A 115,119-nucleotide genomic window follows, 5' to 3' on the forward strand; every position below is an offset into this window, starting at 1 on the left:
CTTTTCTAGTTTATAGGAATAGAGAATTTGGTGAAAAAATACCTTCGAATAGCCTCTTCAATTGGATATCTAAATATAAACATTCTCTATTCTGGATTTCTCGCTGGCTAAAAATGGAGAGCGAGAATAACTCACTAGATTACGCAGAAGATATAGAAAAGTTGTTGGAAAGTACAAAGATATAGAAAATAATTTTTTACTTAAATAACTCTCTAAATGATGATTTAGAGAGTAGATTTTAGAAAGGCTTTTGGAGATACTTAAAAAACTAGATACATGTCTGTCCTTATCTATCCAATATAAAGAGGGTTAGCATCCTACCAACTGTTTGTTATTTTAACTGCTATTTTCATCAACAACTGAAAGGTACCTGCTACAGGAGGAGAAATGAACCATAGTGATTGCGCCTTATAGTAGTCGGTATTTGAATTTAGCAATTTTCAATCATAGTATGCACTACAATCTTCAAATTGAATTGGCCTCGCTACCGAGAATAAAATAATCATTAATATATTCTTTAAAATTAAAATGTTATGAATCTATATTGCAAAATTAGGTAATCCGTCTTGTGATGCCATAAAAGTAAGGAAAATAACACGTACAAGAAGCGTAAAATAGCAAATTCAATCTATTGTTCATCCTGATCATCCTGATGATTTTTTTAAAAAAAACTAATGCTAACATTACCAACAAATGCTAGCTCGTGCGGTAGCACGGGTTGATGGACTAGTATGTATTAATCAAGTCTCAATCATGTGAACACAGTATGTTTATTTGCCAAAACAGTACGCAAAAAGCATTTTTCAAGGCCTTTTTATGTAGAAAACATCAGGACAAGATGTGCAGCAACACAGAACACAATTGGCTGGCTTCGCGTGGCGGGACTGGACGGCGTCGAAACATTTTTGTTTCTACAAGTTGACGTTGCCATCATCCTCCTCGTCGTCGTAGTCAGGCTCATGGTCCTCCAAGACCCACCTCCCGTCGGGCCCCTTCACCATGTTCTTGTTGTGGTGCACCTTCCATCCCACGGGCACGGGGTACTCGTCGGCGAGGCAGTCGTCGAACTTGTTCACCAGCGCGACGTCCCGGTCCACCACCAGCTCGAACCCGCCGCGGTCGCCCTGCCACCCGGCGACGCCGTGCAGGTGAACCTCGAGGTCGTGCGACTGCGACTCGTCGCCGTGGGGCTTGAGGAACGGCGACCGGCGCGTGTCGATGAGCAGCTCGACGCCCACGTCGGCGTAGCCCACGGGCGGGTAGTGCGGGATGCGGTCGGGCTTGTTCCGGACGCGGAGCATCCGGAGGCCCGGGAGGCGGTGGAAGACGTCCCGGAAGTCGCGGTCCCCCGTGCGCGGGCTGCCGAACACCACTGCGGTGACCGGGGCGCGGCCGCCGTCGTCGGAGCCCGGGGACTTGTTGTAGGCGTTGGCGACGATGTCGACGGCGTTGAGCGTGGCCAGGGTCGCGCCCAGGCTGTGGCCGACGACGGTGATGCTCGTCTCCTCGTCCTTGTATTTGTCCATCAGCCTTGCGATCTCTGTCAACACCTGCTCGATCGCACAAAAAGTTGCTGAGTATATTCAGAAAAAGAAATGGTAGCTGGGAGATAACATCAAATTCTATTATTCTAATCAGTCTGATACTCAAAATGCTAATCAGTATGATACTCTGATAAACCTTTTCTCTAATTATACTCTGATAAACTCGATAATTACTTATAGAGTAAGTCTAGATCGATGTTCACTGAGTAGTAAAACACAATTATTCAGACAACTATCACATATCAATGCACATCCTTTCCAGCTTCCATCTCCTTTTACCTGACCTCGCTGCAACCTTCCTCAATCACCAATCGCTTTAAACATTGTTAATCATAGATTCATAGTACAGCTGCTAATCTTGCCCCTTCCTTTGGGTACCCGCTACAATCTCCTGTCAGATCGACATGCATTGCCTCTCTTCCTCAACAGTCCATAGCATCTACTCTGAAAAAGAAAGGAGTCAATAGCATCGTATCTTCAATTTGGATCCTTCACCATAAGTGTCACCATTCTCTTCTGCTATGTTTCCATCACCTTGATTAAAGACCCCTCCCCTTTGGCCTTCTTCCCACGTTCCACGGGAAAAATGGGACGCGTGTCGTTCAGCCTTGTTTTTAGCTATTTTGTAAAAAAATCCTCCTATTTTCTAAGAATCACAACTAAACCTAGATCATCCGGACACTAGTTCCTATATTTTTCATGTAGGATCTTAAACTAATATTTATTTTAATATAAAGAAAAAGAAATTTGATAATACTACCATCTTAAAAAACCCCACGAGTCACTTTCCCATTACCCCTCCATTACCCCTTCCGCCAGCCCCGAACCCTAACCCTCTCGCTCTCCTCCCCGGCTCCCCGCCGCCCTCTCCCTCCCTCTCATGCTCCCCGCTGCCGCCCCCTCTCTCCCTCTCTACTCTCCCCTTCTCCCTCTCCGCGTGCCTCCGTCGCCCCTCCCCACCACCGCTCCTCCTGCTCTCCGCCGCCGCCGCTCGCTCCCGCGGGATCCACGCCGCCCCTCTCCCTAACCCCGCCGCCTCCTCTCTCTGTACCCCGCGGCGCCTCCTCTCTTCTTTCTCCCGGTGCCTTCTTCCCGGAGGCGCCCCTCACCCCTCTGCGTGGCACGGGCCGACGTGGATCCAGCAGGACTGCTCGCAGCGCGGCCAGCAGCAGCAGCGCCGCGCACGCGAGGAGGAGGAGCAGCAACGCGGGTCCCGCGCGGGCGCAGGAGCAGAGCAGCCCCACGAGCGTAGGAACAGAGGCCGCGCGGCACGGCCGTGCAGCAGCGGCGCGGAGTAGGCCAGGAGGTGGGCGCGGCGCAGGTGTGCAGATGAGGACTAGCAGCGTGGCCGGCGAGGCGCGTGCGTTGGCAGAACCAGCAGCAGCGGCGTGACGCGGATCGGGCAGCAGAGGAGCATGTCGTCAAGGTCCATCTCCGGCGGCTCCTGCGTCTCCTCCCGAGGCTCGGTGACATTGAGCACGCGGCGCCGGGGAGGAAGCGGCGGCTGCTGCGGTGCGCGAGGAGGCAGCGGCTCGGCAGCGACGGCCAGATGTTCTAGTCAAGCTAAAAACCACCCAATGTCCTCCTTAACACGCCATGCCAGCCTTGACACTACCCTAAAAGTACTACTAATCGAGAGGGCCTATTTTCGGTCCAGAACTTTTTGGATTCTGTACAGTGTTACAGAGGACGGGGGTCCCAAGCCGTTCCTATTGTAGTTGCCATCATGTGTACTATAGCAATTCATCTAGGCCTGGGCAAGAGTCCTACCCTACCAATGTATTCCTCAGAAAAAGAGGGAAAGACACCATATGGCATATACGAGTTTAATAAAGAACTTTGGGTAAATGCATTGGATAACACAAAAGGCTGAATCCATCTCTTTTATCTAAACAAAATAGAAAAGAGAGGAAAAAAGCACAGTATTGAAGTTCATGTGAAGGCTGCAGGTTTTGTAGAGTTTATGAGATTTGAATCTTCAAGAGTTGCAATTAAATTTGAAATTTTAGGGCTCAATTCGGCATTGGGTGCCCAAATTCAGGCAAGAAGACCGCCGCAATCCCTGCCACCTTGTATAGCTTATAAAGAAAAAAAAATTGTTTGTGTGAGATTAGTATTTTAGTGATCTGTAATCTAAAAGGATGACTATATATTACTTAGGCCCTGTTTGTTTCCACTCAAGATTATATAATCTAGATTATAATCTATAAGCTAGAGGAGAGTAGCTTATTGGATTATGATAATCTAGATTATAAATTGGAATAATCTAGCTATAATCTATAGTATGTTTGTTTCATATTATAGGTTATAAGCTAGATTATATAATTTAGGTGGGAAACAAACACCCCCTTAGAATCACAACTGATGTTGAATTTTATGGAAGAAAGCAAGTTTCAATATCATATATGAGAAAAAAATAATTTGCCAAGAAATCTACAACTATTTTTTAATAATTTATTCAATTGTTCGCTGTCATCAGATTGCTTTGCCTAGATACCTGATGCATTGGCATCTCAGGCAGCATTTGATTGATGTTGTCATCAGTTAGCTTGCTCAAAGAACTTGTACTTAAAGGAAAAGCATCACATTTCATACTCAACTAAGAGTCTGACGCAACCATTACCAACACCCATCCACTGGGCAAGCACATCTTCTGGGATACTAGAAAGGTCGATCGCACCTTATCCGGATGCAATGCAAGCTTCTTAAGGCAAGCAAAACCCGTGTCATGCTGAAATAACTTCCAATGCATATAAGGGCCGTAAGCTGTTGAGATCATAAGGCATTATATTTTTGGGGTCAGTTAGTATACATATAGCCGACTTCATCACCTAGATACGTTTTGCCTCCTAGTTTGGTCAACTGTAAATCATCAACGACCGGATTAAGACAGTAACTATATGTCTCTTGCGATTTTCTCCTCTCCTCTTGAATTGAAACAGCAACGTTTAGTTGCCAGCGGCACAAGCATCAGGAGGACACTAACTGTTTCAGTGCTTCTCTTGCAAAAGGCAGTGATCTTCCCAAAAAGCATTTTAAGTGGAAATGAACTGAAAAAAAATCAAGTGCAGAACACTATAAACCCTCCTTAAGAGCCTGTTGGAATCAATTGATATGAACCACAATGAAACAACATGTAACAATACTAGTTCTAGTCTTACTGCACACGTGGATGAGCCTGACTGGACTGCAAGAGAGAAAAGAAGAAGCAGAGCTCACACACACCTGCATCCTGGCGCTCTGCTCGCTCAGCTTGGAGCCCTCGTCCGCCGACGTGTACAGGGACAGGTACCCGCGGTGCACCGAGGGGTCGGAGCCGTCGGCGCCCTCGGGCCCGAGGATCCCCGCCGCGGAGGCGAGCGCGAGCTTGAGGTCGGCCACCCACTCGAGCGCGCGCTGCGTGCCGCGCCACGCCACGACGATGTCCCTGCGCCCGAGCGCGGCGGCGCCCTCGTCCGTGGCCACGGCCACGTACCCCATCCAGTTGCACTCCCTGGCGCGGCCCCGGCGGCAGAGCGGGCGGAGCAGCACCTTGCCGCGCACCTCGGCGCTGGCCGTGGCGTAGACGTACCGCGTGGCCGCGTACCACCCCGGGTGCGACACGTCCACGCGCCGGAACAGGTCGGCACGGCGGTACCGGCACATCCCGGCGTTCGGGGACCGGCCCTCGCCGATGAATGCCTCGTACGTGGCCATGATCATCTCGCCGTAGGCGATGAGGCAGCGCCGGAGGCCGACGTCCAGCGGCTCCAGCAGGCCCTCCCAGTGCCCGATGCCGTGCAGCTCCCTCCACCGCCCGGCCATGTCGCCGGCGGACATTGCCACTGCAGCGTGGCTGTCGATCTGAACTCCGAGAGATGTGGTCCTCTGCCTCCCTTTGGCCAGCCTGTGTGGCACTGCAGAGGTTAGGGACCTCAGAGCGAGCTAGGTGTACAAGTGGAGCATTCTTTTGCTCACATGGCGCATGACAGTGGGCAGTGGGATTGGAATTTGGAAGGAATTCAAGGATCTAGAGCGAGCTGCGACCGTCTGAATCTGCCTGCATACGCTGTCATGTAATATATTAGCTGACATTGATCTTCAGACAGAATCGTTGAATTGATACTCGCATAACCTTTAGATTCCAGTTTCTGTAGGAAGTTTCTTTATTTCTTTATTTTTTTGAGGAAAAGTTTCTGGAGTAAGTTGCAGTCCACGATTCAAGGAAAATGACGCGGCGTATTCAAGATAACAGCTTTTCAGAAAGCGAGAATTGAAAAGCAGTCATGGATCTATCGTACCAACAACTGCAACAACGGGAAGACGAAAGGAAATGAGACCAGAGGGCTATTGAGGGATAATTTTATCGCAAAACGATGCATGTGGAAGGTAGTTATGCCTAATGCCCTAATCCAATCCAACACCGGGAAGAAGATGATCACCTCCGGTTTGTAAGAAGCTGTTGGGGCCTTGGGGGGAGAAGTGGCAGCCTGTCAAAGCCACCTCGCCGGAGCAAGAGCCTGGCCAGAGGAAGGTGTTGATCGCCGGTGATGCTGATCCATCAGTACTTCATGGCGGAAGCCAACATGGGATCAAGAAAAGGAGAGAGATGGGCGGATCCAGGAGCCCGGAGCCCAGCGGACAACGAGAAGGTTTTATTGGCCGCTAATGAATTTGAGTAGAATTGGCATGGCCATTTTCCGCATTTTTTTTAAGTATCTGACTTAGGTTTGAAGTTTTCCCCTTTATGGAGTTTCCAACTAGCTTTTTCCACAGAATCAATGCATTAAAAATGTATATAGAAATACATTACACCATTATATTAACTACATTACTAAAAGAATGAATAAGTTTGGCCTTAAAAAAACTTTTCAGATCTAGTAAGCCTTACTTTTGCCTCGCTCATATAAAATGGAGAAGCTGTCTAATAACAATAATCCAAGCATCACAAAAAGTAAACAAAGAAAAAAAGAATGAGGTAGGTTGGGCCTAGCACCACTTATCCATGAGAATATTTTTTGCGAGAATAATCTTCGCAACGGAATCCAAGCACAGATCAACGATTCAACATGTATTTATTCTCAAGGATTCACTGCTCAACAAATTTACAATCGATAAAGTTAATAAAAATGATTTTGAATACAGAAAATTTTCAAATACAATTTCAAATATAATAAGACACATTCCTTTAGCGTTAAACAGCAATGGACACACAAAGTAGTTTTCATTATTTTGCCTTTTGAGCTCGTGAATTGTAACTTCTTGTCTCAATGAGATAATTAATCCATCAAAATATACAAGCACAGCTGACCCTGTAACAAACTAGTAAATGGTGAGTGCTAGGCTACATCAGTCATCATCCTCATGGTCGGCCAGATGCCACCGGCCATCCTTGCCTTTCACCATACCTTTGTTCTGTACCACCCACCATGATGATGGAATTGAATACTCATTCTTCAGTGCATCTTCATGTTTGTTGATCAAGGCAATATCTCGATCAACCAACAACTTGAACCCTCCACTGCTCCCCTGCGTCCCAGCAACACCATGCATGTAGCACTCCATGTCATGCCAAGTTAAGGGGTTTCCAGGGGCCTTCAGGTAGGGTGATTCCCCTGTGTCGACCATTAGCTCTGTACCGACATCATTGTATCCTAGCTTTGGCCATTTTGGGACCACATCAGAAAAGTTTTTAACTCGGAGCAATCTCAGATCCGTTGTGCTGTCAAATGCTTTCTGAAAGTCGGGGTTGCCAACTCTAGGGCTTCCAAAGACAAATGCGGACACAGGGCAGCTCTTGTTGTAGCCATTGGAGACGATGTCGATGGCGTTGATTGTTGCAAGTGCTGCCCCAAGGCTGTGACCTGTTATGGTGATGCTAGTCTCCTCGTTCTTGTACAAATCCTGTATCCTTTTGACCTCATTCAACACCTGCTATTTTTTTGTTAGTTTGCTCAACACAGGTTTATTCCATATTTTTAACAAACAATAAGCAAAATGAAGGAGCTATATCAGATGTGCACAATCAAGGAGACATTGATGCAGACAGGGATGGCATTATTCTAGGTCTAGTTTGTAAAAACTAATCCAAACATTTTTGTTGTCTTAAGAGTGCACTAGTTGTGCCTTCTTTTGGTGGGCTAAGCTCTGGATGGCTCACAAGTGGGACCTTCTCCCACCTGAGATCATCATGTGGAGAATTGGAAGTTTTCTTAGATGGACAGACCAATCTTCAACCCTCCCTGTCAAGGCACATCAACTGATTTCAACCATCATACATTGAACCAAACTATCTCTAAACTAAAAGGTGCATTTTTAAAACAGGGATTTATTCATTGTCACCATGATGAGTTCCCAATGCTGAAGGGGTAGGGGGGCAACTACACCACCCAGGTCCAATCACCGAGGTGGCAGAGTGGGTGGATTACCTAATTGAAAAAGAAAAATAATCCTTCTGCTGATTTCTGAGTAACCTGAATGTAACGTCTCACACACCACTGCTCAACTAGAGAACAGCTACCTAGTTCAAAAGGCAAAGCAGTACTTCAAAAGCGCACACAAATCAGATTTCAATTAATACTCTTTACAGACAATTTTTTGTTCTTTCCTTCGCTTGAATTCTAATCAAAGAACACCTGCACTTCAAGCATATACATGAACAAATCACATTCCATTCTACACCTTTCTGTTAAACTGCCACAGATTGGTATTGCTTTCCTTAAAAAAAATAGACAATTTAAATTGGTTTCTGAATAGTCTAAAAGCTTGAATGAGTTACCTGATATCTTGCACTGTCTTGATTGTATTGCGACCCTGGATCAGCACTTGTGTAGACAGAAAGCCACCCTCCATGCACGCAGGGATTAGTTGCTCTGCCTGGAAGAACTATCTCTGAAGCAGGCACCAAGGAAATATCAAGATCATCCATCCACTCTACCATCCGTATTGTCCCACGCCACGCCACCACCACATCCCGCCTCCCAAGTAATTCCTTACCCTCATCTGTAGCTACTGCAACAAACCCCATCCAATTTGACTGCCTGCTCCATGCAGCCCTTGACAGAGACTTGACCATGAAGCCATCAGGCAAGCTGACTGTACACATTGCATATATGAACTTTGTAATCTCATACAAATCTGGGTTTGATACATCTACCCTGCTGAGGAAGTCCCTGCGGTTGAAGAGGCAAGACCCAGCATACCTTGATCTTTTCTCTCTGTTTAACCCAGTATAGGCTGCCTGGGAGAGCTCACCGTAGTTGATGATAGTCCTCCGAAGGTCAAGGTCGAGGGGATCAAGTAGCCCCTTCCAATAATTCATGCCATGGAGTTCCCTCCATCTATTGGAAATGTTTCCAATCCCTCTTATCAGGCTCATCTTTGTCATGTGTGCTTCTACTTCTCTTTCTTGGTGTGCTGCAAGCAACAAGATGCCAGAACTTCATGTTCCCTTTCATATATTTATATAGGTATGATGATAGGTGCTGCCTTGTCCATCAGATATGCAGTTCAATATGCATGAAGAATTGGAGCTCCCCTGTCGTTCTCACTGTAGGAGTCTGCTGGCCAGCTTGGGCAATATTGATCCTGGATTTCAAAGCATAGAGAAGCTTGCACGGATCAAATAAGGCCTTAAAGAGAAATCCACCACTCTCTTCATGCCAACTGGCAGAACCCGGAGAAAGTAGGGAAGGCAAATAGTGTGCAGCCATCATATCTTTGTGTGCTTCTCAAGATAGGTATCCATCTTCAAGGACCAGCAGGCAGCAGTTGAACCATGTCTAATTTGCACAAATTTACTCCAGCCAAAGGGGTTAGTGTAAATTTAAACACAATCTGCAGTGATTGGACCAGTTTCCAAACTAGATACATCCACCAAATGATGCAGATAGCAAAAGCATTTGACAGTAAAAATGTTTACTAATTATGCTTCTTAAGTATATATGTACAATCATAACAATGTCTTCACTAGAAGGCAACACAAACAATGATCAAATAATAATGAAAGTTCTGTTCAGAAAGGTAGGATTCAGCCACCAAACCACAAGCCACTTTTATTGACAACATACATACAGTACAGAGACAGGAAGTTCCCGTGCATTCCAATAGACTGACCGCACTAATCACAATTATTTGGTAAGGACAAGCATGATTAGCTTATGTTTCACTCCATCCCACACAAGATTCCTTCCTTTTTAGGTTAAGATAGGCCTAACTAGTTTCAATGTTTTTAATTTTATCTCATTCCTTTCTGGAGAACCTTACTGTACAAACACAGAAAATTATAATAACATAATAATCACATAATACAGCTCATCAGTCTAGTCACTTCCAAAGTATATTTCATTGAGATATTAGCATCAACTATTAAGTCTTGATCCAATAATAACGAACATAATATAGTGCCTCAAAAGCAACTAATTCAATTCAAAACAGCTATAAAAATAAAAGAACCATCGTACATTTCAAAGAGAAAACTATTGCTTTTCCCTTTTTTCCTTCAAAAAATTAAGTCCTACTATTGCGATAGAAAATAATCGAGGATAACAACATAAATAAATAGTACCCGCTTGAGCAGTGTTTCTCAACTCAGTGCAGAGAAATTTGCAAGTACTTGCCAAATACATCAAATGTTTGATGAAATACAAGTAAACCTTCCATGCACAAGAAAACAACAGAACAGTCTCAAGTATCATAGGATGCTCATTCTTCACCATTCAGATCATCAGACTAAGCTTGACAATAAACGTATAGTATCCTTTTTTTTCTGAAAGTGTATAGTATCCTTTTTTTTAAAGTGTATAGTATCCTGTTTGACACTGGTATTACATGTCCTATCTGATCCCTGCAGTTATACATTAAAGGTGCGGACCCTCAATTCAAAGGGATCAACAATTTTTCTGTTTAACTTAAACTGCCAAAGTAGTTGCTACTATTCTCGGTTCAGTTTAAGGATTTTTAACCTGCTTTGACCTTGTCATTGAACAGAATACAATCATCATGACACACTAACAAGTAAATTGAGAAACATGTGAGCCTATGAGCACGTGAATCTAGACACACACCATTAATTGGTCCATAAGACAATACCATAAGTCATAGCTTTTCAGGTAGCTACATACGTTGTTCGGCAGAACATGCTACTTGTACTGTCCAAATGCGTGCTCCAGAATATTGAGCAAATGTCTTGGTGCCATGTGGACCCTCCGAGTACAAGATTGCATGCCATGTCCAAGTATCATGCTTTTTTTTCAAAATACTCTGAACTGTTGCAGTCTCCAAAGAAATAGAAAATTGGACTATCAATATTCATATATCAATACCCACTTTATTATCATATCGGACACTGAACTCAGACATATCATTTACTGAGGAAACATATGTTTACCTTCTAGATGAATCCACATAGAGCAAATTTTCCAAGAACATATTAAAGAGAAGATGTTACCAGAAATCCCCACAAGAACACACCCCATCTTCAAATCGGTGAAACCGGCGATTATCCCTGAGAACCACAACCCTTCCTGTGCACTTAGTTAGATACTTAATTGCATTGTGGCAATCATCACACACACGCAGATTCTTCATAACTCGGATCGGCACACCTTCTGGAACAATCAAAAGACCTAACCCAATTGCTAGTCTTTCGCTGTGATACCTCACTGCTACTTTCTTCTCATCCCCATCCACATCCTTAAGCACTGCACTAGTATCTGCCACATAACCAGCTGCCTCCATCTTCTCACTAACTTTCTCAAGCACCCTGTAAATTTCCTCACTTCTTTGGTGTCTCCTACAGTTCGACACAAAGGTATGCACCTTCCCTGCAGCCTCCAGCCAGCTAAGTCCAGTTTCTTTCCGTATACCTGCATCACGCATAGCTTTCCTAGCAAGTGCCGCATCAGCATGCCTTCCTGCAGCTGCGTATGTACTTGACAAGAGCATATGTGCGCCAGAGCTGCGAGACCCAGTTTGAAACAGCCTCTGTGCTGCAATTGCTGCAGTGTCAGCATCCTTAAACATACGGCATGCCATAAGGAGTGCACCCCAAACAGACTCAGGTGGTTCCATAGGCATGGAATCAATAAGGTCAAATGCTTCTTCTATACATCCTACACGACCAAGTAGGTCAACCATTGCCGCATAATGTTCAGACTGCGGTTCAATGCCGTACTCTTTCATAAGGGCAAAATATCTCTTCCCTTCATCAACAAAACCAGCATGGCTACAAGCAGTGAGCAAGCACAGGAAGGTAATGTGGTTGGGCCGGAACCCAGTGCTCTGCATCTCCATAAACCTTTCAAATGCTGCCGATGTATGCCCATGCTGAGCAGATGCAATTAGCACTGCATTCCAAATTCCAAGGTTCTTCTCAGGCGCTTCACTAAACACCCGGTAAGCACACTCCACGAGCCCACACTTTGAGTAAAGCGAAATGAGCGAGCTACCCACAAAGGGTGACACATCAAGCGCTGTCTTTATAGCCCTAGCATGCACCTGGGCTCCAAGCTCAAAGAGTGTCGCTGCAGCACATACACGGATGATGGACGAAACTGTGAAGTCATTCACTGCAACAGCCTCCTCAAGTGCCAAGCAGAACATTACCATTGCTTCAGGGTGCATCCCAGCATCAGCATACCCACAGATGAGTGCGGACCAAGAGACAACATTCCGCTCCGGCATTTCATCGAATAGCCGGCGGGCGTCTGCAAGGTGCCCACATTTAGCATACATGTCGAGAACCGCCGATCCAACAAACACGTCGCCTGCAAATGGCGTCTTGGCGGCGAGACCGTGGAGCGCGTGAGGGGCAAACGGCGGGCGCGACGAGGTTTTGGCGGCGGCGATGGCCTTCGCGGCTGAGGGGATGGAACGGTCGGTGGCGGGGACGCCCGCCGCGAGCATGCGGCGGAACGCGTCGAAGGCGGACGCGGGGAGGCCGTTCTGGGAGAAGGAGGAGATGAGGGATGACCACGCCGCCGGGGAGGGCGGCGAGGGGAGGTCGAGGAAGGCTCGGTGGGAGAGGTCCGGGAGCGCGCAGCGCGCGTACAAGGTGATGAGGTGGTGCGCGAGCAGCGTGTGGGTGGAAGCGGTGGCGGGGAGGTGGCCGGCCTTGAGGAGATGGCCGTGGAGCTGCTGCCCCTTGGGGAGCGCGCGGGCGCCGGAGAGCGCGACGAGGAGGTCGGCCAGCGCGCGAGCGAAGGTCGGCAGCGGCGGCGGCGCAGGCATCGCGGGCTGCAGCCTGCAGGTACGAATAGTGGGGGATGGAAATATTTTGATCTTTGGGCTGGGCCAACCGCCATCGTGAACAGTAGTGTTCAGTTAGGGCGTGTTTGGTTGGCTGCATGCAGCTCAACCAGCCCCGTCGGATGCAGGCTCCGCGTGTTTGGTTTCCTGGTCCACCCCCTCGGCCAGGCTGCGCGCATGCAAAAGGCCCCTCTCGGCCAGGCTCCAGTGATACGCCCAATTCGAGCTTCTCCCCGGGGCCAGGCTCCGCTCGTGCAGGCGACGGCCGCACTGGCGCGCGCGAGCTCCCGTCGTTCTCCCGCCAATGCCTAGGGTTACCGCCCCTTTCCTACCAAGCTCGCGTGGGTATATATTCCTACCGTGTCCTCGTTCCCGCCGCGCTCGCCATTCTCCGACGAAGGTAGGGTTCCGGTCCTTCTCCCTTCCCATCCTCCACTCTCTCTTTGTCGAGTCCCATCCTCCACTCTCACGAAGAACTCTCTCTTTATTCCTCGCAGGTAGGGTTCCGCGACCGCAGGTGGCTAGATCTCACGAAGAACTCTCTCTTTATTCCTCGCAGGTAGGGTTCCGCGACCGCAGGTGGCTAGATCTGGGCACCCCGCTTCCTACGAGGCAAGATCTCCATTCCCCCTTTTGATTTGAGTATTTTCCTTCAATTTCTAACTTGTTTCTTTTGTGCACTTGCAGATCTGCCCCTCCCTTCCATTCTGGTCTGTTGGTGGCCTGGATCTTGGCTGATTCCACTACGGTTGCGGCGGTATTCACCCCTCCCCTCCCCTCTCTGATTTGTGATACAGTACTTGTCTGAGCAAAATACTAATGCATGTGATGTACATACATGTTTTTCTGAGCAAAATACCCTTGCCTGTGATGTACCTACATGTTTTTCACAGCAAACATACCCATGCCTGTGATGATATTTGTTTGTATGAGCAAAAATACCCATGCCTGTGATGATATTTATTTTTATGCCTGTGTTATTTGTTTTTATGAGAAAAATACCCAAGTCTTCCCTTCCTGAGTCGTTGTTATTTGTTTGCATAGATGGTTTTTGAAGAGCAGAGACGCATTCTTATTGTTCAAGCTGTTGCTCTTGTCACTGCTATGTATGCATTCATGTTAAGTAGACTTAGGATGGTCCAACATTCACGTCCCAGCATTAGTTATGCCCCAATGAGTGTTATGGATGAAGAGAGGCAAAGAAACATGAACCTAATTTACAATTGTAATGATGTTGAGTGTGTAAACATGCTTCGTATGAGAAGACTCCCTTTTTTCGTCTGTGTGAGTTGCTTAGGCATAGAAACCTGCTTAGAGATAGCATACATAGCAGTGTGGAAGAGCAAGTTGCCATGTTTCTTCATGTGGTTGGCCATAACCAACGTTTTAGAGTTATTCACCAAACCTGGAGGAGGTATGTAGAGACTGTAAGTAGATATTTTAAAGAGGTATTGTATGCCATTGGGGAGCTGACGGGAGAGATGATTAGGCCTCCATCTAGTGAGACACCCCTTAAGATAAGAAACAGCCACAGATGGTACCCATATTTCAAGGTACTAATAATACCATTTGATGTACTAGTTCCTAATTTAACTTAATTTGTAACAAACAATTTGGCCATTGATTTTTAGGATTGTGTGGGAGCAATAGATGGAACCCATATTCATGCTAGAGTCCCAAGAAAGATGCAAGCTGCTTTCCGGGGAAGGAAGCACTACCCTACTCAGAATGTGCTCGCTGCAATTGACTTTGATTTGAAATTTACCTATGTATTGGCTGGTTGGGAGGTGTCAGCCCATGATGCTACCATACTAGCTGATGCTCCAGAGAGACATGATGGATTAGTTATCCCAGAAGGTAACTATATACAAATTGGTCAACTATATTGAAAATGCAAGTTAGATCCAATAGACCTAATACATGTTTACAATTTTTATAGGAAAATTCTATCTAGTTGATGCTGGATACGCATGTCGCCCTGGTTTTCTACCTCCCTACAGGGGCACTAGATATCACCTAAATGAGTATGGTGGTAGAAATTATCCAACCAATGCAAGGAAGTTATTCAATCTGAGGCACTCTAGTCTGAGAGTAACCATCAAGAGGGGCTTTGGGGGTTTCAAAAATCAGTTTCGTATAATTGACAGCAAACCGTTTCATCCATACAAGACACAAGTGAAGTTGGTGCTTGCATGTTGCATTTTACATAACTGGATACTTGGCCATGGTGTAGATGAGGTTATCCCTGCTGAGTCTACATGGGTGCCCAACAATAACTCAACCAATGGCCACGGAGTTCACATGGACGACAATTCTGCCTGGACTGCACTTAGAGATGTATGGGCCAATCAAATGTGGGCAAAAAGGGGCATGTCTCATATTTAGATTCTGATTCTGTTGCTGTATCAGTACTTTGTTTGATTCTGATAATATACTAGTAATATTGTACTCTCTTATTGTTGTATCAGTACTTGGCTATTACTTTCTGTTAATCTGAAGCACTTGGGTATTTTTGCAATGATGCTATTACTTTCTGTTAATCTAAAGCACTTGGGTATTTTTGCAATGATGCTATTACTTTCTGTTAATCTGAGGCACTTGGGTATTTTTGCAATAATGCCATTACTTTCTATTAATCTGAGGCATTTGGGTATTTTTGCAATGATGCTATTACTTTCTGTTAATCTGAGGCAATTGGGTATTTTTGCAATGATGCTATTACTTTCTATTAATCTGAGGTAATTGGGCATTCGGCTGTGATGATATTTGTGCTATTTTTCTGAGGCATTTGGGTATTTTTGCAATGATGCTATTACTTTCTGTTAATCTGAGGCAATTGGGTATTTTTGCAATGATGCTATTACTTTCTATTAATCTGAGGTAATTGGGCATTCGGCTGTGATGATATTTGTGCTATTTTTCTGAGGCAATTGGGCATTCAGCTGTGATGATATTTGTGCTATTTTTCTGAGGCAATTGGGCATTCAGCTGTGATGATATTTGTGCTATTTTTCTGAGGCAATTGGGAATTCAGCTGTGATGATATTTGTGCTATTTTTCTAAGGCAATTGGGCATTCGGCTGTGATGTTATTTGTGCTATTTTTCTGATTTTGGTTGGAACATTATCCTTAGGACATGGAACAGGAAATGCCTGCTGCTCTTGCCCGGGCTGGTAGCCAGATAGCTGCAGCTGTTGACGCCATCGGCCATGATGGTGGCCAGCCTGCTGCTGCTGCTGTTGCCGCTGGGCAGCCAGGGAGGCAAGCCATGAGGTGGACCACTGTCATGTCCTCATTTGTGCTTCGCCGCTTCTGCCTTCTCATCTCCACTGGTGTTAGGACTGATAAAGGCTTTAAGGAGGTCCACTTCAACCAAGTTGCCAGTGATCTTCAAGAGTTCACTAGCAACAAGGTCACCGGACAGCAAGTGTACAATCACTTATGCAAATGGAGGCAGAGGTGGATGAGGGTGACAAAGCTTAGAGAGCTTAGTGGGTCCTTGTGGGATGAGGATAACTTCATGATAACTTTAGAAGAGGAGCACTACAAGGGGCATGTCAAGGTATATAGGATTAATGCAGTTCAGTTAGACAATACTTTTTTCACACTCTCTTATCCAACTAATGCATAATCTTAGGCACACCCAGGGATGCTGATCTGCTTAACAAGCCAATTGAGAACTACCAGCACATGGAAGTTATCTTTGGCACTGGGTGTGCCACTGGTAAATTTGTCATGGGCTCTAATGAGGCTTTGGGCTCCCTCTCTGATTTTACTAAGAGCTCTCTAAAGCATCTGGAAGATGACATTGGCAAGCTGTTTGAAGAGGTGGGGAAAAAACAGGAAGGAGGTGGGGGTGGTAGTGGTTCTGTGGCTGGCAATAAGAGGAAGAGATCCTCTTTAAGTGACGAGGACATCACTATCATGACTGGCATGGCTGCTGCTGTTAACAATGTAGCTGATGCTATTCGTGAGACCAAGGCGCAAGATGAGCATCCTGACCTATACGAGGCTGTCATGTTCATGCCCGGCTTTAGCGAGGAGGCCCTGATTATGGTCTATTCTCACCTTCTGGATAACAGGGCTCAGGGGGGTGCTTTTGTCAAGATGAATCAGTCACATCGTATGCTGTGGCTGAAAACTTTCTTGGCCAAGCACTACTATCCGCAGGTGGCCTATTGCCAGTGGTTGTTGCTTCAACTTTTGGTGCCATCTATACTGATGGCTGGTGCTTTTGTGGGGGTCAGGCTTGTGCTGTCGAGGTGCCTCCCATTTAGGTTTGCTCTAATATTGCCATATCTATTGCTGGCTTCATTTATGGGCTGAGCTGGTGTTGTTCCCATGCTTCCTCTACCTGATGGTTCTTGCCAGGCTGCTGCTTTCAGATGGTGGTTCTCCCTGGTGCTATTCTCACTTTCTGGTTCTCCCTGGTGCTATTCCGTTGCATCTACTAGTGGCAACTTATATATCTATATATGTATATTTGGCCAGCATAGAAATTAGTGGCAAAAACTTGTGATGTTATTCTGAAACTTATGCTATTCTGATGGATTTGTAATGTGCTATTGCTGTGGCAAAAACTGAGCTGATGCCTTGTTGCCAATGATGATTATTGCTTCTGTTAGTTCTGAGTCGTTGCCCTTTTGCCAATGATCATTATTTTCTTGTCATTATTTCTGAGCTGATGCCCTTTTGCCAATGATGATTATTTTCTTCTCATTTGTTCTGAGCTGATGGCTTTTGCTCATTTGTTCTGAGTTGATGCCCATATACCAATGATGTTCCAGAAATGACATGGTACGTGGTTTTTTGCGGGCGGCAAACTGGAGTTTTCTCCAGCTGGGAGGCATGCCATGCTCAAGTGAATGGATACAAGGGAGCGTGTTACAAGGGATACAAGTCTAAAGATGATGCTTTTGCAGCATTTTATTGCGATGAAAAGATGGAGTTTAGTAGAGGAGTTAGGCATCCAACTAAAAGTAGTTTCTGGAAAGATGTAATAATCTTAGCTCAAGCTCTAATCATTTTTATTTTAATTTGTATCATCTTCCTTTTTTAGAAAATTGCTTAGTTGTGTAAACTCATGGTGGTATTCTTACCACTTGAGGCTGCAATAATACTAGTTTAGTCTATAATCATTATTTATTCTTAGTTTGAAAATGTATGCAATAGTTGCTTCAAGTATGCTGTTATTTGGCCTTATAGATAAGCAGGTGGTAACCTCACCATCTGCATGCAAGACGTGGCTACAACAGCTTGTACCTAGGCAACCAATCAAACTAGTATTGTATCTCCCATTTCAAATCTGTGTGCAACCATGCAACAATACACCATCTCCCGAGAACCTGGCTGAGCTGGGAAGGGAACCAATCATGACCCTCTTGCATGCACTCATCCTGGCCCTTGCCGGCCTGGCTCCCTGGTGCGAGCCAGGCTCTGCCGGGAAGACAACCAATCAGGGGTGGCCGGTGGTCTGGCCAAGCATGATGTTCGGCCTGGTTCACCGGTGCTTCATGGGCTGAGATAGAGTTTGCAACCCAACAAACCTTTATCTTTTTAGAGATAGAAGAAAGAACAGAGCCCAACGGAAGATTGAGAGAGAGCTTCTTCCTTCAAAAAAAAAATAGAGACAGAAAAGGAGAGAATAACATGGCCCATTTATTTTTCCGAGAACGTTAGAGGATGTAATAAAAAAACCCTAATGTAGAGGATAACTTTTGACAGGGCGAAATATCATCTTCTCTACCATCCAGAAAATCACCATCTTTTATTTATGTAAATCTATCGGTGCCTACATGTTTCGGAAATTCCAAAAGCTTTACAAGTCTCAGCTGCAACAAAGAACAAAATCCCCGCGGAATCTGCCCGGGCCATCTTATTAGTTCTTTGCTGCAGCCAGACAGAATTCTAGCAGGTCCTCAGCAATGGCGGGTTGGCGAAGGGCCCGTGGACACCCCCTGGGCGATGACCTCGTACGCCTTCTCCGTCATGTGGATGCCGTCCCAGCTGGCGAACCCGCGCGGATCGCCCCAGATCCTGGCCGTCCTGTCGCACCCCTTGTTCGTGTGGTACGGCTGCTGGTCGCCGCCGCAGCACGCGGTGAGGGGGTCGCCGATGCCGAACCTGCGCTGGTCCCTGACGAACTCCATGGCGGCGCCGAAGTAGTCGGCGTAGATGAGCTTCACGCCGGGGTTCCGCGCGCTGAGCCGGGCGACCACGCCGCGGAGCTCCCGGTTGTGCCGCTGGGAGAAGTCGTTGAACCACCGGAGGCACCCGTGCTCGTCGTAGTCCGCGCGGTTGCCGCTCCTGTACCGGCTCAGGTAATCCGGAACGCACCCGATGGGGAAGTTGTTCGGGACCAGGATCGTCTTCGCGCCCATGCGGATGAGCTCCTGCAAAATGCGAGCAAGATCCATTAAAATCTGATCAGGATTTGTACGACAGTGGATGATGATGATGAGCATGCAAGCAGCAGGCACCACCTGGATGGAAGAACCTATGGTTGCCATGGTGTCCGGGATGAACTGGCCGGCTACCTCGCGAGGTCTAACGCCGTTGAACCAGAAGTTGTAGTCGTTGCCGCCGATCTCACCCAGCACGATGAGAGAGTCGCTTAGGATCTGCCTCTTGGCATCTGACAGCATAATCCGTGCAGCGCAATGGATGATCAACTGAGGCTGGGCACAGCACACATGCATGGACGCGGTGTATGGAATGGAACAATAGTAGTAAGTTACCCACCATCTCGGGGAGCAATCCGGTGCAGCAGATCTTTGAACCACCCCATCTGCATGCCCAGGCGACACCACCCCGGCAGGTTGTGGTTCCACCTGCGGAAATAGTCCTTGGGCATCGCCGTGGCGCCGAGCACGGCGAAGTTAGAGCCGTTCGGGAACAGCCCCGTGTCCTTCTCCGGCAGGTTTGGTGGTAGAAGAGGCAGCTGGAGCGCTTGAGCTGAAAGAATGCGTTGCGGTGACGGTGAACACAGTCGCGCTATGCCTTGCACAGACGGATCCTTTGTTGTGCGTGGTACTCACCGTAGAAATCGACGAGGACACGGCCGTCGCAGATGCGGCCGGTGGGGCGTTTGAAGTAGGTCATGCCAAATGGGAACTCCATTAACGGGCCAGTCGCGAAGTTGCCGGTGTCGATGATGGAGTCGCCGAAGCTGAAGATGCGCTTGTAGCCGCCGCACAGCCCAGTTGGGGCGTTGAGCAGGAGGATGACGGAGACGAGGAAGACGCGCAGGGAGACGGAACGGTGCTGGCAGCTGAAGCTCGCCATCTCTGAACAGCTATCTCTCGTTCTGCACTTCTCCAGATGGCTTTCCTTCGACCACCTTTTATAGAAGTCTTGAGCAGTGAGAAATGTGAGCTATCTAGTATCCTCATCCCACTGAACCTCTCTACAAATATGAATGCACTATTAAATTGAAGGAGAAAGATTTAAATGATCACTAGCGTTTATGGAACATTTGTCCATGTCCATAATCTTGAAAAAACTGAAAAGTATCTGAAAAGATATAACATGATATGCTGTGGAGTTTTTTTCCCCCTTTGAAAGGAGATATTTATCCTATGGAGTCAGAACATGCAATCACATGTTAAAAATCATTCCAGAAGATATATATATATATATATATATATATATATATATATATATATATATATATATATATATATATATATATATATATACTATGTCTACACTCCATCAGTGTAGACATAGTAGAAAATATCAGCATTGGTCCAAAATGATTAACATTTATGTGAAGAAAGATCAGTGTAAAAGGAATTGAAGTAGAGATTTGATGCTCTCACTACTAACATTTATGGAACATTTCTGTCCAGCACTGGGCATACTATCAAGAATCAATTCGAAGATCTCTGACATGATTTGCTATTGAATCCAAACATGCAAACAGGGCCGAAAAATAGTTTCAGAAGATATCTAGCAGTAGTGACATGGGAGAAAGATTAAATAGCTTCAGAACAATACTATCCTTAGGTATATTCCCTAGCAGGATTTATTAATTGATGAAACCCTGAGCACCTGCCCACGGAATAAAGTTCAGTTTACATGTCATGTAGTTTGACGCAAAGAAATCTAATTGAAGCAAAAATAACTAGAGTTTGAATGCAAGCAATGCTACTTTCTACTTGATGAATTTTCCTTTCAATGTGGAAATAAGAAAATTTCTGCAAAAAACTCTCTATAGGAAAATTGTCCGAATATATGGTTCTTGCCGCAAACAAAATTAAACTTTGGATCCAATGGAATGCAAGTTTGGTTTCTAGTTAAGAAATTGCAACTTTCAACCTATATGCATTTTGAAAAGAAAATGTCAGGATCACGAATTCTCAGCATATTGTTCGGCAAACTATTCACAAAGATTCTTTTACCTTTCTTCTAGAGCAGTGTTGTCCTCAAAAGCATGTTGGGGAACTAGGGTGGAGCCCTAGTGGCACGGACGACTTCTTTAGGTGCCGTTTGCTATATATGCTCATGAAGTTTGTAAGGGTTGTACTCTGTGGCATGCCAAGCTAGTGCCCCCGCACAAGTTCGTAAGGGTTGTGCTTCATCGCAGAGCTTATTGCAACCAATAAGTTCAGGTGGGCATCCTTCACCCCCATTGTTCTCCTCAGAGGCACTACCTCCCTAGTGTTATTCCTCAGGGCCATCGTTTTGGTCTAGCGATAATGTGCTAGTAGTGTCTATTATAGAGTCGAGGTCGGGATGAAACGGATAGGAGAAACTTGTAGTGATGTGGTGGACCACATGGGCTATAGAGCATCGGCACGTGTAGTCACCTAATTCGCAAAAGTGCCTGGCTCTCCACATGTCATGGCGGCACTGCCGCTGCGGCAAACACGCGTACAATCTGAATCAATCAAGTATCATCAATTGATTTATATATATATATATATATATATATATCAATAAGATTGCCATCACTAAAATTATAGTAGATAGTGATACATAATTGTAGAAATATTATGTTCTCAAGTTGTGTTTTTGTGTAGTATTCATAGTTTCTAAGGACAAAATAGTTTTCAAACCTGACTTTGTTTGGGTTTAAGTGGCATTGTATGTAGATGGGATAAAGAAGAAGCAAGACTGTTCAATTTGGATTTTTTTTCAAATTTGCAAAATTTGACCAACGATTATTCAAATTATATACATATGTAGTATTTAGTAGTTGCATCAATACATTTATATTCAAAGGAACTTTAACGTGATATTGAATTTAATAGCAATTGCTAAGATATTGCAAGAGAAAAGAAAAGGTCAAAATACAGCTTCTTAAGGCTTGCATAAGCTCATTGATTTTGTCACTTTTGTTGGATAGGGGACTTGAACTAGGGGTGGATGATGAGCCAACTCGGCCCGTTAAGACTCGTTTGATAACGAGCTTGCTCGGCTTAACGAGCTGAAAATCACCTTGAACCTACCAACGTATCCCTGCCAACAATATTTGGACAATATAAAGGCAGCATGATGTTATGCTTTTGGTCACTGGGGTATTTAACAAAGTTGTCACCCTCTCTCGAGACAGCCTTCATTGTTTTCTGAAATGATAAAAAAGTTTGATTTGGCTAAATATCATAGAGCAGAGTGACACCTAATAATAAGGCTCCTTGCTTCCCAGAAACTACGCAGACATTATTATTTCTGCGAATTCACAGGTGTACAATTCTCTCAGCCACACCAAGAATTGTTCCTAGCAACTCAGCAATGGCGGGTCGGCGAACGTGCCGTTGAGCACTCCCTGGGCGATGACCTGGTACGCCTTCTCCGTCATGTGCACGCCATCCCAGTTGGCGAAGCCGCTCGGGTCGCCCCAGACCTTGGCCGTCCTGGCGCACGCCGCGCCCGTGTGGTACGGTCCACCGCCGCCGCAGCACGCGACCAGGGGATTGCCGATCCCGAACCTGCCCGGGTGCTTGACGAGCTCCATGGCGGCGCCGTAGTAGTCGGCGTAGATGAGCTTCGCGCCGGGGTTCCGCGCCTTGAGCCGGCCGACCTCGCCGCGCAGCGCCTGGTTGTGGCGCGTGGAGAAGTCGTTGAACCACCGGAGGCACCGGTGCTCGTCGAGGTCCGCGGGGTTGCTGCTGCCGGAGAACATGCTCAGGTACGACGGCACGCAGCCGATGGGGAAGTTGTTCGGGATCAAGATCGACCTCGCGCCCAGGCCGATGAGCTCCTGGACGGAGGAGCCTATGTACGCGACGATGTCCGGGATGAACTGGTTCGCTTGCTCGCGAGGCTTGGCGGCATCGCCGAACCAGAACCAGAAGTTGTAGTCGTTGCCGCCGATCTCGCCCAGCACGATCAGAGACTCGTTCAGAAGCTGCCTGATCTTAGCACCTGACACAGTGAACGAATCATGAGATGAGCATCATCGATCGACCGAGCAAGAAGAATACGCACTTGTTACAGGCATGTGGTATGTATTACCGTCGTCGTCCCCGGGAGCTAGGCGTTGCAGCATTTCCTTGAACCAGCCGATCTGCACGCCCAGGCTGTGCGGCATCGGCACGCTGTGGTTCCACCTGCGGTAGTAGGCCGGGGGCATCGCCGTGGCGCCGGCCACGGCGAAGTTGGCGCCGTTCGGGAAGCGCCCCGAGTCCTGCTCCGGCAGGTTCGGCGGTATCATCGGCAGCTGGAACGCTTGCGCTGAAATGTCGTTGACGGTGAACAGGGAATGGAAAGAGGCGCGCATGGTTTAGGCCGGAGAAGAAATTAGATGAATATCATGCGGCCGCCGTAGTGCTCACCGTAGAAATCAACGAGGACACGCCCGTCGCAGATGCGGCCGGTCGCGTTCTTGAAGAACGTCATTCCGTAGGGGAGCTCCTTGTACCGGGACGAGCCGTTGCCGGACATGTGGACGAAGTTGCCGGTGTCGATGATGGAGTCGCCGAAGCTGAAGATGCGCTTGTAGCAGCCGCACCAACCCGGGGGGAGGTTGAGCAGGAGGACGGCAGAGACGAGCAAGGCGGACAGGCACTTGAAAATCCCCATCTCGATCTCAACAGGGAACGATAGTATACTTGCTTAATTTCGCCACCTTAATTTATAGCGTTTTTGTGCTCAAATTTAACAAGAAACATCAATATAGCGTGATGTGTGCTATACGTATATAAATCTATCTCCACAGGTATATATATACGGTTGCCGCGTTGAAAAGATGGCATGAACTGATATGCAGCGCTTGCTTGCTGAAGGACGGATTTGAATGCTAACTCGTCTTGACTAACGTTACTGGAACATTTATTTCCTGCCGATATTCTGAAGAACTAAATTTGGAAGGTATATATACATATGCTATATATGGAGTCAAAGCATGCATAGGTGAAAATTAATTAATTCCAGAATATATGAATCGATCAGAGTGGCATGCATGGCAACATATGAATATTTGCCAACTCAAGTACTGAAAACCTAGACCGTACCCTTGAATTAGAAACGGAATATTTGGCAACACACTAAGGTTCAGTTCCCACTGTACGAACTGCAAGAATTAGAAACGGGAAAGATAAATGACACCCGATCATTTCTTCCGCCCTCCGCACTCAAATTTTTATTCATCCGATTGCCTCCGTCTGTCATCGATCTGCGCCCGTATGATCTAGCGAGATCTCCGGCGAGCTTCTTCTACACCTTCAGCGAGATCTCCAGCGAGGTTAGGATTCAGGGTTGGGGTTTGAGATTTGGGCTCCGGGGATCTCCATTGCCGGGCTGAGAAAGGAAGGCCGGGAGTGGCAGGTTGGCCTGGCGGAGGTTGCGGGCGCGGGGCGGTGGCAGATCGGTCCGGCCGGTGTGGAGAAGGGAAAAAATACCTAAGTGTGATATATACAGCCCCGATGAGTATATCTATTGCATAGTTTGTTCCCAAAAGATTCTATCAATTCCTCTCAGGACCTGTTAGAATTTTTCGGTATCCATTTTTTTCCTTGACGGGAAGCTACAAGAATTCTAGCTTAGCAGGCCCTGAGCAGGAGGACGACGGAGACGAGGAGGATGGCACTCCCCATCAGAACACTGCTACTGGAGTATATACTAGCTACTGACGCTGGCGAAATCCAGGCAGGGAGATGATTGTGACAGAAGATGAGTTCCTACTTCTTACAGGCTGTGTTCTAGAGATGTGAGCTCCTTGGAAGAATTTATAGTACAAGTTTGAAATCGAGTATGTCGAGAATTATCGATAGTACTAAGGGATGAAAGCCCTCTAAGTACACTAATAAATCACCAAGCAAATACATTGTACAACAGGCCGTATTGAGGGTTGTTTAAATTTTATTAATTGTTGCCTCACTTCCTTCTAGCCACATGCCAAATATCATGGTATTTTGGGCGTATCTTGAGTGATTGGCGCCAAAAAGGAATTTGCCTGTACAGTAATCATACAAGGAAAGACATTGATATATCATATATACTGGCCGTCGACAGTATGGATGGTTGTTTGAATTCTTGCCTTAACTAAGTAGCCAAGCCAAATATCATGATATTTTGGGAGTATCTTCGATGATAGCCAAAATCAGTGTTGCTTATTGTGACTTACCAAAAGGAACTTTGCCTGCATATAGTACTCAAGATCTGTTGAGTAATGACACGGGTACTGTCTATTTGATTTAATTCCTGTTCAGAAGATACTGCTATGAACTATGAAGGCACAGTGTAGCTTCTTGTAAATAAATTGAAGAAGATATTCATGAACATTTTGAAAATTCATGAAGATATTGAACCATATTAGCAGAATAAAAAAGTATGACAAGAAGAAGATAAATCATGTTAACCCAATCAAACACGCTATGGGGCTGAACATATACGCTATTTGGGCAAAACAAACAAACATGGATCATAAAGACGTCCATGATGTATTAAGGATATGGTAGAAGGAGAATTCAGCTAGGCAAGTTCACCTAGTTCTAAGTGATTCTCGAATCTGGGTGGTCTAAGTGGGTTCTTTGTTCACCTACTACTAGAATGGTTTAAGACAAAAAAAAATCATGAGTAGCAAATTTCATTGTGCGACGGAGAACAAAAGGAGTTACCAAAGGAAACATGGTCACAGCAATTAGACTTTGGTTGGCTACCAAGCTGCATAGTTCCTGATAGGGCAGAAGCTCGATCAAGCAGCATGCTAATCGAAAGAACTGATTGTCACATGGTGCTATGCCAGCTTGCACAAAACATAGTTGAAATTACTTTTCACATGAATTCCTGCTGTCATTCAACTCACGAGTAAAATACACCGCCGGCCCTCAAACTTGGCCCGGGGTGCCATCCTTATCCCTAAACTTTCAAAATGCATATTTAGATCCTCAAACTTGCTAATCATATCACATGAAGTCCAAATCATTATTTTTAAGTTATAAAGTGAAAGTATTCAACTTATATGGAGCTTACATATGGGTCCAAATTTTATTTTTAAAATTTTCTGCTGAACTCTTATATTTTCAAAAGAATTCAAAATTTTATTTCAAAACTTTATGTGAATATTTTCTTTGCCAATATTTCCTCCAAAATTTATCCTTTTTTATTTTCTATCTTTTACAAATTTGATCATATAAGTTTCTTGTTTTACAATTTTTCTATACAGATCTATTATTTGAATATATCTGTACAAGTAAATTGGTATGAATTATTTTTATGCGTATAATTTTTTATTTGAACAAATTATATAACTTTCAATTTAGCTTATTTGGACCTCACATGATACAATTAGTAAGTTTAATGATCTGAATGTGCATTTTGAAAGTTTGGGGACCGGGATGACACCCCGAGCCAAGTTTGAGGGCCGGCGGTGCATTTTACTCTTCAACTAGCAGTCTTTCCATTGCATGTAAATCAAGTTTCTTTGATATCTAAGAAACATTACTTTGCCAGGACTATGCATGATTATGCTCTCGTGTAAATAAGATAAGCGGATTATGCCAGGACTGAGATCATGCATGAATATGCTGGACAGTCCATTGTTGCAGGGGATTGCCGGATTGGACTTGAATGCATATTTTGAGTACTGAACCTTTGAACCTTTGCCTTGTCTGTTGCAGGTGAGCGTTTAGCATCGCATAACCTTTTAATCATAACCAGTTCAGGAGCTTCTTCTTCCAAATAATGAAACCCTTTCTTTTAGCATCTCTCTTGTAGAAGGTAAAAGCATAATCTATAGTGTCAAAAATCATTCCCTTCTTTGGCTCAGGGGGTACCAAGTCTGCCTCTGCAACTTGGTCATCACACTCATCTTCTATCTCCTCAGTAACAAATTCATTGTTATCCTCAATATTTTCTTCTTGTACTTCATTGGATGTTACTGGATATTGCCTACGAGCAACAAGAGATTTATATCAATAGCTATAGCCTAACTAAAAAAATAGATAACAATTGGTTGCAGCAGTAGTGTCATTGACTTACAATGGAAGTAGATATAGCACAGATATTGGATTGGTTGAGAATCATTCCAATGATTGCGGTATGGATAAGAAACTAGAAGCGGTATATAGTATAGTTTCAAACTAAGAAAAGCAAAAATTATGAGATGCATACCTTCATGTGTTAAAACATCACCAACCAAATTAATGCCTGAGAATAGATGGATACAAATATTTGTTTTTGGGATTCAGATTATGCGAATGAGATAAGATAGAAGGAAATTCAGGTTTTTTTTTTGGGGGGGGGGGTGGCTAGGATGGGATTGGCACAGTGCAAACCAACCATGCTTTTATTAGTGATGGGCCTAATTATGAGCATAACTAATAACCGATTAGGAGAGAAAGGAGGTTGGTCACGTGCGGAACCTTCTTCGTAGCTGCCTAGTAAAAAATCATTAGTGTGCAATTATGCATAGACTTTTCCTTGTCACTTTACAAGAAAACATGAAACGGAAACGAATGCAACCTCATACATAGATACAAGTACTTCTTTCTGATTCTGTCCTAAGTCGAACTATCCTAGGTTTGATGAATTAAATAAAGAATAATAGTAACATCTACTGCATCAAAGAAGTAAAGTACAAAAAATATATTCCATAATGTATTTAGGATAGTTTGTTGTTAATATTATTATTCTTTTATATAAATTCGGTCAAAATAGGATAGTTTGACTTAAAACAAACTCATAAATTTAGGGATGGACAGAATAGACATCTCTGTTGAACCAGCCAAGATGATCAAAGAATCTGTACCCTTTCCTTATAATAACGGGTTATGTGAATATCTGACAGTGGCAAATTGTTCACCACTCATCCAATCAGTATGGGAAGTTGTTAAATACCCCACCACTAGCTCTAGCTCTATACAGAAGAGAGGACGCTTAGCGCTAGTAGTACTATACATATATAAAATCTAAAACGATAAAGAAGACACAACTTGAGCAGTAGTTGAAGAACAATGGTAACCTGTGACTAAAAAAAGAAAAGGTAAAACAAAACCCAACCAATTACTTGGGCAACAGCCGTGAAGTGCAGTACAGTACCGCGGCTCTGTAATCAGGCAAAAATATCAAAATCATTACAACTTTAACCATACTGTCCGAGTCCAAAAAAATATTTAAACACATGTATTTCTGTAACAGTCAAAACTGAATGTAGCTACAGAACTACAAATCGTAGAGAACCTTGTATTCAACAGAGGAGGCCAGCTCAGTAAGCTTTGGACACGAACTGGTGGTGGAAGCAATTGACGGTTGTGTGTATGTTCCTCGAAGGAGGCCCATTGCAATGGCCTTGTATGCAGCTTCCGATGGATGGAAGCCATCCCATGAGCCATACTTATCTGGGTTATCACACACCTTGTATTCCCCATATCCACAGGCTAGAGCTGGAGACACACCATATGTTCCTTCTCCACCACAACAAGCCACCAAAGGTTCCTCAATACCTAAACCCCAGCCATGGCAACGTTAACCAAGGCAGCACCAAGAACTCAAATTATTTGTCAAAATGATACTACATGTTTTTTTAATGATACTATGCCCCATTTATCTTGGATTTTCTAAGGCAGTTTATCTACCTTAAACAACATTTATCTACCTTAGACAGTTTATTTAGTGAAACCAAACTTGTCAAATCTGAAACTCAATTTCAGTTTATGTTTATAGGTATTGCACATACTGTATTTTAAGTTTTTAACCATTATAACAATGCAGATATGAATAAAAGTAGAAGAGAATGCTAAATTATGTTAACTGATACAATCCACCTGTGTTAGCTGACTAATTCAAGTTGTACATGATAATACGGGTGGTAAAGGGCCTCAAATTTTAGTCTAGATAATCTAAGGGCCGGGCTCTAATCTTATTCCATTTTGAGCTAATAATACATGATGGAAATTCTGGAAGCTTATAATTTGTAATACTGGTATTTCACTAGAAACCTAATTATACAGGTTTCTTGGCAGTCAAATTGCATTTTCCCCATGGCTAGATTTTTGTATTTCTGCTTAGTCAGGAGACCCATGGCTAGATTTTTGTATTTCTGCTTAGTCAGGAGATATTAACATCCAGCTCCACTTCGGATTCTTTCTGAAAGGCATAAGCAGGAACCGAAAAGCCTACCATGAACTTTCCACAGAATTCCAATGTGAAAAAGGACGTTTTGTTATTTTTATGAACATAGAAAACGCATTGCATTCTTAAGATGCATCAGTAAGTGTGCATTAGTTCATTGTCTAAAAATCGCTTCCTAGCATACACAAACTAGATTTAGTAGTAGGGAGTACAAGGCAAATATCTTAACTCACCAAATCGTTCAGGGGAAAGGAAAATTTCCATTGCAGCTCCATAATAGTCAGAATAGATGATAGATACACCAGGATGAAGCTTGCGCAGCTTCTCCAGCTCCTCCACAAGAAGCTTGTTGTGGTACTCTGAGAACTCGTTCATCCACCTGAGGCAACCACTCTCTGGCTCATAATCTTCTTTGTTATCGCTCTTGAAAATCGATAGATATCTTGGGACACAGCCAATTGGGAGGTTCCCTGGAACCACCAGAGTTCTGGCTCCTAGCCCAATCAATTCCTGCAAACTCCACTCATTTGCGTAACTATCTGTAGATGATGCCAGAAGGAACAGAATCTACAGTAAACACAGATGCTCACGGTGATTGTAGAAGAAATTTTGGCAACAACACTTGGTGTGAAGGAGCGGATCTTCTCAATCGGTACTCTGGAGAGAAGAGGTAGGTTGTAATCATTGCCCCCAATTTCTCCAACCAAAAAAAGGGATTGGCTCATCATGTCTGAGCAACCTGTGCAGTAAAAGGTTCTAATTAGCATGTAAAAATCACACTATAAAGAAGATCCTAAGGAAGAAACAGAATTAAAGCTTTCGGTAGTAGTTGAGCAGTGACATGCTTGCAGCAAGTTACTGTTCTATTGAACTATGTAGCATTACTAGTCAGATTTATTGAAGTAGTTGCTCCCCTTAGCAGAGCAATCGATTGCTTGTGCTAGGAGGCTATGTCGAGTGAAAATAGACGTCTTTTGCTGGATAAAGTTGATAACTGTGACTTTAATCCAAACTAGTAACTAATAAGCAGTTTATTTCAGGTTCTGTTGCGGCACATTGCTTATTTAAGGTGCCAAAAGAAAATGAAGCAAAATAATATTTGCTCTCGTCTCTGCTGATAGTACTACTTTTAGGCTGCAATTTCACTTCAGGTTGTGGACAACGACTGATATGGACAGGTCAGTTAGCATTGAACTGATACCATCCAACTAAACTTCCATTCGTTGTTGCTAGCATGAACGATGAATTATTTTGCCAATATCCAATTCACTGGTCTATTTCTTCTTTTTGGATTTGAAAGCATAGTTTTTGTTTTTCATAAATCAAGCAGACACGAAATGACTTTCCGTAGTGTTTACCTATCCCTTTCCTTGTTCCAATCAATCCAAATGTTTCTTATCCAACATCTTTGCATCGCACGCGCACCTTTCAAGTTCCATCGCCAACACCTGTGCACCCGCACCTTCTAGACTTGGAACTTAAATTTTGCTAATTTGCTATATGCTGCTTTCCCCATTTACCACTAGAATTTCTTCTATGCCCAGTAGCAGCGGAATTGGAAAGGTCAGGTCAAAGAGAGGGGATGGAATTGGAGAAGGTAAAAGGGAACAGCCATACCGGAGCGGCCGCCGGGGCAGAGGAGGTCCAGCAGGTCGCGGAACCACTTCATCTCCAAGTCGAGGTGCACCCTCCCGTCGCCGATGTTGAAACCCCTGTTGCGGAAGAAGTCCGGGCCGAGCGCCGTGGCGCCGCCCACCGCGAAGTTGGCCCCGCACGCGAAGTCCTCCGCGCGCCGCCCGCTCAGGTACGGCCGCACGAACGGGAGCCCCATGGTGTCCGCTGCAATCGCACGCGAAATCCCGAGCCCCCAAATTTCAAATCGTTACTGCTACTACTGCTCAGGCTAATTTGATCGACCGATGAATCGCTTGGCATGTGTAGCGTACCGATGAAGTCGAGGATGAGGCGGCCGTTGGAGAAGCGCCCGGTGGCGCGGCGAAAGAATGTCTCTCCGTAGGGCGGCCGGAGCGCGGGCTCGCCGGAGTTGTTGCCGTAGTAGTAGCGGAAGTTGCCCGTGTCGGCCAGCGAGTCCCCGAAGCTGAACACGCGCGGGTAGCACGCCGCCGCCGGCTCCGCCCCAGCTACTACCACCATTAGCACCACAGCCGCCGCCGCCGCCACAGGTGAGATCAGTCGTCCTCCTGCTCTCCCCAGGGCAGAGGAAGCCATGGCCTCTCTTTCCCCGGGGGGTCTCCTCGGTCCGCGCTGCTCGAGGTCGAGGCGGCCGTAGAAGAAATTGAACTCAATTTTCGAGAAGTCTGATTTGGGAGAGGAACGAACAAGGCTGACGACCCCTCTGCTTTATAAACGTCGTGAGTGGAAGCAAACGGATGGACACGTGGCGGCCAACTCCATTAACCGTTTGTGGGCCCGAGCTAATCTGTGGCCCGCAAGGCAGTGGGGGTGGGGCCGTCTCCTCAAGTGCCGTGCCGTGCGTGCACATCCGGACTGGCCGGCACAGCGCAGCACAGCTCTAGGAGGCAACACATGATGGGTAGCAATAAATTAAAATGATCGATTAAATTAGTTAATGCGGGTTAATGGTACTTAGTCGTCGCCACGTGTTGGAGGCAACGTAAAATGCGTTGTTTTTGCACCCAAGATTCAGGTACGGCACGGCAGCCTGCCTGACCTGGTGGATCTGCCAACGGAGCACATACTCCGGAGGCTGGCTTAGACCCAAACCAGAAAGCAAACACACTTCCACAACCGGCATCAAAAGCACCGACATACATGTATGTCTATTTTAGATGGTTCACATCATTCATTTATTTCGGTCTATTGCCAATGAAAGGTTAACAAATGGAAAAGTGCCAATTGTCCAGATAAGCAAGCATCCGCCAGAACCAGTGACACAATCACAATGCAAACTCTAATCTTTTTCCAACTTTTCATTTTCGTGTAGTTGTTATGGCGGAATGGGCCAATTTAAACTGCCTTATTAGCATCACTCAATCATCATTTAGTATGACAATCAGATCAAGGCTACTCAAATGGTATAAAAATCCAGCAGTGCGTCGGGTATTTCCTAAATAATCCACTTACCAACTATTACATCATCCTTGTACTCAGGATCACTTGCATTCGGGTAATTCGGGTAGTGTAATTCGCGTAATGAAAATGGCTACCTGAAATCCACCAGAGAAAAAAGAATACCTGAAAATTCAGGCGTGGGGTAATCCCATTTGCCCAATGTATGCTTGCGGCGGCGGCGAGCGGTGCCTAGGGTTGGTAGGTGCGCGGGCCACGGGGTCTAAGGCGTGGCAGGGCCTGGGCCATGTGGGGCGGTTGGGGGCATGGGTGGCAAAGTGCATGGGCACGAGCAGCTAGGGGTGGTGTTCGGCAAGGGGCACGAGCGGCTGGGGATAGGGGTGAAGTTGTGCGGGACGCTGGGTGGCGAGGGGCGCGAGCGGCTGGGGTAGGGGTGAAGCGGCGCGGGCAGCGGGCTGGGGGCATGAGGTGCTGTGCGCGGCGGGCGGCGTCTGCCGGTGGCGACACACGCAACTACAGGTGTAGGGGTGCTGGGATCTGGGGTGGAGTGCAGGTCGGAACTCGGGTGGCGAGGTGAGTGGCGGTGGAAGGGGACTGGGACGTGGGGTCTGGCTTGGCTCTAGGGTTTGTCAATTTTTGATGGGCCTTGACCTTGTATATTACTAGGTCACTTAGTGGATATCGTGATATTTCGAGATATTCGGGTACCAAGGTCTATATCTGAATTTCCCGAACTTTAGTTAGGTTTCGTGACGTCATACTCGAAATAACGATCGGGTACATTGGGTTCGGGTTTGAAAAATTCTAATTGAGTATGCGTCACACTGATTTTTCTTGTGAATAATTTGGGACGATTGTACTAGGCCATAAGGTTTGAAGTTTAAACTACTGCTTGTCTAAAGCTGCAAATTATTCAAGCATACATGAGCTTATTGAGGTCAGCTCTCGCACTTTTACTATATGCGGGCATAGGGTTGAACTCAATTTGTGTGATTCCATGCTTTGATGTTCTTACCACAATTAGTATTTACTATATGAGTGTGACAGCAGACCACAATTAGTATTTACTATATGAGTGCGAGAGCTAACCACAATAAGCACTCTAATTGTGTGAACATCAAGGCATGGAAGCACACAAATTGCTCTTCTAGGACTGGAAACCATAGGATGGAGTAGTTGGATTTTACATGTTTCCGAAAGCTTTATGGTGTTATTATGTAAGGCCAAAAGCTGATTTTGAAAATAATCAGGAAAAAAGCAATCTGAGGTTAAAAATCACATTGTGCCAGATTGAGTTTATATATTCTGAATGAATCAGGACTAATTTGTCGTGATGTTGCTGAGAACAAATCTGGTTGCCTTCTTCCTGGACTTCAAACCAGCTGCAGTCTTGTACCTGTTATTTTTCAATGATGAATTGTTTATCATTCTTCATTTGATAACCATGTGACTAAAATTTATAAATTTTGAAGTCTGATTATCTGCCACAAGAGTTTAGTTTTTGTACATGCTAATGCATGATTGCAGTAGAAAAGGAGAAAAACCATAGAGAAAAATGTTATTGATTTGTGCAGCATGTGTAGAAAAATGCCAAAACAGCAACATGATATATATATATATATATATATATATATATATCAGCAACATGATATATATATATATATATATATATATATATATATATATATATATATATATATATATATAAAACTTGTGACTAAACATACCTGCAGAATCTGTATAACTAGCACTGCCGGAGAAAGGCACATCAGTGCCGGTCACAGGGAGACTTAGTGCCGGTCCCTGTGACCGGCACTAAATGGCCGGCACTAACGTGACAGCCGTTAGTGCCGGCTTTATTGACCGGCACTAACTGGCGCGTGTTAGTGCCGGTCTGTTAATCCAGCCGGCACTAACTTGCCCGACCCTGCCCGGCTCCTGGCAGCAAGGTTAGTGCCGGCTGGTATAACTGGCCGGCACTAAATCTTTTTTTTGTTTACCTTTTATTTTTCGTTTTTATACGTATAGGGTTTAGGGTTTAGGGTTGATGTTCTTACCTTTTGTTTTTCGTTTTTCGTTCCATTATACGTATGGCTATGCGTATTTGTACCGTATGCGACTACATAATCGTACTTTTTGCATTGCACAGTAATATTAGGACAGCATATTACACTAATATTATATATATATATTCATCATGTATGGAACACTTAGGAGTTTAAAAGTACTTGAGATATTACAAATTAGTAAGAACATCAACTATAGTAATTTATCAAATTCCCCGTCGTCGGATCTTTTTCGGCGACGCTTGTACGGACATCGCCATAAAATTCGCCCTTAGGATTTATGACTTCATCGAGCAGGAATCCGCATATTGCTTCTTGAATTGCCCTGATCCGAGCCATTTCAATGAGTTCTTCTTTCATCCGCCAATGCTGTCACATTTTTCGAAAAAACATGAGAATAAAAGATAATGAATTAAAATGATGAGCAGATGTGATTGTGCTCACGTACATTGAATGCCTCCACTGTCATTTGCCCTTTTTCACTTGCAAAAGTGTTGATCCACTCGCATACGTAGTATCCACATAAGTTGTTTCCTTGTCCCTGTCTCCAACACTATGGACAAATGTGGGTTAAGATATAGAATTTTTCTGATGTTTATTACGAATGACATTAGTAGCGAGAGTATATTCATACCGGAAAATCAGTCACCCAACAAAGAGGCTCGATTTCACCTATGGGCAAGCCTATGTGTTTGCGGAGGTAGCGATGCCATGCAGTATTTACCACCTCGATGAGATCTTGGTACTTTGATTTATCTTGCCTTAACGAGTCGTACACCAAGACCTTGTGCTCCTCAATCCGAATACAAAGCAATATCCAATGAAAGCTGTGCATATACATACGCATAACCAATTAATGTTGATTAAAATAGTTATTAAATAGTATTATTAATAAGAAGGGATTGAAAACAAGAGGCTAACAAAGAATGACTCACTGATGGTTGTATGGCAAGAGAATGAAGGGACACATGCTATTCTTACGCAACCCCCTGTATATAATATTGACTATTTCTTCAGGGCTTTGCTCTACCGTTTTCTCGTGTATAATATCGGGGTCGAAGAACCCGACGTTATGGAAGTTCTTTTTTCGGCAAATTTGAATTTTTGACCTACGGGACACAAGAAAAACGGGGATCAGTCAACACACAAGGCTAAAAATAATGAAACGAGAGACAATACTCACATGCACCATACACTCAGGAGGGACTTGTCAAGGGCATCTTGATGGTATAAATCGTAAAGTGCTTCAAACTCGATATATACTTCACCTGCCCCCCGCCAGAAATGCTCATCTTTAATCCGGGCTGGGAACATCTCTAATTGATTAGCTTTAGATTGCACGGCATACCATTTGTGTAACTCGGCCATTCTCGTTGGTAGGAATGGTAATAACTCTGGCCATATCAAAGGTTCACCAAGTACAAACTTTTTCCTGCCGCGGGCATCCTGTAGGGCCTCCCCAAGCAATTGAGCCCTTGTTAGATCAGTTTGCAATATCATCCCAGCCATGGTCAACGGATCTCTTGATTCATCAGGACATTCTTCACGCGGCACTATCAACGAAGCGATCGATTGTTTGGACTGCTCTCCGAGCTGGGGGACGGTCTTTGCATTGATCCGTCGATTCTTGGGGTTGTTGTAGCACTTTCTGATCTGCCGATCATAATCCGACTCCCTTTCTTTCTCCTTGGTGGGATCTTTAATGAAGTATTTAACGAAGTGTGCCTTCGCAACCGGATCTATTTCTGGCTTCTTGTTCGCAGCCTCCCTCAGTAGCTTGCGCTTCAGCAAGAAGGTTTGAAACGATTCTTCTGCCTCTTTCTCTTGTGGAGCCTTCGCTTTCTTCTTTCTTTGCTGCTTATGAGATGGCTGGACCGAAGGTACCGTGTATGCCTTCTGTCGCTGACTCTGATTCTGTTGTGCGGCTGGTGATGATGCCGAAATTGGCTCGCTTTGTGCGGCTGGTGATGGCGGATCCATGCTGGGGTCCCGTGCAGGCGGTGGAGAAGGTGGGCCAACACTAGGATTCCTGTCATCAGGTGGCGTTGGTGATCTTTGCCTTGAGCACCGAGCGGAATCTGTGGCTGCTTGCACCAATCTTATGTCGCGCTTTGGCCACGCAATCCATGTGTGTACGGCATGTTGTAGTTCTGTTTCTTCAGGACTTATAGGGATCGGGAGGTCCAAGTCTTCCCAGCGTTCTTCAGTAATTCGGTCAACAAAGACTCTGGCGAATCCTTCAGGAATTGGCTGGCAATGTATTGTCCTGCCTTCTTCTTGGACTTCCGCATAACCCTCAGCACAAACTTTGAGCTTTTTCCCATAAAGAACCAGAAGCTCACACTGGGTCCTAACGGTAATATCGTCGATGGGGTCCCTCGTCCTGTCGGCACCCAAAGCAGGGTGCTCTGTGGAAGCAACACTGCTACGACGCTGGGAAGGGGTGCTGAACTCCACATTGGCAGCTGGTTGATCCGAGCGTTGCCCAACTGCTGCCTCAAGTGACATTATCCGGTTTTCTAGGCTACAGATCTTCTCTGCCACTACTGCCTTGCTTCTGCATCGGCTTCGGTAGGTTTCGAGATCTCCGGAAAAGCCATATTTCCACGGAACTACGCCCATGCCTCGGGTCCGTCCAGTGTGTTCCGCATTCCCAAGAGCGTAAGTCAGCTCGTCATTCTCTCTGTTGGGCTGGAAGGTTCCTTCTTCCGTACGCCTCATTGCCTCGTCAAGTCTTTGGGCAGCCTCTCTTAGTACGTCGCTAGTCACAAACATTCCAGTGTCGGGGTCCAGTGTGCCTCCATGAGCATAGAAGTAATACCTTGCTCGTTTGGGCCAACTCAAGGTCTGCGGTACGATTCCTTTTGCAATTAAATTATTTTCCATCTTTTCCCATTTCGGAACAGCAACCTTATAACCTCCAGGCCCAAGTCTATGGAAGTTTGTCTTTTTGCTAGCATTCATTTTGCCTTGAATCGAGGCTGCCATGCTGTCAGCACTGCGCTTGTAATTCACGAATTCATTCCACCATTCTCGTTGCTTCTTCCAGACTTTATCAAAATCTGGTGTGAGGCCCTTGTTCATAAAGTTTGCCACCAATTTTTTCTTGAACGAGGCGAACTGAATTGCCATCTTCTTAAATGCCCATCCCTTTACTTTGTCAGCTTTGCCTGGGGGAAAGTTGAAGTGCAACGACACCTCTTTCCATAACAAATCTTTCTCTGAATCTGGCACGATATCTTCAGGTCGATCAGAGACTTTATTTCTCTTCCAAAGCTTGTACTTTATGGGGACGTTCTCCCTAACAAGATATCCCAATTGATTTACAAAGGTCGTCTTAATTTGACCAGGGGCTAGTGGCTCGCCGGTTGCTTCATTGATCTCCGTGATGGTCGTACATCCTACCATCTTCCTCTTGGAGCCACGTTTCCGTTTAGGCCTCGTCGATCCTGATGCCTGAAAGAATCGCAAATTTATCAAGCGGGTTGCTAGCAACTAGTGTACGTCACGGCAGGTATTGACAAAACGTTTATCCTGATGCCTGGAAGAATCACTAAATTTCATACCTCGGCTTCCTCGGCATTTTCTTCTTCCTCCTCACTAATATCTTGCTCCTGGTCGCCATGATAATGCAAGTTTAAAAATTGGCTGCCATCGTTCTCATCCTCATGAAACTCTGGAGCTACTTGCCCAGTACTACCACAAATGAGCTCGTGCATTAACTCGTCTTGGTTGTCCGTAGGATCCATTTCCACTACCCGAAACAATAAAAAAACATTAAGTATTTTCTAGTACTAATAAAATGTATGTATTTGCAAGGTTTAAAATGTATGTATTTGCAAGGTTTAAAATGTATGTATTTGCAAGGTTTCAGTCTTAACATTTCGAGGTTCGTACCCGTGCATTGCTACGGGCGATGAAAACAAATTACAGTAATACACAGAGTACAGGGAACACATAATACAATTAGACACAATATCACATAAATGAAAGAATAGCCTCTGTAATCATATTGAAATGAAAAAAGCAAAAAAAAATAAAAAATCAACAGATCTTCCAGCAGCGTGATGCTTGATGATATCAACTGAAACCAACACATTAAGCATTGAGCATTACACGTACATCAAGCATTGACCACACACAACATGTCATACAACTCTTAGATCACCAATTACCGAAGAATATAACTCATATACCTCCTCCATCGACCTTCGAGTTTGTTCGACTTTTATCAGTATTCCAATTACCGAAGAATATAACTCATCTACTAATGATCAAAGTTGAGAAGATCAAGCAAATGCAGATATAAACCTTCTTCAGCAGATTCTTCGGAGGGCGTGGAGGACAGCAAGTTCACCACCACAAGTAACCTGAAATTGTTATAAACACATTGAGATCAAATTAATGAATAATGTGCAGTTAGGTAATGCCTAGATACAAATTAGGAAAACTCACATGATGAGGTCAAATTAATGAATAATATTGGTAAAAATCGATATATGCAATTAGCTGATAACAATATATAATTATATATTAACTTGCACTTGTGCATCACCAGGAGAAAGTAACCTGCCCATTCCTTGACATAACAGCTTAGGGAGTTACTATATATAACAAACCAGAAGAGCAATATTAAGGCACCAACCAATTATAAACATAAGGTGAATTATATGAAATTATTCTATATTTCTTGCATCTCATACAAGTTAAAACCTGTAATATCAATTAATAGTTGTAAGATAAAATCAGAAAACCAAATTAAAAAGAATTGGTTTCTGTGCGAACTGCCCTGGCCCATTGGTTTGAATGTCCTAACTGAGAATACGAAGAGTGAGTAGAAGAATGCCCATGGAAGCGGGAGGAGGAAGAAGAACAGGAGAGCCCCCCTGGGGCTCAATCCTGCCTCCGCCACTAAAAAGATAGAACAAATAATATGTGAGGGGAAAACTGACAATGTGGATCCTCATCTATTGCAGTCAGCAGAAGATGGTGATTGGTGAGTATATGCATAAAACAAACACTCAAACAAATCACACGTCATGAGGAAAGAATAAGATAACTTGGTTCGCTCAAGATGGGAAATAAGGAAATGGCAGACATGATAGAACAAAATCAAGGATCATATCTTGGTACCCTTTCCTCAAGGCGGTAACCAGGAAAAAAGAAGCACTCCATAAGACTTAAAATACAGCTTGGATAGCTCATGAGGGGAATAAGGAAATAAAAAGTGCAGCTAAAAATACGAGAAATTACACAAGCAACACCTAGTGCAGTAAGCCAGTAAACTAAGGTGTGTGTAGAGTGCCCATGAGAGTACAGGTAAGGATGCCATCATCTCTCCTAATGCAAGATGTTTTAGGTCTAGTAGAGCATAACCAAAGCAAATGTGAATCAGTGGCAAGTGCAAATAGGTAGATGAATCAACAATACCTGACTGTGAGTATTGAGTAGAAGAAAATTTGAGATGGCCCAGGTATGTGCATACTCTTTGACTCAAAGAAGATAGATCATAAGTCAAAGATGTTTAACAAATGACGTGACACGAGAGCTTGAGTTCAGTGTTCTCATGGAGCAAAAGAATCACTAATAAGGAGGTTGCAGAAGATAGGGCATCATGATCCATCTAACCATTCTAGCACTCGTGACACAGATCCTCATGTTGGCCATAGAAAAAATCATAAATCTAGCCAAAGACATCATAAATCTTTGCAAATAATGCTGCAAACTTCTAAACGCAAGACTACACACAATTCTTGCATGTTGGGCAGGGGGATGGGGCTATTAAACCTTCTGACGTCCAATGAGGTTTGCTAAGTGACTGAGACATTCATTTCTTGAGTAATTAGAACCAAATGAGGTTTGCTAAGCGAATGATAACAATTTAGTTTAATAGCTGTGGGAAAGAAGGGTTCTGTAGAGGACAAGGTGCTCACCGCGAGGAGGAGGTCCGGAGGGAGGGGTCGACGGTGGGGGCCGGAGCTTCGGGCGCCGCAGCAATGGCGGGAGGACGCCGAGCAGGGGCAGCCGGGCGGCCGGGCTTGCGCGGAACGGGCCGCGCGCGAGGACGACGAGGTGCGCTGCGGCCGGAGCTTCGGGCGGCGGCGGCAATGGCGCGAGGACGCGGAGCAGTGGCGCGAGGACCCCGAGGCGGGGGGGGGGGGGAAGACGGGCGGCCGGGCTGCGCGGAACGGGCCCGCGCGAGGACGACGAGGTGCGCGGCGGCCGGAGCTTCGGGCGGCGGCAGCAACGGGGCGAGGACGTCGGGGCGGCGGTAAGTTGGGGGCGACGTCGATCTGAATGCGAAGGAGTTAACTTGTTGGGGAGATGGCCAGGTTAGTGCCGGCTAGAACTACCAGTCGGCACTAAAGCGCCCACCTGACGTCAGGTGGACAAGTTAGTGCCGGCTGGAAATACCAGCCGGCACTAACGTGATCCCAGCCGGCACTAACATTAGCACGTTAGTGCCGGCTGGTATTTCCAGCCGGCACTAACTTGTCCACCTGACGTCAGGTGGGCGCGTTAGTGCCGGCTGGTAGTTCTAGCCGGCACTAACGTGCTAATGTTAGTGCCGGCTGGTATTACCAGCCGGCACTAACGCGCACCATGCGCGCGGGAATTGGCGCGCGGGAACTGGCCACGCCAATTCCCATTTACACTAAATTTGTAGTATTCTTAAATTAGATCAACATAGGCTTAATAATTAGAATAATATAACAAACATTACATCTTATTTTTAGCTACACAATAATAATAGTAATTATATGTACACAATAATAATAGTAATTGAAGTAAATTAACGAATATGCAACCATTATCAATTATGTGTAGCGTAAAGGGTTTATATGTGTATATGTTTCTGTTATTGATAATAAATCGAAAACATTTCATTTTGATTCATGCAAAATTGTTCAAAAAACTTTTCAATAGTAGCCTATGGAATGATGTAATCAATTCTCATATTACTTGATTATTTGTTTGTAATTTAATGTTTCAATGCTTCTAGTAATACAAAATTAGTGAATGTAAATAATATTTATACCATGCAAAAATATAGTATTATCTGAAGATGATATTATGTCATAATTGGATAAATAGTATCAAGAATTGAGATAAATACGATGCGGTGCGTTACATTACATCACTGATTGAGAGAATTCAATACATAATTTATATAAAACTACTACTCATTATCATTATCTACTGGAACATTGATAATCTTCCTTTTGACGAAAGTGCCTTGAGCGTGATCACAGCGTAAGTAAGGTGTGTCCTCTTTGGATAAGAGGATGCTAGGGTCAACGTCAACTGAGAATGGAGGAAGGTCATCAATCTGGTCATAATCTTCCGAATTGTCCGAAATATCCTCAACTCCAACAACTTTTCTTTTTCCAGGAAGAACTATGTGCCGTTTCGGCTCATTTCCAGCCTTGTCTGCTTCAGACATCTTATCTGACTTCTTCTTCGGTTTGCTCGACATGTCCTTCACATAGAACACTTGTGTCACATCCTTGGCTAGAACAAATGGTTCATCTTTATATCCAATCTTTTTAAAGTCAACTATGGTCATCCCATACCGGTCCTTCGTTACGCCTCCTCCAGCCACCCATTCGCAACGAAATAAAGGGACAACTATGGGTCCATATTCAAGTTCCCATATCTCCTCTATGACACCATAGTAGTTGTTCTTTTCTCCATTACTGTTTACTATACACATACGGACACCACTGTTTTGGTTGGTGCTTTTTTGTCTTGAGCTCTCGTATAAAATGTATACCCATTGATTTCGTACCCTTGGTATTGCTGGACAGTGATTGATGGTCCCCTAGCCAGCCATTGAAGTTCTTGATCAACTGTGTTGTTGCCCAATAATTTTCGTCTAAACCAGCCGTCAAAAGTTTTTATATGTTGGCGTGTAATCCAAGAAAGATTCTTTTGTGGATTTTCAGACTGTATAATATTCAGGTGCTCATCAATATATGGAGCCACCTTGGATGAATTCTGAAGAACCGTGAAGTTTGCTTGGCTGAATTCACTACAAGGGATGTGCACATTACATTTCTTTCCTAGTGTGCCTTTTCCCTTTAGTCGCCCCTCATGGTGTGACACGGGGAGCCCAATCGAATTGAGATCAGGAAGATAGTCAACGCAAAACTCAATGACCTCCTCGGTTCCATAGCCCTTAGCAATGCATCCTTCTGGGCGAGAACGTTTACGCACGTACTTCTTCAATACTGCCATGAATCTCTCGAAAGGGAACATATTGTGTAGAAAAACAGGACCCAGAATAGTTATTTCTGTCACAATATGAACTAGAAGGTGTGTCATAATATTGAAGAAGGAAGGTGGGAAGACCATCTCAAAGCTGACAAGACATTCGACAATGTCTTTCTGCAGCTTTATTAGATTATTTGGATTAATTGCTTTCTGTGAAATTTCATTCATGAATGCACAAAGCTTTACAACTGCCAATCTCACATTTTCCGGAAGAACACCCCTCAGTATAACCGGAAGTAATTGTGTCATCAGAACGTGGCAGTCATGGGACTTCAAGTTTTGAATTTTCTTCTCTTTCACATTTATTATGCCCTGTATATTTGAGGAGTACCCAGACGGGACCTTGATACTGTTCAAGCAATCGAACATGCTTTCCTTCTCCTCTTTACTCAGATTATAACTGGCAGGTTTTAAATAGTGGCGTCCTTTGTCTCTCTTCTCGGGTTGCAAGCCTTGTCGCCCGGCTAGCATCCACATGTCGCGCCTTACTTCCAATGTGTCTTTTGACTTACCATACACTCCCAGAAAGCCTAGTAGGTTGACGCAAAGATTCTTCGATAGATGCATCACATCAATTGCGTTGCGAACCTGTAAGACTTGCCAATAAGGTAGGTTCCACAATATAGATTTCTTCTTCCACATTGGAACATGTCCCTGGTCATCCTTCGGAGCAGGTTGGCTACCGGGACCCTTTCCAAATACTACCTTCACATCCTTGATCATCGAGAACACACGCTTTCCATTACGGAACAGAGGCTTACGACGAGTTTCGGACTCTCCTTTGAAATGCTTCCCTTCGGTTCTTAGGGGGTGATCGGTAGGAAGGAATCGGCGATGGCCCATGTATACGCACTTCTTACAGTGTTTCAAATAAATGCTATCGGTTTCATCATAACAGTGGGTGCAGGCCATGTATCCCATGTTCGACTGTCCCGAAAGTTTTGCAAGTGCAGGCCAATCATTGATGCATACAAAAAGCAAAGCTCGGAGGTTGAAAGACTCCTGTTTATACTCATCCCACACATGTACACCTTCTTCTTTCCAGAGCAGTAAGAGATCATCCATCAAGGGTTGCAGGAACACATCAATATCGTTGCCAGGTTCTTTTGGCCCTTCTATAAGCACCGGCATCATGATGAACTTACGCTTCAGGCATAACCAAGGAGGAAGGTTGAACATACATAGGGTCACGGGCCATGTACTATGAGCGCTGCCAAACTCACCGTACGGATTCATTCCATCCGCACTTAGAGCAAATCTTATATTCCTTGGGTCGTTGTCAAATTGAGGATACTCTCGGTTAAGGTTTCTCCACTGGGACCCATCTGCTGGGTGTCTGATCATGTGATCCTGCTTACGGTCTTCTTTGTGCCACCGTATCAACTTAGCGTTGTCCTTGTTTTTGAAAAAGCGCTTCAGACGTGGTATTATAGGGAAGTACCACACCAACTTTGCGGGAACTCTCTTCTTTACCGGCTCCCCATCAACATCACCTGGATCATCTCGCCTGATCTTATACTGCAATGCGCTACAAACAGGACAAGCTTCCAAGTTCTCGTATTCGCCGCGATACAGGATGCAGTCGTTAAGACATGCGTGAATCTTCTGCACGTCCAATCCAAGAGGGCAAACCATCTTTTTAGCTTCGTATGTTGTTGACGGCAGTCATTACCCTCAGGAAGCATGTTCTTTACAATCTTTAGTAGCTCACCAAATCCCTTATCGGTGACACCATTAGTTGCCTTCCATTTCAGCATCTCTAGCGTGGTACCCAACTTCTTCTGCTCCGGTTTTGCAATTAGGGAACAACGGCCTTTGTGATCCTCCAACATCTTCTCAAACTTTAATGCCTCCTTCACAGTGTCACTGTCTTTCCGTGCATCAAGCAACGCCTGACCTAGCTCGTCAGGTGGCTCCTCTTGTTCAACATTTGCTTCACCCTCGTCCATTGGTTCATCTTGAAAGCTACCTGTTTCATGAACCCATGCCCAATCTGGAAGATTGTTATCACCATCGTCATCTTCTTCATTATCTTCCATCATAACTCCAACTTCGCCGTGCTTAGTCCAAAGGCTATAGTTACTCATAAAACCATTCAAGGCCAGGTGATTCCATAGAGTTTCTCTTTTCCGGAATTCCTTTTTATTTTCGCAAACACTGCATGGACAACACATTAAACCCTTTGGCGACCTATTTGCCACTGCTGCCTTGAGAAAAGAATCTAAACCCTGAATCCACGCCGAGGTGCTCTGGCTTCCGTGCATCCATTGCCGGTCCATCTGTACAAATTAAAAAAAAATCGTGCTCATTATCCCTAAAAACAGGTTACTATGAAGTAATTCAAAAAAAATGTAAATGTGTCATAGGCTACCTATCTAATAAATTTAAACTAAATAGCAAAATAAATTGGCACAATAACATATACACATGTCACCATGAAATAATTCAAAAAAATCATTCTAAATATGTGATGTTCAAACTATATAATAATCATTCTCTGAAAAGCAACTAATCAATTCTACCTTGCTCAAATTAATGAACAAATTAGTGAATCATGCTCATTGTCCCTCATCCTTAAAATCCCTAAAATTTTGCATAGTAACATATACACATGTCACCCCTCTAAACTTTATGCCCCAGAAAACGAACACACCCTAAATCATGGCGAGTACTGCGAGTTCTAATTTGCGGTTGTTCTGGGCCATTTTATGTGATTTTACAAGTGCCCTGTTGCTTTGTTGATGACTTGTGTTTTTGCGAGTTTGTTGGTGGTTTTTGTTCGTGGTGGCGGTTGTTCCGGGTCGTTTCTGTTATTTTACAACTGCCCTGTTGCTTTCTCGTGACGACTTGCGTTTTTGGATGTCATTTTCGAAACCTCTAAATATGGTTTTGGGAAGGATTTTGATGATTCTTAAAAAATTTATAATACAATCATGTGCCCACTTCACACCCTCCCATTCTTATGTATTAAGTACATAAATCTCCTTGCAATAATATCCATATATATCGTTTTGAGAAAGTTTTATTTGCAGCCATTTGGATTTATTCAGTGTAGTGACATCTAAGGTTAATGTGCAATTTTTCATAATATATGCCATACCATTGCTTTGATTTGAGTTCGAATTGATTGGGACTTGGGAGCAATATCAACCCAATGAGATATGGCATCATTCCTTTTGTTGGATAGGAAGAAATACATCTAGTACATGTATATTGAGTGAAAATACACGAAATCTTTATCAACTTACATTCAATAGTAGCCGTACAGTTCGAAAAGTTCTACAGTGAATTGCCTCTGTAGTTTTACTCAAGATTTATTTGCAAAGCTTCGAACTATACATACATCGGGATATTTATAATTTGCAGAAATTTTTCTAGAGATTATAATATGGCTTGTGCATTTATTGTGTGCGGGTTGTCCAATAGATGTACTCGCCGTGATATCCTTAAAATTCCTAAAATTTTGCACATTAACATATACACATGTCCCCGTGAAATAATTCAAAAAAATTATTCTAAATATGTGATGGTCAAACTATCTAGAAAACCTTCTCTAAAAAGTAACAAATGGATTCTATTTTGCTCAAATTAATGAACAAATCGGAAAATTATGCTCATTTTTCCTCAACCTTAAAATCACTATTTTCTTTACCTAGAAAGCATGAAACAAAGAATAAACATCGTGAAAGAAGAGTGGAAGAAGCTACTAACCTTTGGTGCACTTGAATGGATGAAATTCTCACAAATTTGGGGAAAAATGGGCAGCACCTCCCCTGTAACACGCCATTAGAGTGAAGGAGGGCTCGGGAAGAAGAGTGGCAAATGAAATGGAGGGAGGGCTGGGATGTGGTGGCCGGTATATATGGGGCAAGTTAGTGCCGGCTGGTGGCTTTAGCCGGCACTAACTGTCTACGTTTAGTGCCGGCTAGAACTAACAGCCGGCACTAATTTGTAATTGACCAAGTTAGTGCCGGCTAGATATGCCGACCGGCACTAACGTGCGTTTTTGACCGTTGTGGCAGCCGTCTGACAGTTGGGGGGATGGCGCGTTAGTGCCGGCTGGTATCTCTAGCCGGCACTAACGTGCCCGCCTGATACTGTTGAGGCACGTTAGTGCCGGCTCGTCCTTGACCGGCACTAACGTGCTGGTACCGATAGACCGTTTTCTGGTAGTGTAGAACTTAGTTTGTTTTTGGCAAGAGTGGTTGGTGAAAAAGAGAGAGCTTGTTGACCGCCGCGCTTCAAAGAGCAGAAAGATTAGGTTTGGTCTCTATTCTCCTTTGCTTGTTGGCTGCCAGAGAATTTTTCCAACTTGCTTAACTTACTTTTGGGTTATCGTGTTCTTTTTTCGCTCTCATGTGATTTGTCCAGGTATCATGTTCACGAGAAGATCACTAATTTCATGGCCCCGGTACCCATGGCTGTTCCTCCAATGGCTCCGAAGTTGTTTGAGAATTTATTTGGCACGAGCAACTACAAATCCACTAAAGCTTGAATTCAAATTTCAAATAACATGTAGCAATTTTTGTAATTTTAAAATTGTAGCATGTATGATCAGTTTTGTGCGTCGACAAGCAAATGTAAGGCGCAATTTTATCGTAAATTTTTACTAGTATAATCTTCCATAAAATTTTTGCTAGTATAATACTACATTTCTTTAACAAAATATAGTTGTTTTAGAATTTATAGTCTAGACGACAGCCCAATCATTATTTGTTCCTTGCTTCCACAAGCTAAGTACATGCAGAGGCAGCTCAGTGGAGCTTCCTGAGCTTTAGCGCCGTGCTCCGGCTTGAGCAGGGGGGTGCGGAGAACGGCGCGTGCGAGTAGGACGGTGAGAGCTCGAACGCGAAGCTTCGCAGGATCATGGGCTCTCGCCGACGCAGGTCCTCGGCCCCCTGCCGAACGCGGAAAAGGCCGGCCGGTCGACGGACGCCCTGGCGACCCCCTCCGCGAACCTCTCCGGGCTGAACTCGTCCGCGTCGGGCCCCCACACGTCCCTGTTGTGGTGGATGCACAGCAGCTGCAGCACCAGCACCACCCCCGCCGGGTAACTCACGCTGCAGAGCTCCACCGGCTTGTACGTCCGGCGGTGCACCGCCGGCAGCGGCGAGTAGAGCCTCAGCACCTCGTACAGGAAGCTTAAGATTTTGAGGCGGCTGAGGCCGTCGTAATCCGGCGTCGTCCCGGCGCCGTCGATGACCCGGCCGGAGCACCTCCTCCCTCGCGCGGTCCTGCCACTCCGGGTGCATGGACAGCACGATCATAGTCCACGTGAGCAGCACCGACGTGGTCTCCATGCCGGCTAAGTAGAACAGCTTGCACTCCCCGATGACGTCCTCCGTGGACATGCCGCCACCGGAGCCTTCGCCGTCGCCCCTGGAGCTCCATGTTGGACTCCATCGCGCCCTCTCTCTTCGCGATGATCCCTCTCAGGATCCCCTCGATCTCTCGCGCGATCCGCTTCATCCGCCGGTTGATCCTTGTCGGCAGCATTCTACACGAAGGGGACGAGTCGCCACTTGCCAAATTGATTTGCCGTGGTACTCATTGACAAGCAAGCGAAAGGTGAGAAGAACTCACATGTAGCCCGGGATGTGTATCTTGTTGCGACGAGCATAGCGAGCTTGACCTGCTGCTCCTGCCCTCGAGGTAGCTGCTGCCGAACGCGGCGCGGGAGATGACGTCCCCCGTCAGCCTCTGCATCTCCGGCCAGACGTCCACCTCGCACGACGGCTAGCGCCGCCGCCCGCAGCCAGACCAGGTCGTCGCAGCACGAGGCAAAGGCCGGCAGCATGCCCTGAATTAAGGGTGAAGATGACTGATCTATCCATGAGGCGTTCTGCAGTTCTTCACTCGAACGGATTCAGCTAGCTGTTGATCGATTACCTTGAGCTTGTCGAGGTGGAAGGCGGGGTTGATGATCCTTCGGTGCCTGGCCCACTTGTCGCCCTCGTGGGTGCTCACGCCGCTGTGCAGCAGCCGCTGGAGCTGCCCGAAGCCGACCTTCTGGAAGTGGCCTGTATATGATAAAAAAAATACTAGTATGCTATCTGGTACTCGCAACTGCAATCCTATACGAATCCAGAACTATGAAAAGAAAATAAAATTTAAAGAGACGAGTAAATATACCCGTGCGTTGTTGCTACGACCGAAGATTAATACATATATTATTGCTTGTTTCTTGTTTTAGAAATGCTAGAGATAGAGATTAGGATTCCGATTAGAATTTTGATTGACAGACTAATAAATCATTGCTTGCTTTATTTAAAAAATAAAATAGAGATAGGAATAGAGAAGAGATAATGCAGAAAAGGAACATCCATCCACATATCAAAGTTGTATAGATTTCACAAGGTGCAACCATTTGTTCAGAATGAATATGTGTGAAATTTTACCTAGGATTAAAATTGTAACAGCCCTAGGCGAATTAAAATGATAATTATGCCATCATAAGCATCATCAAGCATTGATTATAATTATAGCATCATCAAGCATCGATTATAATTATAGTTAGAAAGCACTTAGGGACGATCAAATTATAGACTAAGCCCTTTTAAAATTATAGAAGCGGACGGTCCGCCCATATATATGACAGACTATTATCAGTTCATCAGCACGACAAACTTCGATCAACCACGACCGAGTCAATTTTTTGCCACATCAACACCCCCCGGATGGTCCGCGCCCCACTCGCAGACGGTCCGTTAGTGCCTCCACAGTACGTGTCACGTGCACAGAACCTTGGCGCCACCAGCCCTACGCGTCAGTCGAACTCCACTTGGACCAGAGCACTCTGCTGCTTCCTCTCTCCCTCCCCATTCCCTCAAACACCTCTCTCTCTCTCTCTAACCCCAAGCCATAGAGGAGCTCCACCACCTCCCCTGCCAGTAAAGCCCCTCCACCTCGCCGGAGCTTCGCCGAAGGACGCCAAAGTACAACGCCGACAAGCTGCACCGTCCCGATGCCATCTTCTTCCTTGGAGCTAGGAGCTTCCCAAGTTCTTCCCTATTTCCATCCTCTTCCTCAAGCTTCAAGCAAGAACGAGTTTGAGCTTCACCAAGCCTCTCTACCACAACTTGCAGCTCTTGCCGGTGTTCAACTCATCGCCAGTGAGCTCATCCCCCCTATCCCTTTTTCCATTGCTCTAGGAATAGAAGCCATAAAACCCCTTTAGAGCATAATCACTATTGATGATCTAGAGCTTTGAAACCTTAATGCATGTATGTTCTAGCTGGCAAAACAGACCCCATACTCCCAGGAACCTTTAATTAGGAACAAACCCCATCCCAAACTATTGCTGGAATCGCCACCGACGAACTTCCCGGTGAGCCTCGGCCATGGCGTGGACGGTCCGCCCATAATGTCTAGTCACCCAACCCGACCACCAGAGGCTCTGGATGTTTTTAGACATCCTAGAAATTTGTACTGCTGTCGCGGCCACCTCGCGCCGCTACGGGAGAAGAGAGGGAGAGATGGGAGCTGCCGGGCGCGCGAGCGGTTGGGCGCGTAGTAGAGGCAGAGTGACAGGAGTGCCAGCGCCACGGTGGCGTGGGGGAGCCGGAGGTCGGTGGGGCCGATAGTAAGGATGGCGACGGCAAGAGCCGAGAAGAGCGTGATAGGGAGCTTCGTATGGAACAACATTGTCACGGAGCTTCAGAGAGGACGGGAGGCCGGTGGAGGAGGGCCCCGGCGGTGATGTCAGTCAAATCTATCACCGCCGGTTCGGTTTAAACCAACAGTGACATGACATTTGGGATAGGTTATTCTGTAGTAGTGCTATATGCAGGGGCGGGTCCAAGGTCCGGCGAGCCTGGGCACTTGCCCGGGCTCCCTTGCCGAGCACCCACCGGTTGAGAAATGTTATGGGCGGTTAGTAGCCCAACTCAAAACACTAGGCAGCCCAATAACCGGAGTCATCCACCACGAATTAACAGCACGAGGTTCCTGTTTCAGTGTTTCCAATCGAAAATGCACTTGCGCTTGGGGCCTACGCTGGGCATCGATCGGTGGACGGGCATGTCTAGTGTTAGAGAAGAGATATAGACCCTAGACAGGACCACCGTTCCTGTCGGCGTTGAAGTCGCCATAAGTCGCGGCGCAGGACGTGCTGTGCTGGAGGGCGGGGCGAGGCTGGGATCGGACGGTGTTGCTTGGATATTTGGCAGGACCATGTGCTGTAGGATTGACAGGAATGATCAGAGCGTTGAGATTTTAGCGAGCGCCAAACCAGGTGGATCACACGGTAGGAGATCGCAGCTGGCGGGACGACGTGCGGAGGGGGCGACGGGTCGCAGGATGATGTACCGTCGCCCTCCCGTAATTATTTGTAGTATATAGAAATCCAGCATCAAATGTATCTTGGTAATGCATTTATTTGGTATTATAGATGTTAATATATTTTCCTAAGATTTTTACTTGCAAAACTAAAATAACCTACATTTTAGAAAGGAAGAAGTACATGATAGTATACTAAGCACTAGTGAAGACATGCTGATGTTTGATTGATAATGGAAATACTTCAGTTATTTCCGAACAGAAACTGCTCAACAGTATGTATTGGTCATTCATTTATTTTAGAAAATATTGTAATTTTCCGCCAAATCAATATCATATTAAGAACACTTCGAAACATGAACTATTGACATAATTTTTACATTAAACATGCTTGTAAATTTGACTAACCATTAGTCCAAACTAATGATATTTGACCTTTTCAAGCAGTACAAATAAATGTAATTACATAATCATTATAGGTTGTAGAGGGGCTTGTATTCAACAGAAGATCCCAGCTCTGCAAGCTGTGGACATGAACCGGTGATGGAAGCAATTGACGGCTGTGTGTATGAACCTCGTAGAAGGCCCATTGCAATGGCCTTATATGCAGCTTCTGATGGATGGAAGCCATCCCATGATCCATATTTTTCTGGGTTATCGCAGACCGTATATTCTCCGGATCCACAGCTTGTAGTTGGGGAGACGCCGTAGGGTCCATCACCACCACAACAAGCCACGAGTGGATCTTCGATCCCTGAGTCATAATAGTCATGACAATGTTAACTAGGGTACGTATTGCCTGCCAAGAAAGGGGAGTTTCTTTATGCTATTCGCAGGTATTCGTGAGGCTCCTCTAGGCAGTTTACTGAATGGAACAAATAGCATGATAAGGCTGAAGCTCAACTACAAATAATTGACGTGACACTCGTACTACAAATAATAGATTTACTACTGCAGCAATAGGAATATCCAGCTAATAAAAGTGGAGAAAGAACGATGCTATGTGATGTAAACTGATATCATTGTTCATTACCAAACAAACTCCAGTGTGAATGATTAACGAGTGGTCACCGACTTGACCGAGCTACTATAATTGTACAAGTACTATCCTAAAACATTGGAGTTATAGTAAAATTATAACCAAGAAGGAATGCTTATTGTGCACATGTGGATAAAAATAGTTATGTGGATAAAGAGCTCTAAGAAAATAATCTAAAATACAAGGTAAACACCGTAAAATATGAAATCTAGTTTATTTAAAGCACATTCTGAAATCTGAACCACCAGATAAGCATATAATTTTGATCTACACAAATATAAGTAGCTTTTGAAAGTTTGATTGCATAGATTCTAGTCTGTCGAAAAATAAGTACAGACTAAATTTTGTATTAGAACAAAAAGGCAAATAGCCAAGCTCACCATATTGTTCAGGGGAAAGGAAAATCTCCATGGCAGCTCCATAGTTATCAGCATAGATGATGGTTACTCCAGGATGGAGCTTGCGAAGCTTCTTAAGCTCCTTCATGAGAAGCTTGTTGTGGTACTGTGAGAACTTGTTCATCCACCTAAGACAACCTGTTTGTGTTTCATAATCTTCTTCCTTATCACTCTTGAATATAGTCAGATATCTTGGGACACACCCAATTGGGAGGTTCCCGGGAACCACAAGAGTCTTGGCTCCTAGCCTAATCAATTCCTGCAAAACTCAACTCCCTGTACATTACTATCTATATATAATGTCAGCAGCTACAACAGCTACAGCAAAAACTGATGCTCACAGTGATCGTGGATGAGATTTTGGCAACAACACTCGGAACAAAAGTGCGGATCTTCTTGAAGGGCACTCTAGAAAGAAGAGGGATGTTGTAGTCATTGCCCCCGATTTCCCCAACCAAGAAGAGAGATTGGTTCATCATATCTGCGCAACCTGTGCAACAAACAGGATTATCTAAATTGTAGAGATCACATCATCATACAAAATAGAGTGATGGAGTTCCTGCCTTCCATGTTTTGCTCTTATACAAGTCAGATTTATCCTAGTTACCTGTTTCCCAACACAGCAACTGATTTCTTGGGCACATCAGGCTAGTGAGCTGAAGTAAAAGCTATGGCTGAATGGAGTTTAATTTCCTTTTTTCTCATTGATTTCGTAAAGGATGATGATTGCGACTCTATTCCAAATGAATTATGAGCACAACTAGTTATTAAAAAAATGGTCTCCTGTCCATTTCTGACCATGAAGAAGCTGCCTCTTCCTGGAAGGCAGTAATATAGCGATGACTTGTGGTGCCAAAACTCAGTAGAAAAATGAAGAAGCAAAATATTCTCTCAAATCTTCTGCTGAACTTGCTACGACAACGACTGATCTGGACTGGCTGGCTAGTTGCATTGAAGTGTTCATCATTCGTTTCTTATAACTACGGTCAACGAACCACCCAGCACCTCTGTTTCTCTGCTTTTCCGTGCACAACACTCGCATTGCACTCCACTACTATGCTACTCGCTAATACTTCCTCCACCTACCACGACCAGATTACCAGTACGATTCTTCCCCCAACAGAAAGTGTAGAATGGAAAAGGTCAAAGGAGGTCATGTCAAAGGAGGATGGAAGCGGAGGAGGTAAAAATGGAAGATGTACATACCGGCGAGGTTGCCGGGGCAGAGGAGGTCGAGCAGCTCGCGGAACCACTTCATCTCCATGTCGAGGTGCACTCGGTCGCCCATGCCGTCGAAACCCCTGCCCCGAAAGAAGTCCGGGCTAAGCGCCGTGGCGCCGCCGACGGCGAAGTTGGCCCCGCAGGCGAAGTCCCCCGCGCTCCGCCCGCTCAGGTACGGCCGCACGAACGGGAGACCCAGCGTCTCCGCTGCAGCCACGCGAATCCCCAAATCAGCACCGCCCCCGCCGACATGGGCTAATTGATCAATCGATTGATTGGTAGCGGTCTAGCGGAGCGGTAGCTTACCGATGAAGTCGAGGACGATGCGGCCATTGGAGAAGCGCCCGGTGGGGCGGTGGAAGAACGTCTCGCCGTAGGGCAGCCGGAGCGCGGGCTGGCTGGAGTCGTTGCCGTAGACGAAGGCGTAGTTGCCCGTGTCCGCCAGCGAGTCCCCGAAGCTGAACACGCGCGGGTAGCAACCCGCCGCCGGGGCCGCTCCAGCTAGTACTAGCAGCACCGCAGCCGCCGCTGCCGCAGGCGGGGGGAGACCCCGTCCTGCCCTCCCGGAGGCAGAGGAAGCCATGGCGCCGTGCTCGGAAGCGTTGGAAACCAGGAAGGATCGGGCCGCCGAAGAAGCTGAGCCTGTCTGGTCGGAAAGACGGCGACCTACCGTACTTACTCGAGCGCATGATGAGAGCCACCAACCACATGGCGAAATGGACATAGCTGCCAGCTTCAGCTACTGACTTGCGGACCAGTTGTAAGCGTCGCTCTCATGCCACGTGTTTGTCCAGCTCGGTACAAGCAGTCCTACAAGAAGCCGCCGAAGCCAATAATCTATAATGTATGAAACTTTTCTATACTATAAAGGATGAAACTTTGAGATATAATTTTGACCAAGATTTAGGCTCCCATACTTCTCACAGATGGGTCCACGTGTAAGGCCGAAGGTTTGACAGGGGGAGGGAGGACGGAAAAACAGAGGGAAGCAAAATAATTCCATCAAATCTCCTATTTTTTCTCACCACGCCGAACCCTTTACCCGCCCGCCGTACCCACCCCAAACCCCCGCCGATTCCTCCGCGCCATCACCGGCGCCTTCCGTTCCTTCCCTTAATCCTTCCCCGACCCCAGAATTTCCTTTGTCATCCAAATCTCCGTATTCTCACCCCATCCAAGCTGTTCCGCTCAACGTCCACACATCATCCCCTCACCTCCCCGGCAGCTACATCCAGAGGCGGCGTCCGGGCCTGATGACAGGAGCGGTGATATGTGGACAAGCGGACAACACCCAACCGCGTCCCGCCCCCTCCATCTGCGTCGTCTCCTCAGCGGCGGCAGCCTACGGGAAGGGGGCGGCAGCCCTTGGAGCATCAGAACCTCTCTTGATGGAGGGTGAGGAGGTTGAGCCATATCGTGATCACCATGGCTATGTATGCTGCCGCTTCCGGTGGCATCAACCGTGCTCATGGTGCACGCGTATTGCCCGCCTCCACCCGGCACCCCTTCTCGCGTTCCACCGATATGGCACCGTATTGGCGCCAGCAAAAAAAAAAATGCAACAGAGCATGACCCTTCCCCAATCGAGCACCTACAGGTCTGACTCCATCTGCGCCCCATCTCTTCCTAGCTCACAGTTTTTGGCTGGTTTATCAAAGAGTCGCAATAATTGTTCCTTTTTTTCTTAATGGGTTATTGGTAGCGAAACCCTAGGTTCTTGATGCTTTTGTTCCCCTGACCTGAAAATGCAGAAATTTGTGGATTTGACTCTTCCCTGAAAAAAGATCCAGCGGAGCTTGACCTTTTCCCATCGAGTACCTACAGGTATGACTCCCTTTGGGCCGAGCATTTCTTGGATTATTTCGTTTTTTCCCCTCTCAGTTCTTGGCTGGTTCCTCAAAGAACTACAATAATTGTTTTGCTTTTTTCCTAGGTTCTTGGTGCTTTTGTCCCCCTGAAAAGGTAGGAATTTGTGGATTTGAATGATGTCTGGGATGGTATCGCTCAATTTGTTGGAATTCTTGAACCCCTCCCTCTAGGCAGATAGCTCAATGACGATGTAACACAGGTATTTGTTTTGGTGTGGTTGCTGAAATTTGTAGGCAAAATCATTGTACTTTTTCCCCTTAAATAGGTCATATTTTGTTATCATGATAACTTTACTCCTTAATTCACTGTAAGAGTATGACGTTCCAAATGCAAAGAAGCTACTCCGACATACATGGACTTCTTGTTTTATTCATTCTCAATGGCAGTACTATGTAAGGGCAGCCTTGTATCTATGATGCCTCCCTGATTCCGATGCCGAACTCCTCTGCTTGAAGTGTACTCGAAGAAATGGCTCTGATAGTTCAAGGGTTGTCAGCAAAAAATATGTTCTTCATCTTAATTTATGGTAGTTCACCAATCATCAGAGGCATCTTCTTTATGTGCCACAGCATGTAGCCCATGATAGTTTGCATCATCAGTACAGAGGTCTAGCAATGTTTGGTAGGCAGGTTCCTTTTCATAGAGGTATATTGTAGGTTAACATTTCAGTTCATAAGCATCTTTTATTTGTTGGGAAAAATTACTGATATATACGTGTGTTTCTTATAGTTAGTGTTCTGAGCGTAACAAGAAATATCCAACCATCATCGACTACAGTTTCATTATGGATAGATTATTCTCATAGTGAACGCCGAGTAGTGCAAGAGATTGGTTGTGATTGTAAACTTCACTATTTTGAGAATGCTAGATGAAGAGCCTGCAGAATAAGATGATCGAAATTGCTGGATAAATGTGGAATAATGAAAATTGTTGTGTGTAGACAAGGTGAACAATTTGCTCCAACTCATCAGTATCACTCTACTATTCCATATCATTGATAAATTGCAGGTGATGCTATGAAGAAGCTTGAGGAAAAACAACAGTAATGAGATGGAGATTCATATGTGTTTTGGTTATTTTTGGCTAAAAACATGGAATGGATAAAAATTGCTGTGTGCCTGCAAGATTCTGTGAGGTCTTTTCTTTCCGGTTCAGATATCAGGAATGCTCAAAATATGGTAGGTGATTTCTGAATGGCAGTTATTTGGGGAATATATATGCTACACTTTTCATGCTCAAAATGTGGTGGGTGCTTATTGAGTGGTTTCTTAATCGCTGCAGCATAATATTGTTTTTATTCAACAATATTCATATTTCTGATGCTTCTTGTTGTAGTGTGTTCGGATGGAGCTGGATCGGCATGCTAGGCAAGAACCAAAGAGCCTTCCAGATGTTCTCGAAAATCATCATGCTTTGAGCTAAGAACCGTATGATAATCCCTCTGACCTCAGTGCATTGTTGCATAATTCTGGGTGAGTTCAGTTCAGCCTTTATTCCTTTTAAAGGTGTTTCTTTATATCCTCTCAATTGTCAGAGTTTAGGAATAAAATGATGTAGGACAGCTGTAGTGCAAATATTGCATTTGCTCTGATGCGCTTGAAAGGCCAGGTTCCCTTGAGGTCTGTTGGAGTTTATTGGAATGATAATCAGTATATCCAAGGTGACCAATCACTGCCAGTAGCGCTTGCTCATGTAGGCCTGTTGGACTTTATTGGATCGAAGAGATCTCATTTTCAGTTTTGTGGATCAAATGACTTCAGATACACTCATAGTCTTTGTATTCATATTTTCCCCTTTGGTCAAAACACTTGCACAAACAAACGTTCTACTACTGTCATCTTAATGTTCTGTTCAGGCTGAAAATTAAAGATGCTTTGTAGAGTAGGATTGATGAACCTCTCTTGTATGTGCATTCACTTTGTTGACCATAGCCTGGTGAGATAAGCTAATGTCAAGTTTGTATTGCCACATTATTGATTTTTTATTTATTTAGGTGTCTGTCATTCTGCTAAAATCGTAAAAAGGAGTGTTTTTCAAATATATCTCTGCATGTTCCAGTCTTGTCCCTTTTGAACATGAGAAGAAGCTTGCGGCAATTCAAACTTGACATTAGCCAGCAATACGACCTGTATCTATTCTATTTGTAGCAGGAGAAAGCCAAGCTCCACGTTGGAGGCTCGCACCAAGCCACCTGTGTTTAGCGTAGTCCCATTGGAATGCATGCTGCTTGCAGGATTAGACACCGTGACTGGCTTGGAGGAGCGAGAAGCGACCTCCGCGAGCATCAGTGATTTACTCAATCATTAGCATAAATTTCCAAACATTAGAGCCTCTTGTATCCAGGTCATGAGTTATAGATGTTATTTATTATAGTTATAAACTTATAGTGTACGTTCTATGTATCTATGGGAATTAAGCATTAACCATGTGATAAATAAAAAGACAACCCACTGTTTTGTCTCATGCCTGATTGTTGGCATTGTTAAGTTCGAAAATAAATACTCAGTCGCTATTTTTGTCATTGTCAAGTCAAGTAGGGTTGGGATCCAGGCATCAAGACCATGAGGAAAGGGGAAAATGCTGTTTTTACTAGTCCTGAATTGTTTTGGAGAATCTACGTTCACCTCCAAGGCTTCAAACTATTCAAACCACTATCAAAGATATATGCAAATATGCTGACATATTGAAGAAGATGCTTAAGGAGAAAAATATATGCGCAGTTACCTAATCGAATCTATTTTTTCTGAACAGTGCAGATCTTTTGAAAGCTCGAATACTTGTAATAATTCAAATTGAGAAAAATTTTGAATACGGTATTCTATTTTATTGCCAATATTAACATATCTTTTGAAATCATGAATATTTGTTTGTTCGGAAGGAATGCTTTTATAGGAATCAGAACGTTGAAAATTCCATTTTTATTCCTCTGTTACCAAGGAAGCCTAATTCCATTGTTATTTCCATGAACTGTCAAAATTTGTGTTCACTAGATTTTTTTGAAAATATGTGCGTGCCGCATGAGCCTCTCTCCTCAGGTACATCTTTACGATAAATAAATATTATTATTTATTTTATTTTCTATAAATAAAAAACTTGTTTATTGGGTGTTTTGAAAAACACGTGCTTGTGGCACATGCGTCTCCACTAGTCTGAGGAAAAAAAATGAAAAATCTATTTTTTCCATGATCTGTGGATCACGACTGCACATTTGCATGCCGCAAAGTCACGCTCTAGTTGGAGGAAAGGCGGGTGAAGCTGGTGTTGAACAAAGATCACTAATCCGTCGCCTTCAGGGGAAAAAAAAGAAATATATCCGTTGCTTGTAGAAAAATTGAATTCCCTTGCAAAAAGATGGCATACGCATTAAATCTTTTCTTTGTGAGGACATCATCATTCATCTTTTAACCACACTTTTTTTTAGGTAAACACAACTAAATGTGGCTATACAATTACATATCTAGAGTGGTTTGTATTCGGTAGAATAGCCGAGTTCAGTAAGAGGTGTACATGAATTGGCGGTGGTAGGAATCGGAGGCTGCGTGTATGAGCCTCGTAGCAGGCCCGTTGCAATTGCCCTGTACAAAGCCTCTGAAGGATGCAAGCCGTCCCATGATCCATACTTTTCTGGATTACGACACAAACTGTATTTTCCTCGTCCACATCTTGCACTTGCGCCCACACCGTGGGGATGCCCTCCGCCACAGCAAGCCACCAGGGGATGCTCAATTCCTGAACCGCAGTCATGGCAATGGTAAACCAGGGCATTAGCAACAAGTTCTTGTGAAGGTAACATGTTGCTTTTACCTTCCCTGTTTCTGCAGGAGATCCTATGAATTTCTTAGTTGCTTAATTCGATCCACATTTCTTTTTTGACCAGAGTTATTGCTACTTTCGTTAAGTCACTTTCGCTTCCTACCATGAAAGGTTGGAGCATGAATAGACAAACAACCTACCATCGGTGGACTTGTTATCAGTGTGCCATGTTGTGAGGTGGGCATGTCTAATTGTTTTCTCTCCGTGACAGGATGAAAATAGATTAATTCAATCGATTTCCGTGTCATTGTCCTTTAAAATCTTTCCTACCAAAATTGTAGCAGAAAACAAAAGGCATAGGTATACAGACTCACCATATTGTTGCGGGGAAACGAAAACCTCCATGGCGGCTCCGTAGTAGTCAGCATAGATGATGGTCACGCCAGGATGGAGCTCGCGCAACCTCTCCAGCTCCTCGATCAGAAGTCTGTTGTGGTAGCGTGCGAACTCGTTCAACCACCCAATGCAACCTGTCTCCGCCTCGTAATCTTCTTTGCTATCGCTCCGGAATACGAACATGTAGTTGGGGATGCACCCAATAGGCAGATTTCCAGGAACCACCAGAGTCTTGGCTCCTAGCCCAATCAGCTCCTGAAAACTCGATGCGAATTTGGGTTTAATTTCTATCCGTGCAAGATGCCAGCGAAAACGACGGGCGCAGCAAAACTGGGTACTCACGGTGATTGTCGAGGAGATTTTGGCAATAACGATCGGTGCGAAAGCGATGACAACGTCTAAGGGCATTCTTTCGAGAAGAGGTAGGTTGTAGTCGTTGCCTCCGATTTCTCCAACCAGGAAGAGGGACTGGTTCATCACGTCCGAGCAACCTGCAATGAACGAACATGGCTCAGGCTTCTGAATACTAGGAGTAGCACTTAATGATAACTAGTCTGCTTGTTGTGATCAGATCACCGAGATTTTCTTAAGCGCAGGTCAACATCGTCAGTACTGCCACGCCGTATTATTCTATAGCAGCTTGCCGGTGATGCTCACGGCACGACAATGAACTTCACCGTTGACTTCTCATCCCATTAAAGCCGGAGTTTATCGTACTAGTACTAGTAAATACTCCCGGTGATTTTTGCAGCACAGCTTTGGTTGGATCGTCTCATGAGCAGAAGGAAGGCCAAATCTGAGAGGTGAAAGCAGGTAGCATACGCACCGGCGATGCCGTCGGGGCAGAGGAGGCCGATCATGTCCCGGAACCACTTCATCTCCATGTCGAGGTGCACCACGTTGCTCATGTTGAAACCCCTGTCCCGGAAGAACTCCGGGGCGAGCGCGGTGGCGCCGCCCACCGCGAAGTTGGCCCCGCGCGCGAAGTCCTCGGCGCGCCGACCGCTCAGGTAGGGCCGCACGAACGGGAGGCCCAGCGCGTCCGCTGCAGGGTTTTGTTCGACTCTCGGAATCAGCTAGCTGCTCGTCGTGAGCTGTTCAGTGGATACCTAGAGGGGGGAGCATTTATTGTGGCTGGCCTACCGAGGAAGTCGAGGACGATGCGGCCGTCGCTGAAGCGGCCGGTGGCGCGGTCGAAGAAGGTCTCGCCGTAGGGGAGCCGGAGCACGGGGTCGGAGTCGTTGGGGTACACGAAGCGGCGGTTGCCCGTGTCCGCTAGCGAGTCCCCGAAGCTGAACACGCGCGCGTAGCACGCGGGCGCCGGCGCCGGCGCCGCCCCAGCTAGCGCGGCCGCCGCCGCCGCCACCACCATCGGAAACAACAGCCGTGCTCTTCCCCCGCCGGAAGGAGAGGAACCCATGGCCTTGCCCTCCTTTGGACTAGTCTTCGGTCTCTCCCGGCGCTGCTGGAGACGGGCGCGGGAAGAAAGAATCGGAACAAGCCTGATAACGCCTCTTCCTCTTGTCGCGCTTAAACGTCGGGATGGCCAATTAACCGAGGGGAAAGGCCAACTAGTGTTTTGTGGGCCCGTCATAACCTGGGGCCCGCGACCACTTGAGCCGGATCCATTTGGCCGTCCGCCAGTGGTCGGGAGGCTGTCAGACAGTGGCACTGGAGGGCACTACTGCTGACGCGGCAGCGTAACAAGTGGCCGGTCGGTCCGTGCTCCTTTCGAGATGCTACGTCGGTCGGTCGGTCGGTCCACAGACATACTCCGTCGGAGCGAACACTTCTCCAACTCTTTCAAGACTCGTGTGGGCGTTGTTATTATTTCCTTCTCCATGAATCGAGGAGTAGGTGTGCGATCCTAATCTGATTTTGATTTGGCGTGGTCCCTTTTATATATGCGCTGGCTAGTCATTCGCAAATCAGGAAGGACTGACGCCTAGAAGTTATTATCTTGAGCCAAGCCTGTCGTTGTAACGTAATCCTTGGTTCGAGAGTCCATTTCTATATTTTTTGCTATTATAATAAGTTGTACCGCATTGGTGTCTAAAACATCACTTATTTGCGGATGCCATCTACCGAATATATATTTTCTCCGAATTAAGGTACATGTTGCTTATAACGTCGATACGATACAAAGCTGTACAACTTAAACACTCACAACGCACGCACACTCAGCCCTATAAACACACGTACACGTACGCAAATCATATCTCTATGGATATCTTCAAAGACTGAGCCGGCAAATCCTCGAGATTGATAAAGTTATCGCAGGCGCCTCCCTCTCCACGGAAATGTCACCTACCACAGCACGGTTAAATTCTAAAAAATTCGCTCCCACGAGAAGTCAAACCCAGGAGCTGAGGTACTATCAAAACTTTGACCCTTTGTTTCTAGTGAATATGACACTGACAGGACGCAAAGCAAAAACTTGGATAAAAGCCACCGGAGGGTTAGAGTTATCCTATTTGTTTCAATAGTTGTCAAGCCCTTCTTTCTCAAAATCCTGACACCTCACCCAACCCAAGCACTTCCTCCGTTCTTCAACTCCATCTTCCCAAACCTCACCTGTAACTAGGGGTGACAACAGATGACGGTCCTAATACTCTCTTCACAGTCCAATTTAATCTTTATTTATATATTTTTAGCTTAAAATTTATAAAATTAAAGCCGGTCCTTTTAGAATCCGATCCTTAGATTATCTAGACTAAAACTTAATATTCTTTGCCACCCCTACCCCTACCTGTAACATCAAAAGAAAAAAAAAAGTGAATTGCTTTACCATGTAGCTGGTCGCTTGCATCTCCCGCCAGCCATAACGGCGCCAAGCGAGCACGAAATGCACGGGGCCACGAGCGAGGTGAAACTTTTGCTAGACTCCGATGATCGTCTCCGTGTATAATGGTTACAGAAGACAGCCAAAGTATTCAGAACACTAGCTTCAAAGTAGCTTGCAGGGAAGCATGGATGCAGAAAAAAAAAAGATGCAGCATCTTGTGGGTCTACTAATGGGCTAGCTAACATATTTAGCCCCCATCAAGCAAAGCTAAAGCTGGATAAGTAGTTAGGTACCTACAGGCTACAGGGAGCGGTTTATGAACAACGGGTCCTCCCATGTCCTAGCACAGCTTATTTGATGTTGGCCGAAGCAGTATTGGTTGGCCGTGTTTAACGTTTAAGTCTCACCGTGGGATACCTTCGAGATGGTAGATTGTAGATGGGATGTTGCTGAGATCACGAACTCGAAGATACAAGGAATACAAACTTTAGACAGGTTCGGACCGAAGTATGTGTAATACCCTACGTCCTGTGTGGTGGTTTGTATTGCTTTAGATGATCTAATATTTGGAGGGGTCCCTGCCCGCCCTTACATAGTCTGGTGGGATTGGGTTACATGAAAGTCCTATCCTGATGGTAGCTTGGGAGTCTTATCTGAGTACTACTCAATTAGTTTCCTTCTATTCCAACTAGTCCTACTCTTGTACGAGTAATTACAATTGGTGTAGGATGTGGGCCATACCATGCCTTATCCTAGAATATGTACGCCGTGTGCGCAGTCCCGTGGCTCTGGGTCCGACGAGCTCCCAAGCTCTTCGTAGTCGAGTATTGCAAGCTTCCGAATACTTCTAAAGGCGTCTTCGAGTTCTTCCGAACTTCATCACGAAGGTGTCTCCCGAGTACTTCTTTGGTTGTATCGAGGCTATGAGGTGCTCAAGCTCCAAATAGTTTTCAAGTCTTCTTTTATATAGGGTGCGATTGAACTCGCACTCCATTGGAGTAGCCCCCGAGTCTTAGGTTGAATCGAAGAATCATGCTGAGGATCAAATTAGTCTTAAATTTTCTTTTCTTACCTTCCAAAAATTTAAAAATAAGCTATCGATGACACGTGTCCCACAACCCCCGAGCCTTGAATCTAAATCCCAAAGGTTCGGAAAAAATATTCAAGAATCGTGGCATGGGTTATGAAAAAATTAAGGCTTTGTATTGATGGTTTAAATAGGTAAATTGGTTCTGAAATTCGAAAACCCTTTTTTTTCAGGATGGCATTCCTGAAAAAAATGGTTAAGCAAATAACTTCACCAAATAATCCCTAAATTGCCGCTCAAAACAAACCTTAAGCCAAGAAAAACTCTTCGCGTTCCGCACAGTAAAACCAGATAAAATCGGGCCCGCCGCTAGTTATTTAGCAGCGCGGTAACTTAGGGTTTTCACTCACCCTTTTTACTGCAGTAGTCTTTCATCTTCCTCTGTCCTGCAGCCGCCGCCGCTTCTAGAATTAGATCTAGGTTATCCCCAGCTCCTTCCCTATGCGGAAAGTAGTCGATAAGAGGCCCTGCTTCCCCAGAGCGTGTCTCCGCCACCTCCAATCCTCAGCCCCCAAGCATATGCGAGTGAAAAAACTCGTGACATCAAGAATGGTGAGCAAGAAAGGCGCCTCAACAGGAAAGGGAAAGACTCCAAGCCCGCTGCCACCGCTGAGGACGGGTGGAGAACAAGTAAGTGCTCCGAAGCCGATCTGAAAGCACTTGTAGATGAAGGACTGCTTCAATCCTAAGAGATCATCCAGTGGCGCGCCACCACTAGGGATAGGAGGCCGTATGAAGAGGTTCAGATAGTGCTATCCCAGCACTTTACTCCAAGCCTGCCGCCACCGCTGGGACGGGTGGAGAACAAGTAAGTGCTTCGAAGCCAATCTAAAAGTACTTGTAGATGAAGGACTGCTTCAGCCCCAAGAGATCATCCAGTGGCGCGCCGCCACTGGGGATAGGAGGCCGTATGAAGAGGTTGATGAGATAGTGCTATTCCAGCACTTTGTCACGCTCGGGTTAGCGTTACCGACTTCTGATTTCTTCCGCGGTTCTCCTTTTTCACTATTGCATCCAACTTCACCACCTGAATCCCAATTCAATCCTCCACATAGCCATCTTTGTACATTTCTGTGAAGCCTTCTTAGGGATAGAACCCTATTTCAACTTGTTTTGTCATCTTTTTCATCTGAGAGCTCAACCTAGTGCTAACAAGATAGAAGTAGTTGGAGGAGCTGGCCTCCAACTTAGGCAAGGCCTAGAGAAAAAAAATACATCCCATACAAGTTTTCGTCAAGCCTGTCTGGCTGGAAAGAATGCTGGTTCTACATTGGGAACCACGCGCCTTCACTCCCAGAGAGAACCGCTGGAGTCCCGAAGATAACTGCAGGATGGACGAAGAGAGCCCCCGAGCAGAGCCAAGTCAACGAGCTGCTTACCAAGATCAAGGAGCTCAGGGATGAGAGAGTCACCAGAGCTTCGGTGGTGTATTCTTGGATAGGGAGACGAATTCAACCGCTGCAACAGCGCACTCGCTTTGGCTTCGAGTACATGGGTCTCAAAGATCCATCTCGGTTCTCTGCAGAGCAAATTCATCAAGCTGAAGCTATGAGGTGAGTAAGCCGGGTACTCCTTGATGCCAAGACGGTGCCCTATATGCCATCAAAGTTGTTCACTATCAAAAATCATCCCAAACAGGCAGGGGTAAGTAGTCGTGTCTTTCTATCGAGTACTTCTCAGTCCCTGATGTTGACGCGTACTGACAATAACTTGAACCTGTTACAGGATGATGTAAATGTGTATAGGAGCATACCTCTGATGCCGGACATCGATCGCCCAAGCCACTTGATGCCTTCCACCCATCCTCTTGCCATCGCAGCATCAAGCGAGGAAAAGGAGGGTGATGAAACTGATGATGACCGCACTCTGGCTGAGGTGAAAGGGCAAATCCATGAAGACCTCCTAGGAAGGCACAAGGTCTCCTGGTGGTGATCTTTTGCCGAGTCACCCAAAGAAGCCGCAGGTTACTACCCGGAAGCGCAGAGCAAGCGCTTCGCCGGGTGGTAATGATGAAGAAACACCCAGGTAAGAGCTTTTCCTAAACTTGCGAGTACTTTTGCTCAATTTGCAGTTGCTGAGTGTTGTTGACATCTCCCTTTTTCTTGACTCTGCTCTGGTAGCTCCTCAATCCCCAAGCAGTCAAAACGAATGGTTGAGGATACAGTCGGGGATGATACTGTGAGGGAGCAGAGTGTACCCTCCGTCACAGTGGACCTGTCGTCAGGTTCCTTTGGGGCCGCGCTGGGGCAATCACCGCCCGCGTTTGGCCTGAGTTCAATGGTGACCATTGTGGTTGCCCCACCAAGGCAGACACCGCCCTCGGCTGGTACAACGGTGTTGGCGAGTACCCTGGGTGCAGCTCCATCACCTAGGGTACTTAGAAGGAAAGTATTATCAGTGAAGAAATCCACTCTGTGAGTATCCGAGTACTTTTTCCTTGTGAATTTTAGGTTCGTTGTTGTAGATGATAACTCTGATAGTTGTTCTTTGTGTGTAGGCCATCCACTGCTCTAGGCTTGGAGCAACGTGGCGATGCCACGGGACTTCCAGCCCCCAGGCCAGAGAAAATGTTAGATGCTACCGCGACTGACACGGTGCCGGCAACCGTGCCGCTTGAGAACTCGGTGTCTGCTAATGCCGAAGCTGACAGGATCGGAGCGGGAGACCAGCCAGGCGTCAAGGAAGAGCCTGTGGTTAGGGATGTAAACCCGGAGATGCCTGCAGGTGAGCACATTGAAACGCCTCCATCCATAGATAATAATGTACTCGTCATATGTCTGATTTCAAGGTGTACTGGTTCAGATAACCCGCAGCAGCAGTCTGCCGCTGAAGATCAAGACGCTACGGGTCCCTCTTCAGGTGGTATTCTGGTGACTCCTCCCAAGTGGCAACATGCCATCCTAACTGAACTCATTGATGCTCCAATACTGTCGTTGGCGACCTTGATGGAGTTCCAGACTACTTTCAAAGAATTATACAAGTTTTCCACGGTAAGTGATATGTACTGATTAAATCTGACTTTGTTGACTAGTAGATGAGTTATCCGACTGCTTTTTTCCCTATCATGCAGACCTTAGTCAATCGATCCAGGATCAAGTCAGACAAGCTTAGACCAATGGAAGATGGAGCTTGCCAATTGCAGGAGAAAGACCGCCGAATTGGAGAGGAAATCATGAAAAATATTGAGCTTCAGAATGAACTCAATACTTTGAAACAGGAGCGTACCCGGGAGGTGTGGCTCTCCAAGAAGGACATTGAAAATCTGACAAACAAGAACAAGGCTATGGCCAAGACTCACCGAGGTTACAATCTGCTGATTGCTTTTGCCTTGCATTGTTTTATCCACTTGCTTGTATCTGAACTCGTGCGAGTTCTTTCTTTTGTCGATTATCCACAGAACTCAATAATATAATAAAATATAAAGAAGATCTGGTGACTGACGTGGAGAATCTGTTGTGCCATACAATAGATGATGCAGAGAAGTTGATTAAAGTGCCCCAAGATGCATATATGCAACTTGCAGAGTGTATGACTCAGATCAGGGACATGGCCGCTGAGAAGGAGCTGAAAGATAAGGAACTTGAAGAGCTCAAGGGTGCGACGCAAATAGTCGTAGACATGGTGGATCCTCCAGAAGAGAGGGTAATCAACGAGAGGATGCTGCTAGAGCAACTCCGTGAAGCCCCACAAAAGATTTCTTGATACATCTCGGAGACCACCAAAATTTATGTAGCGCGCATCCTTGGGCTCGTAAAGTCCTACTGGCCTAAGGCCAATTTGAACCCACTGGTTGATGGTATGTCTGCTGATTGCTCTAAGGAGAAATTCTCAGAGTATATTGAAGAAGTAAAACCAGTGGCTGAGATTGATTGAAAGCTTAGAGCACGAGTGAACATGATGTGTAATCACTGAACCACCTGTCCATCTATGTAAACATGTATATATATTTTATTTTTTGTTGCCTGTTGATGTGTTCGGTGTGCTTACTCGTAGAGTAACACAAAAAATCATAGGACTTAAATAAATAATACGAGATGCCCAATGCAGAACTACTCGGAAGGTCACGCTTCTGGAGGTAGTCGACGACTTGGTGTCCAGCATAAAGTCCCATACATGGAGAATAAGCGAATTAGGATTTATTCGCATCGTGTGGTACGCTGGATTGCTTTTGTAGGCATGGGAGCCTCTTCGACTTCTCGCAGTGAATCATGCCGTTGGTTCATACAAACCGTTAAGCTAGTACTTGAAGTAGTCGGAGTCGATCACAGGTAGTCTTTGCGCCTCGGCCCGTAGTACTAGTTGGTAACTAGTAAACAGAGTGTTACTGGAGGTACGGGAGTGAGGCTCCTTCAGTAACATAGAGTACTAATCGGAAACTAGTAAACGCAGCGTCACTGGAAGTATGGGAGCGATGACCCTTTAGTAACATAGAGTACTAGTCGGGAACTAGTAAATGCAGCGCTACTGGAGGTACGGGAGCGAGGCCCCTTCAGTAACATAGAGTACTAGTCGGGAACTAGTAAACACATCGTTACTATAAGTATAGGAGCGAGGCCCCTTCAGTAACATAGAATACTGGTCGGAAAACTATTAAACATAGGGTTACTGAAAGTATGGGAGCGAGACTCCTTCAGTAACATAGAGTACTTGTTGAGAACTAGTAAACACAGCGTTAATAGAAGTATAGGAGCGAGACCCCTTCAGTAACATAGAGTACTAGTCGGGAACTAGTAAACGCAGCGTTACTGGAAGTGTGGGAGCAATGCCTCTTCAGTAACAGAGAATACTAGTCGGGAACTAGTAAACGTAGCATTACTGGAAATATAAGAGTAACATAAAGTACCAGTCAGAAACTAGTAAATGCAACGTTACTAGAAAATAATCACGTAGATGAACACCTCCAACGTTGAGTTCTTAGCGGGTTGCTCCTCTTCTCTGTTAGAGGGATTGAGGGGCCCGCCTTTCTGGAACGGGAGCTCATCGGAGTTGATGTCGTAGAGAGGTAAGCTAGTGTCGAATAGCTCGAGGAGTTTCGTGGCCTTCCGATGCATGAGTCCGCCCGATTGAGTTGATGCGATCGTTGGGCCTTGGCGGCCGTTTAATTAGGGCCTTGAGGAGTTATCGAAGAGGGGAGCCTCCCGTTGTACGGTGGCTTCTCCTTTCCCGAGTTGTAGTAGGTAATCCAAGTCCTCCTCCAATTCGGAGAAGGGCTTAGTGCACGTGGCTTTGGACCGAATCAAATTCGGTTTGGGAGGTGGTAGCTCGTCGAGTGCACCGATGAAGTCATCAAGGTCACAATCAAAGATCGCCGTGGACGCTTCCAACTCTTTAGAATTGGAGCGCTGGAGAACTCGCAGCCTCGAACGAGACTTCCGGTGGAGCCGGACGTGATCTTCTTGCCCACGCTTCAGTTTACCGTTGTTGAGAACCGGTGCTCCGTTGAGCACGGTGGCCGATGAGCCGGAGCAGGATCCTGCGGCGAGGAGGCAGATCAAGACGCGCGGACACCGGCCCCGCGCAGCCCCGGAGCGTCCGTGCGCGCCACGCGGCGTGCGACGGGAGGGGCGGGTTCTCGGACGAGCGCGAACGGCGTGCCGCCGCGGGCACGAAGGATGGCACTTATGGCACGCCGCGCGCACAGCCTTGCTAGCTGCCCGCGGCTGCCGCTGCGGAAGTCGAAGGAGACCCGCAGGAGACCTACTAGAAGCTTTTAAGCTTTTGAGGTAATCGTTTCTTGGACTACTGGGTTCCTCGATACTCTTTAGTTTTATCATATCGAATTTTTAGGTATTAATTTTAGAAATATTAAATACTGACTAATTATAAAATCCATTGCATAAATGAAGGCTAATTTACGAGATGAATCAATTAAATCTAATTAGTTCATGATTTGATAATATTATGGTAAAGTAAATATATACTAATGATGAATTAATTAAGTTTACTAGATTCGCCTCGTGAATTAATCTCTATTTATACAATTAGTTTTACAGTTAGCTTATGTTTAATCTTCCTAATTGGCATCAAATGTCCGATATCCAATGTGATCTGGACTAAAAATTAGTCCATAGCTTCAAACAACTCTGAGTATTCAACATAGCAATCATCTCAATTTTCAATCCGTAATAACTCAAGGTGGTGGAGGTTGGAACTTTTGTACGGATATCTTTTTCGGAGATGCTTCTTTTTAAAAAACTCACAACAATCTCTAAACAACCGGTGACTATTTTTGTCCACCATTTATTCTCAATGGTACGAATTCTCATCTAACGAATGCCTTTTGTCCAAAGTTCATTTCTTCTACTACCTTTTGTTCTTCTTCAACTTCTCTACCTGCTAAACGGTATTGAAATATATACTGACCGGCTAACTTTTTCATTATCTATAGTTCTTTCCGACTATTTCTTCTCCTTTCCTGTCTTCATAGCTCCACATAACGTCTTTTGTTTTCTCCCGTCCTGCCACACGAGTCGTCTTAGGCACCCCCATCCCTCACCAGCAAGTTATTTTCTTGCTCTCCTGCCAGCAGCATTGCCCACGACGGGTTTACAACGTGAAGATGACATTATCGTATTCACCCTCGGGTTCGACCAATCTACTTAAAATTAAACTCCTTTTAGAGGGTGTTTAGAGGGAGAGAAGATGAAGATGTGGCTGCACAACTTCTCACCGAGCAGCGTGGCTGTTTCAGATATTGTGGAGCTTTGAGCCTTCTTCTTTTTATTTTCCTTTTGTGCTGTTGTGTTACGCTCTCGTCGTGTTAAATGGGCAACCCCCATTCTTGTACTAAACTTTATTTGCATTCAAGAAAAGCAGAGTGATACTCCTTTTTAAAAAAGAAAAGTGTTAATATAAACAATGTTTAATTTTATTATTAGTTCATCCAAACATGAATGCTCTAAGGTGAGTTAAACTTTACCCGAGATATAAAAAATTTTTAGTAAAAATATTAGCTTTCCGCAATCAACCCCCTGGGGATAACGGAATAACTACCCTCCAAGGAGGGCACCACATTCCCTGACAAGATAAGGTAAAAAACTTGAGCATTTATCGGACAAAAAGACACATACTGTGGTAAGGCCATGATCCGCAGGCGAAGGGATCACTCGTTCTTCTATTGGGGACGGGTGCACGAACGACAACTCCAAACGTCAGACATCCACCGCCTATACTTACCGTTTAGGTGGCACCAGCAAGATCCAGCTAAGGTAAGGAACTTCGTGTCGCGGCTGCTCCACTCCGCTGCGGTCTTTTGAATTGAACTTCGTTGCCTCCCCGCGCGCGAAACGAATGAGCGCCAAAGCATAAACAAATACAGGGGTAATCTTTCGAAAAAGGAGCTTTTTCTTTCTAAAAAGTAAAAAAAAAGTACCCACAAAAATGGCCCGAAGGGGCCCTTTTCAGAATAGCGTCGCGTCAGTCACCGTCGCAGGATGAACCCGCTTGGAATCCGCCCAGTGGTGTCTTCCGCCTAGCAAGCAGCTCCTGCTAAAGCAATTGCAGCAGCTCTGGCACCTATTGATTTAGCTCCTTCTAACATGTCGAGCCGCGACATGACATTGTTTCACGCTTTTCCTTCGCTACTAGAAATTTCTAGTCTAGTCTAGTTCTAGTTTCTAGTATAGTTGGTACTTGTTGTTGCACCAGGAGGTGTAAGGTGCGATTTGGATCACACGGACTAAAGTTTTAATCTTGTCACGTCGGATGTTTGGATACAATTATAAATATTAAATGTAGGCTAATTATAAAATTAATTGCATAAGTGGAGACTAATTCATGATATGAATTCATTAAGCCCAATTAAAACATGATTTGATAATATTGTGCTACAGTAAATATATGCTAATCATGGGCTAATCAACATCAATAGGTTCAATAGGTTCATCTCGATAATTAGCCGTAATTTATGCGATTAATTTTACAATTAATCTTTATTTAGTCCATCTAATCGGTGTCTAAAGAGAGAACTAAAGGATCAAATAGGATGCTAAAGTTTATCGCTCTACCAACCTTAGGAGGAGCTTAGTCTCATTATCACTCATTTTTCTTCTCTGGCATCGTTTTCACACAACGAACTGAACGATTTTGAAATTCTGTGTCTTGTGTGAACACTGAGAAAATTATCACAGATGTAGTACAACTGACCGGCTCCCCGTACGGCGTACGCGTCTTCACAAGGGAGGTGCTCCGGTAGGGTTAGTAGAGTCGGCCGAGGAATTCTCCCTCGCCCAAACATGAAACCCCAAATCCCACCTATGCCGCGCTCAAAACGCCCGCCGCCCGGCTTTTTCAACGAGTCCGGGCCCCCGCGGCGGCGGACGGACGCGGACGCTCCGTCTTCCGGGGGCAGCGCGGGAGGTTTTCCGGTAGGGTTAGAGTCGGGAGCCGGCGGAGAAATTCCCCTCCGCCCAAACTTGAAACCGCAAAACCCACCGATGCCGCGCCCAAAGCGCCCGCCGCCTGGCTTTTCTGTTCAGTCCAGGCACAAACGGCGGCGGACGGCGGCGGATGCGGACGCTCCGTCTTCCGGTGGCGGCGCGGAAGGAGCAGGCCGCTGCTGCGATCTCAGCCGCGCGTTCGGGCGCTGCCGCGCGCTCCTGGACGACCTGCTGCGGCACGACGACGGGTGGGTATTCGAGGCCCCCGTGGACGCGCGCACCCTCGGCCTCCGCGACTACTACACCGTCATCGCCGACCCCATGGACCTCGGCACCGTGCTCCGCCGCCTCGAGCGCCGCCGCTACGCCGACCCGTCCGCGTTCGCCGCCGACGTCCGCCTGACGTTCGGCAACGCCATGTCCTACAACAACCAGGGCGACCCCGTGTACGAGAGCGCCGCCGAGCTCTCCGGGATATTCGAGGACGGTTGGGCCTCCATCCAAGCAGAGCTCCCGCCCCCGCTGCCAACGGACGCCGAGCGCAAGGTGAACTTCAACGACGATCTGAAGGGGCTGCCGGTGGCCGCGCAGCGGACCGTGGTCGGGGTCCTGAAGGACCGGGGTGCGTGCCTGCTGGAGAAGAAGGGGAAAGTGGAGGTCGATCTGGGCAAGGTGGATGCCGCGACACTGGATGAGCTCGGCCGACTGGTAGCAAAGCATCGTGCCGCTGACACTGACGTGGATGCCCGGAGCCCCCGATCCAGGTAATGTTCGTGGCTATGCTGGTCTAGTTTACTCTTTAATTACGTGCTTTAGCATCTCTGTGGGCACATGGAGACTATGAATTGCGTTAATGCTTCTGCAATCTTAGCAAATTCCCCCAAAATGCAGTCTTTTCTCAATGCCAGTCTACGATGATGGCATTGTCTGTGATGTACTTCCAGGGTACAATGTTGCATGAATGATTGGTGAGATTTCGATGATGTAGCTATATGAAAGATTATCCTCCATTCTGAAGAATTTTGATTTACATAGGTAGTTGAGAGACTTGGGAATTTTAGAACTGCAACTGTGTTGATCTAAATACAATGCTGTCTAGTATTTGATCGATTGAATTCTGGTTGATGGGCGGTGATTAGCTGCTGTCCTTCTAAATTACTTGGACACGAGCTGGGAAATTTTAGGTTGTGTGGATCCAGACAACCCTCACTACGGTTGAGTTGGGATTGTAGCATATTATCCATTGTACTGCTTAGGAAAAATGGATTGCCTGTTTTATATGTCCCTCAAACCATGCTTATGTGTTGTCTGAGCTATGGAACAGAAAATCCTTTGCTGTATGCAGTTTTCTTTAATGTGTTTTGTTGGATGCAACTGGCTCCAAACAAGCCATAGATGATAAAAGTGACTGCGCAGGAGTCAACACTTATTTAGAGGTACATTGCAGAATATGATGACCTGAGTGTTCTTAATGTCACCCAAAGCACTTGTGCTGTTATGATGCATTCTTTTTGTTCACTATCCTAGTCATGCTTCTATGAATATACACAGGATGAACTTTGAACATCCTCCTAAAGGGTGTGAAAAATGAGTTTGCTCAGGCTAGATAGTGCTGTGCCTTATATCTTATGAAAACTCTTATTGAAGTTTTTATTTTTCTTTCCCTATTCTCTTCTTGTACGTGGGAAAAGGGACTCCAGTTCCTTTCCAAGTTAGCTGGTCTATCAATTCACGGTGTTTTATGTTTTGCTTTTCTGTATTATCTGATCCCTAAAATGTATTTGTCGGTTGCTGTTTAAAGAAACTGTAATCAGGGCCCACCAAATTGAGCAACATATGTAATTGTTTTCTTTTTTCCAAGAATGCATAGCATGTCACCAATTTCTATTTTTTTGAGAAATTGAAGATACATGCGTAGGATCTAGTTTCCTTTGCCAAATGTTCTGTCAGAGTTTATGCTAATGCTACCATATGTTTTCTGAGCCTTTTATTCCAAAGTTGCATTGGTGTAGCAGTGTCCTTCTTGCACATTATATGATGCTTCATCGTTTCTCCAATTCTCCTAGACTCCTAGTTAGTTACACTATGTAGCCAAGGACACTATTTGTACTATCTGTTACGTACTTATTACATGACTAAGGCACCAATCGGTCTCCTGTCTCAGATTTAGTTTCCATAGACATTCTCGAGAAATGCACTTTGTTCTGTCTCAGTGTTTATGTGTACAAACTAGTTGTGACAGTAAGTAATAAGAATGTTTAAGCGGCATGCTTTCACTTTGGTTTTGTGAATTAAATCAACTTTAAATTTGTTGTTTTATAGCAGAGCATATTTTCTCTTCTCCTGAGCTTTTAACCATGCACATATAATAGATGGATCATGGCAGCAAATAGATAGCTTTCATGGAATCAAGCTGATGCCTCATGCAATGAATAATTAATTAGTTATTGGTTGCTGCAACATGTAGTAGATTCAGGAGTGTTAAGCAAATTATATGATACGTCTTGGTCCTTTTGGGAATAATTGGTCCAATAAAGGTGTTCTATGGATGAAATCTGGAGTGTAGTCGTTGCAATTCTTATACCATTTAAGTTTCTGGAGCGAAGAAATGCAAGATAGTTACATTTGTAGGGAGTGCTTAATGTATTAGTGATATCTCATCAATTACTAGGCTTTTATTTATTCTAACTCTCATATTTTCTGCTCAGAACTTGTGACATTGTGTTAAATGCTTCCTGACTTGAGTAAACGGAGCAGATGCTAATATGGACGTCATACGTACAGCCAAAGTTAGGGCATATAATGCATTGGAGTATATGAGGCACACCCGTTTTAAAGAGCATCAAAATTTATATCTTCTATTCTTCTCCTTGAGTTGCTCAAACTCGTTGGATCATTATATCTGCGTACTGACCTGAGAGAGCTGACCTGGTTAATCTAGTTAAATTGGTTTTTAATGTTCGAATTGGATTTTTGTTGAGTTGATTAAAAGAGTGTAGTGAATAAGAAACACAACTTTATGGTCTTCAAAATATTTAGGGCATATGCTGGCATCAAAAGATTTTGGTTTAGCTTTATCGTAAAATGTAATATTTATCCTCTTCGATTGCAGGATCCATGAGCGCCGCCAATCTGAAGAACCAACCCCCAAAAGGTGATGCACGGTTTTACCTGAGTAGCATATTGTATTGATTTAGCTGCTTCCATTATAGCATTGGTCATGCCTTAGTCCCAAATTCTGGTGGGTTGGACTCCACTTCAAGGCACCTTGTCATAGTTATTACAGATCATGCATTTTGGGGGTTTTCATTGCATAACCCTGTGGTAAAAATGTTGCCTTTTGTATTGATGGAGGTGCCTTGCTAGATGCTGTATGTGCAAAATTGAGTGTTCTGATCCTAAAATACTTTGGGGGTCAAGCGGAGGAATGGAAGGGAAAATCAAAGGTTTGTGATGTTTGTGAAGTAGATCTTGTTTTTATGTGTAATTTTTTCTCGTGTATGAGGTATTTGTATTTTGTCCATTGTGGTCTATAGACTGGTAGTTAGTAGTGTGGAAAGTAATTTACTCTTTCAAAATGTAGGTTGTTTTGGCAAATCTAGATACATAGATTTTGCTATGTACCTAGATAAATATTATGTCTAAATATATAGCAAAAATTATGCATCTAGATTTGCCAAAATGATATACATTTTGGAACGGAGGGAGTAGTATACATCTGAGACCAAAGGATGTGCCACTGAACTGTGAGTCTTGGCCCAGTGATAGCTAGCTTTTTTTGATATGGATAATTTTGCCTCAGCAGTGCTATAACAGAAGCTGATGTTTATCCATAGGAAACGTCAACACTCGCCATTCAGTGAGCGGGTTGTATTGAGCTTTTGTCAACTAGCACAACTTGTTAAACTTGCATCTAGTTGCATGTTAGCAACTTATTGCTGCTAACTTGACCAGCTAAAAAAAGAGTAAGACGGTAATGCTGTCGATTATGTGGCATTTTCGCATTGACATCCACAGAAGAAATTGGAACCCGTAGAGTCAACCTCAAGTTTTTGTGTTAAAAGAACTCCATTTGAAGTGAAACTTTGAAATACAAACTATTGAAATGAAGAGGCATTATCATCACTGCCGCCGTTTTGCGTGGCTGGCGCGGAAAGAGGCTACGTAAAATTCACGATGGGCGACGGACGGCTCTACGGCGGCAGATCGGCGGTGACACGCCCTTCGAGCATGTCCACAACCGTTACCATGCTGGGCCTCAGCTCCCGCTGGTGCTGGACGCAGCAGAGCGCCACCTTCAGCACCGCCTCCACCTCCCGCTCGTCCACGGGCGCCATGGCCGCGTCCACCACGTCCTTGAGCTCGCCTCGCGCCATCTTCTCCCGTACGACGCGCGCCAAGAAGTCCGGCGTCTCGGACGAGTCCCTGCTGGCCTGGTAGCCCCTGCGCCCGCCGACGAGCTCGAGGACCGTCATGCCGTAGCTGTACACGTCGGACTTGGTGGACAGCGAGCTGAACCATATCTCCGGCGCCATGTACCCGGGCGTTCCCCTCCCGCAGGTGTCGACGCTGGTCAGGTCCTGGGCGATGGACATGGAGATGCCGAAGTCCGACACGTGCGCCAGGAAGCTGCCGTCGAGGAGGATGTTGGCCGGCTTGATGTCGAGGTGCAGGATCTGCCGGCGGCACTCGTGGTGGAGGTACGCGAGCGCCCTGGCGACGTCGACGGCGATGCGGCGCCGCGTCGGCCACGGCAGGAGGCGCCGCCGCTCCTCGCCGTTGAACAGCCACCAGTCCAGCGACCCGTTCTCGAAGAACGGGTAGACCAGGTACTGGCCGTGGGTGTCGCCCGGCCTCCCTTGCAGCAGGCAGTACCCCAGGAGGCGCACCAGGCTGCGCTGGTGCACGTTCGCCACGATGGAGATCTCCCTCAGGAAGTCTTCCTCGCCGACGGGCTTGTAGCTGGTGATCCGCTTGACGGCGACCGCCGTGCCGTCGTCGAGGAGGCCCCGGAAGACTTCGGCGGAGCCGCCGCGCCCCACCATGGTCCCGAAGTCCCCGGTCACGGCCCGGATCTCGTCGTACGAGAACTTTCGCGGCAGGTCGTCGATGTGGAACGTGGTCTGCCGCACGGGAGCAGTACAGGCTGCTTCCGGTTTCTTCACCTTCGCAAGTGGCGCCTCCGGATCAGCAGCCGGAACTTTGCCATGAACACGGAGGCGCCGGAGACAAGCCTGCACCAGTTTACAAATCTTCCAGATGCAGTACACGAAGAGCGCCACGAGGTTGCAGGCGCGCATGACAGTTACGGGAGCTCCTCTCTTGCCCTTCACACTGGGAGCTGCCGCGACGATCACTACAGCAAGGACGCCAAGAAACACACCGCAAATGATCCTCTCCGCCTGATCGGACGAGGTGCCAATGTATAAGCAAGCAAGGACAGCGTAGGACACTGACTGCACAGCGATCTGTGCACCGAAGCCACTAACAATACCAGGAAAGATCAGAACGAATACGGTGAGCAGAGTCACTACATGTAAAATGACCTTCACTATCTTCCACAGCACAGAGGCACAGGCGCAGCAGCATCCTTGAGGAGGAGCTGAGGCAGAGTCATCCGGACCTGACATGGCTGGACATTCGCAAAAGGAAAATGGAAGAAAGATTGGGCGCTGCAACGACGGGAATGGCAGAGCTCTTAAGCTGCTGGCCTCTGGTTTGAGAAGAACGTCAACTGTGCTGACATAGACGGGAGAGCAGTGGTTCTCATCTTTAAACTAGATGTCTACTGCTGCTTCTGCTTTTATTAGGCTTCAATCTGACCAGGTAGCCTCAACTAGTCGACACATGTTGCAAACGATTGGCTGGAAAGACGAATGGAGCTTCATTTCCCACCGTGTGAGCTGAAGGGGTCAAAGGAGCAATCTGCTTTAGCTCAAGCTGAGGTCAAAAGAAAGCACCCTTCGTTCAAAAAAAGAAAGAAAGAAAGAAAACACGCCCAAGAGAGCGATCTCTAATGTTTAGTAGCGCGCAAGATAATACGTAAATATCCTTTTTCTTTTGCAAATAAAGTGAAAAAAGCAGAATAAAAATTCTAGAGGGTTCTCTCTCTCTCTTAGTATGTACAGGAACATTTAGAATTATCTCTTTTAAAACTCCAAAAGAAAATAATTTAGCTTTTTTATATATTTTAGCGTACTATGTAGAGGTTTATTTATACGGTAAGTGGGTTCACTACCCCTCGACATTATTATTAATGAAAGGTTACTATATTTATTCTCTTCCAAAATATAACCGGTATTATTCTTTCATGGTAGGCAACGTGCCCATCCATAAGAAGGCATATGTCGTGACTTTGTCAATTTTAAAATCTTCCAGTTCAATCTTTCGGACGTGCTGATTAGGGTAGAGTTGCGTGCACATGTATTATAGAGATGGGAACTAAAGCTAGCTAATATAACAATTAGCAAAACATCAATAGCTTATGATATTGTGAGATAATTGTCAAAATCTCGCCGCAGCTTATGAAAATTCAATATTTTCTAAAACGTAGTTCGACTATTATCTAAAGCCTCACTACAAGTTGTAGGAATATTAACAAGATATAGGGGTCTTGTTAGTAGTCTCCTCATTGTAATTATACCATGGTCATCTATTTCTCTCTTTATATATCACATATAAAAATGCAAGTGGGTATCTAACAGTATATTCTGTGCCAGCTGATTAATTATGATGCCATATCATTCTAATCTATTTCCCCTACTAAATTAATTAGGTGGAATGACAGTTCAGTTTATTTTAGCAAGTTTTTCTTGTCAACCCAATAACCTAAAATAGGTAGAACTGGCATCCTATCTGCACGGGAATTATTCTACTTTTGTTGTATGATACTAAGTCCATCAACATAGATTAACAAATATAATCTATATGTGCATTGTCCATTGTCCATACACATATAAGGACTCCGTCACAAGTGACGTCTCACAAGATACTCTAATTGGGGTTCTTTTTCTTTAGGAGCCATTCATTCGTTTACCCTGCCGGGACAAAACAAGCAGCTGAGCGAGCAAGGGAGTGGATTGCGTCCCATTCGAAAATGATGTGCTACCATCCGATCCGATTGATAATGCCACTTCGATTGCTTGTGTAGGACCTGGTCTTTGGTGCATTTCAGCCAATTGGATGAGTTTTCTTTTGTGCTACTCCACTCTGACGCTTCCGCCAAGACCTGGTCCAGTGCTGAGCCATGAAAATGCTCTGTATTGGTTTGCTGAAACACAGGGGTCATGTTGCCATCAACCATAACACGCTCTCGTTGAAAGTTAGGAGCAAGAGGGAACGATATTATGAGGTAAGTATGAGGAGAAAACGTCAAATTAGTGCAAATTCATTTTCACTAGGTCCAAGAGTTTTCGAAAATTGCAAATAATTATTTTTCTCTAGAGACATGTTAAATAGTAAATCCCTCTTTATTTTTTGATATATATGCCGCTCCATAGGAAGGAGTGCCACATATGCACGACTGGAGAAAAGTAAGAAAGGGGCATTCCATCATTGTATTCGTGTGTATGTATGTAAATGAGAACTATGCTAGGAGATACTAGCTAACGGGAATATATATTTTGGAGTACTCCTCGTATGCAGACGTCCATATACACGCACACAATCTTACTACTGAAAGAATAGCGTCAGTTAAATCCTAAAATAAATCCAGAAAAATACGAACACCCGTGCTAAGTCGGGGACTCGAACCCGCAAGTTTCACCATAAAAAGGCTTACCAGTTGACCTACGCCAATTCATGTTCAATCAAGTCCAAATGCGGTACTCAATCACCGAAAATAAAACTGGAACTGATGGCTGTGTTCCCACGAATGTGCTACTCAAATACAGAAAATTAAGTCGAACAAGGGACAGAAATGTAGTCCTTATTAGATTTTCTTTCAACTGTGTTATGGTTTTTGTCAATATGTGCAATGAACAAAGGACACATCTACTATCTGTGTGAAGAAGTCGAGGCGTTCCTGGTATACTAGCAGATAAAGAATGAAAAATGAGACGAAACATATTGCTAGGGACCCCTAGCACCGTGAAGACCGAAGACAACGCTCGCACAGTACTTTTGCTACAGCACCGGAAAAACAATTATTTCCCTGCGCCATTTTATTGCAGGCTAATATTGCCTACGATGTAACCTTCTGTTCCCCTATGTAGTAATGCAGACAATCATGTTCCATTATCATCTTAAAAAGAGTAAAATGCATTGGCGATCTTTAAACTTGCATAAGTGTGTCGCTTAAATCCGTCAACTCCGAAAGCGCATTCCTGGATCCATAAACTGTTGTGTCATTTAGGTTCGTCAAGTCTGGAATGCATTTCTATATCTACAAATTTTTTAAATTGTTCATCGTAGATCCATACATATCCACATCCACGTATACAGGTAACAGTGATATGGCAAGCTGACTGTACGTTTCCAACACTGCCAATATGGATTATGATGGGAATGGACCTCTAGTTTTCTTCTCCACCATACCATCTCCCTCCTCTTTCTCTTGATCGGCGACTCGCTTGTCGATCCCGCCACTTGTTGGGGCCACCTAAAGCCGCCGCTCGGGGTGCCTCCAGCTGTGGTGGCTGGGGCCACGTCAGCGATGACACTGGTGTGTGCCATGTCCGGTCATCCGAGGATGCACTATGGAGGTGGTATGCGGGTCAGAGAGTGGCACGGATGGCACGACAGTTCGTCCGGGGTTGGATCAGAGAGATCGAGAGAAGAGGGAGATAAATAAGCATGCCACGTCAGCATTACGTGCATACGAAGATACATATGGATATGAGGTGAACAATTAAAAAAGTTTGTGGATCTAGAAATGCACTTTCAAAGTTGACGTATCTAAGTTTGTGGATCCAAAAACCAAAAATGCACTTTCGAAGTTGACGGATCTAATGACACACCCTTACAAGTTTAGGGACCGCCGGTGCATTTTACTCTCTTGAAAATATAGGATCCCTAAAAATATAGATAACAACCTATGATGGACTGGGATGCAAAACCTCCAATTCAAGTACATAACAAGTGTTCAAGTTCTAGCTCCTAAAATATTTGTACGAAACCACTATATAATGACAACCTTGAAGATAAACATCATTAGCTTTTGTGAAAAGAGGGAGGGAACACCATATAAAACCATCGGCCACGGCAACGATTAGGTGGCATTGAGCAATCAGTCATCTCAATGTCAAACTTTTCAAACACATTCTTCCAAGTGGCGTGTATGTTTTAGTTTGAAAATTGTTTAAGAGGACGTAAACTACTGGATTTTGTGTCTTACGTTTGTGCGAAGATTTATCCTTTATGATGGTCAGCATTTGAAAAACTCAAACGGTTATCAAAATGTTTGTTTATATCTTAGTTACATAGTTGGTTTATTTAGAATTGAATTTATTTTATACATAGTTGGTTATCAAAATGCTTCTATAACACCTAATTTTTGAGTTAGTCAAAGTTAGTTCTAATATCAAAGTTGTATAACTTAAAGTTAGATGGCTCAAAAATCAAGAATTGGAGCCTGAAACGCTCAAAATACTGTGTAGACAGTCCATTAGTTTTGGCTAGTAGAAGTTGGGTCCAGCTGACGGCCTCTTTTATATCCTAACTGCAATACTTGAATAATGCTTAAGTGAAATAAGTCGTGTAGTCAAGCTACATGTATTAAAAATCATAAAAGGATAGTTGAATTAAAACATTCAAAATATTAATTTTGAAATGAAGAGGCCCGTCACCGGTCGTGCCCGGCTGGCGAGGAAAGTGGCTCCATGAAATCCACGACTGACAGTCGGCTCTCCGGTGGCAGACCGGCGACAACACGGCCTTCGAGCATGTCGACAACAGTTAGCATGCTTGGCCTCACGTCACGCCTGTGCTGGACGCAGCACAGCGCCACCTTCACCACCGCCTCCACCTCCGCCTCGTCCACGTGAGCCATGACCGTGTCCACCACCTCCATGAGCTCGCCTCGCGCCGTCTTCTCCCGCACGACGCGCGCCAAGAAGTCCGGCGTCTCGGACAAGTCTCTGCCGGCCACGACACCCCTGCGCCCGCTGACGAGCTCGAGAAGCGTCATGCCGTAGCTGTACACGTCGGACTTGGCGGACAGCGAGCTGACCCATATCTCCGGCGCCATGTACCCAGGTGTGCCCCTCCCGCGGGTGTCGACGCTGGTCATGTCCTGGGCGATGGACATGGAGATGCCGAAGTCCGACAGGTGCCCCCGGAGGCCGCCGTCGAGGAGGATGTTGGCCGGCTTGACGTCGAGGTGCAGTATCTGGCGGCGGCACTCGTGGTGGAGGTACGCGAGCGCCCTGGCGACGTCGACGGCGATGCGGCGCCGCGTCGGCCACGGCAGGAGGCGCCGCCGCTCCTCGCCGTTGAACAGCCACCAGTCCAGCGACCCGTGCTCGAAGAACGGGTAGACCAGGTACTGCCCGGCGCCCCCGCGCAGGAGGCAGTATCCCAGGAGGCGCACCAGGCTGCGCTGGTGCACGTTCGCCACGATGGATATCTCTCGCAGGAAATCTTGCTCGCCGATGGGCTTGTCGCTGGTTATCCGTTTGACGGCGACTGCCTTGCCGTCGTCGAGGAGGCCTCGGAAGACCTCACCGGAGCCGCCGCGCCCCACCACGATTCCGAAGTCTCCGGTCACAGCTCGGATCTCTTCGTACGAGAACTTCCGCGGCAGGTCCTCGATGTGGAACGTGATCTGCTGCTCGGGAGTACTACACCCTGTTGTTGCTGCTTGTTTCAGCACCGGCGCAAGTGGCGCCTCCGCATCAACTGCTGCTGCTGCTGCGCCACGACCACGAAGTCGTCGGAGGCAAGCCTGCACCAGTGCACAAATTTTCCAGAGGCAGTAAACCGACAGAGCCACGATGTTGCAGGCGGCAATGACTGCCACGGGAGCAGTCTTGCCCTTGGAACTGGGAGCTGCCGCGAGAATCACTACAGCGAGTAATACCGAGAAATATTCCGGAAACAATCCTCTCCTCCCGGTCCGACGAGGTGTAAATGTATAGGCAAGCAATGGCAGCGTAGGATACTGATTCTTGAGCAATCCTTGCACTGAAGCTGTAATCTGCTAAACCAGAGAAAACCACTATGGACAGGGTAACTACGATTGCTACATGTACAAGGCCCATAACTATCTTGCACATCGTAGCGGAACATGAACAACAGCAGCCTCGACCTCGAGGAGGAGGAGCAACACTAGAGTCATGCAGACCTGGCATGCCTGTGCACTAGGAAGGAGGAGGAGGAAGAGGAAGAAGAAGACGAAGTTACAGGAATGGCGGCAGAGCCCTTCAACCCTCAGTCTCAGATTTGAGGAGGAGAATCACAAGAAACTTGGCAGCCATTCTGATTCCTTGCAAGGGTGTGTGTGTGAAAACTATCGTCTAATGGCGGTCTCTGCCTCTGTGGCATGAATGGAAATGCCAAGGTTTGAGTTTAATCCGACTACCAACCTTGTCGAAAATGATGTTGCTTCGTGCAGTAATAGAGGGTTAATCTGACGAGGTAGTCTCGATTAGTATACACATTTACTGCCAAGTGGGAAGAGAAATGTGCCTAAATGGCTAAATTTCTCACTACATGAGGTCGTCACGCTGCTCCCTAGTTATATAAGCTAACATGACTTTGCGCTCCTCAGCAATAACCAAGGCTTTTGAGCCTTTGAGGTGCTGGTGACAGACATCCAGGATGAATCAACGATACGCCATTCCATACCTCTGGGATCTACACTATGCCACTGGATAGGGGTGATGATGACATGTAGGACACCTAGGCCTACATGGTAGCTTCACATTAGTTGCACGTTGCGAGACCATGAAGAATCTCCTATAGACAAAACAAGTGTACCGAAATACGGGATAAATCACAAACTTAGTCTATGCTAAAACTGAGGCCGGCAAGAACCCAAGGCTTGTGTCTGGAGTCTAAAATAGAATTGTCTTTTGTATAGCATTTATAATCCTTAAGGGGTTATGAGAGTGCTGCAATGAATCTTATCCATATACTACTTCATAACTTTTAGAAATATTTACACATTTGTTTCCATTGTAGACCCACTCAATGGCACAGGTATTATTCTACCTTTACCATGTGCTCAAGTCAATCAAAATGAGTAATATAGTCTGTAACAATGTATACGAAAAGGACTGTGTCACAAGATACTAACCAACTGGAAGATTTTTAAGTAGAGTTGAGCATTAATCTAACCTTGGCCAAGTCCAGATGAAGGTAATCACAGAAAATATAAACTGAAAGTGGTCATCGCGTTCCCACGAACGTGATACTCCATCACAGAAAACTAAATTGAACAAAGAACAAAAATGCAGTCCTAAGGTTTTCTTTCAACTGTCTCATGGTATTTATAAATGCTACACCATATGGTCTTCTGTATAAGAGGTGGAGGGGGTTCCTGTAACCAAGTAACCCCATGATAAATATTGGACAAAACTGCTGCTAGATGGCCTTAGTAGGTACAGTACGTCCTGTGTGCAAACTGCAAACTGATGCCACTCACACTCACAGCAGCAGCAGCCGGCACTACAATAGAGCAGTAAACCTACTCCATCACATGCTGAAGTCTAATAATAATTTTATGCTAATAGTCAACATCATGCATGAGACAACAGCCATCGTCATTATTGACATACACTGATTTAAAGTGCAAGTTTAACCTGGGTCGCTTGGGCCATTGAGACTGCACTATTCGGGTCCACTTCAGTTCTCAGACTCTTCCGAGTCGCTCCTCTCAGGTTCCTCACCATTCGCAGTTGGCTCTTGAACATCAGGCTGCTTGGGTGCACGAGCCACTGGAGGTTTCTTACGATCACCACCTTCCTCGCCTCCTATCACACTGGCATTCTGGTCTATTGACAAGTCAAGGAACAATGCATATTGACTCAGAGATATAACAGTGGTGTAACTAAATTCCTTTGATGTACATGACAAAGTCCTTCAACCAACAAACCAACGCAGTCATGACAACTAGTAGCCAATACAACTATTACATATTTTTATTATGAATGCTTGATGGACCTCAATGTTAACATCCAATTCAGAGATTATAACAAGTGTTGAAGCATGGCCTTCACACATCTGTATGGAACCACAATAATGGCAAGTTTTGAAGAATGACATCGTTATCCTTGTCAAAGAGGGAGGGAACTCAATGTAGAAGGACCATTGTCAACCACTCAACCTTCATTAGTCCCAAAAAATTAGTGAGAAAACCTAAGAACAAAAAAAACTATATACCATTTTATTTAGCAGCTAGAATACAACACATGCTAGCATTTAGCGAATCAAACCAACCAAAAGGATACTGACAGATACTCCGTGCATAATATTGATGAGATGCTTCTCAACTTGGTTAACCAGCTCTGCCTGCAAAATTCAGTAAGAAAGAATCAGGGTTCTGCCTAAAAAGGTATGAACCGGCATAATGAACAGAACTAAAGGGCAATTGATTTTATTACATTCAAGTCTGGTTCTCTTCGGAAACGGCGTCTGCGTGCATCCCTCATTGGAGGAGTAAGCCCATGCTTGTATTCAACTCCCTCTGGAGCAGGGTCATTTTCTTCTCTTACCATAATCATCTGTATAAATTTGTGTTCCATCAGATGATTTTTAAGAATATGGAATTTAATAAAAATAGGTGACATACAGTTAGCTTGCACTTTTACCTGACCAATATCAGCAGTTTTAATTAGTACAGAATCATCATATGTCTTGTATGACTCCACCACCGCAGGTAGATCCAAAAGAGATGCAGGAAAGCTCTCATTACCGATCATAAATGTACCATTTCTTCCATCCTCTGCATGAAGAAGTATCTCATCAATCCATAAGGTGACAGAAGTTCCAAATTTCAGTTTTTGAAGAAATGTCCAGTATAACCTTGTTCAAGTTGCATGCTCTGAAATAAGAGAGACCATAGTGTTGTGCTCTCACTAGAAGAGAGAAACGTACCAAATGAGGACCAACGCACATAGTTAATGTCATATCAAATGAATCATATTATACGCGTCCAAGTTGAAAGATTTTTTCATGAGAGCTTAGCATGCCCACTATGAAACAGGTTCAACCCTTTGGAATCGAACATTTATCGATCAAGAGTTATTTCTAGCAATCGAGGTTACTACAAGATTTCGTCTAGATCAGAGATTGTGCTACATGGAGCATATGTGCCAAACGATGCTCCTGGATTTTGAAAAAAAAAACAAAAGGTGAGTAGAAAGCAAACCTGATTTGCAAAAGTACGACTAACATAGGCATGAACAACTGCATCTACATTCCTAAATCATGCATCTTGAATAGCATTTGCTGCTAAATATTTACCATCTCATCTGACAGTAGATAGATATTTCCTTGCATCATTAGATGCAAGGCTTATCCAAAAGTAAAGCAATCAGATTGCAGAAATAGCTGGTTCAGATCAGACTGGTAAACTTAGAATGTTTTGCTTTGCTAAATCGTATTTAAGATCTTTGGGAAATTTCCAAATGAACAATCTCTTAAATGCATGTGCGAGCTGATCCATGGAAGTCAATAAACCCAACACCAATTGAATAATTCACTAGCATCACAATTTAACCTATCACCGCAAAATCTGGAGCAAGAACAATAACCTTCCTCATACCTAAGCCACATTGCGGCACAGGCACATGGTATTATCATGTGATCTCCATCTTCTAGTTGTGCACCACGGCGTCAGTTTCAACAATTGCGAAGAACCGGACAGTTTGGGGTGCTAAGCATTCTCAGGGCAGCACTGCAGCATGCCCAAGCAAGACACCCAGCTCGCTATGGCAGTCTGGACCAAGAGCCACCAGCCTACCACCGATTTGCAGCGTCGGGGCTTCCCCGCACGGTGCCATGGAATCCCCTACCGCACCTGACCTGGGTAGGCCTGACTTCTGCATTCCGTCTAACAGCCTACGGGCATGTAATTCTACGAGCGAATCCACGAACCACGGTTTTTTTTAATAAGGGAACCACGGTTTCCAACGAAGCTGCTAGCCTAATGCACGGTAGGTTTTCGCACAGAATAGAGTAGGATTCGAGGGGGAGAGACGGGGGCGCAGCTGACCTGAGAAGGAGAGGTCGAGGGAGGTGTCGTCAGGGTTCGAGGAGGAGGAGGAGGAGGCGGCGGCGGATTCATTCATGAGGCGCTCGATCCGCTCCGCCACGGACGGCGGCACGCGGAGGATGAACTGCTCCTCCATCGCAGCTCCGATTCCACTGGGACAAGGGGGGGGGATCGATGAGACCGTCTCCGACGCAGGCGAGCGTTCGCCGGGCAGAATCCCGCAGAGGACAGGGCCAATTCCCCCTTGCTGCGTTTTATCGTTCGGTGCGAAACTGGAGAGTTCCGCACGCGTCCGCTCTACTTTGCCGAGCCTTTGGTCCTGCCGACTACCTCCACTCTTACAGCACCATTCATTTTTTCCATTCGTTTGATAATTTTTCTTTTTCATAAATATTTATTTAAAAAGATAAATCTACAAGCTAAATTTAAAGTACTTTTGATATTTTACTTTATTTGAGAAAGGACTTCACATTACAGTATTTCCGTTTGTGCAAAATGTATGAAGCTGGATCAGATATGACCCACCAAAATGGGCCTATTAGGGTCTAGGATTTCTGCATTGAATGGAACCGACACTGGTTGGATTCAATTCTTTGCTAATCCATCTATTTTTTTTAGAGGATAGTCCAACTAGTTTTTTCTTTTTTCTTTTTTCTGAAACTTAGTCCAACTAGTTGGACTGTCTGTTCGTAGCAAACACAAGCCTCTAGCATAGGCTAGGTTTTTTTTTTGTCTAATCATCGGTATGGGTCAATTTAATTACTGTGCCTCGCAGACTTGCTCTGTGCGCCAGGGAGAAGGGTGAAGAAAGAAGGGAAATTATTACGCTTAATATGATCGAAAGGTCCAAATTTCAGGTGGAGGGCTAAAATACTACGGCATCGATGGCCTATTAGAATTTTTGAATTTAATTAAAATATTTTAACATTTGCACGGTTACAATGAAAATTAGAGTTTCTAATAACGAGCAGTTAAGGAGCACTTAATAGTGGAAGTGGGTACTTAATGATATTTTTTAGTCAGCTAATTAATTATGATACATGCCACTTTAATTTATTTCTCCTTCCAAATTATTTATACGCTATTCTAATATATATATATAACTTATCAGGCTATGCTTTCGCCATTCTAATTTATTTTATTAAAAAAATTTATCAACTTTTTAGATCAACTTAATAATCTAAAATATATATAACTTTCTAAAATATATATATAATTTTCATGTCCACCGCGCAACAGTTTTTCCTTTCACGACAAACTTTATGGAACCGAAACACGACCAGCTAACGGCGATGCACCAGTGTCAACGCACCACCCAGCACTCCGCCATGCCATTTCACTCTGGTCATCCATTTTGCGTTTTCTGCTAGTCTTTTAGGTCGCAACTCAGAAGAGCAAGTATAAACAGAAAGGCACAAATCACGCGAAAGCATGTGACAAAAGCACTGTATTACTCGAAAGGAGCTGGTTCAGTCACCAACAAACCAGAAATGTCATAACTCGTTCTCAACTCATCAGATACATATCAAGAAAGCATCCAGGTTCCTAAGGATGAGCCACTATGGGCTCTTATAAGAAAAGTCCCTCTCACATCAACAAGGACCATGAAATATATTATCTACTCGATCAAGTCGTCATCGTCATCAGGCAGGGGTTGGGCTGCAGCAGCCACAAGCTCAGCTTCATGCCTGTGATCATGGAAAAGAATTGCTGTTAAAAATGCAGGCCAACAGAGCTGTTGCAGAATAATTCTCGCCAAGTTGAACAAATGAGGGTAATGGTGAGAGTTGGGTCGGTTTTTTTTGGTTTACAAAACCATGTCAACTTCAAGCAAAATCCCATTGGCACTCAAATTAAGCAAGCAAGAACTAGTTTCAGGACAACATTTGAACACTAGTGTCAATTTCCCACTGTTGCTGGATATCAAAAACAAAGAGATCGAAGTACTCACTGCTGCTGCATGGCCATATCAATCTGCACTTCCGGTGGCTTCAGAGCAACAGCCTCAACGAAGTGAAGGTTCTGGTCCCTAAATGTATATCCACCAGTAACAAGTCAGCACAGCAAATTAGTTGGTTATTGAATACAAGTAAGACAACAAAACATAAGAAGATGGAGAGGAGGTGCCCAAGTATCTATTTACCCTGCCAGCTTCCTTGCAAGGTAAAGGAAGGGCTTCTCGAAGTTGTAATTGCTCTTGGCAGAAATCTCATAGTACTGCAGGTTCTTCTTCCTGTGGAATGTAACTTGCTTGGCTTTGACCTGCCTGTTCTTCACGTCAACCTTGTTACCGCAGAGGACAATGGGAATGTTCTCACAAACCCTGAAATCAAATAATTGGATATTTAGCAAGGCTCTGACATAATCAATGCATAACTTTTTACTAAATTATACTGATGAACTAACCTGCACAAATCCCTGTGCCATGTTGGTACGTTCTTGTATGTCAGCCTTGAAGTGACATCAAACATGATAATGGCACACTGACCATGGATACTGCAGGACATTTGGAATTTCATGAATGTTAGACAGGCCCAATGAAAAAAAAAACAGAAGATTGGTTAAGACTTGAAAAGCACCAACAGAAAAAAAAACAATCAAAACATAATACACCAGTAAAGACATGCACAAACATACAAACTAGAACGCTCAATCAGCCCTAACCGTGGGCTGTGGATTTCAGCATGTGGAACGCTAATGTGCAACTGCAAACGCACAAACATACAAACTAGAAAAGCATCCATAAATCAAGACTCAAGAGCTTGCCATATTTGCAGAAGAATATGAGAAAATGCATTATGTGATGTGATACTGAGTATTTGCAAGCTGGAACAATTAGAAAATATAATATGCAAGCATACTTTTACAAAACAAGGAACGAAGTCACACCAAGCTTCGCATGCTTTTATATGCATCAACACTAGCACACTTTCAATCAGCTACGAAATATGTATCTATCACTTACTAGTAGCCATCTCTGAGACCACCAAACTTTTCTTGCCCAGCGGTGTCCCAGCAATAGAAGCGGATTTTGCCACAGTTGGTGCTAAAATCTAGCGGGTGAACTTCAACACCAATGGTGGCTGTAATTGAAGACAATCAAATTGTTATAAGCAAGTCTGATCTTCTGCAAGCAAATAAAGAACTACAGCATGACACTTACGTTCATATTTCTTCTCAAACTCGCCAGTAAGATGCCTTTTCACAAATGTGGTTTTACCTGCAGGAAACATAAGGTGATGAGATGTTGAGTTATTGAGAACAATCACTAAAGAGCATTTAAATAAACTAAAATGTAGATACATGTTTGCAGCATTACATAAAAATATAGCAGTGGAATGCAACAATTCAAGGAATGTAAGCAACATTTTTAAATTGCAACCATCAAGAGTTGGGCCATCCAATACTAGGATGGAAAACGCCCAGTACTGTGTCAGGCCCCAACAGCATCTGAGCACTAGACTGTACATAGGCATAACTCAATGGCATCTCACCACAAACAATAAAAGCCTTGCTAAAATCATGCCTTGTTACACACAATACTACAAAACCAATTGGCAACTTTTAGGAGAGTACAAAATGTTGCAAACATAGCCACCGAGCCTTGTTTAACATATATAACATGTGGCAGGGGAAATACCATAGCTAAGTACTAGGGGAATAACTGCCAATGGAGAAATTCTTAGCATCAATGCCTCAGTCACAGGGACAAAACAAATCCCCACAGGTTCTACAATCTAACGATTCCCCCATCTAAAACCTAAACACGCTTGAACCCCAAATCACCTTACGTCTCCAGCAAGTCCCTAACGCTTGTCAGCAACGAACCGTCACCCGGTCCGTCAGATCTCGCGGAAACCGCGGCGACCAGGCGCACGCATCAGAGGCCACATCTCCCGATATCCCGGAACGAGTAATCAAAAAATTGTGGAAGGCGCAGAAAAGGGACGGGGAAATTCACCAGTTCCACCGTCGCCGACGATGACGAGCTTGAAGCTGGGGTAATCCACGACCTGCTGATTCGGCAACGCCTGCGGGAGAGGAGAAAAAAAAACCCCACGAATTAGAAACACACACGGATCAATCAGGCGACCTGACTCCTGGCCGGACCGCCTCAGGATCTCCGTCGCCGTCGGAAACAACGATCGGAAACCCTAGATGTATTCTCCGAATCGTGGTCGCGCGTGCTCACCATTTCTGCGGCGCGCGAGAGGGGGACGGCGGGGCGGCGACGAGGCCGAGAGGGAAGGAGGAGGGGTCTAGAGAGTTCGAGATGGACTTGTGGAGAAGTCGGGGGAGCGTCTTGGACCTGGCAGGAGGAGGGGGGGGGGCGAGGCGGAGGGTTTTATAAGGGGGAAATCGCGTTCCTCTTTTTGCTTTTCGTTGGCGGCCCGTGTGTGTGTATTAATTAATTAGCTTTGGATGGACGCAGGGATCGGGTGCCGTTGGATCCCGTCGGCGGCGCGGATCATTCCGGGGGGCGTCGCGAGGCTAGCTTTCCGCCCACGCGAGGTATCCGGGGCGGGCTGGCTGGGCTGGGCCCCGCTCTCGGCCTGCGCGCGAACGGTCGGCCCCCGTGCCTGTCGCTACGCCAACGGACACCTGCACAGGCGCAGGCGCAGATGCCTCTGTCGCGTGTTGACCGTTGCGCGCCGTGTGGCCGGCCTGGGGATCTTTCCAGTAGAACGGCTGGTGGCGGCCTGGAGCCTGGAGCCTGGAGGGGGATGCTCTCGTTCTTCCTGTTCTGCTTCTGGGGTCGCTGGACGCCTCTCGCGTATACGCGGCGGCCCCGGCATCATGGGCAACCAACCCGCTGCGCTAGCTCGGCTCATCACACAACCACTCTCCCACCACCTTTGAAGCCTAGTCGCAGAGTTACAGGTGGGAGGCCTAGTGCCTTCCACAGCTCGGCGCTACGGCCACGGGCAATCATGCCTGCCGGCCTGCCGCGGCGTTGGCCGCATCTGTGCGGGTGGAAAGGACGCCGCGGTCCGCGGATCTAGAGCAATCGCCGCCCCGCAGCTAGGCACTAGCAAAGCGATTTCATTTTTTTTTCCTTTTTTGAGCTGTTCTGGCAAGCCTGACTCGGTCCAGCGCGTAGCTAGAGGCTTCTCTCTTTCCACGGTCCAACCTCGCGGCCCACCTGAAACATCTCTGGTCCAGCGCGCGCGCACGAGAAACCAGGCCTGTTTCGCGTTGCGAAGTTTTCGGCCTGCGTTGGCCCAAACACGGGTTTTCTTCAGAGCGTTGCATGTGGATGGGCCGCTTGGAGCCGATCCTCCGGTACTGTAGCTAATACTGTGCTACGCTGATGGCGGAGTAGACCCTCGGCAGAGAGTACTAGCTGCTGAACAAGCCATCGTTACGTTGCGTTACGATTTGGTACAAGTGGGAGCGCTAGCAGCACATACAAAAATAATAGGCAACTTGCTCTCGGTACTCCGTATGATTAATTTCTGCTGGACAACTGGTGCTACGTGTCAGACAACGCTTGCTTGATTCCCTCCTCCGGAATGCCTCGTGGCCCAGTCCTCAGCTCTCCCAAGCTTTCGCAGTCATCATCAAAATGGCAAGCCTACCTCTCGTAGCTGGAGTACCTAGGTCGCTTGTCCCAACAGGACGTACACTAGTTTGGCCAAAGCCACGGCGTGGTGGTGGCAGGCAGGGGAGACGCGACGCGGCGCAGGCCACGGATCGGACGTACCGAAGGTGGTAGGTGCGGTGCTCAATCGAGCGTGGTTGGTTAGCTAGCGGATCAGCCGGGACTCTTCTACACCAGAGTCACAGAAGCGAGGCCGCCGGCCCTCACGCTAAGCTAGCATTCGCTCATCCGTCCATGTGCTCTGCATTGCATGCGCGCTGCCTTATCACTCTGTGACGGTGCAGACACAATTCGGGCATCGGTGCGTGGTGCCAGCGCAGACCGTCGTGTCGTCGATCGCATCGCATCGGCATGCACGGTGACGCCCGGGAGCCGCTCGCAGCTGGCGGGTTCCTCGTGTTGCATCGATCTGGGGCAGAGGGGCGGCAATGAATGATAGAGAGCGGTGTGCATACATGGCCCTGGCCTCGCCTCCAAAAGTCTGGATGTCGCGTCGGCGGCGGCCTCGCCGTGTTAGTTGGCGTCTTCGCGACCCAGAACGTGTACGCAACGGTGATGAAAACGGCCGCCGAGCAAATCAGCCAGCAGCCATGCAGGAGTGGCAAGCGAGAGAAGCCCGTGTGACGATGGGCTGCCCACGCGTACGCACAGTCGCCTGGCCCCGGCCGCTAGGCGCTCGGGCCGTGTGGTTGGACGGGAGCAGCGATAGCCGCTGCAAGCAGTGCATGCGCTGCGGTTGCGTGCGTCCCTGTCCCGGCCCCGCAGAGCCAGACCTCCCCCCCTCCCGGCCTCCCGCCGGCTTCCTTATCTGACCCCGCGGCCAGAGGTGACGAGCGAGGTCGTGCGGAAGAGTACAGGCGGATCGGAGAGGGCCCTCCCTACGCATGAACGCATCGACGACGACGACGCACGTGCGCCGAACGATCGGAGCTCCGCCTCTCGCGGGCCCTCGCCCCTCCCGTCTTGGATGCCGACTGGGTTGAATCGTGGGAGCGAGCGTCGGAGGGCGCCGTGTGGAGCGTGAGCATGGAGCGAGGGGGCGATGGGGAACGACGACCAACCAATCTGTCCGCCGGATCCCATCTGATACCTTCGTATCCACCCGATCTGGAAAAATCGGGCTTTGTCGATCGGAACGTGCTGCGTAGCCCTCTCGGCATCGCGAGCAACGTGTGCTAACTGCTGCAACGACTACCAGACTCGTCTCGTCGACGCGACAGAGTGGAAGGTGACTGCTTTTCTACCGGCACCACTTGACGATACTGGCCGTCTGTCTGGACCCAGATTCTTCGGAACGTATGTGAACCACAAATGGCTAGTAATTGGTAGGTAAATAGGCTCGGAGCCCGTATGCTGCCGACCTGGGAGACTTGGTCGTCGTAGGTCTGTCTCTAGCTAGCTAGTCGACGGGTAACCCTAGGCGCACTCCGTTCTGTTATTCGGTTGCACGCTTGCACTTGCACAGATTTGTGGAGGAACCGTGATGGCGTGCGGCCATTTTTGGAGTTTGGGACGGGGACTGTTCCGGAGGCAAGTAGGCGGCCGGGACCGGAGCTTGACCGCGTGCCGGGCGCGCGTGCTCAGCTGCTCGTGGATCGTTGACAACTCGACCATCCATCCTCCTCCGCGAGAACGACCTGCGCGTACGGACGCTGCGCGAATCAACGGCCGGTTTCCACGTCATGGCGCCATGCCCCATGGCACCCAGCGCTCTCGATCACGCGCCGTCCCCATCCGCGCGGTGGCCGCACAATTCGTCAACGGGAGTTAGCCGCACGCACACAGCATGCTTCTGGTCCTCTCCTCCCTAACTGTTCTCCTCCTCAATACGGTAAGGCGTTATCCTTCATACGTACACGCATGACGCGTTTGCGTGGAAGTGCTCTTCTTTTATGCATTAACTATTTTTTTTGTTCTAGTCCACTTTTGGGTTAGTTGCAAATTTTACGATAACAATCACCTGGATAACCAAACTGCAGCTAGCTCAACGCCGTATTATACATAACTGCCTAGCGTTGACTTTCAGATAGCAATAATTCCATTTTGCACAAGAGGCGAGCTAGCTAGGCCACAAGATCCCAAGGGGGACTTCGGTTTTTGTAATGAACAAACGCTTATTCAACTTGACACTTGACATGGGGCAATGAAATGATGGAAGGGGTCAGTTATCACCGTGACCTGCATACGAGAGATGGAGTTTAACTTCCTAAAAGAAGTAAACTAAAAACGACCGGGTCTGCTTGCAACTTGCAAGCGTACGGAGCTAAACGTCACTGTACGTGGCGTCTACTGTTTATAGAACTGCTGCTACTCCTAGACTGAGAGGGAAAAGTTAATCGACAGGGGCAGGCTGCCCTGCTGGCCCCTTGCATGCGAGAGAGGGCGATCTCTCGCAGCGAGAACAAGTCAAGATGAAACAGAGAAACAAAGAGGAAACAGGTTTGCAATAGCTTGAAACCCTAGGAATTTACAAGGAACAATTCGACAGATTTTAGGGCTCAAAATTTTGTCGTCAGATATCAGTTTGACGGACCTCCTCCCCAAAAGTATGCACAGCATGTACATGATGGGGTACAATTTGAATCATTATGCTTCGCCACCTATGCAACAGGACAGCACTGATGCGCATGCCAACAGGACAGCGGAATCCTTCATTGCGTACACGTATAACGGTATGACGCACGGACGTGGAGCTGCTTCTGGTAAGCATCTCCAATACGAGTCCTAAATTAGGTTTTATCTTGAAATATAGGGTTTAAGAGAAAAAAATAGTCTCCAACAGGAATTCTATTTTACAAAAAACTGACAAATCAATTTAGAACTCAGTCTCGATACAGGACTCAATTGGTTGGATCCTATCTCCCTTTTGCCACAAAATCTAACTGACAGAGACTTCTTTCCGTAATGCCTCCGCTCCAATCTTTCCCCAATTAGTTGTAAATGACATGATTTGAGACCCCGCCGTTGAAGTATAAGCTTTTTTTAGACCCTAAACACATCAAATATATTCTTAATATAAATTATAGGACCCAAATATAGGACTCATGGTTGGAGATGCTCTTATAATTTTCCCGCGCTTGTCCCACTCTGTGATTGGGCATACATTCTATTATTACTAATCCAAGCTGGTCAAAGGCCCTATCATCCAGCTGCCCAAATGTTTGAACAAATCCAATCTTGCAGAAGAGGCAAGGGCCACAATATCTTAATGCATGGAAGAGACCAAGAGGGTTGGGTCTTGGCCTGCTCGCCTACCATCCTCTTGCTTGACGATGATTCGATCGGCAGCTACCATCGGGGTGCACATCTAGTTTGACCAGCTTCACGAACTGCGCCAACACAAAGCGTTGGCGCTACTAGCTTTATTTCATTTTCCACGGCTCGCGCGCCTAGCGCTGAAGAAATCGCTCTCTCTTGAGTGATTCCTTTGGTGGCGTGCATTGTTCTTGGTTATCCGCGGGCAGTTCAGATGCTAATATCCGTGATAAGCGAGGAGGAGGTAGCGTAATTCGCAAAGATTGATCGATAGATATATCTGAAGATCAAATGGAATAACTACTTTTGGATGGAAGATGGATGTAAACTGCGGCGTGGCCTTCCGAATACCATGCAAATACCAAGCGTGACACGCATCGCTAGCTGCTCGTACTGTGCCATTATTCGATCGGCTCTATGATAAGATAAGCGAGAACGCACCGGCCCGTCATCTTCGCACAGTGTGTGTGTGTGTGTCTTATTTAGCCGCGGACAGGACGTGCAGATCTGTCGCATCTTTACTTGATCTTTCCCATGACGAGCGAAGAACGATCAAGGCATGAAGCAGCAGCAGCAGCAGCAGCCTGATTTTCACCGTGTGGCCCACAAGACGGCCGAGGCGAGCACTTTCCGGAACAGATCTCGGTGAAAAACGACCGCGTGACTGCAAAAGAGACGCAGAACTATCTTGCGATTTGCACGGGTTAGTTCAGGCGCTGCCGTGCGTGCTCGGCACATAGAAAGCGCAACGAAATAATTACTCGATCGAATCGAGAGGGAGAGCGCAATTTGGAGAGGGGGAAGGGCAACCCAGACAGGGGCTTGATCTAATTGCGATGCGTGCGTGGCCGCTCCCTTGCATACGAAAGAGGGCGATGGGACACAGCCAGAGCGCCAAATCAAGATGAGAGAGAGAGAGAGGGTGGAGAAGCAGGGGAGACTCTAGTTTTTGCTAGCTAGAATGCTATAAAAAAATGCATGGAGTGTCATTTAGGTCCATGGATTTTGTAAAAGCATATACATCCGGATCCATAAACTTGTCAAAATACATATCATCTAGTCCAAAGTGTCAAAAATAACCCTATGATTTTGACCTTTCAATGTATGCTGCGTCAGCAATGGTAGGGGCATTTTGGGAACTCTGGACCTAGATGATGCACTTGACACGTTTAAAGATCTGAATATGTTTTTTTTTTAAGTTCATGGATTTAAATCACATACCATGACAAGTTTAAAGATCTCCTGTGTATTTCACTCCTAAATAGGCTCAAAATTTTAGGAATCGCTATGTCATGACTTAGATGTTTCCATGTGTCCTTTTAACGGTAGTATGATTTTTATAGGATCATGTACTTGTCCATTATTCCTTTCTTCTTCCTTACATTTTTGCCTTCCTTTTTTAAATTCCTATTAGTATGAATGGTTGGTGTTGATAGACCATATTCTTGCTATGGTTGAATGCTATTGCTCATTATGCGTAGTAGCGTACTCGACACATCACCCTACCACCTTAGGATGAGAACGACGTGACCTTGGAAGTAGTTTCGGGTAAGGGAGTCTGAAAAATTATAGGAGAGGGGGAGGACAATTGTGGCCATATGGTTAGCTGTAGTACCGGTTGGTTTAGAGGAGGGCAGTGAACCAGATATAGCAACACCAACATGGTAGAGTAGTGTTAGGTGGAGCCCGAGCGGAGGTTGTTGTGGCGTGTTGGTGATGCAGTGAGACCGCTAGGGGCGGACCGTGGTGGAGATAAAATTGGGCATCGGCTCCTACTTCCTCCACGCGCTGCTCCACTGCAAGTCTATGTATGTACTTGTTCGGCTTATGTCTATAAGCAGAAATCCACAAGAGTAAGCTCGATTGGCCTCTGCTTGGTCTGGCTCCACGTTCTGCCACTGGAGGCCGCCCTATGGCCCCCCAACGAGAAGTAATGGATAGATAACGATATTAGCAGCAAAAGGGCCGGGGAAAACTTCTGTAGTGATGAAATTACAATATAACGCAACAAATCAATAATAGGAGTGTTTTGAAAGAAACGGACTAAAGTTGGGATGCCTTTGCATGTCCAACAAATTACGGCATCATCACCTCCAATACATCTCAGGAGCGCCGAGCATCCAAAATGTAAGGGGGAAGACGCAACCACCTACCAGGCCAAACAAATCACACTAGCTTAGTAGCTTACGTACCATAGTTCAAAGCTTCAAATCACAAGGCAATCAGCCAAGGCGTAGAAACTGAAGAGCCCCCCACTCCACCGCACGGATCACGTTCGCTCGTCGCTTTTCGCACATGTGTCGGCCTTCGCCTGGCCGCCCGTCGAAAGTCTCCGGCTGCGATTAGCCAACCGGCCGGAGAAAAGAGTGGGACGAGGAGCAACGCCACCTGCCCACTGAACGAACCCCCGGTGGAAATAAGTGGCGGCATGCCCTGGCAATCAGAACAGATCGTGCGGTTGATGGTGATACGACCGTCCAAAGATTTGCCTGGTCGGGCCGGGGAGCGCGCATGACATGCTGCGCCCGCCTCTCCAGTCAATCAGTCTCCGGGGTGTGTGTCTGCCTGCCGTTACATCGGCTAGTGCTCGTGTACGCTCTACGCTGCATTATTGGGCGCCGTTGCCGGTAGATCGGTTGCTTGCTGCCGGCACCATTTGATCAGGCACCTGACTCCCAAGGGTTTAGACGTTTCTGACCTTTTGTTTCATCAGCTGATATTTTTCTGTATTGAGCACAGCACATGGATTAGTGTGCCATGCATGTCCCAGTAGCACGTAGCTGGGTGCACTGGTGGGTACGAGGTCGGACCCCGGCCGGTGCACGTCGTCGGTAGTACTTGATGATTCCACAAGTCAACTTGTGGGCGCGCGCCCGCGAAGCATCAGCGCCGAGTTCAAAGACGGTGCTCATGAAGCTTCCACCGGGGCCGGCAAATGCACGCAGCGTAGCTCCGTCCCACTTTCCAATTCCGCGCAACATTCGCCATGCGCGCGCGCACGGGCGGACAGATTATTATATTGGAACACGCTGCCTGCGGTGAGTGCTCGCAAGCAGCATCAGCGCACTGGTCGAATCTGGAAGGCACTTTGAGAGCACGTGCCAATGCAATGCGATTGTGAGCTGACATGAAACCGTGTTTGTAATTTGAATTTTTAGCTCGGCTTCAAAATTTGTTATGAACTTTTCATACGGTTTTAGATGGAGATCACAACCAGACCTATGTAGTTGACTTTTATTTAAAATTGTTTGTGTGTTTAAATAGTTAGCCAAAAATTTATGCAACAAGAGCCAAAAAGAATGAAACTCTGTATTAGGATGTCGGGAGAGGGGAGTTTGCGGAATGGATGATAAACGTCCGCGTCGTCTAGGCGCAGCCGTTGTTCCTAACTGCCGGTTTCTGTAGTAGTAAAGGGCTATGTCTTTAAACAATAATGGCCTATTTTTCTCTACTGTACGTTCTCCCCAGTCTATTCAAAGTAAAGGATAACACTTTGTTGTGTTTGTAGCTTAAAAGGTAGAAGTAGTGGTGAAACACACTGGGTCCACTTGCCAGTTTGTCACTACTTATTTAATTTTTTTTACAGGTACAATTTTTCCAAGGCTTCGATATGGGCGAGGACCAGAGTCCGTTGTACTAAATAAATTAATAATTATCACTCTCCCCATCCATCAAGATAAAAAAAATTCTATAAAAGATCTTTAAAAGTATATTATGACATTCGGTTTCCATAGCTACTATAAAATCAATATTATATTGAATAAGTAATTCATACTGTATATTCTTTGGCACTAGACATGCATATACCCCACCACATGTTCTTTATGTTCCCGAATTTGCTTGGAAAGCTTTTGACTGTCAAAGTTTTACAGAACTTTGATCGGATATTAGCATCAAACACCTTTTTGATGGAAATTCCTACACGACAGGTCGCCCATGTCAACCTGCCCTCACTCATTGTACAACATGTCTGCCTGCTCTTATGCATGAAAAATTTCATTAGTTAGGTAAGAATTTTGACTTCCTATCTATGCTTATACATCATATTGCTATCATTTTTCAGCTACATTACTAAAATTGAACTCAAACTTTCTCGTCAAACCTTCCCGTGCTTTCATTATTTCTTTGTGTGTACATCCCATTGTCTTAAATTCAGGCTAGTACGCAATTTAACATACCGAATTTTGGTTTAGCCATGACTACAAATTTTAGCTTAGACGAGTTTATTAGAGAAAAAAATAGAATGCTAGGAGAGCATTTGAAGGGATAAGCGAACAATTATATGAGCTTCGTGCACATACTTTTCCCACAAGATGAATAGATGATACACAAAACATTCTCCAATACTCGAATGTGTGCTTCAAATGGAATGGTGCTTATCATGCCGCATGCTGCGTAAAGGAGAGAAGTAATCCACGGCTTTGGCCCTCAAGGAAGAACCCAAGAGAGCCTCATGCACGACATGCGACGGCACCGCATAATTCTGCCGACATACAGTGGAGGAAGGGATGTATACACTTTTCCCAGATACTCCACACGGACCCTGTAAGGAGTGGCGTCATGGTTTTTGTCTCGTAGATCGCATCATGTGTACCTTTTGGCCGTGGAGTTATACGAGACGTGTATACAAGATGACGGTGGCATTAAGCTACATGTGCCATCCGGGACCTCCTCTATTATCCCGCAAAGGATAGTAATTTTGGTTGATTATATAGTTATGTTGTCGAAAAATCATTTATCGCAAACAAAACAATATTTTTGAATCTTGGCTGCCTAGCACCTCAGATCCTGGGTTCGACTTCCCATCTGAGCGAATTTTTTATAATTTAATAGCTTTGTGCTTTTAGAGGTATATAAAATACCTATAGCACGTGGGATCCGGGGTTTTTTTCTCCTTTTGACGAGAAGGTTGGACCGTTGCTGGCCAAACGGCCGGCGCGCACAGCCGAAACCACTGGTGGACTGGTGGTATCCCTGCCCTGCCCTGCCCTGCTGCCGCTGCCAGCAAACCAGCCCACCCGTACGCGTCCGACCAAACCGAGCTAGGCAGCCAGACCCAACGCCCAGCGGCATCGCGCAGCCCGAAACGATCCACCCGGTTCATCGAGCCGCGCCGCTCCCACGGAAAACGCCGCGTTTCCCTCTGCGCCCGGCGGCCGAGGCGCGCGCGCGGGCAGGGGACCAGGGCCAGAAAGCCCTCCCCCCTCCCGTCATCATCATCCCGAGCCGACCCCCGCCCCCCCAAACCGCTCTCCATAAAACGGCCGCCGAGCGCGCGCTTGCTCTCGCACCCAGCTCCCTCTCTGCCAAGCCCAACCGACTCCAACTCTCCTCCGCCCTCCCTGTCCCCCCTCATCTCCATCGGCGGCGCCACCGCCCGAGGGCTGAGAACAGATAGCACACGAGGAGAAAAAGGTCTGGCCAGGGAATCCGATCCGCCATCGAATCGCGCGATTTGGGGGTGGGGCAGGCTCGCCTCCCCTCCCTCCCCTCCCTCCTCCCCACCACCGTAAAACCCAGGGGAGGGTTTATCGCGCCGCCGCCGGGGGCCGCCAATGGCGGGGTGGGGGTCCTCCAGGGTGGCGGCGGCGTGCGCGCCCTGGGGCGCGGGCGCGGCGATGGAGCGGGAGCTGTCGCGGGACGGCAGCCACTACAGCATCTCCAGCGGCATCCTGCCGTCGCTCGGCGCGCGGAGCAACCGCCGCGTCAAGCTCAGGCCCTTCATCGTCTCGCCCTACGACCGCCGATACAGGTACGCCGCCCGCTTCCCGCCTCCTCTCCGCGCGCTCCACGTTGTCGGTTCCGAATTTACAGCTAGGCGCTGCTGCGTGTCTTGCGCTTTGTCATCGCGCGTCACCCCTTCCCTCGGCGGTCTGCGGCCGCGCGGGGTTTGGCTTTTTGTCGCATTGTTTGCTTCTGGCTCGCCGACGGCTTGCTCTGGCCAGGTGGCAGCTACGATATTGGTGATGATGGTGGGCGAAGAGTTGCTTGTCTTGTAATTCTGGTTGGAGTCTTGGAGAAAGCCGACGGATTTTCTCTTCATACGCAGAATTCCAAGTGATGATTTATATACGGGGAAGGATAGCTTCCTAATTTTGGCCACTCTTTTGTTTTTTATATTCCTCGAGGTTATATATATATATATATACATATATATATATATATGTTCCTTTTTGTCGGCAACTCTCTTGGGTGCTTAATAGAAGAAAAGACCCACGGCCCGGCCCATTTCATTGAAACAAAGCAGAGTGTACCAGGTTCAACTTGGGTGCTTAATTTTTCTGATAGAAACTGATTTTGATTTTTAAAGTGATTTATCGGTTTGACTTGGACCGAATAATTGCTTTTGTTTTTGCAAGTCAATAATTGATTAGTTTATGTTTTGCTTTTTATGGTACTAGCACTCCTGCTCTGATTTTGTTTACTTTGGGCTGCTTAGGTCGTTGGTTGCTGCTTTAATTTTCTTTTAACTTCACAACATAGACAAGAAAGGCATGATATCGATGGTGACATCTCTGCATTTCTTGTACTCACGTTTTGCGCCTCTTTAGTTGTCAAAAGTGCTCAGTCACGGGATTCGGGTGGGAAACCTTTTTGAATCGTTTGGGAACCAGCGAGTTCTTTAGTTACGGCTGGTGGTATGCATGTGTCTTCCTAGGGTAGCTTTTGACTTGCCTCTGGTGGTATGATTGATCAGTTTTTCTTCAGAGCTCCTTTTCGAAAGATAATGATCTACTGTAAGTTGGTTCGAAAAGAAATGATCTACTGTAAGTAGCAGTAGTAATCATAGTCATTGTAGCACCAACTCTAACTCGCAGAAACAGTAGGAACTTATAGAAATTCTGCAATGATGACAAATCTATTACATTGCATTGCCCTGTGACAAGGATAATTTCGCTGGTCGAAAATAAGGCAGTTTAGTTACAACAAAGGAAGAAGCAATTCTGATATGCAGTTGCTAATTCTATGCAGATCCTGGGAGACTTTTCTCATAATTCTCGTTGTCTACTCTGCATGGGTTTCCCCATTTGAGTTTGGCTTCATTCGGAATCCAACTGGAGGCCTAGCTATAGTGGACAATGTTGTGAATGCGTTCTTCGCAGTGGACATCATTCTTACCTTCTTTGTAGCTTACTTGGATAGAATGACATACTTGCTTGAAGATGATCCAAAGAGGATAGCTTGGCGGTATACTACTAGTTGGTTTGTTCTTGATCTCGCCTCCACCATCCCAACAGAATTTGCTCGGAAGATACTACCTCGGAACCTCAGGTCGTATGGATTTTTCAACATGCTTCGTCTATGGCGTCTCCGTAGGGTCAGCTCTCTCTTTGCTAGGTATGTTAATGATGGTGTACTTGTATGGGAGTCTAATGCTTGTTTTCTTTTGTTTCTAATTATCAATGCGGATAGTGTCATTATACCATGTTTTTGTCTTGTTAGTGAGAAAAATTAATGTTTTCATCTATTTTTTTTTACTTGCTAGATTGGAGAAGGATAGACACTTCAATTACTTCTGGGTTCGATGTGCAAAGCTCATATGTGTAAGTAATCAGAACATTTGAGAATCTCCTGTAAAAATCCTACTATTGTCGACGAACTGACATCCTATATCTACTTATCTTTGGTCTTGCAGGTCACACTTTTTGCAGTCCACTGTTCGGCATGCTTCTACTATCTTCTTGCTGATAGGTATCCTGACCCAAGTGATACGTGGATTGGCAATTCGATGCCGGATTTTCATCAACGTAGCTTGTGGATTCGCTACGTTACATCAATGTATTGGTCAATCACTACTCTCACCACCGTAGGTTATGGTGATTTGCATGCGGAGAACACAAGGGAAATGATATTCAACATTTTCTACATGCTATTCAACCTTGGATTGACTGCCTATTTGATTGGAAACATGACCAATCTGGTCGTCCATGGCACCAGCCGTACTCGAAAATATGTGAGTTCTTTTTTGTCTAGTATTGGTTGATATCGACGTCTAACAGTCATATTAAAGCTGGGTCTAATATATCTTTTTCTCTTATGTTTTGGTCTGAAGAGAGATACAATTCAAGCAGCAACAAGCTTTGCACTAAGGAATCAGCTACCGCCCCGACTACAAGATCAGATGATCTCACATCTTAGCTTGAAGTTCAGAACAGATTCAGAAGGCCTTCAACAACAAGAGACCCTTGATGCGCTGCCTAAGGCTATCAGATCCAGCATCTCTCAATATCTGTTTTTTAATCTTGTCCAAAAGGTTTACTTGTTTGAAGGGGTGTCAAACGACCTTATTTTTCAACTGGTGAGGCTACAGGAATTCCGTGCTATTTTATCCTTTTAAAATATTTTGATACTGCTTAAGCATGCACTAATCTTGTTGTTCTATGTGATGTGATTCCGTGGAAAAGGTTTCTGAGATGAAAGCTGAATATTTTCCACCTAGGGAAGATGTGATTCTGCAGAATGAAGCACCCACTGACTTCTACATTCTGGTTTCTGGTAGTGCGGTAAGAATACTGTTTTGACAAGTCTTATTTCCTAATTGATTTAGTTACAATTAGGAAAGTAGTAGTTGTGATTTCACTAGGACTGAGACCAAGATCACTTGATTATTCTGACATGCTTTCACTTTTGCAGGAGTTAATAGAGTCACAAAATGGTGCAGAACAGGCAAGTCTTATGTTGCTTTGATGCTCAAGTGGAAGTGAATTTATGTATCAAAATTGTTCTCAAAGTTAGTATGCTGGTACTTGCAGGTGGCTGGAGTGGCTAAGTCAGGAGATGTCGTTGGAGAAATTGGGCTTCTTTGCTACAGGCCTCAACTATTCACAGTTCGAACAAAATCCTTATGCCAGCTTCTCCGTATGAATCGCACTGCCTTTCTCAGCATTGTGCAATCCAATGTTGGAGATGGAACAGTAATAATGAACAACCTTATTCAGGTACAGGAACCACATTATTCTTCGTAATTTTCTTTGTTGTTGCATATTATAGCTATATTAGATTTTTTTTTTACTTGTAGAGTTTGGTGATAAAAAAATGACTCAAAGAAATCAACATTTAAATCAGTGCCAATTGTTGAGCCTGTAATTTTTTTCTCGAGAATATATTATTGAGCTTGTATTATCTTGCTTAAGAATATGTGGAATTGAATATCAGACAATGGCTATACCATGTATGAGCTTGTTGGCTATTGTGGCTTGATTTTCCCTTTCATGCTCCAGAGAGTAATCAAAACAACAATAATGGGAATGTACTTTGAGAAGTATTGTGATACTATTATACCATGAGAGGTTGTTTGGAATCTGATCTAATGAGATTCACTGTTCCTTATTTTCCCTTCTTTTGTGTACAGTTACTAAAACAGCAGAAAGACAGCAGTGTAATGGTGGGTGTTCTGAAGGAGATTGAGAACATGCTAGCACGGGGTCATTTGGATTTGCCAATCACCCTCTGCTTTGCAGTAACAAGAGAGGATGACCTTTTGTTGCATCAACTTCTCAAGCGTGGTTTAGATCCAAATGAATCAGATAATAATGGGCTCACTGCACTGGTTTGTATATTCATCAACGCCTAGGTGTTTATCTACAGATTTTTTTTATTAAGCAAGGAATTTAACAATGTTTATTTCATTGTTTACAGCATATAGCTGCTTCCAAAGGAAATGAGCAATGTGTCAGGCTTCTTCTAGACTATGGAGCTGATCCAAATGCTAGGGGTATGTATAAAACTATAATTATTCATCTTCTACAGATAGACTGCAACGTAGCAAATATATCACTTAAAAAGTTCCTCTGAAATTGTTGTCAGTCTGCCACCTAGAATACTAAATTTACTAGTATGAGAGTTATTGTTTCTTTCATAATAATTTCCACGAGTCTTGAAGTTCATGTAGATTGGACATTTCCTCTCACTGACATGCCTATAACCCTTGTATTACAGACTATGAAGGAAAAGTGCCGCTATGGGAGGCTTTGTGTGAAAAGCATGATGCAGTAGTAGAGTTGCTAGTTGAGAGTGGTGCAGATCTAGCTTCTGGAGACACGGCCTTGTATGCTTGTGTCGCTGTCGAGGACAATAACACTGAGCTGCTTAAGGACATTATCCGTTATGGTGGCGACATAAACAGATCGACGAGAGATGGAACCACTCCACTGCACCGTGCTGTCTGCGATGGAAATGTTCAGATGGTTGAGCTTTTGCTGGAACACGGAGCTGATATTGATAAGCAGGACAACAATGGCTGGAGTCCAAGAGATCTAGCTGAACAACAAGGCCACGACGACATACAGGTCCTGTTTAAGAGTAAATCACGGGTAGCACCAAGTCGTCGTGTCTCGAATAGCAGGGTGGCACCTATGCTCATAGGGAGGTTCAACAGTGAGCCTTCGATACTAAACATGGACCATGAAAATGCCGAAGTACGCAGAAAAGTTGTTCCACAGAAGCTCCTCAGAAAGAGGGTCAGTTTCCAGAACTCCCTTTTCGGTGTCATTTCTTCATCCCACGCCCACCAGGACACTGGTCGTCTGCTGTCGAGAGACCTTGCAGCAACAGGTAGTCCTAGCAGTTGCCGTCACGAGTCCCTCATCAGGGTGACAATTAGCTGCCCCGAGAAGGGGAACACTGCCGGGAAGCTCGTGCTCCTACCACGTTCGATGAAGGAGCTCCTCGAACTAGGGGCAAAGAAGTTCGGCTTCATGCCTAGCAAGGTCCTGACGATTGAGGGTGCTGAGATTGATGAGGTGGAGCTTATCAGAGACGGTGATCATATTGTTCTCGTCAGTGATGACTGGGTGCCAAACGTTGCGCAAATAAGACCTGACAAGAAGTGAGCGAGCTGTGCTCTACTTGGAATTTCACAGTAGAGGAAAATATGCCCTTGTTTCACAAGCTGGGCGATTGGGAAGTAATGATTAAAGGCATCAATGAAGTTCTTCCAACTGAAGAACTGGCGAGGATGTGGCGGTATGCCCACCTTGTAAATTGAAGTATAACCATGATAGTTTTGGTCCAGCTTGGAAAAGAAATTGTAGTCAGCTGGTCCGGTAGTCTCTAGTTCTCTCATTTCAAGAGTAGGGGTCCAGAAAATGTAAGTAGTGTTGACCTGTTTCAGATTATTGTTCAGTTTTACATGATTCCTTTTTTTTCTTTTGTCCTTGAGATCAAGCTTTCCCTGAAACCGACAAATATGCGTGAGTTGTGAATTTATGAGATACTCTGACAATCAAAACCCGCAAACTTTGTAAACTCAGCATTACCGACAAAGAATTTCGAACCCCTTAACTTGTCAAATCAACGCGTTCCTTGCTATTTCATTTTTTTTATTGGTCTCTCAGCGCCTCAAGGTATATGCACGGTATGTTTCGGAATTTCATTCTTGGGTGGGCCAGTAGCCCACTATCATCCTGGATGGGCTAGAGAAGCCGGCGGCAAACGCATTTTTGTTGGTTGGACAAGGAGGCCTGGATCAGAAAAGCCCCAGCTCAATCTTGGAATTTTACAGTTCTGCCGGCAACATGAGTATATGACCATGCTACACGAACTTGATGATGTCCACAGTCCTGTTACCTGAGCTGATAACGTTCTGTGCTTACAAATTCTGACGAACAGGAAATTGATCCCTTGAGCGTAAACAGCCAACTACCAATCTGAAGCATCTCAACGCGCCACGGGAATCGATGGTGAAGCTTTCATTAACAATCTTCCAACTTCCAATCACCGGGTGGGTGGCACAATCAAAGAGCATTGGGGCTCCCTGTGGATCCCAGCACAGGCCATGTGAGGCTGGGGCGCCTGAGAGTTTAAGATCTTCAAATTTATTTGCAGCTGCACCTCTGACCTACCACCATTTGTGCTCATGCTCATTCAAAAGAACTGTTTGGCATCCATTCCCTGCTGGATCAGGGAGTGGCACTGGCACATGATAGAAGCCACAAAAACAATGAGGGCAGTGCAGTTTAATTTTGCTATCCTGAAAAAGGCTTCAATTATCTCATCCATTTCAAGCAGACAAGGACAGGAACACAGCAAGCATGTGCTGTACAGATTCAACTTGCTCGATTGAAATCATTCAGGCAAATCATTACATTTGACAAAAAAAGAAATCAGGGGAGCTCTAGGAACCCTTGAGATTTTGGGTCAGGCTCCACTACTACCTCGCACTACATTGGCTCACACAAACTCACACCAACTAGAGGGGCCTACTCAGTGTGGAGGACAGAAGCACAGGGAAGAAATTAACGGGGATGGGAGGGGGGAGTGAATGAATCAAGTATACATTAGAGTCTTTGCAACGAATCTTCTGATGGTACCAATCTAGAAATGAAAGGAGAAAGCGCCGAGAGTAATGCCTTAGGGCACTCCTCATGTGGCAAATGTCCACATCCCGATATCGTTACTATCCTCTGCGCAAGTAGAATGAAGTAAATTGTTAGGAATACCAAATAGGCAAGTCCATAGCAAAATCTTGGGCTCGACTAATAAGCAAGTCAACAAATGGGAGCAGATTACTTACAGAATTTACAAGTTTTGAAGCCATAGCTTGCGCGGACTTCACAGAAACAAGAGCATCCTCAGAGCCTGCTACCACTAGAACAGGGAGGTCTTCCACTGATCTTAGTAAATCTGCTGCCCTTTTAGATGATAGGACCGTAGAAAATGAAAGCCGGCCCACTTCATGGAGTGCTTCATCCCAGCCCTCAACAAATAGCGGAGCCTAAATGTACAAGCAGTCGAAGTCAGTCAACAGTTCAAACTTCAAAGTTCACAGAATGACAGAACATGTGCATTTACAATAGTACTTCATTCACATGGACAGAACAGGAAGACCATAGATACAGAACAGTTGTCTGAATAGTAAGATGTAAGAAGATTTGAAGTTTTTTCTTTCCCAGGGCAAATAATGGTAGTCCAATAAACACAAGATTATGTGTAGCAGATCTGTACACAAATTTCCCAAAACTAAGCATGAATGAACATCAATAGTTTGACGAGATTAAAAGGTATACTTACCTTGTACAGGTTAAGAACTTCCGTTGTCAACTTTGTGGCATCATACCATGCCCGTCGATTGATCACCTGAGTTATTTCAGTACGCAGAAGAGGACGGACCATGTGCTTTTTCCTCAGAGGTGTATGCAGGAGTATACGAGCAAATGCAGGAATGACTTCTCTTGATAAGCTTACACCTACAAGAACAACTCCCTTCACCTCAACCTGCAATTGCAAAAGCAAACAAGTAACATTCAGTACAACCTTACATGATGTATTACCTTCCATCCAAAATAAAATGAGACAACAACAAGCTAATTTTCTCAAAGGGAAGTTATTCAAGTTACCTTTATTTGATCTACATAAGTGCGCAGCTTCTCTGCAGCTTTCAAGGCAAGCAAGCCCCCATCATCATGACCAACTAAAACCACAGAGCGCAATCCCATCTCTGAGCAAAATGAAATAAGAAGATCAACCTGCACATAATCATACAAAATGTTCTTTGTAAGGATGATACCGTGTTCAAAATACATTAGGAATTTTTTTAGCCCTCATAATTAAATCTATGGTAGTCTTTCTAATAAAGAAATGTCCGCTTACAAGCTGTTAGTGCAAGAACAAATCCAAACAAAATAGATATCACTGTGAGGTTGAAAACTACAAATGACATTCAGATGATAATACTTGTAATAGTAAAATAGTTCTAGCAGAGAAATATGATATATCATATAGCAAAGGTAGATGCTACTCTTAATAAAGTAAGTGCCTCAGAAACATTTTACTAGGGAGTCAAAGAAATATAGATGATAAAATTGAACTATAGGAGCAAACACCAGCTGCAGTTACTAGACTTGCATTAAGGTTCTTCTCTCCTAAAAAATGGGAAACATAATATTTTGAGTAGATGAGAAGGATCACCTGAGACTCTAACTCGTATGGATTTGGTAACTTCTTATCTTCCCAGTCCTTTCTGCGAGGTCGAGATGTTAATCCCCATCCTGGGCGATCAAAGGCCAAAACATTGCAACCCACTTGTCGAGCTAGCAGATTAGAAACATGTCTCCACGAGAATACTCCTCCTCCAAATCCATGTACTAAAACTACAGCAAATTTACCCCGCTCTCCAGCCTCAAGGTCAAAGCCCACAGGATTCAAATTTATGTCGCCACTGCCATCGTCAAGACTCATAAGAGGGATCTCATCTGACAAAGTTGGAGATGTCACTGGTTCCACCAATAGTGGCGCATATAGAGAAGTTTGATGATATTGATGGCTAAAGCTCCTATTCAGAAGGCGGCGGGTATTAGAGGAAGCAGATGGTGGGCTCTCATGTCTCTGTCTTCTAGGAGAAATGCTTGATGAAATTACACCGTGACGAGTATCCCTTTCTGAAAAGGGGTCAGAGGATGAAGATAAGCAGTTTGATGGATCAGAAATTTTGTAGTGTACAGTGATCCCCTGGCAAGCAATGAACATGCTATCACTGTCTGCAAGAAAACTGATTGGCAAATCACGGTCATCATTGACAAGTATTTTCCTCTTTGTCTCACTTTCACTCCTTGAGAAAAGCTTTGCACCATATGGTGTAGGAGACCGCGGAACCTTGTAGCATCCAGAAAAGCCATTCTTGTATGCTAAAATCTGAAAAGAGCGGAAAACGATGAACTCATAAATTACCCAATCAGACATCAAAGCGCAAAACAATTATCCCTGGTTAGTTTGTACAATTCATGAAGCGAGATTTATAAGAATAAGTGCATGACAGCCGTACCGATTCAGGGTCAATGCGGTGAATGAGAAGTTTCCGTCGAGCCCTGCAGCTTGTTCTGTAAGCAACGATAACATGGCCAAGAGCAAACACCAAGGAAGACAGAAAAAGCACTGGCATTCCCCATAGCTTCTTGAGATTGAGCTTCTGATCCGGCAATGACGGCGAGAGCTCAGGCCCAATGTCCTGCCCCGGACTATAAACTGAGGCCTTAATTAACAAGATGAGCAGAGAAGCCAAGGAACAGAAAGTGGTTGTTCCAAGGTAAGGACCATGAGAGAGACCAGAAGTATCGGACATAAGGTATACACCTGCAGAATCAGCAGAACACATGGTTAGTCTTTTACTCTCAAATGAGAATAGAGCACCTTTGTAGAAGCGTGCTTCAAACTGTTCTCGGAGCTTCCCAATCTCGTACAACTAGTCCAGCTAAACAACTCACTCAGTTTAACTACATTCCAAGAGAAGCAAGCAAGCAACAGCTATACTCTGTGATTAATAACTGCAGATTTCGCCGAAAGCGCCGTCCAAGCAAAAGAAGACAAGCACAGACGTAGCAAGACTGTAGCTTTCAGATCGCCAAATCCTCATAGAGGAATGCAAAGGATCTTAAGCCAAGACCTCACGCCCCATATTTTTTTGACTCTAAAAATCTTGAGCAGACTCTACATCATCAGAGCAAATAATCCCAATGGGGAGGAGAGGAGGAGAAGAAAAATGAAAGGAAATCCAACTCAAACGAGCGACATGTTCCAATAGATTCTTGTTATTTGCCCGTTTTGAAGCATGAGTGAGGGCCTAGCAGGAAGTGCAAGGGCTTACAAGTAATGACGAGGGATCGAAGGACGGAGACGAGCGGTATGTCGGCGAGCGAGCTCCGGAAGCGGTACCGCTGGAGGTGGCCCCGCAGGCCGTGGCCGCGGAGGCATCCAAGGCGCACCTCGAGCCAGAGCGCGACGGCCACGTCGCCCGCGGCCACGAGCCCCGGCGCCGACGCCACGAGCAGCGACGCCACCATGGCCACCATGAACCATGCGGTCCGCACCCCGCGCCGCACCCGCTCCGCCCACCCCTTCCCCGCCGCCGCCATCTCCCACCGCTCCGCACCGGCGCCGTCTCCGTCGGCTCGTACAGCCGCCGCGCTGGCCCCACAAATTCCGGCGATCGCCGGCGGCCGAGGCTAGGCTACGAGCCGCCGCCGCGCATGCGTCGGGGGCGACCCCCGCGCGGGTGGGGCGGGTTTAGGGTTCCGCGTGCCGCCGTGCGGTTCGGGCCTCCGGGATGGCGGACGCGGAACAGCGAGGCGGGCCGAGAGAAGGGGGAGCACACTGCGAACAACGGAAGCGGCGGAGGGGAGACGAGAAGAAGAGGGGAGAGGCGGAACGGGAGGGAGGAGGGTATTTATGGAACAGTGCTTTAGATTTGTTTTTTATTTTATTTTTTATTCTGTTTTGTTGCAGCCTTGTAGGGCCTGTGAATTGTTGTGCTACATGCTGGCTGTGACTGTGACTGGGTCATTAAAATTTTTTGTTAGTGTGGTGAAGTGAGCATGAACGGCAGGGGACGAGGAGCCAGCTGCTGCCTTTTTGGGCCTGTTTAGTTCCACCAAAACGCAAAAACGCAAAATGCAAACTTTTACTGTAGCAAAGGAATCTTGCTAATTTGAAGTACTAAATGAAGTCTACTTGCAAAACTTTTTGCATGGATGGGTTGTAAATCGCGAGACGAATCTAATGAGCCTACTTAATCCATGTTTTGCAACAGTGATGCTACAGTAACCATCCGCTAATTATTGCTTAATTATGGATTAATTAGCATCATTAGATTCGTCTCGCGATTTACAACCCATCCATGCAAAAAGTTTTGCAAGTAGACTTCATTTAGTACTTCAAATTAGCAAGATTCCTTTGCTACAGTAAAAGTTTGCATTTTGCGTTTTTGCATTTTGGTGGAACTAAACAGGCCCTTTGTTTTTGTTGTCTGTATCCCAAGGGTTTTCATTTTCATTGTGTTTTGTTTTTGTTCATTTCCCTGGTGCTAGTTTGCTACTGTTGGCAGTAGCATGTTTTTGCATATGGAGACAGATGGAGTTCTTCAGTTACAAGAAGAAATTGCGTCTTCCTCTTCTTTTTCTTTTTTTCTTTTTCTTTTTTGTTTTTTAGTTGTGACTAGATCAAAAGACATGTATAGGGCTCCACGTTAACTATCTTGTGTTACTGCTTTTTGTATGACACATATGGTGCATCAAGAGTCTAATTTTTCTCTAATTTGGGTTTAGCTAAGTTTATCAAGCTAGCTCAAGTCATTCTCACAATTCCTTTGTGTCTCAAAAATAAATTTTGGTATTTATTTATAAGTATGTTTTAAGCAATATAGATGTATCTTAGTTTAATATCTTAGACTCCAATTCACCATGAGTGCTCTTGTATACTGGAATAGTTCGGTTTCAATTGTGATCCACAATAGTTGGAGAAAACCTAGCATATCCAAACTTCAATCGCTATCTTCAAATTTTGGTATTTATTTATAAGTATGTTTTAAGCAATATAGATGTATCTTAGCCCAATGTCTTAGACTCCAATGCACCATAAGTGCTCTTGTATACTGGAATAGTTCAGTTTCAGTTGTAATCCACAATAGTCGGAGAAAACCTATCATATCCAAACTTCAATCGCTATCTTCCTTCCTATGCTTTTAGCTATGTAGTTACACTTAAATATTTTGAGGAATGGTGTAAGCAATCGGATGCTAAAAATTCATTGAATTAGCAGTACATAGCACATAGCGTCCATTCGAACAACCAAAATGTGGAGTGGATCCAATAGGATTTACGAATCTAATAGAAAATCACATGTCCCTCAGACTACAATTCATCATGAGTGCTCTTATCTACTAGAACAATTAGATTTCAATTGTGATGCACAATAGTCGGGAAAAAACTTATCATATCCAAACTTCAATCACTACCTTCCTTCCTATGCTTTTAGCTACGTAATTGCACTAAAATGTTATGAGAAAGGATGTAACCAATCGAATGCTTAAAAGTTCACTGAGTCAACAGTATATAATATCCATTTGAACAACTAAAATATGGAGTGGATCCAATGAAATTTACAAATCTTATAGAAAATCACCCGTCCGCCGGCTCTTGTGAGTACTAACCCTAGTGTAATGTTAGATTGCTGATTAGTAATTACCCCAACGCTCTGCAATGCTTTTCCTATTATGAAAATAAAGAAGCTACGCGTCGGCTCCTTTTCTCTTTTCGGCAGAGGGTTCTTCGATATTCCTCTCGGCAAACCGGTGCAAATCTTTCATCTTTCCATAGAACCCTGTCAAAAAGAAAGCCATCCGCCTGCGCCGGCAAAAGGGGGTCGATCCCACGGCGACCCGGACTTGCCAATACTACCCCGGTAGCGCCACAGCACAGCACCCCCCAGCCACCATCCGGCCGGGCCCCAAACGGTCGGCTCCCCACAGCCACGGGAACGGGGCTCGCGGCGCGCGCGCGATCGCAGCCGTTCGCTGCTCCCCTGCCGCGGCACGGGCGGCTCCACGACGCCCCCCCCCCCCCCCCCCCCCCCCCCCGCCGCGAGCATGGCTGCTGCTGCTAGTGGGGTGGGTTTTCTTTGGAGGCTTGGAGAAATGCTGCTGCTAACATATTACTATTATTATAGTGTTGGCGATCAGAGCCCAGGTGTTTGGATTAGACGGGACCCATTATAATTTTTTTTCCGGTTTTCACCTCGCTTTTTGTTGGAAACAGGTGAGCTCGGTGCTCTCCGTTGCTGTAGCTTAATTAATTAATCCCGGTTCGCGTGTAGACCTGGCTGGGGCCTGGCTTTGCATCAGAGTAATGTTTTCATGCATAACCACTGTGCCACGACGGCTGCTGAATGCATGATTAACAATAATTTGTCTCCGAGTTCTTTTTTATGTTTTGAGTTTAGTAGGGATTGGCTGCTGAATGCATGATTAACAATAATTCGTCTCTGAGTTCTTTTTTATGTTTTGAGTTTAGTAGGGATTGGTTGGGACGTGGAAAAATTCTTGATTTGCATGGCTACATTAATGTCTATTCATGCTAAAGAATGTCCGTGTTACAGCTTGTGCAGGTGATGATTGATTGGTATGAAAGCAATATTATTCTCAAGCAAGAAGCTCGCTGATCATCAATTCACCCGTGCCTTTTTAGAGGCATATGGCCATGAATTTTAGGAAGTCTTTTTGGCACAGCTCCGACTCGCTGTTACTATGCGCCCGTTAGCAACGAAGAAAAGATTCCAGCTTCCGGCTGCATTTGCCTACACAGCATAAGAACCAGGCGGAGCTACCTTTTCCTAGCTCCTCCGGCTCCACGCTACAGGGCCGGCAGTAAGTACCTGAAGTTCCTTTCATGGTTGACGCAGAGAAATACTATGGGTCCTTTTTTAAAGAAGAAATAAAATAATCATTTTAATCCTACCGTGAT

At 45.6% G+C, this 115,119-nt stretch overlaps 14 protein-coding genes, 1 long non-coding RNA gene and 3 pseudogenes across 27 annotated transcripts; 4 read left to right on the plus strand and 14 right to left on the minus strand.

The window, feature by feature from the left end:
• Positions 1–660: 660 nt before the first annotated feature.
• On the minus strand, positions 661–6,209 carry LOC112891977 (phospholipase A1-II 2). 2 transcript variants are annotated; one of them, XM_025958995.1, is made up of 4 exons: positions 5,966–6,209; positions 5,502–5,830; positions 4,770–5,430; positions 661–1,550 (listed from the first exon to the last, which is right to left on the minus strand). In XM_025958995.1, coding segments are annotated over exons 2-4 (1,302 nt in total). In that variant the 5' UTR covers positions 5,504–5,830; positions 5,966–6,209; the 3' UTR covers positions 661–911. The 2 variants fall into 2 exon arrangements, with proteins under 2 accessions (XP_025814780.1, XP_025814781.1); XM_025958996.1 differs by lacking the exon at positions 5,502–5,830.
• A 521-nt stretch (positions 6,210–6,730) lies between these two features.
• LOC112891978 (phospholipase A1-II 1) lies at positions 6,731–8,940 on the minus strand. Of its 2 annotated transcripts, none has more exons than XM_025958998.1 (2): positions 8,302–8,940; positions 6,731–7,454 (listed from the first exon to the last, which is right to left on the minus strand). In XM_025958998.1, the coding sequence occupies exons 1-2, from the start codon at positions 8,908–8,910 to the stop codon at positions 6,873–6,875; spliced, it is 1,191 nt and encodes a 396-aa protein (XP_025814783.1). In that variant the 5' UTR covers positions 8,911–8,940; the 3' UTR covers positions 6,731–6,872. The 2 variants fall into 2 exon arrangements, with proteins under 2 accessions (XP_025814783.1, XP_025814782.1); XM_025958997.1 differs by having other exon boundaries at positions 6,731–7,457.
• A 1,708-nt stretch (positions 8,941–10,648) lies between these two features.
• On the minus strand, positions 10,649–12,777 carry LOC112891975 (putative pentatricopeptide repeat-containing protein At5g52630). 2 transcript variants are annotated; one of them, XM_025958991.1, is made up of 2 exons: positions 10,912–12,777; positions 10,649–10,789 (listed from the first exon to the last, which is right to left on the minus strand). In XM_025958991.1, exon 1 carries the CDS (start codon positions 12,750–12,752, stop codon positions 10,968–10,970), a length of 1,785 nt encoding a protein of 594 aa, XP_025814776.1. In that variant the 5' UTR covers positions 12,753–12,777; the 3' UTR covers positions 10,649–10,789; positions 10,912–10,967. The 2 variants fall into 2 exon arrangements, with proteins under 2 accessions (XP_025814776.1, XP_025814777.1); XM_025958992.1 differs by having other exon boundaries at positions 10,670–10,799.
• A 3,129-nt stretch (positions 12,778–15,906) lies between these two features.
• Positions 15,907–17,096, plus strand: LOC112892448. Its single transcript, XM_025959609.1, has 2 exons — positions 15,907–16,338; positions 16,413–17,096. Exons 1-2 carry the CDS (start codon positions 15,907–15,909, stop codon positions 17,094–17,096), a joined length of 1,116 nt encoding a protein of 371 aa, XP_025815394.1.
• A 1,581-nt stretch (positions 17,097–18,677) lies between these two features.
• Positions 18,678–20,054, minus strand: LOC112891982 (annotated as a pseudogene).
• Positions 20,055–22,491: 2,437 nt separating this feature from the next.
• LOC112895949 (GDSL esterase/lipase At1g28600-like) lies at positions 22,492–24,362 on the minus strand. The gene is made up of 4 exons (XM_025963964.1): positions 24,345–24,362; positions 23,549–23,780; positions 23,229–23,447; positions 22,492–23,138 (listed from the first exon to the last, which is right to left on the minus strand). The coding sequence occupies exons 1-4, from the start codon at positions 24,360–24,362 to the stop codon at positions 22,492–22,494; spliced, it is 1,116 nt and encodes a 371-aa protein (XP_025819749.1).
• Positions 24,363–26,616: 2,254 nt separating this feature from the next.
• Positions 26,617–31,664, minus strand: LOC112893659 (GDSL esterase/lipase At1g28600-like). Of its 3 annotated transcripts, none has more exons than XR_003228874.1 (7): positions 31,232–31,664; positions 30,903–31,124; positions 29,876–30,024; positions 29,519–29,795; positions 28,395–28,657; positions 27,195–28,260; positions 26,617–27,104 (listed from the first exon to the last, which is right to left on the minus strand). XR_003228874.1 is itself a non-coding variant. In XM_025961112.1 (7 exons), the coding sequence occupies exons 1-7, from the start codon at positions 31,512–31,514 to the stop codon at positions 27,081–27,083; spliced, it is 1,257 nt and encodes a 418-aa protein (XP_025816897.1). In that variant the 5' UTR covers positions 31,515–31,663; the 3' UTR covers positions 26,617–27,080. The 3 variants fall into 3 exon arrangements, 2 of the variants coding, with proteins under 2 accessions (XP_025816897.1, XP_025816896.1); XM_025961112.1 differs by having other exon boundaries at positions 28,222–28,260; positions 31,232–31,663; XM_025961111.1 differs by having other exon boundaries at positions 26,617–28,260.
• A 15,695-nt stretch (positions 31,665–47,359) lies between these two features.
• Positions 47,360–50,320, minus strand: LOC112892449 (annotated as a pseudogene).
• Positions 50,321–51,219: 899 nt separating this feature from the next.
• On the minus strand, positions 51,220–54,303 carry LOC112893234 (GDSL esterase/lipase At1g28600-like). Its single transcript, XM_025960444.1, has 5 exons — positions 53,918–54,303; positions 53,597–53,818; positions 52,732–52,880; positions 52,373–52,649; positions 51,220–51,707 (listed from the first exon to the last, which is right to left on the minus strand). Exons 1-5 carry the CDS (start codon positions 54,192–54,194, stop codon positions 51,427–51,429), a joined length of 1,206 nt encoding a protein of 401 aa, XP_025816229.1. The 5' UTR covers positions 54,195–54,303; the 3' UTR covers positions 51,220–51,426.
• A 326-nt stretch (positions 54,304–54,629) lies between these two features.
• Positions 54,630–57,943, plus strand: LOC112893236. Of its 7 annotated transcripts, none has more exons than XR_003228760.1 (4): positions 54,630–55,208; positions 55,363–55,435; positions 55,545–57,140; positions 57,631–57,943. It is a non-coding gene; the product is annotated as an uncharacterized LOC112893236 (long non-coding RNA). The 7 variants fall into 7 exon arrangements; XR_003228759.1 differs by having other exon boundaries at positions 55,545–56,952; positions 57,043–57,943; XR_003228756.1 differs by having other exon boundaries at positions 54,631–55,208; positions 55,545–56,725; positions 56,816–57,943.
• An 877-nt stretch (positions 57,944–58,820) lies between these two features.
• LOC112895920 (GDSL esterase/lipase At1g28600-like) lies at positions 58,821–61,151 on the minus strand. Its single transcript, XM_025963923.1, has 5 exons — positions 60,773–61,151; positions 60,456–60,674; positions 59,972–60,120; positions 59,608–59,884; positions 58,821–59,209 (listed from the first exon to the last, which is right to left on the minus strand). The coding sequence occupies exons 1-5, from the start codon at positions 61,047–61,049 to the stop codon at positions 58,938–58,940; spliced, it is 1,194 nt and encodes a 397-aa protein (XP_025819708.1). The 5' UTR covers positions 61,050–61,151; the 3' UTR covers positions 58,821–58,937.
• A 10,495-nt stretch (positions 61,152–71,646) lies between these two features.
• LOC112895769 (transcription factor GTE3, chloroplastic-like) lies at positions 71,647–75,412 on the plus strand. The gene is made up of 2 exons (XM_025963759.1): positions 71,647–72,643; positions 74,992–75,412. The coding sequence occupies exons 1-2, from the start codon at positions 71,736–71,738 to the stop codon at positions 75,035–75,037; spliced, it is 954 nt and encodes a 317-aa protein (XP_025819544.1). The 5' UTR covers positions 71,647–71,735; the 3' UTR covers positions 75,038–75,412.
• Positions 75,413–75,928: 516 nt separating this feature from the next.
• LOC112895768 (probable receptor-like protein kinase At5g20050) lies at positions 75,929–77,930 on the minus strand. Its single transcript, XM_025963758.1, has one exon. The coding sequence runs from the start codon at positions 77,507–77,509 to the stop codon at positions 76,073–76,075; it is 1,437 nt and encodes a 478-aa protein (XP_025819543.1). The 5' UTR covers positions 77,510–77,930; the 3' UTR covers positions 75,929–76,072.
• Positions 77,931–81,577: 3,647 nt separating this feature from the next.
• Positions 81,578–84,126, minus strand: LOC112895376 (annotated as a pseudogene).
• Positions 84,127–84,282: 156 nt separating this feature from the next.
• On the minus strand, positions 84,283–87,352 carry LOC112895377 (transcription initiation factor TFIID subunit 7). The gene is made up of 5 exons (XM_025963330.1): positions 87,034–87,352; positions 85,628–85,761; positions 85,421–85,540; positions 85,268–85,328; positions 84,283–84,811 (listed from the first exon to the last, which is right to left on the minus strand). The coding sequence occupies exons 1-5, from the start codon at positions 87,167–87,169 to the stop codon at positions 84,663–84,665; spliced, it is 600 nt and encodes a 199-aa protein (XP_025819115.1). The 5' UTR covers positions 87,170–87,352; the 3' UTR covers positions 84,283–84,662.
• Positions 87,353–88,465: 1,113 nt separating this feature from the next.
• Positions 88,466–91,387, minus strand: LOC112894920 (GTP-binding nuclear protein Ran-2-like). The gene is made up of 8 exons (XM_025962765.1): positions 91,226–91,387; positions 90,995–91,064; positions 90,197–90,253; positions 89,999–90,116; positions 89,440–89,529; positions 89,177–89,356; positions 88,985–89,062; positions 88,466–88,721 (listed from the first exon to the last, which is right to left on the minus strand). Exons 1-8 carry the CDS (start codon positions 91,226–91,228, stop codon positions 88,652–88,654), a joined length of 666 nt encoding a protein of 221 aa, XP_025818550.1. The 5' UTR covers positions 91,229–91,387; the 3' UTR covers positions 88,466–88,651.
• A 10,058-nt stretch (positions 91,388–101,445) lies between these two features.
• Positions 101,446–107,120, plus strand: LOC112893766 (potassium channel AKT1-like). 2 transcript variants are annotated; one of them, XM_025961240.1, is made up of 11 exons: positions 101,446–101,642; positions 102,863–103,228; positions 103,377–103,434; positions 103,527–103,844; positions 103,944–104,189; positions 104,296–104,394; positions 104,525–104,557; positions 104,644–104,829; positions 105,243–105,440; positions 105,530–105,605; positions 105,830–107,120. In XM_025961240.1, exons 1-11 carry the CDS (start codon positions 101,446–101,448, stop codon positions 106,720–106,722), a joined length of 2,670 nt encoding a protein of 889 aa, XP_025817025.1. In that variant the 3' UTR covers positions 106,723–107,120. The 2 variants fall into 2 exon arrangements, with proteins under 2 accessions (XP_025817025.1, XP_025817026.1); XM_025961241.1 differs by lacking the exon at positions 101,446–101,642 and having other exon boundaries at positions 103,022–103,228; positions 103,527–103,582; positions 103,702–103,844.
• Positions 107,121–107,908: 788 nt separating this feature from the next.
• On the minus strand, positions 107,909–112,006 carry LOC112891519. Its single transcript, XM_025958402.1, has 7 exons — positions 111,471–112,006; positions 110,652–110,959; positions 109,799–110,521; positions 109,228–109,356; positions 108,902–109,105; positions 108,405–108,605; positions 107,909–108,294 (listed from the first exon to the last, which is right to left on the minus strand). Exons 1-7 carry the CDS (start codon positions 111,736–111,738, stop codon positions 108,169–108,171), a joined length of 1,959 nt encoding a protein of 652 aa, XP_025814187.1. The 5' UTR covers positions 111,739–112,006; the 3' UTR covers positions 107,909–108,168.
• Between the last annotated feature and the right edge of the window lie 3,113 nt (positions 112,007–115,119).

The sequence above is a fragment of the Panicum hallii genome, chromosome 5 (genome assembly GCF_002211085.1).
Source record: "Panicum hallii strain FIL2 chromosome 5, PHallii_v3.1, whole genome shotgun sequence".
Lineage (NCBI taxonomy): Eukaryota > Viridiplantae > Streptophyta > Magnoliopsida > Poales > Poaceae > Panicum > Panicum hallii.

Excerpts from the sequence above, each read along its gene's own strand:
- LOC112891978 (XM_025958997.1), bottom strand. The coding sequence starts at position 8,910 with ATGACAAAGATGAGCCTGATAAGAGGGATTGGAAACATTTCCAATAGA. Across the intron at positions 7,458-8,301 it reads AAGACAGTGCAAGATATCAG|CAGGTGTTGAATGAGGTCAA; the intron begins GTAACTCATTCA and ends ACAAAAAAATAG.
- LOC112895768 (XM_025963758.1), bottom strand. The coding sequence starts at position 77,509 with ATGTCAGGTCCGGATGACTCTGCCTCAGCTCCTCCTCAAGGATGCTGC.
- LOC112895949 (XM_025963964.1), bottom strand. Across the intron at positions 23,448-23,548 it reads TGTCCTCGTTGATTTCTACG|CGCAAGCGTTCCAGCTGCCG; the intron begins GTGAGCACTACG and ends ACGACATTTCAG. Across the intron at positions 23,139-23,228 it reads AGCTCCCGGGGACGACGACG|GTGCTAAGATCAGGCAGCTT; the intron begins GTAATACATACC and ends TCACTGTGTCAG.
- LOC112891975 (XM_025958991.1), bottom strand. The coding sequence starts at position 12,752 with ATGCCTGCGCCGCCGCCGCTGCCGACCTTCGCTCGCGCGCTGGCCGAC.
- LOC112894920 (XM_025962765.1), bottom strand. Across the intron at positions 89,530-89,998 it reads GGTCTCAGAGATGGCTACTA|TATCCATGGTCAGTGTGCCA; the intron begins GTAAGTGATAGA and ends AATGTCCTGCAG. Across the intron at positions 88,722-88,984 it reads GATATGGCCATGCAGCAGCA|GCATGAAGCTGAGCTTGTGG; the intron begins GTGAGTACTTCG and ends CCATGATCACAG.
- LOC112892448 (XM_025959609.1), top strand. The coding sequence starts at position 15,907 with ATGGAACAGGAAATGCCTGCTGCTCTTGCCCGGGCTGGTAGCCAGATA. Across the intron at positions 16,339-16,412 it reads AGGGGCATGTCAAGGTATAT|CCCAGGGATGCTGATCTGCT; the intron begins AGGATTAATGCA and ends ATCTTAGGCACA.
- LOC112893659 (XM_025961111.1), bottom strand. The coding sequence starts at position 31,514 with ATGGCTTCCTCTGCCCTGGGGAGAGCAGGAGGACGACTGATCTCACCT. Across the intron at positions 29,796-29,875 it reads AAATTTCTTCTACAATCACC|GAATTGATTGGGCTAGGAGC; the intron begins GTGAGCATCTGT and ends TGGAGTTTGCAG. Across the intron at positions 28,658-29,518 it reads CCTTTCCCCTGAACGATTTG|GTATTGAGGAACCTTTGGTG; the intron begins GTGAGTTAAGAT and ends GCTGGGGTTTAG.
- LOC112895769 (XM_025963759.1), top strand. The coding sequence starts at position 71,736 with ATGAAACCCCAAATCCCACCTATGCCGCGCTCAAAACGCCCGCCGCCC. Across the intron at positions 72,644-74,991 it reads GCCCGGAGCCCCCGATCCAG|GATCCATGAGCGCCGCCAAT; the intron begins GTAATGTTCGTG and ends CTTCGATTGCAG.
- LOC112891977 (XM_025958995.1), bottom strand. Across the intron at positions 1,551-4,769 it reads AGCAGAGCGCCAGGATGCAG|GTGTTGACAGAGATCGCAAG; the intron begins GTGTGTGTGAGC and ends GCGATCGAGCAG.
- LOC112895920 (XM_025963923.1), bottom strand. The coding sequence starts at position 61,049 with ATGGGTTCCTCTCCTTCCGGCGGGGGAAGAGCACGGCTGTTGTTTCCG. Across the intron at positions 60,121-60,455 it reads CTGCCCCGACGGCATCGCCG|GTTGCTCGGACGTGATGAAC; the intron begins GTGCGTATGCTA and ends CGTTCATTGCAG. Across the intron at positions 59,210-59,607 it reads CGTTTCCCCGCAACAATATG|GAATTGAGCATCCCCTGGTG; the intron begins GTGAGTCTGTAT and ends ACTGCGGTTCAG.
- LOC112893234 (XM_025960444.1), bottom strand. The coding sequence starts at position 54,194 with ATGGCTTCCTCTGCCTCCGGGAGGGCAGGACGGGGTCTCCCCCCGCCT. Across the intron at positions 52,881-53,596 it reads CTGCCCCGGCAACCTCGCCG|GTTGCGCAGATATGATGAAC; the intron begins GTATGTACATCT and ends TTTGTTGCACAG. Across the intron at positions 51,708-52,372 it reads CCTTTCCCCTGAACAATATG|GGATCGAAGATCCACTCGTG; the intron begins GTGAGCTTGGCT and ends ATTATGACTCAG.
- LOC112893766 (XM_025961240.1), top strand. The coding sequence starts at position 101,446 with ATGGCGGGGTGGGGGTCCTCCAGGGTGGCGGCGGCGTGCGCGCCCTGG. Across the intron at positions 103,845-103,943 it reads CCAGCCGTACTCGAAAATAT|AGAGATACAATTCAAGCAGC; the intron begins GTGAGTTCTTTT and ends TTTGGTCTGAAG. Across the intron at positions 104,830-105,242 it reads TAATGAACAACCTTATTCAG|TTACTAAAACAGCAGAAAGA; the intron begins GTACAGGAACCA and ends TTTTGTGTACAG.
- LOC112891519 (XM_025958402.1), bottom strand. The coding sequence starts at position 111,738 with ATGGCGGCGGCGGGGAAGGGGTGGGCGGAGCGGGTGCGGCGCGGGGTG. Across the intron at positions 110,522-110,651 it reads ACCGCATTGACCCTGAATCG|ATTTTAGCATACAAGAATGG; the intron begins GTACGGCTGTCA and ends CGCTCTTTTCAG. Across the intron at positions 108,606-108,901 it reads AAGTTCTTAACCTGTACAAG|GCTCCGCTATTTGTTGAGGG; the intron begins GTAAGTATACCT and ends TTGTACATTTAG.
- LOC112895377 (XM_025963330.1), bottom strand. The coding sequence starts at position 87,169 with ATGGAGGAGCAGTTCATCCTCCGCGTGCCGCCGTCCGTGGCGGAGCGG. Across the intron at positions 85,762-87,033 it reads CCTCGACCTCTCCTTCTCAG|AGGATGGAAGAAATGGTACA; the intron begins GTCAGCTGCGCC and ends TTCTTCATGCAG. Across the intron at positions 84,812-85,267 it reads TATGCACGGAGTATCTGTCA|ACCAGAATGCCAGTGTGATA; the intron begins GTATCCTTTTGG and ends ACTTGTCAATAG.